Source organism: Silene latifolia, chromosome 1 (assembly GCF_048544455.1).
Source record: "Silene latifolia isolate original U9 population chromosome 1, ASM4854445v1, whole genome shotgun sequence".
In the NCBI taxonomy this organism is placed as follows: domain Eukaryota; kingdom Viridiplantae; phylum Streptophyta; class Magnoliopsida; order Caryophyllales; family Caryophyllaceae; genus Silene; species Silene latifolia.
The window spans coordinates 199,971,216-200,083,143 of NC_133526.1; the positions used below are offsets into that span (position 1 = coordinate 199,971,216).

General features: G+C 40.1%; 3 protein-coding genes and 1 non-coding gene across 6 annotated transcripts; 2 read left to right on the top strand and 2 right to left on the bottom strand.

Moving 5' to 3' along the window:
- Nucleotides 1–4,335: 4,335 nt before the first annotated feature.
- LOC141617358 (nardilysin-like) lies at nucleotides 4,336–18,916 on the bottom strand. Of its 3 annotated transcripts, XR_012531101.1 has the most exons (21): nucleotides 18,340–18,857; nucleotides 18,163–18,238; nucleotides 18,019–18,065; nucleotides 17,823–17,935; nucleotides 17,660–17,733; nucleotides 17,453–17,548; nucleotides 17,250–17,369; nucleotides 15,876–16,109; nucleotides 15,345–15,493; nucleotides 15,060–15,216; nucleotides 13,127–13,279; nucleotides 12,604–12,983; nucleotides 10,291–10,440; nucleotides 9,924–10,106; nucleotides 8,323–8,526; nucleotides 8,098–8,204; nucleotides 7,509–7,662; nucleotides 7,251–7,367; nucleotides 5,658–5,779; nucleotides 5,203–5,463; nucleotides 4,336–4,784 (listed from the first exon to the last, which is right to left on the bottom strand). XR_012531101.1 is itself a non-coding variant. In XM_074434547.1 (20 exons), exons 1-19 carry the CDS (start codon nucleotides 18,772–18,774, stop codon nucleotides 5,220–5,222), a joined length of 3,198 nt encoding a protein of 1,065 aa, XP_074290648.1. In that variant the 5' UTR covers nucleotides 18,775–18,916; the 3' UTR covers nucleotides 4,336–4,784; nucleotides 5,203–5,219. The 3 variants fall into 3 exon arrangements, 2 of the variants coding, with proteins under 2 accessions (XP_074290648.1, XP_074290652.1); XM_074434547.1 differs by lacking the exon at nucleotides 7,251–7,367 and having other exon boundaries at nucleotides 18,340–18,916; XM_074434551.1 differs by lacking the exon at nucleotides 7,251–7,367 and having other exon boundaries at nucleotides 4,336–4,767.
- Nucleotides 18,917–27,263: 8,347 nt separating this feature from the next.
- LOC141590865 (cation/H(+) antiporter 15-like) lies at nucleotides 27,264–59,391 on the top strand. Its single transcript, XM_074411393.1, has 4 exons — nucleotides 27,264–28,044; nucleotides 28,268–28,338; nucleotides 57,039–58,043; nucleotides 58,140–59,391. Exons 1-4 carry the CDS (start codon nucleotides 27,264–27,266, stop codon nucleotides 59,334–59,336), a joined length of 3,054 nt encoding a protein of 1,017 aa, XP_074267494.1. The 3' UTR covers nucleotides 59,337–59,391.
- A 13,109-nt stretch (nucleotides 59,392–72,500) lies between these two features.
- Nucleotides 72,501–72,607, bottom strand: LOC141619752 (small nucleolar RNA R71). The gene has a single exon (XR_012531798.1). It is a non-coding gene; the product is annotated as a small nucleolar RNA R71 (small nucleolar RNA).
- A 29,969-nt stretch (nucleotides 72,608–102,576) lies between these two features.
- Nucleotides 102,577–105,062, top strand: LOC141622399 (uncharacterized). Its single transcript, XM_074438469.1, has 3 exons — nucleotides 102,577–103,608; nucleotides 103,946–104,491; nucleotides 104,617–105,062. Exons 1-3 carry the CDS (start codon nucleotides 102,727–102,729, stop codon nucleotides 104,716–104,718), a joined length of 1,530 nt encoding a protein of 509 aa, XP_074294570.1. The 5' UTR covers nucleotides 102,577–102,726; the 3' UTR covers nucleotides 104,719–105,062.
- The last annotated feature ends 6,866 nt before the right edge of the window (nucleotides 105,063–111,928 follow it).

Here is a 111,928-nt window from a genome sequence, read left to right on the forward strand (position 1 = left end):
GCATGCAAACAAATAATATAATAGGAGAGAAAACATGTCCTTACATTGTTGATTTCGGATTTTAGGGCACAAAAGAGATCACCTTTCTCTTTTGATCTTGAGCTTTTCCTTATGGATGAACAAGATCTAAGTATAAGATCTCTCCCTAAGCTTTATACCCAAGGCTCCTCTTAATTTTAATTAATATTACAAATACTAGTATAATATTAATCAAGTAGAAAAATTGAACCAAAAATTGTTTGGTTTTTACTCCTAAAACCGGGTAGGAGAAGGTAATTTTGGAGTATATTATCTCTCTAATTTATCTCTAAAATGTAGAGAGGAGATTATCTTTCTTACACTAGGAAAAATAGAATGTGAATGAATGAATAATTTAGAGGAGAAAAACTCTCTAAATGCTAAAGGAAAACCGGTGGGGAGGAGCTTTTTGGGGAGCCAATGCATGCCCATATTTGTCTTCACAAGGTGAGTAGAGTTGCATGGCTACTTTAGCTATTTAATCATTATGTTTTCTATTTAAAATATAAACACAATTTAACCCTAATACTCCTCTAATATTTCGGCACTTTTTGGCTAATATGGATCCCATATTATTTTTGTCAATTGTCAATATGTCACATGTCACATGTCACATAAATTTGTTATGTATTTTTAACATATTAAAAATCAACGTATTAATAAAAATACGTCACATACAAAAATCGACTTAGTAATTTCATAATTACTTGTGCCAAAATATTTTACCAATTTATAAATCACAACAGATTGTATTTATAATAATTCATTCAATTCTGATTGTTTCTTTAAACAATAATTTCATCCGAGTAACGATACAATTCGATTACTCAGACCGTATCTCATTTAATCACATTTCAATTTGATACGTAAATTTTACTTCCAAAATCGTCTGTCAATTTTTCAAGTAATTTAATTAACTCGTAACACTATACGATTAATTAAATGATCAATTAAGAGTATCGCCCTATAGGTATGACCTAGGGGTCAATCGATCACCACCGTCACACGACAATAATGTCAAACTCTAGTCAACCAATCATTACCGATATATGTTGACCGATTATTGAGTATAAATACTTCCCAATTGTATTCTTTAAAATGAGATTTAATAATGATATATAAATCATGTGATCGCACTATTGTTGAGGACACATTTCCCAACACTTGGGATTTAAGTCGGATTTAAATAATAAAAACATATTAATGATGACGACTATGATATACATGTGGAATTATTATGATATTAAGACGAAGAATTAACAAGCGAACAAGCAAAAGAAAGATTTCGAACACGAATTACAGAGGACAAACGAAGAAGAAAGGAAGCAGGAGCTGCGGCAGCCTCACGAAGAGGCGCAGCAGGAACTGCGCTCCTTCAAGAGGCGCGCAGCGATTCTTTGCGTCCTTTCTCGCGATTATCATCGGAGATCCGTAAAAACAGGTTTTAAGCACGGTTTTAGAAATCGGTTTTAATGGTATTTTCGACGTAAATCTTACAATTGATGATACGAAAAGTAAATGCAATAAATAAAAGAGAGATTTACACCCTCAGACTTACATGTTGACGAAACGAGAAGAACTAAGATATCGATTAGTGATGCTCGACGCGAATGCAAAGAAAGTGCCCTCGTAAGAGGAAAACGATTAAGTTAATTAAATTGATTATTGTGTAGTTGGTCAAATTGGTCGGTCATGCAACGGAGAGGCTGGTACCCGGAAAGATCCGAGCTTACGTGGTCGAAAGTTCAAGCACGTAGGCGCCAATAAGTAAGAACAAAGTCTAGAATGCAAAGGGAGAAGAGAAGGGCGGACACTCGCGTGAGAAATATGAGGAACGAAAGCTCCTATTTATACTAATCACGTGAAGGAATTAGGGTTTCGGAGACTCTTTGGAAGTGAATCTCGGAAAGATATGAAAAAGATACGAGAAACACAGAAAAGGGCACGGGAAGAGGCGCAGCGAGCCCATCTGCGTCTCTTGGAAGAGGCGCAGACTGCTGCGTCTATTCCCGAGAGGTTTCCTCGTTGAAGAAAGATTTCCGCATTTGAGTTATGGTAGGACGGAAATAATTCGATTTCCTTAATATCTTATATGAATATTACGGGATATTATTTGCCAAAAGATAAAATTTGTGAAATATGGAATAGAAATATCCGGAACATTCCAGAACATTCTGACTCGGGTTTTAACGGTTATCAGAAAATGGAGACGGTTTTAGGCCCGGACTCCGAATGTACTCTAATTACTGCCAAAACGACCGTATCGGGACGTAGATGACAACTAAGAGGTTGACATTACTATTTGAGCAATCACTTGACGATAATCTTACGAACTGTCACAAATCGTTCCGCGTATCAAACATGCGGCCCAATCATCACCGGGTGGTTTGCGGGAGGTGCAGAAATGAGGTATCTACAGTTAGGGTTATTATGTTGTTTGCACTGCATTAACAAATACGATTCATTTGATACCATCATTTAGCTTAATAGAGGCCGTTATTGCGACGGACGGAGTTGGGTGGTGTCCTATTAAGGGGCTTCTCATCACGTACCCACACACGAACCTATTTTCTCTAAAACGGTTTCTGAGTTTCCCTCAAAACTCGGTGGCGACTCCATGTTTTGAAAAACCCCTTGGATCGAATTTCCTCTATCCACATTTTGGCGACTCCACTGAGGAGTAGTGTAACTCGAAGAGTTAAATGATAGCTAACCAAATTAATTAGTATTTGTTTCATATGCATGCATTAACCCATGAGACTTTAGGAGGACCACCTCACCCGTTGGATTGATTCCAATAGTTAGAAGGTGACGTCCACTATACCCGATTTAAGTATCACGATGGCATCACTGAGGTTTTCAAGTATTAATTTGTGTAACTGATATCTCTTCCGTCATTTCCATTATACTAATCTCATTTCTCCCAATAATCATGTTATTTTAATTTATCTCAAGTCAACGTCTTTTAAAACGGCGAAAGTAGCAATTGACCCCCATAACTTTGTCTAATTGTGAGATTAAGCCCCTCAAATTTCAAATGGAGTAATTAAGCCCCATTAGTTTGATAAAAAATGTAATTAAGCCCATTAGTTTGACAAAAGGTGTAATCTAACTCCTTATCCAAAATATCATGAGAAATTGAATGTCTCATACTACAAAACAAATACTTAACCTAAAATATATCATGAGAAATTGAATGTCTCATACTACAAAACAAATACTTAACCTAAAATATAATCAGATTTTGGGAAATATATATATTTTTAATTTAAAATTGATAGTTTCGAAAAAAATTAATAAATAATGTAAAAATATATATTTGAAACTAATTCACAACATATAATTTTTTATAAAAAAAACTAATTCTTTAAAAATATCTTTCTTTTGTAAATAATGAGTTTTTCTTCTAAATTTTTTAGCAATTCTCAAAAATTGTAAAAAAAAAAAAAACAGGAATAATTAAATTTGCCAAAACTCGAAAACCCCTTATAATAAACTTTATTTCGACTACAAAAGTGTTTCTTTTTTAGTTTAACAATTTTGGAAAAAAAATAACGATCTTTCTATGAAAAATATATATTAAAAAAAAGTTGACGGTATAAAACATATATAACATGCAAAATATATATATATATATATATATATATATATATATATATATATATATATATATATATATATATATATATAGAGAGAGAGAGAGAGAGAGAGAGAGAGAGAATTTTTTCCGAGGTTTTAGAATTTTCATTTTATTTTCTAAATTTTCAAAGCATTTTCTCCGGGATATGATTTTTTTCTAAATAATATTATAATTAATTCATTATTTGTATTATTTTCCGTAATTTTATTATGTAGTAGGTTTAAATATTTGTATTTGTGTTATGAGATATCAATTTCTCATGAGATTTTGGGTAGGGGGTTGATTTCACTTTGTATCTAAGTTAAGGGGCCTAATCACTTCAATTAAAACTTGAGGGGCTTAATCTCACGATTAGGCAAAGTTATGGGGGTCAATTACTACTTTCGCGCTTTTAAAACACGAATTCTTATTTCAGACCGCCATATTCGTCTGAAATTGTCAGACGGATACCATTTTCTCTCACAAAAAACCCATTTAGGGTGTGAGTGGGAAAGCACATGAGGGTGTCCCACCACCCATGTGCTTCTCACTTGTGAGAGATCTTACTGCTGTCTAAAATAAATCGGTCTGAAGCAAGACGGACTGTAAAATAAAATAGGACGAGATATATAAGATATAAGAATTAATAGTCCTAGCAATCTAAATTCTCTCACAAAAACTCCATAAACAAATGGAGGTAGATCGAAGCTGGAAAAATACTTGAAATTTTCAATCAAGAGATCATAAACAATAGATAAAAATAACGGTTCAACAAACTTAATCTTGCTCAAAAATTGGACCGTATTTTTTTTTTTTTTGACAGCAAAAATTGGACCGTATTAGTACATAAAAAATACAAGAGAATGAAGAGAGAGGGCAGCTTTCTCTCAAAAAAAAAAGAGAGTGCAGCTACGAATGCCATAAACGTGCTGAGTGCTGACAATCAGCAGACTTGGGTAGAACTCAGATGATTCTTGTTGTGCTTCCTTTCATGCGAGGGTTGAAACCCCATACACCGATGGCAAGCCTGCAGCAAATGGAGGACGCAGGAAGCTTTCCTGAAATATAAACTACACCACCCAATCACGTAGCTCTTCTTAATACTCCCAGCGACTTCTGCCTCTTTCTCCCTGGATCAAACAAATACCTGAACGTTTTTTTTTTTTTGGTTAAGAACAAATAGCTGAACGTTGACCATAACTTTCAAGAGACTAAAATAACTGAACCGAATGTAGACCTAACAGCAAACCTAGTTTTACTCAATAATTGGACCATGCAAGCAGATAAAATTAGAGCACAAATTGTTGTGTAGGACCTATTTTTAGGTAAGACTAGCCAAATATCAAATATCAATAGGTCCAACAAAGTAAATATATACAGATTTTTTTATTTTAATAATTTTAAATTATTATCTTTTATCTCTGAACGTGTTGAGTTATCAAAATAAAATGAAAAGTTAGTTTCGACTTTCTTCTATTGGGTCCGTCTTATGGTATAAAGGCCCTATAGGAGAGTTGCTGTTCAAGAGGGAGAGGAAGAAGTAAAGAGTGTGCAGTTATGAATACCATAAACATGCTGACAATCAGCAGAGGCTTGGGTAGAAGTCAGACGATGTCTTGAAGGCTGTAAGATCGGTAACTTTTTGCATAGATGTTTTTTGTGCTTCTGCCCCTTTGAACCCAGTATTACATCCCCATACACGGATGGCAAGCCTGCGGCACTTGGGGGACGTCTTCCCAAAATATAAACTATACCACTCAATCAGCTCACTCTTCTTCATACTCCCTACAACTTCTGCCTCTTTCTCCGCTAAATCAAACATATACCTGCACATTGACCACAACTTTTAAATGATCAATGGTAACAAAGATTTCCAACAGCCTACTTGACATTACAAGGCCATGGAAAAATAATCATTTGGGCTTAATTAATAAAAAAGGCAGAAATTGCCCAAGTTACTATAGTAATAGAGGCATGTTAAATAACCAAAAGGAATATGCTCATGTGGAATATGGTATACCTCTTATCCACCACTTGATTCCAAAATCGGTCAGTCTCATATGTCAAAGATGGATCTTTCTCTAGTAATTTTGCAATTAATCCACTTTTAAAACTCTCAAAAGATCCATTATCCAGTGTTTCCTACACCAATAGAGCGCAAAAAAACAGAGAATATTTAAGTAAATGCATGCACATACGACTAGATGAACTGAGTAATGTTTAATCTGCAATGAAGAGTATTTAATTAAATGAAGGAACAGAAAGCGATTTAAAATAAGTTCTAAAAAAGGAGAATATATAAGTAAATGTATGCACATAAAGGCATAAAGCATGTAAGCCCAACTGCACAAATGCAAAAACACAAGTGCAACACTACGCTTGACACAGCCATCACTCATCAGTGTCTTTTGACATAGAACTTACTCAAAGGTTCAAAATTCCCAAAATTACGAAATTGACAAACACGAACTTAAAAATCTGTCAAATTAAAGCTTCAAAAGGCAACTGGGTTACTTATTCCATTACCTCATCAACCCATCGTTTAATCTAGACTCTAGAGCTATTGAAGCCTCCCTAAAATAGGGTCACTACTGCCAACGTCAAGTAATACTCCAAAATGAGACTAAATAAATTTATTGCTCCACTTGAATGGGAAAAAACTCAAAAACACTATAAATTAATATCCAATTTCCTTTTTAGCTCATCCCAATATCATTTATTCCTTTTTATATGTAGTAAAACCAAAAGTGAACACTACCTTTCTTATCTCTGTCCCATAAGATAATGCGACTCCACTTCACATCTAAAAGTTGGTCCAGACCTAATTGTTACTGTTTAGATGGTTCCGAAATATTTATACCACCTTCGATTAGTTTGTTTTATGGAGAATATGGGGGAACACTGGACATGACAGCCAAAACTCGTTACACAAATTGACCTTTCATTTTGAGGCCTGCTACTGAGGGTAATCTCCATCAAGATTGACATTTCATTTTGATTTAAGATACTCTGTTTCATGTACCAAAAAGGTCCAAAGCTGAAAAGCCCGTTTGGAACAATTAGGGGTAGAAATGTCAAGGATTAGGTAGGGTGCCTGCCTATAAGTTGAAAGATCGTAAGATAAACCATGTGCCAAGAAAACCTCCTGCTAGATGGACATCTTGTTTTGAATTAAGGTACTATGTTTCACGTGCAAAGAAGATCTGTAACTGAATCTAGATTCTAGATTCCATAGACAGCAAGGCCCATATTGGGTGTTTTAAGTATCCAAGGATGAGGGTGGCTATACTCACTATAGAGTAAAGGAGCATTTAGAAGATCATGCCTAAAGGGGGTAACCAGCTGAAGCAACTATCCAAGATCGACCTAGCATTGATAACTTTAACAATAAACCCATAAATACTAACCTACAAAAAAAAACTTACACGTGAACAGATAACCTCACATATCGCAGTGCTGGACCTGAACTTTAAAATCAGGATCATACTAAGATCGACTCAACCACACATATGTATACATAGACAATTCATTCTAGCAACCATAACTGTATATTGTGGCACACTAACATTGTGTAGCTCCTCAAGAAACTCAAGTTTGTACAAGTAGTCAATACCTTTAAATAGATGTGTCTTGCCTCCTTTACTTAGTCTAGATCATGAAGTTAGGTCCTGTTAACTTTTGGACTATTTAACGTGCGTGGCTGTTATTGTGATCAAAGTCAAACCTCTCCCTATTGAACAGTGGTCATCAATTGTCATAGCTTTTAGACGAGGAAACTTCAACCAAAAATATGTGCAAGACATAACATAATACAGCACTTGGCAGTCTTAACTCTTTAGGATTAAAATGACTAAATGTTATGCTTGCATACCAGAAAACATTTCAGGCCACCAACAAACTTATCGACCCTATCTTGTAAGTATGCAGGATCGTACTTGGAAGATTGGACACAGAAACAAAACCCAAGGACACGATATGTTATCCGTGGACCGCACTCAACAATATAGCCAAGCTGCTCCTTCGTCCTATAAGTCAAAGGAATAAGGTTAGGTGTTAATGATGATCACATGGGCGACGACAAAGAAGATAATACTCAATCTTGCAGTGTAATACTCCATCCATCCCAATCATGCTGCCCTACTTTCATTTTTAGTTCATCCCAAAATAACTGTCCACATTTTATATTTATTTAGTAAATAAAAAGGTTATCTCGTACAATCCCCAAGTAAAGTAACAGTCTTTCCCAGTCATTGACACTCCTAGAGGGTAGGTAGTGACATCTTTTACTATTAAATTATACAAGTCAAGGGGCAATAATGATATTTCGACATTTTGACACCAAACCTGAAATATGACCTCTACTCAAATGGGGACAATATAAATGGGATGCAAGGAATAATGAATTGGTACATGGATTGAGAAACAGAAAGCTCCATAGCATTGTGTATGCAGAACTTTACCTTAGCTGGTTAAAAAGCGGTTCTTGCACAATTTCATCGAAAAGATCAGAAAATCCTTTGTGTTTCACCAAGTCCCGGACATTTTCCTGCTCGATTTGATAATAAAGCTACATACATTTGCCGTGAAATAGCAAGAACATCAGTCTTTTAGGATATATCCTTTATTTATAATAGAGACCCTGAGACAGACAGGGATACATAATACAAAATACCGAGTTTACTAACCTCAACAACAGAGTTTGTTTCCAATTTATTTTTCGAACAAAAATCTCTGACGAGATTTGCTCCAGAAGGAAGGCATAAGATATTCTCTTTGTGTCTTGTCTCTAAAGGAATTTCTGGTACAGAAAAGCACTGCCCAAAGATGTTGGAAATGCTAATTACATCTTCTTCAAGTAAATTACCATGGCAGAGAGCCTCAATGTATAGCTGGGGATAAAGCAAACAGGGTATAAGAACATAAATATTGTAAGATCAGTAATTCACTAGAACCAGAATTATGAAATAAAAAATATAAGAGCAATCTACTTTAGACTGGACCTCTAACTTTAATTCCAAAACCTATTTGGGAGATAAAAACAACAAAAATTCAGACAATGGAATAGAGAATTGACCAAAAACTTCATAGTTTGGGCTTTGTTCAGTCAAGACAAGATTACTCTCTTTTCACAAGTTACAAAGCTTTCTAATTCATCAGCATGTGTGGACTAGTCTACGATTGGCACATATCAGTACAAAAGCGCTTCGAGAACACATCATCACTTTCCTGACTTAAGTTTAATGAAAAAGGTCTAGCTTGAGGGAGAAATGTGGAAATAATCAGTTAAATGCTTAACAATAGTTGAGCATGTCCAGGTAGCAGGATCCATTAAATTGTTACTCAGACTTCTAACAGCATTGTAGCAACTTCAGAGAATTAAAAAATCTACTATATTCTATTTACTTATCATTCTAAGAAGCATCAATATTGTTCTCCATTAGAATGCTATGAAGCTTTGCATCATGGATATAAGTTGCATATTAATATTCCACACCTGTCATAGGAGTCATGAGTTGTGCATAGGATGAAGTACTATGTTAGTGTTAAAGAGTTTTGAATGGTCTTAATAGTTTGAATGAGGATGTAATTGATGGCTTCAATGTGTGGCTTGATATTTTGTGTGTTTTGTGCTTTACTTGCCATAATTGATAAATAAAGGATGATAAAATCTTGCAAAAAAACTGAAGTTTCTATATTATGATGTGGCACTTTTTCAACGCAATTTCATCATGGGTCACCTAGAAAACGTTTTTTTTTTTTGTATTCTAAACTCAATGGAAGACCAGGCACAAGAGACCTACTAAACTCGCCATATGCAATGAGACACTGAGCCACTGAAGTAATGTTGTAACTCCATATAAAACCATAGGCCATAGCATCACAAAGTCAAAGAGAGTATGCAAACCCCAGTGGTCTGACTCTGACATTTTTCTGAGCATAGTCACCAGTCTCACAGTTAAATCTGAGGGAAACTCTAATTTACTAAACTGAACTTCCACGTATTCCCAAAAATGCGACAAAAAACAGTCACAGATAGAATGCAATGTCCACTTGCCAGTGGTCTGAAATGGGTGCAATGTTGATCAGAGGTACAGTCCAAATCCCTTTCCTCAACTAAATAATAGTAGCTACTGAAGTGTTCAACAGATCCTTGGTTTCCTGGTGATGAAGAGAAGTTGCATATATAATTCATTTCCCTTTTGCTCTATTTGTTCAAGGTTTTGAATAGGGACTTTTGGGGGGAGTATAACCAAGAATCATCAAACTGTGGTCAAATTTATCAAACCTGGGAAAGAAGCCTGGGAATAAAAGCTCGCAATTCAGCAATGGACAAATCAGCTAAGCACTGAAGCTTCTCACCAACATCCCAGAAAGATTTGCATAGAACTTGTAATCTCAAGTACGATGCATGATTTAACGGCTTCATATTCGTGTTCCTCAAAGTTCTTTCCACATCCTCTTTAATCACCTGCAAGATTCCAGCCATTTTCAACAGAAATTGCCAAACTCCTCTAATTCACTCTACTTATTTTGAAATTATTGTGATTTTTGCAATGTTAAGAAGAGGGAGTGAGGAAAATTGATAAATGAAGAGGAAGATGCAACTTGCAAGGTGAATGTACTACTATATTAAAAATATATATCACTCTCACCTTAAATCGATCATCTTTTGGTGAAAAGCATTTTGCAACAGCCAAAATCTTGGAAACTAAAAGCGGGAGCTTTTCAGAGAATCCATTAACCTTCAGCTCTAGTCTGTCACCAGAAACTGATATAGATGTGTCCAACTTTGCTACGCTTGCCTAATTAACATTAACAAATAGTTACAAACTAAGGATACAGAATCATACTTTAAGCAATTCTAAAAATTTAAAATTCATCAATTTACGAGCACCAAGTATCAATAGTGTTTAGTTCAGTCCTAAGAGATGTTATCAGCTAAAAAATCTCCGGTAACTTACGGCAAACAAGACATCAAAAAATGAGTATCAGAAACCAATCCGCAGAAGCATATTCCAACTTGAGAAAGCACATATACGGTTTTCAAATCACTACACCCCATTTGTCTTAATCAGGGTAGCACACAAACGCCAAATCAGATGCATAAATTAAGGATGAATTCTATGTCACTGACAATTCACTTAGCCATATGTTGTGTGTTCGGCAAAACTCGCATCCTCAAATTGATCTTTAGCCATGTCAAACAAGAGTAAGTATAGAAAGGAAAAAGCACTTAGGATGTAATTAAAATTACTTCGAAGAAAAGTAAAGTTAGAGAGATGAGGTAGGCAAAGGCCTGATTAAAACACTGGGGAGAATAAATATCCCAACTGTTTTTAGTTGCATAGAGCATGAAAAGTCTAAATTAGCGGGAGTAACATTAAACTTACTGCACTTTGTTAATTGTTTTTGTTTCCTTATGTAAACTAGATCACACGTTTAAATTAATGAAATACTATCATACGGAGTATATGTTATGGAAATCGGTAATTATTGCGTGAGACACTCGGACGATCTCACATTGTGAGAAGGTCCCATAATGCAAAAAAACACAACTCATTTATTTTTATTTATGTTTTATATTTTTTCGAGGAAAACGTGAGAATTTTATGAAGTTATCGAAATCGACATAGCGTCAAATACAACAAGCGGAGACACAGTACTCGGTACTGAACCAAGCCAGAACCTAGTCGAAAACACCAAGGAGGATAGATGGGCCAATGAGTGTCACCTCTCCCACTCCCTTCACCATTTCTAAAACCACCACCTTCATCCATGTAACCCTTTTTTTCCCGGAAACTTTGTGCCGTTGTCGGAACCAAAGAACGCCCAAAGTTTGATCGGTGAATTATTAGGGAATAGGGATTATATAGTTGGTTTTGGCACAACGTTTACGTGGGTGTTGCCCAGCATCAGTGGCTGATGTGATCTTTCAGAGGTGGACTGTGTAGGCTGTAGCTATGGGATGGGTGGGATGGCAGTAGCTATAATCAATTACGGCCGATAGGTGCTGGGTCATTGCATTGATTTAATCCAAAAGAGATGTACAGTAGGAAAAGTTTCAACGTCTTATCATTTTTCAATCGAAAGTGGACTTATAATGACATAGAGTACTCTTGGCCCTATGACGGAATGGATAGTGTGTATGCATGCATTCAGATAGGTTACATGGTTCGGTTCGGCTTGAATTCGAGTTTGTAGTTCATAGTTCGCTTTGTATAGTGAACTGGGTTCGAGATGCATATAATTAATCTATATTTTAAAGTGATAAAACTATACATTTTAATACAAATTAATATTTATTTTTATAAATATTGAATATAATCAAACAACTATTGAAACAAAATGACATAAATAGTCTACTTTTTTAGTCTCTTTTTATGGTGTCTTTGGGAAGTGTACTCTACTAGTCTACCACTATTCCAGTGAGAGAAGTTCAAAAGGTAAAGTATCATAAATTCATAATTATTGCAAGTGTTATAATGGACCAACTGTCCTTTTTAAATGTAAACCATTAAACCAATAGTCACTAGTCAGCTCTCAAGACACTGTTACTTTTTTTTAAAGAGTAAACATGTCTTTTTAATTAAACCCTACCTAGTACCTACCCCTTCATCTGCTTATTTGCAGCCACCCAAAACACTCACGAGTCACGCCCCCCCTCTTTCGTCTTCCCTCCATCCCCTTTAGCCACCAAGCTCCCCCCCCCCCTCTCTCTTCTCTCTCTCTCTTCGTGGGTTTGACCGATCTGGTCCGCGATTTTCGGCTAACCACACCGCAAATGACCCCATTTCCGGTTCAATCGAACGAGTTCATGGTTTGTGCCACCGAATCCCGAACCGGGTAACAGAGGTATGCATGCGTGAATAAAGATTACTATCTAGGCATCCATTATACATGCGTAGATAGAACATCGATAGGACAAACCTATCACATTAGAGAACATGGAACAAACCAAGACTAACCTGGTATATAGTTTCATTCAGCTCATCTTTAAGCAGGAGAACAAACAATTCAGTCAGGAGACAGCTCCGCACACTTTCATACGCACCCTTCAAGTTTATGCGAAAATATGTATTTGCACGAGGAAGTTTAAATGTCTTATCAAGCTTGTACCAGAACTTCATTAATGGTTCATCAAGTATACATCTTGGATACAACTCGCAAGCCAAATTGGTGGACACAGTGCTCTCATGCACAGAGAAATTAACTGGAATGAACTCGTTCTTCAAAGGCAGATGCAATGATCCTTCTATTCCCGGAGGATCCCTCCATAAGTTCATCATAGATAGAGCTATATCTTCCTCAGTATATTTTGCTCCAAACCATGGTTCACACAGGACATCTACAGAAAAGGGGGGATAAGAACAACAATCATTGCAGGTACAAAATACAAGTCTAACAAAAACAATCTCAAAGGGATCAAAAACTACAATGAAATGGTTAGACAGCAGCTACTTGTTGCTAAAGAGGGAGATCTGTAGTTACCTCCAGAGTCTGTGAAAGACTTAGATAATATGTCTATCCGCATATTCTCAGGTGTGAACAGGCGCAGAAGGAATCCTATCTTGTCTGCATCCCAATCTTCATAACTGTATTCACCGTAAATGACATGCTTCGGTGGATACAAAAGCAAGTTTGCTACAATGAGAATGAAAATCAAAGGAAAAGAAATTAAGAAATGAAGACATAAACTAGCCAATTGGTCCTGAAGCAACACAATAGAAAAAGTCGTTCATCTGAAAAAAATTAACAGGATCCAGCATCATGTAACACCAGGAAAGGGTGTTTCCACCAGACCCAAGATCATGACAGAGTACTACTCCATGACTAATTAATTGAATTCACTTTACATAGGTAAGGCTACCTGAAGTAATCGACGGCAAAAACATCACCCCCACAAAAGCCACAAAATATTATCCTTAAAACAAATAACAATAAGCTGAAGTTGGCAAATAAATAAGATCTAAAATCCAAAATCAAACAACATAAGTTGAGTACTTCCACAGAAAAATGAACCAAAAGTATTCGTATCAAATGACCTTTCAATAGGAAAAAAAAAAAGAATGTGCTTGTTTAGATGCCATTATAAGAAGTCCCACTTCCTAAGAGTAGAGTAATAAGGGGACGTTTGGTTCGCACTAGGGAAGGGGAAAGGGAATCGGAAAGGGAAACAAGGGGACCAAGCGCCCCCTTAAGTAGTTATCTTGTAGCCAAATAATGCAAACAATAAACAAAGTGGAACTCTCAAAGAAGTTCCACAAATTCGACTTCTATAGAATGGGGGGTCGCTTATTCGTCCAGAATAATTTCCAAGCTCTTCCGTGTACATGAGTGTCACCCACTTAATGTCTTTTATATGTTGGAGATACTTCTTGGCGCATAGTTTAAAAAGTCACGCCTTGAATTTGAAGAGGCGCAAGGTGCTAAGAGGTGGAGGCGATGAGGCCCAAAGCGCAAGGCTAAGGCGCACGCCTTTTGGATAAAGTTGGGAATACCGGGGACAAGAAATGGCATAATTAAGGAGCGTGATGAAAAAATATGGAAAGTGCACCGAGGCATTTTTGGCTAATGCCTCATCCAAGGCACATTTTAGGCGCACTTGAGGCACGCTTTTTTAAACTAAGGGCACACGCACGAGACGCGACTAGTGAGGAGAACCAAGGCGCATTACTATTTATCCCTTCTTTTCTCCCCTAATACTTAATTTCCACTTACAAATTCATGTTAGCCCTCTTCAAAAACAGAAGGGGGGCTATTGTTGCACTTATAAAAATGTTTGTTTGATAGTCAATGCGCCTTGTGTCCATAAGGCACGAGCCTTCGTCTCGCGCCTTGTGCCTTCTCAAACTAAGCCTTGGTGTCCTTTAATCGCTATCATCACTAGCACCGAACAAATACACAATAAACGTTAATTTAGCATTTCATAGGAAGTTATTGATCCCCATACCCGTAGTCGTACAAGCAAAACTCATACATGTACTCGCCCCACAATCCATGGTGGTACTAATTTCCAAAAGCATACTCGCCCCAAGGAGTATAAATTTAAAACCATAACTGACCCATTTACCCGTTAACTATCTATACCACAATTTTATGCGTAATAGTTGGTTTAATCACTATAAATTCACACAGAATATTTTCTCATTATAATTCAAGAGTTTGATTGATTTTTCATAAGAAGTTAATTAAAAACTTTATAAACTAGCGGGTCGGCAGGTATGAAGTGGGTATGATACAAGATTCACCCCGTCTCACCACCATGGCAGGTATAATGTTTGAATCTCCAACTAGGGTAGGGTGCGTTGCAGTACCCACTTGTACGCGGCCCACAAAGCAAAAAAGTGAACCAATCACCACCAGTTACCAACATGCCAACATCTATAACAAGACAGCCGGAAAGGATATTACAAAACATTACCTGCAAGCTCAGCAGCATAATCATCTTGAGGTTGCTCCTCAACAAATCTGAATTCCATATACCCAATGTCCTGGAGTTCCTTAAAAATCCACTCCTGGAGAGGAGTTTCTCGTAAAAGTTTGAGGTATTGATAAATATACCCAACGATCTCATAAATCTGCGAATTCAGTCATTAATGGAAAATTATTGAGAATGACGAGTGCAGCAAATAGACTGATGCCGCACGATGTAAAAATGAAATTGAAAATATAATTCTCTGAAGGAAAACGACAAGACAGGCTCAACCTTCTCCAAGCCAGAATCCGTAAGGCGAATGGATATGCTAAAAATATATGCTATCGACGATCGAAGCAATCCTTCATCCCCAACTCCAGCAGAAACTGACGTTATCCATCCTTTACGCTTCAGGAAGAAATGTAAGCTTCCCCTGCCCTCTGAAACAGCAGCAGTGAAATCATTTTCTGCTTAATGAATTTTATAGCATTACCACAAACCCTAAGCAATGACCTTACTAAATTGGAGATGATACACATAACTGAATTATAACTTGAAAGAAGAAATCTGCAGCTACATGAAGGAAAAAGTATGTGAAGGGCAAGGACTTAAAAAACAGTGGCAACAAAAAATTTGGTATTGCTGTATACTAGGTCAAAAAAGGCAGGAGCTAAATACTTAGAACTGGAGGAGGAGGGAATCTAACAAATCTTGAAAGACAGACAATAAATGAATGTGCTTCTCAATTTCACAACATAAAAACTTTCTCTAGGAAAATGAGTCAAACAGAAACACATTCGATATCATAAATTAAGTTCCTACCATGCCCTATAAGATGAGCCAAGTAATCTTCAGATTTTTTCAGATACTCTTTGTGAAGACATGGCAGTTTCCATGATATCTCAAGGATGTGAACATCCTTCACAGCCTCCAGTCTGTATAGCTTGCCAACATTCCAAATAGGACCTTTATCCTCAGTCTCTTGGTTGGTAAGAGGTCCTTTCTTGACATTAGAAAACAATTCCAGAACCCAACTCTCCAGTATATCAAGTGACTCTACAGAGATCGAGAGTACAAAGGTTAACATGACGATAAAATTGGGGAGCATCAATAATTCTTCAAATACTTTCCTACTAACATAATACACAAACTAAACCTATTGTACGTTCTGTTCCTTCTCCCTCAGAAGAGAAGATATGTTTACCACAGAGAATATTTAACGAATCCCCACAGGCAAACAACAAACACTTATCTTTTATGCATGAAACACAGGTTGAATCTAGGAAATAGAAGAAAACAAACAGATAGTTTAAATTTTGTTAAAAAAAAAAAGTTGATGCGCACAACCAGGAAATAAGAAGATAAAACACTAGTTTCAGCTCTAACAGAATGATGGTAAAGAACTAAAAACACGCTCTAGGTAGTATAGATCAGAAAAGAGGACGACCTAATCATTGGACTCTTTATTGCCTTTTACACAAGGAAAAATAGTTAGCAGAGATGAAATAACATCCTCTATGGGATCTTAGCCTGGAACTGCCAGGCTTCCATCGCCTATTCACTCCAAATTTAAGCACCACCAACAGAGAAGGATGAGGATTGCTGTCAGTAGCGGAGCAAGGATTTAAACTTGGGGGGGCGAAAAATTTTGGGGGAGGGCTGACGAGTAATAATATAAGGTACACTTGAAAAAGTTTTAAAAAATTTAACTAAAAACTTCGAAAATCTCAACCGCCACCATGAGTCAACACTAATTGAGATAGAGAGTCTCGTCCACATCTGCACATTTTACTGTCCACCGTAAAATACCGGTATTAGACATCTAATCTGACTCCCCATATATTCAAAGAATGCATGTCGGACAAGCGAATGCACTATTGCAGTTATTTTACATGCCCCCATGAAAAAAAAAAAAAAAAAGTCACCGAGTATCTTATCTATTTACATTTTGGTGAACTTGTAGAATATAATACACCTGTCAATTGTCATAATTTCAGCCAAAAAAACAGGTGCCTAACGCCAAGGCTCCAAGAAGCATACCACTGTAGTGAGCCTCAACAGCACAAAAACTGTGATTGTGACAGAGTCAAACCACTTGAACATAACCCTAGTTTGACACTAGTAACCATATGATCAGAGCACTACTGTTGAAAATATATCTTATGAAGCACAAAGGAAAACAAAAAAGGAATCAACCTCCACCAATGACAACCAATTTCATAACTCCGCCATGGTAATTATCTTCAAACATTTTCACAATCTTTCCACGCAAATCAACCCCTTTTTCCATGGCTTCCATCAAGCTTTTCTTGTTTCCTTTCATACGGTATAGGATATAAGTGAAAATGGATGAACCAAATCCGAAGAAAAACCAGCGGAGAGAAACTGGAAAAACTCACCCCAAAAGAACCTATTAAAAGGATGGCCTGGTATAGATGTGTGACACTGGAGCTGCTGAAGTCGACAAGAGTCACTTTGCAGAACTTGGTTAAATTCTGTTTTGGTATGCAACAGACAGAAAACCGACAAAACATCATAAGAAGTCAGATGATAGAGAGTGAAAATGATATAGAGCAGGGTGAGAAGATGGCAACAATCAAAGGGACCTGAATCAACTGCGAGTACTTCTCGCTCCATGGCATCTCCTTTTACTAAGGGTGAGATAAAGAACTGAGAGAATCTAAACAAGAAGGTAACGGGTAAGCACTAGTGAGTAATCAAGCAGTAAAGTATGGGCTAATTAGTTTGATAAAAGTCAGTTGTTTAGACCTTTGCAAGGCGCCTTTGAGGAAATCTCGCTTGACATCAAAATGGTAGCAAGTATGCTCAGTCTCTGTATATGCATTTGATGAGCCCCCGTGCTTGGAGAGATAACTATCATACTGAAGGAAAGAGAAGGACACATGTGAGGAGGCTAACTAGAAAGAAAGATAAATAAATAAATAAATAAATAAAAGAGCAAGACCTCGTTTTCATCTGGAAATGCAGCACTCCCCATGAACAACATGTGTTCTTTACAAGAATGAAAAAGAATGAAATTAAAAGAGGAAGAAGAGAAGCGTGATGAAGCAAACAAAGCATTGTATAGTAAAAGAGTAATTTAGAATACCTAGAAAATGAGCAAGGCCCTGGGCCTCGTAGGGGTCGGAGAAGCTGCCCATCCCGACGCAAACTGCTGCGGCAGCCTGACAAAGTAATTAATTGCACAATCTTTTGTTTTAATTCCTCAAAAAATGTATACAATTCAATGGAACACAACAACAACAACAACAACAACATAAACCACCTTCTTAGTCTGAGGGGACACTGCTTTATTTCTTTTGAGGCCTACATCTTCGTCATCGTCTTCTGCATCTTCATCTTCATCGTCGTCGTCGTCATCCTCGTCGTCATCTTCCTCATCATCATCATCTTCTTCATCTTCTTCCTCCTCCTCCTCCTCAGGGTGGCCCACATAAATGTCGGGATCATGAACTAGCAAAACACAGAGGCCATTGTGAAGCTGAAGGTATCTGTATAATCGCCGGTCGTTAGGTGACTTTTTAACTAAGGAATCCGATGACAAAGTTACAACCTCAGCCCTCATCTTCCCGTCGTTAGGTAACTTGAAACTTTCGCCGCCTCTCAAACTACGCTTTGACTGCTTATTATTATTCCTTTGGAGGATGGATCCTAATATACGCCTAGTTGGGCACCACCCATGCCTCAGGCTCAGGCCCATCAAATATTTTCACCCACACCATCCATCCCTAATCACTATTCACGCCCCAACATTACTCTCACTCAAATTCAATTTGCTTTTCACTACCCAACACTTGAAAGCCAATCATTTTTTAGTTATGGGGTGTTTGGTTTTAACTTTTGGAATGAATTGGAATAGATTTAATTCATTTTAATATTTGGTTGGAGGTTTTTGGAATAGAGTTAGGGGGCGTTGGTTCGCGCGTGGGTATGGATTTGGAATCAGGAATCATAACCGGGTGGTACGAGCTTGGAACTTTATTTCTCATACCATGGGTTTGTTTCCGTTTTGGGTGAAATGGGGTTAAACTTCATCAAAGTTTAAAAAATTTAAAATACATCATTAAAATAATTATTTCCGATATTGAAAAATCATGAAAATAAAGATTTGATCAAATAGATGTAAAAAATCCATTTAAAATGTTCCATATAAAGGGCTGTTTGGTTAGAGATCTAAAACAAAGGGAAAGAGACTTAAAGTTATTGATTCCTTTTGTTGATGAGTTTTTTTATATATGATATCACAAAATAGACTTTAAAGATTTATGAAACTATTTTACAAATATTATTTATCAATATTTGGTAGAAATTTGTTTAGTTGAGATTTCGGGATATTTATGTGACAAAAATACAAAGGTTGGATTATTATTGTTTAAGTTAAAAGGTCGGGTTATTTTTGGAAGACTTATCAAAGGTTGGATTATTTTTGTTAAATTAGCCTTTTTATTTTGGTATTTGTTGATTTGTTTTCATCATTTTAGCTTTGAAAAAATAGCACTCTTTAATTTATCGACTTTGATCTTTATGTTAACATGTCAATGCCCGTATTTTTAATACACGATCTATCATGAATTATTTATGAGGTAATCTTACTATGTGATTTGTATTTTATAAACCCTCAATTACTAGAAACACTAAAAATATCACACTAAAAACAAAATATTCCGTGAAATTCACGGGCCACAAAACTAGTTTAAGAGTTAATACACAAATTAAATGCGGGAAAGTAGTGAGTGACCCCCACAACTTTGAGCAATTGTGAAATTAACTCCCATAACTTTCAATTAGAGTGATTTGGCCCCATAACTTACATAATAAGTGAAATTAAACCCATTTATCAAAATCTCACGAGAAATTCAATTTATCATATCAAAAAAGTGAAAATGGTTAATGTTTTTATGAAAAATACAAAATAAAAGTTTACAAAAATAAATTAAAAAAAGCACAATTAGATAAAAAAAATTAAAATACTTTACAAAAATCAAACAATTTATTATTTTTATATAAAGTACAGATTTTTCAACTTTTTTTTACAATTTTTGTAAAAAAAATTCAATTGCAAAATATTTTGTTAGGTAGTTGTGTTAAAATCAGAAGTCGGAATAAAATATTTTCATGACAAAAAATATAATAAAAGGGCAAAAAAAATATTCAAATTTTTCTTTTTTTCTACATTTCAAAAAAATTCACATAAAATTGTTAATTGTTTTTTTTTTTAACAAAAATCATACCGAATTACATACGTATGTAAAAAAAAGTTGAAAAAATATTTTGCAATTGAAATTTTTTTACAAAAATTGTAAGAAATAGTTGAAAAATCTGTACTTTATATAAAAATAATAAATTGTTTGATTTTTGTAAAGTATTTATAATTTTTTTCTATCTAATTTATGCTATTTTTTTATTTTATTTTTTAAAACTTTTATTTTGTATTTTTCATAAAAACATAACCATTTTTACTTTTTTTGATATGATAAATTGAATTTCTCGTGAGATTTTGATAAAGGGGTTTAATTTCACTTATTATGTAAGTTATGGGGCCAAATTACTCCAATTTAAAGTTGTGGGGGGTAATTTCAAAATTGCACAAAGTTATGGGGGTCAATCACCACTTCCCCGAAATTAAATGTGTAGATGAATGGTTTCTTGTTTAAAGGGGATAATTTAAAAATGCTTAGAAATGTTTGAGTTAATTTTAATTTTCTATGTCACATTTGTCATGTCACATTTAGTTTGTCATGTCAAATTAATTAAATGTTTTAGGTACCCATTTAATTAAATTTTATAGATTTTATCAAACTAATATCGTAATTTTAAATATCATAAACTAGTTTTGTCATCCGTGAATATCAGGGTTAGCTCTGAGTATTTTTTGGTCATTTCTCGAGATAAGTTTTCTTTAAATTTAATTAGATTATTTGTAGTCGACAATTAGTGACTACCACATTATTGTAATTGTCATCTCGATAAAATTTTATTAGCTAAGAATTAGAAAACTTAAAAACCAAATTGAAATATTGAAGTTGTCTAAAAAATGAATTTACTTGTGCATGACATCAGTAATTAGCTAACCCTATGACTTCACCAGCTCATCACAAGGCTTTTCGTATCGCCTACAAAATAAAATATAACAAACAATAATACAAAAATTACTAACCATTCATTGTAAATTCAAGTCAAGAAAAATGCTACAAAATTTATCGCCCACAAATGATTATTTGGGAGGAAACAAATGAATAAAAACAATCTTAAATAGGAGAGGTTAAATATAACAACCTGATCCACTACCGTCGTAACACAATCCCAATAAGATGGGCGTGCACCTTTGGGCCCATTATTTGTCCTCACTTAAGCCCAAAAGCACAAGGTCTTGTTACTAAAGTGGTGGGTAGAACCTCTTATAAACATATCACAACTTACTCTCAACTCTTGGGGTGTTACAAACTCCCCCACTGAAATAACACAATGTCCCCGTTGTGCCCGGAGGCTAGCCGTAACCAAGCCCAGAATCCTCCCCCGCTAGGTGTGTGACCCGAGTACTCCCGACCACAAGTTCACCACACGGTCGCAAGGTTGCTCTGATACCATTTATAACAACCCGACCCGCCACCGTCGTAACACAACCCCAATAAGATGGGATGTGTACCTTTTGGGCATGTTATTTGTCCTCACTTAAGCTCGAAAGCACAAGGCCTTATTACTAGAGTGGTGGGTAGAACCTCTTATAAACATATCACAACTTACTCTCAACTCTTGGGATGTTACATTAAATAATGCTAATTTCGAAGTTAAATTATGCACATTAAAATTTGTGTTCAAAAACTTTAAATGACATAAATATTAATTACAAAAAAAGATCATTCAAATGGTTGTAAATAATGGTTACTTTATATGATCTTTATGGTAATAGGAATTATTACAAAATTAAATATGGGCGTTGAATGGAGTAACGGTTATGCTGCGAATCAAAAGAGACTTATGAGGGTTGGTCACATGTTGGAGACTTGTGAGGGTCGTTACAACAATCTAATACTACTCAAACTATTATTTTAGATAGATAGATGGATAGATAGATAGATAGATAGATAGATAGATAGATAGATAGATAGATAGATAGATAGATAGATAGATAGATAGATAGATAGATAGATAGATAGATAGATAGATAGGTAGATAGATAGGTAGATAGATAGGTAGATAGATAGATAGATAGATAAATTAAAGAGAATTAATAAATGAAACGACTTAACCTAACCTTTTTATCATCTATAAATATTAACAAAAGTCTGACGATGTCTTTAAGAAAATCATTGGACTTAGGTGAAAATTATCGTCGGTTGAACTTAAATAATGGTTGAATATAAAATGTCATAATTTTACTTTTAAATATATTATTAAGTTACCCAGTTTTGTTTTTCTTATTAAGGTTGTGTAATTTTAAGTAAATAAGTATAAATATATAATTTTTATGATCTATATTACTATGAAAAATATTAATAGATTCACTAACATGTTATCTTCCAAAAATTTCAATTAAAATATAAATTTTAATTGTAAATCATGAAACTTTGATGTGGATTTTTGTAAGTTACATCTTTTTTTTTTTTTTTTTAAATCATCAAATATATAATATATATTTAGTTTAAGATTATTGATTATCTCTTTTGATTTTTTTTATTTGTATGTTACAAGATATATAATGATATTTCCGTAAGAAATTTTAGTAATCTTTTTTTTTTTTAAAAAAAGAATTAAATCTATATATCTATATAAAAGAGAGTTTTTTCGAGCGATTCTAGGTTGTTCACATCATCACAAACTAATTTAGAAAAGTTTTATTAATAATATTTTTGATGTAAAAAATAAAGTGGTAAATATTTTAATTAGTATAATAATATATATTTCCTATTTTATAGTCAAACGATGTTTCTAATTTTTATATAAAAACTTTTACATTTCATTTGGCAAACTAATGTCGATAAAAAATTATGAAAATAATATAATTAGATTCGTGGTAAGAAATACTATCATTAGAGTATAGATTTCATATAATTTGCACATATTTAAGATGATGTGCTTCTTAATATGTTATATGTTCTACATTGAACGTATAAATATTAGAATTCTCCCACATCGAAAGATTAACATAAATTAAGCTGATCCTATGATTATAAATAGAAGACATCCTTGGAACTCAGATATTTGTTGGTGTGATGCCAAGTAAAGCCAAAGGTTTTTTGGTTTTTTGGTTCATACACTCTCCCACATCGGTGAGGAGATATGTATGTTTTGTGTTTATATTAACTTTGGTCCAATGGTGGGTAAGAGATTGGACCAAGAAGGCTTTTCTGGTGATTGTTGGGCTTGTGGGTTTGGGTCCTAACACACACGCACGCGCGCCGGCCCGGCCCGGCTCGAGCTCGGGCTCGGGTTTGGGTTTGGGTAGAGCACCTGCGGTGCGGGCCAAAGGCCCTCTTTTATCTTATCTTTTTTGGGCCTGGCTTGTGTGTGTTTTTGGAGTCCTGTAACGGATCTCAGTCAAACAAAATCTCTGTGATTAAGGAGATTTATTCTCCATTAATCCCGTTTGACTGTCATTAAGGGGATTTATTGTCTCCTTTATTTCCTCCGTTTGACCCTCCGTTTTTGCCTGTAACAGCTCTATTTTCGACTATAAATAGAGCTGTTCTCTCATCACTTTAGACACACAATTCTCATATCTCTCTTATCTCTCTCAAATATGATATTCATCTGTTTCTGAGTAATTTCTGGGTTCGTTTCTGTTTGTTCCAAGGCTCTCATACACGAGTGGTTGTGTACGGGTGTCGCAGTGTTAACCTTGGGGAACTACCGGCGTGAGCCGATTACCACCACGGTCGTGTCGATATAGTTTTCAAGTCAGTGGCCTCCATACCACGGCGCTGCAATTCCGTTTTCGATAAGTCTATTTCTGTCTCTTGTTTCGTTAAAGTTTCTGTCTATTTTCCATTGTTACGAATTATCTTTCCAACAATTTGAAAACTATATTATTTGTCGTAACAATGGCTGCCGTCTCAAACAAAATTCTGTCTGAATTGTCGAAATTGGAACCCTTAGACGGTATGAACTACAAAAGATGGTCTCAGAAATTGCTTATGTATTTTGAACAATTAGAAATCGACTATGTTTTATTTTTCGACCCTCTCCCGTCATTCTGTTATTCGCTTGCTAGTGTAGAATCTACCCCACCTTCGTCTTCTTTGTTAAGTCGAATGAGGAGACTATTAAGAAACATGATAAGGATAACAAAACTGCTAAGTTCCATCTCCTTACTCATATGTCGAATACCCTCTTTGATTTATTTTCGGTCCATAAATCTGCTAAGACTATATGGGAATTGTTAGAGAAAAAATATGGGGCTGACGATGCGGGTAAGAAAAAATATGTTGTCGGGCAGTGGCTTGGGTTTCAAATGGTAGATGACAAACCAATTATGGAGCAAGTTCATGTTTATGAGAACTTGTGTGCTGATGTCACTAATGAGGGAATGAAACTAGATGAAATTTTCTTGGCTAATGTTTTGCTAGAAAAGTTTCCCCCTTCCTGGAATGAGTATAGGAACCATTTGAAACATAAGAAAAAAGATTTGTCCCTTCAAGAGCTAGTAGGCCACATGAGGATCAAGAAGCTAATCGTCGAAAGATAAGTCACCCAATTGTCTCTTACTCTGCTGTCAAAGCCAATCTTGTTGAAACTGGTGGGTCTTCAAAGGAAGATAGGTTCAAGGGTAAGGGAAAGGCTAAAGCTGGTCAGGGTCAATCCAAGGGAAGTTCACCAAACCTGCCTCAAAGATCCAGAAACCAAATCTGGTTTGCTATGTTTGTGGGAAAACGGGTCACAAAGCTTATCAATGTCCTCAAAAGAAAGTTCTTCTTGAAGCTAATGTTCTTTGAAAAGGATGATATTATTCTTTGTTGTAGTGGTTGAGGCTAATCTGGTTGCAAATGCTAGTGATTGGATTCTGGATACAGGGGCTTCAAGGCATCTTTGTGCTAACAAGGATCTCTTTGCTGAATTTGAAGATGTTGCTGATGGTGAATGTGTCTACATGGGTAACTCTTCTTCTACTGTTATCACCGGCAAAGGCAAGATCTTTCTCAAACTAACCTCAGGGAAACTCTTGCTTTAAATAATGTTTTGTATGTTCCTACTTTGCGTCAAAACCTCGTGTCTGGTGCCTTGCTAAACAAAGCTGGTGTGAAACTTGTTTTTGAGGCTGACAAGGTTGTAATGTCGTGCAATGGGGATTTTGTGGGCAAGGGTTATCTCTGTGGGGGTTTATTTGTTTTGAATGTTGATTCTCCTATCATTAATAATAATGCTTCTACTTCTGCTTATATTGCTGAGTCTATTGATGTTTGGCATGGTAGATTAGGTCATGTGAATGTTGATTCGATTAAAAGGCTCAAATCTATGTCGCTTATTTCTTCGTTATCTTCAGAAACTCATGAGAAGTGTCCTAGTTGTGTCGAGGCCAAATTTGCTAAGAAACCTAGTAGACCTGTTACAACTAGACAAACGAGTCTTCTTGAGTTAATTCACACCGACCTAGCTGACTTCAAAAACACCATGAGCAGAGGTGGTAAACATTATTATGTCACTTTTATTGATGATTTTTCTAGATATACCAAAGTATATTTGCTTAGAAATAAAAGTGAAGCGAGGACATGTTTATAAAGTTCAAAACTGAGGTAGAAAATCACTTTTTGATAGGAAGATTAAAAGAGTCAGGTCCGATCGAGGAGGAGAGTATGGCTCTGGTTATTTAGTAGATTTTTGTGAGAAAAATGGTTTAATGCATGAAAAGAGCCCACCATACTTACCTCAATCGAATGGTGTAGCTGAACGTAAAAATAGAACTTTGAAAGAAATGATGAATGCTATGCTTTTAAGTTCTGGCCTTTCTGATGATATGTGGGGGAAAGCGGTGCTTTCAGCTTGTCATATTCTTAACAGGGTACCTCATAAGAAACTAGACAAGACACCCTATGAGATGTGGAAAGGTTATGCTCCTAACTTAAGTTACCTTAAAGTGTGTGGGTGTTTGGCTAAAGTAGGCTTACCTAGCTTTAGGAGGCCAACCATTGGATCTAAGACTTATGACTGCGTTTTCATTGGTTATGCTCAAAACAGTTCTGCTTATAGGTTCATGTCTTTAAGTGACAGGTCTATATCTGAGGCTAGAGATGCTGAGTTTTTTGAGCAGGTATTTCCTTTGAAGAAGGAAACGGTATCACTACCCGATGCCCCTGTTGTTTCTACTGTGCCTGTTAACCTTACTGACAGTTCTATGCATGTGAGCACTAGTACTTCTGGGGATCATGCAGTTGAACCAAGAAGGAGCAAAAGACCCAGAATTGAAAAGAGCTACGGGAGTGATTTCGTCAGAACTGACGCTATCAGACTTCACTTATCTGAAATCGCAGGTGATATTTTTGCTTTTGATGAGCTTGTTTCTGCTTTTTTTAATAGAAGATGATCCAAAAACATATGATGAGTCTATGAGATATATAGATGTTGTTTTTTTGGAAAGAAGCTATTAAAAATGAACTAGATTCTATTGTTTCTAATCAGACTTGGGAGTTAACTGATTTGCCTAAAGGTAGTAAACCCATTAGTAGCAAATGGATCTTTAAAAAGAAAATGAGACCTGATGGAACAATAGAAAGGTTCAAGGCCAGACTTGTGGTGAGGGGGTTTACACAAAAGAAAGATATTGACTATTTTGATACTTACTCACCTGTGACTAAAATTTCCACCATTAGAACTCGTGTTGCTTTGGCTGTTATTCATGATCTTGTAGTACATCAAATGGATGTAAAAACTGCTTTTTTGAATGGTGACCTAAATGAAGAGATCTATATGTTGCAACCCGAGGGGTTTGTGGTAAAGGGTCAAGAGAGTAAGGTGTGTAAACTGAGAAAATCACTATATGGTCTGAAACAAGCACCTAAACAGTGGTATGAGAAATTTCACAACACTTTGACTGACGATGGCTATATAACTAACAATTCTGATTCGTGTGTCTATTCTAAAATGTTTGGATCAGATTGTGTGATTATATGCTTATATGTTGATGACATGTTAATTCTTGGTAATAATTTATCTGTTGTAAATAAAACCAAACAATTTTTGTCATCACGGTTTGAGATGAAAGACTTAGGAGAAGCCGATGTTATCCTTGGAGTTAGAGTTGTGAAAACCCCAAGTGGTATATCCCTTAGTCAATCACATTATGTTGAAAAAGTGTTGAAGAAATTTAACAGTTTTGATGTTACACCTGCTAGAACTCCTTATGATGCTAGTATATCTTTGTGTAAGAACTTGGGAGATAGTGTCTCACAAGAAGAATATGCTAGAATTATAGGAAGTGTGATGTTCCTCATGAACTGTACTCGACCAGACATTGATTATGCTGTTAGTAGACTGAGTCGATATACACATAACCCCAGTGTCGAGCATTGGAATGCACTTCGTCGTTTACTTAAATACCTGAAAGGAACAATTGATTTGTGTTTGCATTATGGTAAATTTCCTGTTGTGTTAGAAGGATATTGTGATGCAAATTGGGTTGCAGGTAATGATGAAATTCATTTCACTAGTGGTTATGTGTTCACCTTGGGTGGAGGAGCTATATCGTGGAAGTCTGCAAAACAGACTTGTATAGCTAGCTCTACCATGGAATCTGAGTTCATTGCTCTTGAGTTGGCAGGTCAAGAAGCAGATTGGTTGAGGAACTTACTAGCAGACGTGCCCATGTGGGGAGGACAGGTTGCACCAGTCTCCTTACTCTGTGATAGTAAAGCAGCTATTAGTGTTGCTAAGAATAATGTCTATAATGGTAAGAGACGACATATTCGAATCAGGCACGGTGTGGTAAAACAACTTCTGAAAAATGGAGTAATTGCTTTGGACTATGTGAAGTCCGAATGTAATCTTGCCGATCCCCTTACTAAGGGGTTAACAAGGAGAGTAGTCCTTGACATGTCGAGGGGAATGGGGCTTAAGTCCTTAAATCAAGTTTGAATGTGACACTTGATGGACTCTATAGCTCATTCCTATGGCATTTGATATTCATAGCCAATTTTGGTGGTGCTTTGAGACGCACTTGATGGATTGTGTTTTTATATGAGGTTGGACTTTGTCCTTAATAGCTCTTATGAGAAGTGCTACTGAGAAGCACTTGAGCTACCTTTGGGGGTGTGATGGTTCAGCCACCATCTATGTAAGTGATAGGGCATATTCTGCACCGCTGACCAAGTCAACATATTGAGCAAGGTCAAAGATATCCACAGCAAGTCAACGACTTAGACAGCTTAGCCGATGCAGCCCCTCGACCTGTCAGCCTGGGTCTCGGCATGGCAACCTGCCAGTCGGGGCACATATCCGCGTACTCATATCCAAGAACCCTCGGTCGGCCTGCCATAGGTCCATCGGCCGAGGGTAGAACGGTCTTTTCACCTGCTAGCCACTTGGCCACTTGGCCACTACGTGACAAAAGGTGAAAGACTATAAATACTCCTCAACCTTCATTGAGGAAAGGATCCACATTTTAACCTAAGAAACACTATTCATCTGGTATTATCTTCCTTATCTCTCTACAATATACATTTAGTCAAGTAACAACAACTTATCCCATAAGTTTACTGACTTGAGCGTCGGAGTGAGTTCGCTCGGCCCCAAGCCGAGCCCTCAGTTTGTTCATCGTTTCAGGAGACCGAAAGGAGGATTCAAGCAAAGACGTCATTCTACGAGCTACGAGTGGTAACAAATATCTGCTCTGGAATTACACTCGGAACAATTGGCGCCGTCTGTGGGGAATCGCTACTAGAAGCTAGTCACATTCATTCCCAAACAAAAAAAAAAAAAAAACCCACCCAAAAAGCTAAGAGGATGTCGAAACAACAAGACGCAGTCGTGACCGACGAAACCGCACTCTACCAAGATGATACCTTCAACAATTCTGGAGTCGTGCAGCCCTCCACCGGCGGAGTAATCCAACCGGAGTTCGGAATGCCAATAATACCAGACACGCCGCTACCCGCCAACCAGGTCACCATCATGGGACATGTGGTTGACGTAAAACCGAAAATGCTCCTGGACCTAATTGGTAATACGCCTGCTCACACTGTCACGCCGACAAGAGCGGCGGAAACCGTCCAGGAGACCAGGGCCCGAAATGTGACTCCGAGAAATTTGAACGGAGCACTAGGAGAAGCTGACCCAGTCAAGTCGCCGGGGGAGCCCAAAGTGGGCGTGGTAGACCTAAGTCCTTCCCGCACTCATGGGAGGATAGCGTCCCCGCCGCATGAACGAGGCTTACCCCAAAGGAGCCAGAGGAGTCCGACTCAGCAGAGTTGGAGAAGAAGCCCGAGTCGAAGAAGGAGTCCTTCCCGCTACGAGGGGAGGAGCCGGACTAGGAACGCGAGGAGCCGATCCCCGCGTGTCGTTCGACACGTGGTCAGACAGCCCCTCAGCGCCTACGCCCTAGAAGTCCAGGTGCCAACTAAGCTCAAGTTGCCACCCATATCATACAAAGGAGATAGTGATCCAGCCGACCACGCCGAGGCTTTCGAGTCTTACATGTCGGTATGGGAGCAGCCCGATGAGGTCTGGTGCCGAGTTTTCCCAACAACTTTGCATGGGATGGCTCAAAGTTGGTACAAGGGGCTTCCCGACGGCTCGGTATACTATTACGCCGACCTAAGGGACGCCTTTTTAGCCCAGTACTCTTGCAACAAGAGAAGGGCCGTGGAGACGTCAGACCTCCTAACTATCAAACAGGAGGGGGGCGAGTCTCTACGAAGCTATGTGAAAAGATTCGACGGAAAGGTCCAGCAGATTCGAGAAATTAATCCCGAACTGGCGGCCTTCGCGGCGATGAAGGGCCTCCCAAGGGGAGACTTAAAAACGAGCTCATTAAGTGCGGAGGCCCGGGGTTTGATGCCGCCGGGAAGATGGCCGACCAAGCCATCAAGGTAGAGGACTATCACAAGACCGGGTAGGCCCAGCCGAGGCCGAGCACTCGAAAAAGAAGAGCGCCGGGAGGACAACCCGGATGAAAGACGCCGTGACAATAATAGGTCACGGTCGGACAAGTCTGCCAGAAACAGACTCGGCGGATGCCGGGGGCTCAGACCGTACTACCGAAAACGGTACGATGATCACACCCCCCTAGTCGTATCGGCCGCCGAGGTCTTCGCTTTGAGCAAAAACGAGGGTCAGAAGTGGGAAAGGCCCCCTAGGCCGAGGAGTGACGGTGACACGAGCCAGTACTGTGAGTACCACGGCCACACCGACCACTTAACCAACGACTGCCGCCATCTGAAGAATGCCATTGAAGAACTAATCCGGAAGGGGAGCCTCGGCAAATATGTTGCCGGTGGCCATAAACCAGATGCCGGCAGGTCGAATAGCAAGTCCGTCTTTGAACGGATAGGAGTAATCCATGTTGTCATCAGGGGCAACGAGAACGGTGGGTCCGCTCATGGGCACAAACAGCACCTGAATGAGCCATATCAGGCCATCAACTTTGTGCCCAACACAGCCACCCCCGCTTCCAACATCCCCGATATGACCATTGGGAAGGAGGACTACGAGGGAGTCATCGCTCTTCACAGCGACCCACTTACAGTCCACCTGGACATAGCCAACCACTTGGTGAAGAGGTGCCTGATTGACACAGGCGCCTACACAAACATTATGTACAGAGAATGCTTTCTCAGTCTCGGTCTGAGGGTTGAAGACTTAAGCCCCTGCACCAACCCGTTATACAGCTTTTCTGGGGCCGATCTGGTACCCCTGGGGTCAGTCCGATTGCCGGTGAGGTTCGGCGAGGGAGGTGCAGTCAAGAATGTTATGTCTGAATTCGTAGTCATCGACGGCACGTCTGCCTACAACGTCCTCATAGGCCGGGTCATTTTGAGCGAAATTGACGCCGTAATATCCATCCGGGCCCTGACATTGATATACGTCTCGGACCGGGGAGAAGCACATAAGCTCGTCTCAAAGAACGAGAAGGATCCCGGCGTATGGGAGATACACACTAGCGGCCCTTCCAAGACGGATAGCTCGAAGGCCAGCATCGTTATTATTAGCTCGAACGGAGACGTGTTTGAGCACGCCTTGAAGCTTACCTCCTTGGCCTCAATCAACGAATCCAAGTACGAGGCAGTGATAACCGGAGTCGAGCTAGCTAAAGCCGCCGGGGCGGAGCATGTCGTGGTGAAAACGGATTCGCTCTTGGTGACCAACCAGATCAAAGGAGCGTGCGAGGCTCGGGACTATAGGACGACAAGGTATCTAGAGAGGGTGAGAGTCGGCGCTTCAAAATTAAAATCCTTCCAGATACAGCACACTCCCAGGTCCGAGAACGACCGAACCATCAAAGCATGGTTGAAGGAGAGAGACCGAGGAGGTGGAGATTGATCCAGCCGCACCGTAACCGTCGGTGTCAACCCGGAACCAAAATTCAGGGCCGACCTCCTAGACTGCCGAGGGAAAATAAAGACGTCTTCGCCTACTCAGCGGCCGAGATGCCGGGTGTGAGCCGGGAGGTAATTACTCACAAGCTAAACGTACTTCCCACCGCTCGCCCCGTCAAGCAAAGGATGGGGAACTCCTCAGTCGAGAAAGATGAGGCCATCAAAGCCGAGGTAGATAAACTACTTACGGCGGGTTTTATTATGCCTTGCACTTATCCTGAGTGGCTAGCCAATGTTGTGATGGTGAGGAAATCATCGGGAGCTTGGAGAATGTGTGTAGATTTTACCAATCTTAATAAAGCATGCCCCAAAGATTGTTATCCTTTGCCTCGAATAGATAGCTTAATCGACGCCACGGCAGCTACACCATGCCGAGCCTCGCTAGACGCCTTCTCGGGGTATCACCAGGTATTCATGGCTGAGGAGGACATGCCTAAATGCGCATTCATCACCGCTAACGGCACATACATGTACAAAATGATGCCGTTTGGTTTGAAAAACGCCGGCGCAACGTATACGAGACTGGTGGACAAAGTGTTCCAAAATAAAAAAGGGTGAAACATTGAGGCTTACGTCGACGATGCTATTGTGAAAAGCAAGTCGGACAGCGAGCACCTGGCCGATTTACACGAAACATTCTGTTCACTAAGGAAATACAAGATGAAGCTCAACCCAATGAAATGCAACTTCGGTGTCCGGGCAGGTAAGTTCCTCGGTGTACTTGTCGGTGCAGAGGCATCGACGCAAATCCGGACAAAGTCCGAGAAATCGAGACTGCCGGAACCAAGGAATCGAAAAGAGGTTATGATGCTGACCGGGAGAATGGCGGCTCTCGCCCGTTTCATCTCTCGGTCAGCCGACAAGAGCACCCCATTCTTCAAAGTGTTGAAAGGGAATAAAGACTTCAGCTGGGGGGAGGAACAGAGCACGGCTTTCAAGCAACTGAAAGCTCATCTTCAGACTCTCCCAACTCTGTGCCGGCCCAGATCGGGGAGACGCTATACCGTACATAGCGATTACCTCGGCCACGGTCAGTGCCGTGATCGTCAGGGAAGAAGACAAACAGCAACACCCAATCTACTTTGTCAGCCATACGCTATTGCTCGCCGAGAGGAATTACCCACTAATTGAAAAAGCGGCTTTCGCCGTCGTCGTTGCCACAAGGAAGTTAAAACCCTACTTCGACGCGCACCCGTGTGACGGTCCTAACCGATCGCCATTGGAGAAAGCTTTGGAAAAATTCGAACAATCCGGTAGACTCATCAAATGGGCGGTGGAACTCTCGGCTTCGGCATCCAAGACAAACCAAGGCCCTCGATAAAGGGGCAAGCACTTTTGCATTTCCTGGCCGAATGCACATATCAAGAAAGGCCAAACCGGGTGTATGGGAAGTTTACACCGACGGCTCCTCCACGACGAACGGCTCGAAGCGGCATCCTTATCATCAGCCCAAACGGGGACGAGTTTGAGTATGCCTTGAAATTCACCTTCTCGGCCTCGAACAACGAATCCGAATACGAGGCGGTGATAACCGGAGTCGAGCTAGCTAGGGTCACGCTGGGAGCGAGAACACATTGTGTTGAAGAGACTCACTATTGGTTACTAACCAAATCGAGGGGAGTTTGAGGCTCGGTGACGACGGAATGGTAAGGTACCTAGAAAGGGTAAAAGCCGACATAGCGAAATTGAAATCTTTCCAAATCCAATGCGTTCCCAGATCCGAGAACAACCGGGCCGACGCTCTCTCAAAGCTTGCCGGCTCAACCATTAAGAATGTCACCGAACCGTCTTTGGTAGATATCAGAATGCAAAGAGCATCACCGAGACCGTCGGCATGGTGGGCAACACAGAGACCGAGACAACGTGGATGACTCCGATAATGAAATACAAACTTACAAGTGAGTTGCCGGAGGACCGCAATTCCTCGGCCAAGATAAAACGGATTGCCGCGTGTACTTGGTGTTCGAAGGGGAACGTATGAAGGTCCGTAATAAGACCACTCTTGAAGTGTGTCGGTCCAGCCGACGCAGAGCTGATACTGACAGAGATTCACGAGGGCGTCTGCGGACAGCCGGACACCACATGGGGGCAAGAACACTAGCCCACAAAGCTCTCCGAGCCGGCTACTTCTGGCCCACCATGCTTCAAGATTCCAGAACAAAAACCAAGAAGTGCACGAATCGTCGGATGCATGCCCGTGATACACGCTCCCTCCCGGGACCTACAACCGGTGCTTAGTCCCCTTCCTTTCGCACAGTGGGGGATGGACATGCTAGGGCCGTTCCCAACGGCCTCCGGAGGAAGGAAGTTCTTGATCGTCGCCGTTGATTACTTCACCAAATGGGTTGAAGCTGTAGCAGTAACGGCGAAGACCACAGCGGCCGTCAGAAAAGTAATCTGGGAAAATGTTATAACTCGTTTCGGATTACCCCAAGTTATGGTATTTGACCACGGCCGAGAGTTTTGGAGTGACCTGATAATGAACTGGTTAGAAGAGCTTGGCATCAAATTTGCATACTCCTCCGTCTGCCAACCACAGAGCAACGGGCAGGCGGAAGCAGCCAACAAAACAATCCTCAACGGTTTGAAGAAGACAGTTGAAGACCTTAAGGGAAGGTGGGCCGATGAACTACCCGGTGTCCTGTGGTCCCTTCGAACCACGGAGAAAGAAGCAACGGGGTACACCCCCTTCCACTTAGTCTACGGTTCCGAAGCAGTCCTACCAATTGAAGCGACGGTGCCAACATTCAGAACGGCTACCTTTAACCCAGTTGGAAACGAGGAAAGCTTGAAAGCCTCCCTAGACCTGGTCGAAGAAAGCCGAAATACAAAGACGCCTCAACTTGGCAAAGATATCAAAACCGGATGAAAAGAGCCTACAACCGAAGAGTCCACAAAAGGGACTTAAAAGTGGGAGACCTAGTCCTAAGGAAGTCGGCTGCCACCAACAAAGGAAATATTCATGGCAAACTGACGGCCAACTGGGAGGGTCCCTACAAAGTGGTTGAAGAGATGAGGCCGGGTACATACCGGCTGACAGACATGGGAGGTGTGCCTTTGATGAGCCATTGGAACACCGATAACTTAAGAAAATACTTTGTATAGCGGCGGAGGTGTCCAAACCCATTGTGGACACCCCAACGCACGATCATAACAAACAAATGAATCACCCAAGTTTTCCATCGAAGTGTTTGTCCCCTCCACAATTGCCACCAAAGCGGGCACTCAAAGAGAAGAATTGCTATCGAGCCATAACCCCGATTACCTCGGCCTTAGCCGAGAGCGACGGGGACACAATGACCGATGCGCTAGAAGAATTGCTATCGAGCCATAACCCCGATTACCTCGGCCTTAGCCGAGAGCGACGGGGACACAATGACCGATGCGCTAGAAGAATTGCTATCGAGCCATAACCCCGATTACCTCGGCCTTAGCCGAGAGCGACGTGGACACAATGACCGATACGCTAGAAGAATTGCTATCGAGCCATAACCCCGATTACCTCGGCCTTAGCCGAGAGCGACGGGGACACAATGACCGATACGCTAGAAGAATTGCTATCGAGCCATAACCCCGATTACCTCGGCCTTAGCCGAGAGCGACGGGGACACAATGACCGATACGCTAGAAGAATTGCTATCGAGCCATAACCCCGATTACCTCGGCCTTAGCCGAGAGCGACGGGGACACAATGACCGATACGCTAGAAGAATTGCTATCGAGCCATAACCCCGATTACCTCGGCCTTAGCCGAGAGCGACGGGGACACAATGACCGATACGCTAGAAGAATTGCTATCGAGCCATAACCCCGATTACCTCGGCCTTAGCCGAGAGCGACGGGGACACAATGACCGATACGCTAGAAGAATTGCTATCGAGCCATAACCCCGATTACCTCGGCCTTAGCCGAGAGCGACGGGGACACAATGACCGAGAATGAAAGAGGAGGCGACCAATGTGTCATGTTTAAAAAGACGTTAAACACAGTTGAGATATGCATTCTAACTGCCTCGGCCATGCCGACGGTAAAAACGAAGGCACTCAATTAATGACGCAAAAAGACAAGTGAAGAATGATGATCAAATCCCCGGCCAAAGCCGAAGACCGATAATAAAACTTTATTGAAAATAATTGCAAGGAGAGTACAGACGACGGCCGTCCCCATAAGGATAGCCTAAACTCTACCTACCAAAGCTTTACAAAAAGCGAGGAAACAAAAAAAAAAAAAAAGGTTACAGACTTGTGATTTGAAGCGCCAAAAGATGGCAGGGAGAGAAGGCTCAATAATTGGCCCCCGAACAGCTAAAGCTATCCGAGACGCCGGGTGAGTCTGGTGACGACCGCCCGTCTCCCTATGCTGTTCTTGCCGCCCTCCATCGCAGCAAAGAAGCATCTTCGTGGCCGGCTCGTAAGAGGGCTCGACGTTTTCAAGTGCCTTTAGCCCCTCGGCCTCCTTCACCTTTGCATCATAGGCCGCCTTGGCCTCGCCTCATATCGAGCCGCCTTCGCGCCTCCGTCTTCTCTCGCAGCCCGCCGCTCCGCAAAGATCGGCCATCTCGCCCGAAGCTGGTCAAATTTATCCCACGGGAAGGAGCCCTCGGGAACGAGCTTTTTGATTGCCTCCCTGGTCGCCTCCTCAGCCTGGTTCCGGAATTGGGCGCACATTTTAGGGAGAAGATCATCTTGAAGCATTTCAATATCCTTCTCCTTTTGAGCAAGGGTAGCCTGCGCGTCCCTGAGCGCCTCCGCCTGGTTATGGAACAGATCCTTCCACTCTTCCCTCTTGGCAACCACGGCGTCATAAGCGCCCTTGTACCTGTCCCGCTCCTCCATCATCTTGGCAGTGGCGGCATCAGCTTCCTCAACTTTGGCCCTCTCGGCCCCTAGCAGCTTCTCAGTTTCCTCCACGCGCTTCTTGGCAGCAAAGAGATCCAGTTTAGCCTTCCCGGCTTCCCCCTTTGCGGCAGAGAGATCAAGTTTAAGCTTTGCGATCAGTGGCGCAGCTTGGGCCATGGTCTTCTCCTGCTCCATGATGTGGGAGCCGGCTTGTTGGGTCCACTTGGCCAGCCTCTTATATAGTTTCACACCCTCTGCCACAAGCTCGGAGGGAGGAATCTTCTGAGCTGAGGAGTCAACGATGACATTTCTGTCACCCGCCTTCTCAATAGCCTTCTCAGGCTGCTTACCTAATTGCCGTTCAGTGAGAACGGCGGCACGCCAAGGAGGATCTACAAAAATTTACAGAGCATCCATGTCACCATGCATTGACACATCGTAAAGCCGGTCATCGGGATGTCCAACGAACCAGCTAAATCCGAACCACAAGTTAGATCCGTACCAGTCTGGACCCTCTTCGTACGAGGGCCATTTGAGTCGATCTTTCCCAAAGAACGATGGAAGGACGGAGGCTCTTTTCTCTTCTTCGAGGAGAAAGGCCCTTAGCAACGGTCACCGCCCCATCGGTGATTTCGATGACCTCCGCAAGCTCCTTCGAACCACCGGGGTCGAAGAGGGAGCGCCACGACGCCGCCGCCAACTCGGACGCGCCTTCTTTGTTCTCTTTGGCACGCTCCGAGAACCCTTGCTCGTGCCGCCGCCGGATCCGGTGACTTTAGTTGCTTATCCATGAGTTAGTTGGGAGACGGTCTACGATCACGCAAGTCACCGTAGGATCTTTGTTCAACGACCTTCCCGTCCTTATCAAGCCCCAACCTCTCGCAAGGTCCTCTCGCATGCAGATCCCGGCCAAACCGGTCTGCAAGAAATCAAACAAAGGTTACATAAAAGGAGTAAAACAAAGCTCTGAAACAAGAGCATAACAGGCAAAGATGGGCCTCACACCGACCCCACTCACCCCGGGCCGAGGGCGGTATGAGGCCGACGCGGCATAGCACTCATCCTCGAAGAATAATCCGAGTCTGGGGCAGCCATCCCTTCTCAAAGATCAAACAACTGACGCCCGCTTCTCATCCGCAGAAGAGGGACCATCGAAGCGTGCATCTTAACCTTACCCCGGGAGATACATTCCTCATACTCTTCCCGGTCCTCACACCGCAAGTAAACAGGGCTCTGGAAAGACCGAGGCAATGGGTAGTCCTCCGGCACTTGAACATACACCCATCGCCGTTGCCAGTCCTTGCAAGAAGTAAGTCTGGACACGGAGACGAAGCCTGGCTCCGCCTGCACGCTGTACCACCCCACTTTACCGGCGATTGACGGCCGTAGATGATGAAGGCGGCGGAATAAGTTGACTGTCGGGATCTCCCCCCTAAAAAGACAGAGCCACACAAAGCCGACTATCGTCCTCATGGCCAACGGATGCAGTTGGGCCACAGCGACGTTCATAGCTTTGATGATGGCCATGACGTATTTATTCAAAGGAAACCGTAACCCATACTCCAGTGCCACGATGTACACGTCGATGTGACCGGTGGAGGGCAACAGACCGCCCGACCCTCCTTAGGGATAACGATCTTGTACCCCTCACCGAAGGAGAAATGACCTCCGAAAAATGTTTCGCCGGAACAATCGGGCGAACTTATGGGCCCAAGCACGGTCAAGACCCGGTCGTGCAGGCCTCGCCATGATCCGGGATAGACAGACCTCTCACCATCGACGGAGTCCTCTCATCATCATCAGCGTCATCATCCTCATCCTCCCACTCCTCCAAAATTGGTGGATCGACTACGGGAGAAGGAGACCTAGGGCCCCCAAACCTTATCGGGATGGCGTCTAGTATCCCCTCCCCATCAAGACGCGACGGGGAACCCCCCGGCGCAGAAGTGCTAGTCCCGGCGTCAGCAGAAGACATAATAGTAATAATTACTTAACAAAATAAAAAGTGAAGAAATTTGTTTGTTTACCTTGAAGAAAAACACTCGCCGGAGTAACAACTCTGAAAATTAGAAGACAAAGAAGCCCTTGAAAGTTTAGAGAGAAGAAAATTTTGGAGAATGAAATTGGTTGCCAATTTCATTCAATAACTGCCCTATTTATAGGGAAAAGCCCATAAGGAAGGACCAATCAGCGAACAGCCCATGAAGCGCCAACCAATCAGCGTGCAGACACGTGTCGGACATGCAACCACGGGATGTCAATCGTTGCAACAGTTGAACGTCAATCAATGCAACAGTGACCAAGCGTCTTCAACACGCCCATTCACATCTCTCCGCCTATTCACCTTCCTCAGCAAATTCCCAAGCATCCGTCCTCCGCCGCCACATGATCAACCAAGCTAGGTAGCGCCGGGGGCAAGCAAAAACAACCGGCTCTCTCAACCCTGGTCTCGGCCGGCGTCGGTTTCTTTTCCACATCGGATGCCCTTTACACATCCATGTGGAGGGGGGATATGGTACGGCCTAAGAAAGACCAGGCCGAGGTAAAAGAAGCCGACGCAGTAGAAGAAGCCGATGCAGAAAATTTTTTACAAATTACTTACGCAGAATATACGCTCAAACATACATCGGAGCCCATACCACGGCATAGACTACGCTGGGGGCAAATTGATAGGGCATATTCTGCACCGCTGACCAAGTCAACATATTGAGCAAGGTCAAAGATATCCACAGCAAGTCAACGACTTAGACAGTTTTTTAGCCGATCGAGCCCCTCGGCTGTCGGCTGGTCTCGGCATGACAACCTGCCAGCCGGGGCACATATCCGCGTACTCATATCCAAGAACCCTCGGTCGGCCTGTCATAGGTCCATCGGCCGAGGGTAGAACGGTCTTTTCACCTGCTAGCCACTTGGCCACTACGTGACAAAAGGTGAAAGACTATAAATACTCCTCAACCTTCATTGAGGAAAGGATCCACATTTTAACCTAAGAAACACTATTCATCTGGTATTATCTTCCTTATCTCTCTACAATATACATTTAGTCAAGTAACAACAACTTATCCCATAAGTTTACTGACTTGAGCGTCGGAGTGAGTTCGCTCGGCCCCAAGCCGAGCCCTCAGTTTGTTCATCGTTTCAGGAGACCGAAAGGAGGATTCAAGCAAAGACGTCATTCTACGAGCTACGAGTGGTAACAAATATCTGCTCTGGAATTACACTCGGAACAGTAAGAATATAAAAATTCTCACTAGAGCACTCACCTAAACCAGGGTAAACGCATGGCTTTAAAAGCGTTGCACTTGAAATCGCGGAACAAAACAGTCTTTGAAGGTATGATATGTGTTGTGGGGGAATCAATGACCGAAGACCGACAAGGAATTCAAATCGAAAGATATTCTCTTGTTGAAAGTAAATTGTTGCCCCATTTCACTAATACGTCAATTCAAGTCGAAAGACATTGAACGTTTAAGTATCTAGTCCTTCCTTACCCAGAAATTTCTCTTTAGCTTTTCCTTATCATCAGTGGAGGATTGTTGTTGTGATGCCAAGTAAAGCCAAAGGTTTTTTGTTTTTTTTGGTTCATACACTCTCCCACATCAGTGAGGAGATATGTATGTTTTGTGTTTATATTAACTTTGGTCCAATGGTGGGTAAGAGATTGGACCAAGGAGGCTTTTCTGGTGATTGTTGGGCTTGTGGGTTTAGGTCCAAACACACACACGCGCGCGCGCGCCGGCCCGGCCCGGCTCGAGCTCGGGCTCGGGTTTGGGTTTGGGTAGAGCACCTGCGGTGCGGGCCAAAAGCCCTCTTTTATCTTATCTTTTTTGGGCCTGACTTGTGTGTGTTTTTGGAGTCCTGTAACGGATCTCAGTCAAACAAAATCTCTGTGATTAAGGAGATTTATTCTCCATTAATCCCGTTTGACTGTCATTAAGGGGATTTATTGTCTCCTTTATTTCCTCCGTTTGACCCTCCGTTTTTGCCTGTAACAGCTCTATTTTCGACTATAAATAGAGATGTTCTCTCATCACTTTAGACACACAATTCTCATATCTCTCTTATCTCTCTCAAATATGATATTCATCTGTTTCTGAGTAATTTCTGGGTTCGTTTCTGTTTGTTCCAAGGCTCTCATACACGAGTGGTTGTGTACGGGTGTCGCAGTGTTAACCTTGGGGAACTACCGGCGTGAGATGATTACCACCACGGTCGTGCCGATATAGTTTTCAAGTCAGTGGCCTCCATACCACGGCGCTGCAATTCCGTTTTCGATAAGTCTATTTCTGTCTCTTGTTTCGTTAAAGTTTCTGTCTGTTTTTCATTGTTACGAATTATCTTTCCAACAATATTAACCCAAAATCTTTTGAGTCTCTCAAGTATTGTCTTAGAGAGTTCTTAAGAGTTAAGAGTTTGTATCATTATCTCCATAATATGATATAAAAAATAATATGGAGGATGTTTTAATTATTAAAAAAGATGATGTACTTCTTACTTCTTAGTATGTTATTTGTCCCACATTAATAATTTAGATATTGTTAATATGTAATGTATAAATAGTAAAATTGTCCCGCATCGGAAAATTTGCACATATTTAGATTCGTGGTAAGAAATGTTATCATTAAAGTATAGATTTCATATAATTTGCACATATTTAAGATGATGTACTTCTTAATATGTTATATGTTCTACAATGAACGTATAAATATTAGAATTCTCCCACATCGAAAGATTAACGTAAAGTGAGCTGATCCTATGATTATAAATAGAAGACATCCTTGAAACTCAGATATGTTATATGTTCTACATTTGATATTTCATAAGTGATAGTTTATAATTTTTATATAAAAGCTTTTACATTTCATTTGACCAAAAAGTATCTTTAAAAAAGCTATGAAAATTATATAATTAGATTCGTGGTAAGAAAAATAATGTTACCATTAGAGTATAGATTTCTTATCATTTGCACATATTTATACATTATATATAATCTAAGTTCCAGTATGACTCATATTTATAATCATAGGATCACCTCACCTTATATTGATCTTTCGATGTGGGACAATTTTATTATTTATATGTAGTATATTCATCACATTAGATTATGTTTCAATGTGAAACATATATCATACTAAGAAGTACACAATCCTTTATATTAACAAATTATATGAAATCCATACTCTAATGATAGCATTTGTTACCACAAATCAAATTATATTATTTTCATAATTTTCTTAACGATATTATTTTACGAAATGAAATGTATTAGTTTTTATATAAAAATTAGAAACATCACTTGAATATAATATAATATAATAAATTATTATAATTAAAAGATTCTACACTTTATTTTTTGCATCCAAAAATATTATTTATAATAGTTTCCTAAATTAATTTTTAGGAAACTCCACTTTGATAATCATCTGATGTGGGACAATTCAACTATTTATACGTAGTATATTCACCACACCTACGTTATTTTTCCAATGTGGGACAAATAATATACTTAGAAAAAATATCATATCATATATATAAGTTGTAACACCCCTGATTTTCGGCTAAATTAAAACTAACTTTTACATATAAAACGCGCCGAAATACAGAGATATTATAACTAATAAACAAAGTCTCTTCTTACAAATGTTTAAAATAAAATATACAAGATAGAAAATGAAATAAAGCTTTTACAAAGTCTCTAATAAAAACTTGACTTGAAAAGAAATCCTTTTAAACAGCAGCGGAAGTCACCTGAAAAGAAAATCAGAAGACAGAAAGGAACTACCCCCATGACGAGTAGCCCCGAAGGGAGAAAACACGTCAGCTGAAAAGCTGAGTAACAGATAATACCTCAATATAAGCAGCGTAGTTTTTGGTCATGGCGTGGAAATAAGCACACATAAAAATAAAAATAAACAGAGAGAATAATAAAAACACTCCCCGTTAACTCATCTCATGCTCAAACCTACTCCATAATATAATAGATACTCTCATCCTAATAATTAACTCAAGTTTCATCTCATTACTCCGTCTCACTCATTACTCCGTCTCATAATATAATACTCCATAGTAACCAAGTATCGTATTCTCATCGTCGAACCTAAGCCAAGGACAAGAGGTGAGTGAACTGGCGGATAAAAACCGCAAAACAATATTTCCATCTCAATATCGATTTCAAACTCAAATAACTCAATAACCATGGTCACTCTAGACCGTAAACATAACTCGGCTCAAAGGCCCCATAACTCATAACTCAATACTAGTAACCAATTTCCAACTCAATTTCAATATCAATATTGTCAAAGGCTCAAAGAACCGTGCTCAACATTTAGAGTAAAACTCTAAGCTACTCACCCACTAGTCAAGGACAAGGAAACGACAATAACGAACACAGTACGACAATCCATAATCACAAACCCAACTCCAATCCATTGATATAACCATACACTTGAGCATAAAATCATCTCGCTGTCACGCATCATATAAGACTACATACACCATGATAATATTTCATACGAAGTATCTTACATACAAAACACATCTCATTATGTCATAAATGACCAATCATGGTAACCATCATTTATTAATCCCAAATAACTATATCTCTCATGTGCATCTACTGCTAATCGGCCAAATTCTAAGTCCTCTTTTCACGGATACCAACTCAATTCTAACCCACTGATCTTTAACCCATATTCCAATAAAGAATTAACAGCATAGAATAAAATAGCTACTATATTGTACTCCCTCTATTTTTTATATATGATTTTCTCACATTTCGAGACACTCCCTTCTCTTTTCAATATCTCTTAAAATATAAGACTAGATATTATGATATGTATACTCATATGAAAGAGTTTTTCGTAAGGAATTTAATGGTACCATTTTTATATTTTTTTAACAAATATATTTTTGTAAATATTAAAGTCAAAGGCTTACCTCGTAAATGCAAAACGTCATATATAAAAAAGTGGAGGGAGTATAAATTATTAAAAACGATTATCACTTAACAATTTTAATAATCAATTCATCACATAAACTACATACAACCGACATAAATTCATACAACCCCAAACAATAATAAGAGTATTAGGATCGGTAGAGTCGTGTTACATTAAATCTGAATTTGAGACCAAAATTCTTCACTTAGAAACTTGACCGACATAAGATAGGAAAATTGTCAAACTCGAAAAATCACAAGAATCCGCAGAAGTTATCCGATAGAGACGAGAGAGGATCAAAGGCTTTATGAGATATTTGTTTTCTGAGAAACGTGATGATTGATAATAGGCAAAGGCATAGGCATAATACTTGATGGAATATTTTATGTAGGCAATGAGAGATAGAGCTTAAGAATAAGACGGCTGAACATAGGGAGATTAAATATTAAGTACTCCGTGCAATAAAACGACTTTAATATATTTTTTTTTTTTAGAAGTTAAACCCATTAGGAAATTTTTATAACATCAAATATATTAAAATATATTTCTGAATTATAAGTAAAGAATATTATTATAAAATCAAAAATATTTGGGATATTACATAAGTATAGAAAAATCGTACGAACATAGTATAGTATATTTTCTCATTATTAATCAGGTTGGATGTCCAACTGGGTGCGAGAAAGATAGTGTATTTCTGACAATGTTATTTGTTCCATATTGAAAAATAATGTAGGTGTTGTTAATATATAATGTATAAATAGTCGAATTGTCCCACATCGGAAAATTACTATAAGGTGGGGTGAACCTATGATTATAAATAAGAGTCATCTTTGGAACTTAAATATCAACCAAATTTTTTTCGAGTCTCTTAAGTATTGTCTTATTAGAGAATTCTTATTAGAGTTTCTATCATTATCCCTTTAATAGTAAAATTTATTTATTACTCCCTCTATTTTTTTATATATGACTTTCTCACATTTCGAGATACTCCCTTCTCTCTTCAATATCTCTTAAAATATAAAACTAAATATTATGATATGTATACTCATATGAAAGAGTTTTTCGTAAGGAATTTAATGGTACCATTTTTATATTTTTTGAACAAATATATTTTTGTAAATATTAAAGTCAAAAGCTTACTACATAAATGCAAAACGTCATTGATGGGGCATATTCTGCACCCTCTGACCAAGTCAACATATTGAGCAAGGTCAAAGATATCCACAGCAAGGTCAACGACTTAGACAGCCTAACCGACGCCGCCTGTCGGCCTGTCTCTTGTGCCTCGGCTAGGACAACTAGCCAGCCGGGGCACATATCCGCGAACTCATATCCAAGACCCCTCGGCGAGTCATCGGGGCCCGCCGCCGCCATAGGCCCCTCGGCCGAGGGTAGATCAGTCTTTCCACCTGCTAGCCACTTGGCCACTTGGCCACTACGTGACAAAAGGTGAAAGTCTATAAATACTCCTCTACTCTCATTGAGTAGAGGATCCACAATTCAACCTAAGAATCACTATTCATCTGGTAATATCTCCCTTATCTCTCTACAATACATACTTCGCCAAGTAACAACAACTTATCCCATTTAAGTTTACTGACTTGAGCGTCGGAGTGAGTTCGCTCGGTCCAAAGCCGAGCCCTCGGTTTGTTCATCGTTTCAGGAGACCGCAAGGAGGATTCAACCAAAGACGTCATTCTACAAGCACGGGTGGTAACAAATAATCGCTCCGGGAATTACACCCGGAACAATTGGCGCCGTCTGTGGGGAAAGATACTAGAAGCTAGTCACATTCATTCCCAAACAAAAAAAAAAACAAAAACCCACCCAAAAAGCTAAGAAGATGTCAAAACAACAAGAGGTATTCGTGACTGACGAAACCGAATTCTACCATGAGGATACCGTCCACAATTCTGGAGTTGCGCAGCCCTCCACCGGCCGGGTAATTCAACCGGAGTACGGGATGCCAATAATACCAGATACGCCGCTGCCCGCCAACCAGGTCACCATCATGGGACATGTGGTTGATGCAGCAAAACTGAAGCAACTCCTGGACCTAATTAGTAGTACGCCGACTCACACTGTCACACCGACAAGAGCGGCGGAACCCGTCCAGGAGACCAGGGCCCAGAATGTGACTCCAAGAGACTTGAACGGAGCACCGGAAGAAGCTGGCCTGTCAAGACGGGGAGCCCAGAGCGCTAGTGGCAGACCTGAGTCCTTCCCGCACTCACGGGAGGACGGCGTCGCCGCAGCACCGACGAGGCATTCCCCAGAGGAGTGGAAGAAGTCCGACTTACCAGAGTCGGAGAAGAAGTCCGACTCACCAGAGTCGGGGAAGAAGCCCGACTCACCAGAGTCGGAGAAGAAGCCCTTCCCGCCACGGGGAGAGGAGTCGGACTAGGGGTGCGAGGAATCGATCGCCGCGTGTCGTTCGACACGTGGTCAGACAGCCCCTCAGCACCTACGTCTTAGAGACCCTGGTGCCGACTAAGCTAAAGTTGCCACCCATAGCATACAAAGAAGAAGGCGACCCAACCGACCACGTTGAGGCTTACGAGTCTCACATGTCGGTATGGGAGCAACCCGATGAGGTTTGGTGCCGAGTCTTCCCGACGACACTGCATGGGATGGCACAAAGTTGGTACAAGGGGCTACCCGACGGGTCGGTATACTGTTACGCCGACCTAAAGGACGCATTCCTAGCCCAGTATTCTTGCAACAAGAGGAGGGCCGTGGAGACCTCGGACCTCCTGACTATCAGACAGGAGGGAGGCGAGTCTCTCCGAAGTTACGTAAAGAGGTTCGACGCCAAGGTTCAGCAGATTCGTGAGTGAGCAATGAAACCGGCGACCTTCGGCGATGAATGGCCTCCCGAGAGGAGACCTAAAAAATGAGCTCATCAAGTGTGGCGGCCTGAACCTAGACTCCGCAAGGAAGATGGCCGATCAGGCCATAAAGATGGAGGACTACCACAAAACCTGGGTAGGCCCGGCGAGGTGGGCACTCGTAGAGAGAAAGAGCGCCGGGAGGATAACCGGACGAAGGACGTCGTGACAATAATAGGTCACGGTCTGACAGGTCCACCAGAAAGCAAAACTCGGCGGGCGCCGGGGGGAATTCAGGACCGTACTACCAGAAACGGTTCAATGGCCACACCCCCTTGGTCGTATCTGCCGCCGAGGTCTTCGCCCTGAGCAAGCACGAGGGAGGAAGTGGGAAAGGCCCCCAAGCCGAGGGGGACGGTGACACGAGCCGATCTTGTGAGTACCACGGCCACACCGGTCACCTTATCGATGATCCGCATCGAAGAATGCCATTGAAGAGCCGATCGGAAGGGGAGCCTCGGCAAGTATGTTGCCAAAGGCCAAAAGACTGAGGCCGACGGTTCAAATAAGAAATCCGTCTTTGAACGGATAGGAGTGATCCATGTTGTCATCGGGGGCAACGAGAACGGCGAATCCGCTCATGGGCACAAACGGCACACGAACGAGCCGTATCGGGCCATCAACTTTGTGCCCAAAAAAGCGGTCCCCGCTTCCAAAGATCCCCGACATGACTATTGGGAAGAAGGACTACGAGGGAGTCATCGCCCCTCACAACGACCCACTTGTAGTCCACTTGGACATATCCAACCACCTGGTCAAGAGGTGCCCGATTGACACAGGCGCCTACACGAACATCATGTTCATGGAGTGCTTTCTCAACCTCGGTCTGAAGGTTGAAGACTTGAGCCCCCGCACCAATCCGTTGTACGCTTTTTCCGGGGCGGCCTGGTACCCCGGGGTTGATCTGGGATTGCCGGTGATGTTCGGCGAGGGAGATGCGGCTAAGAATATCCTAGCTGAGTTCGTGGTCATCGACGGCTCGTCCGCCTACAACGTTCTCATAGGCCGAGTCACTCTGAGCGAGGCCGACGCAGTGATGTCCATCCGGGCCCTGACACTGATGTATGTCTCGGACCGGGGGGAAGCGCATAAGCTCGTCTCCAAGGACGAGAAGGACGAGGTGGTCAACACCCAGATATCCGCCAGAGGGTGCAACATGCAATCCCTCAAAGTGGAAAGAAGTCAGAGAAGGGGAAGAGCCCATCCTTGCAGCAGGAGGACGACCCGATGAATACCAACGTCGGCATGGTTGAAGGAACCCCGACCGACCAAGAAGAACCGCATCTCGGCGTATGGGAAATAACTACTGACGGGTCCCCTACGGCGAACAGCTCAGGAGCCGGCATCCTTATCACCAGCCCAAACGGGGACGTGTTTGAGCACGCCTTGAAATTTACCTTCTCGATCTCAAACAACGAATCCGAATACGAGGCGGTGATAAATGGAGTCGAGTTAGCTAGGGCTGCCGGGGCGGAGCACGTCGTGGCGAAAACATGCTCACTATTGGTGGCCAACCAAATCAGGGGAGAGTATGAGGCTCGAGACAACGGGATGGTAAGATACCTGGAAAGGGTAAAAGCCGACACCGCCAAATTGAAGTCCTTCCAGATACAGTACATTCCCAGGTCCGACGCTCTCTCAAGACACACCGGCTGACAGACATGGAGGGTGCGCCTTTGATGAGCCATTAGGACACTGACAATCTCGGGAAAAATTTTGGACCGCGGCGGAGGTGCCCAAGACAACTGTGGGCACCCCGACGCATGTTTATATCTAATGAAGAATCGTCCAAGTTTGCCATCTCAGTGTTCATTTCCCCCCATAGTCACTATCAAGAAGTAGGCGCCACGGCAGTCACCCCAAGAAGTAGACGCTACGGCAGTCACCCCAAGAGGTAGACGCCGCAGCAGTCACTCCAAGAGGTAGACGCCATGGCAGTCACCATCAAGAAGTAGGCGCCACGGCAGTCACCCCAAGAAGTAGACGCTACGGCGATCACCCCAAGAGGTAGACGCGCAGCTAGAAATCACTCCAAGAGGTAGACGCCACGGCGAGCCACCATCAAGAAATAGGCGCTACGGCGATCACCCCAAGAAGTAGACGCTACGGCGATCACCCCAAGAGGTAGACGCCGCAGTTAGTCACTCCAAGAGGTAGACGCCACTAGTTAGCCATCTTGTAAGGAAACAGGCGTCGCGGCAGTCACTACCAGCGCTGTTTACACTCACGAAAGCGATCAGCATGCCTTAGAAACGTTAAACACAGTTGAGATACGCACTCTAGACTGCCTCGGCCAGGCCGAGGCGGAAACAAAAGAAGCGCTCAATTAATAACGTAAGAAGACAACTCAGACGAAGACAAGAAAAGACATCGGCCAAGCCAGAGGCAAAATAAGCAAACTCTTATTAAAAATGATAACAGGTTACAAATGAGGAGAATACAGACGACGACCGTCCCCATGGGGATAAGCTAAAACACAGCCTACCAAAGTTGTACAAAATATAAGGAAAAGAAAAGCAAAAGGTTACAGACATATCATTTAAGCGCCAAAAGATGGCAGGGAGGAAAGGCTTAATAATTGGCTCCCGACATTTGCAGCTATCCGAGACGCGGGTGAGCTCGGTGACGACCGCCCGTCTCCCTATGCTCTGTTGTCGCTTACCATCGCAGCGTTAAAGCATCATCTTCGATGGGCGACCCGAAGCTGTCTTGGCGGCCTCGGCTTCAAGCGACCTCGGCCTCGGCTTTCTTGGCGGCCTCGGCCTCGGCGGCCTCACCGCCTTCATCCTCTCGGCTTCCTCCTTGGCCGCCCTAGTCTTCTCAGCAAGAGCTGCCTTCTCCGCGGCCACCTCCTCCTCCCTTTTCACCCTTACCTCCTCCTTGGCTTTCTCCTCCGTGGCTTTCTCTTTAGCTGCGAGCTTGTCATCAAACAACTCGTCAAATTTGTCCCACGGAAAGGAACCATCAAGGGGGAAGAGCTCCCCAATCACTTCCCTGGCAGCTTCTTCGGCCAGGTCCCGGTATTGGGCGCACATGTTAGGGAGGATAACGGTTTGGAGCGTCTCAATGTCCTCCTCCCTTTGGGAGATGATAGCATCCTTGTTCCGAACCACCTTCCCCTGGGCCTGGAACAGGCCCCTAAATTCGTCCCTCTGCGTACGGTAAAGGTCGGCGTGCTTCTGAACAAGGTCACGCCCCTCCAGCAGCTTAGCAACTTCAGCCGCCGCGGCCTCGGTCTTGGCTCTCTCAGCAAGGACCTCCTTTTCAGCATCCTCTCTGAGTTTTCTCTCAGCACGGACCGCCTCTTCAGCCTCAGCCTTGGCCCTTTCGGCTTCTTTGTTCGCCGCGTCGAGTTCAAGCCTTAGCCGCTCGAGCTGTGGGGCAGCTTCAGCCATGGTCTTCTCTTGCTCCACAATAAGAGCATCGGCCGTATCAGCCCACTTCGCCAGTAACCTGATCAAACTTAGGCCCTCCGAATTAATCTGGAGGGGGGTAGGCTTCGGGAAGGAGGTGACAACGGTGGCATCTTGACCACTTGCTTGCGCAGTTTTCCCCTCGGCACGCCGTTCAATAGTGTGACCGGTAGACGGCAGCGGTTGATCTACAAAAATTCAATCAAATCATCCATATCAACATTCATGGACAAACCAGAGAGCCTGTCATCAGGAACGCCCAATGAACCGGCTAAGTCTGAGCCATAGGATAGATCAGTACCAGGCTTGGGCTTCTTGGTCGGAGGGCCCATTTCCTTGCCGCCCTCGGTAGCAGCAGCACCAGCAGGGGTAGACTTTTTCCTCTTAAGGACAAGGGGAGACCCCTCGGCATCGGAGTCCCCCCCATTGGTGATATCAACGATCACCACCGTCTCTCTCGGATGAAGGGATGGGAGGTGGAATCGATGTCGACGCCGTCGCCGCCGAAGACTTTGTTTTCCGCGTTCGGCGCGGCATGTTACTAGCAACCTTTGCCTGGGCCGCCTCCACATTCAGGCTTTTCAGCTGCTGATCCATGAGATCATTCGGTGACGTCCTGCGATCACGGGCCAGAGCCTTAGGGTGCAAGTCAGCAACAGTCTTATCCTTGTGCAGCCCCATTCTCCGGAGGATATCCTTAGACAGGTCCGGTCCAAAGTGGTCTGCAAAGGAAACACAGCAAGAGTTAAGTATAAGAACTAAATCAAAATTCAAAGAAACAGAAACATTGAGAGCAGAGATGGCCTCACACCGACCCCACTCACCCTGTGCTAGGGCCGGTATGAGGCCGACATGGCAGAGCAGCTCATCCTGGAGAATGATCTGCGTTGGAGGAATCCATCTCTTCGGCACCCCACTCTTGTCCGCCTCAAAAAGCCTCATCGCCAGCCTCTCATCCGCATTAAGAGGGACCTTGCTGGCGTCCATCTTAAGCTTATTCCGGGTGACCCATTTGTCACGCTCCGCCTTAGTCTCGCACCGCAAATTAACTTGGTGCTGAAAGGACCGGGGCAGCGGATAGTCATCCGGCACCTCAACGAACACCCACCGATCTTTCCAGTCTTTGCAGGAAGTAAGCTTATCAACGGAGACGTAACCCGGCTCCATTTGCACGCTGTACCATCCAACGCGACCAGGAAATGACGGCCGAAGGTGGTGAAGCCGACGGAATAAATTAACCGTTGGGACCTCCCCCTTGAAGAGACAGAGCCAGACAAAGCCGACTATGGTCCTAATAGCCAAGGGGTGCAGTTAGGCCACGACGATGTTCATGGCTCTAATGATGGCCATAACGTAGTCGTTCAGTGGAAACCGGAGCCCGTACTCCAGATGCCGGATGTATACGCCGGTGCAACCCGGGGGAGGGCAACAGACGGCCTGACCCTCCTCAGGGATAACAATTTTGTATCCCCTGCCAAAGTAGAAATGGCCCTCGAAAAGTGTCTCGCCGGAACAGCTGGCGAACTTATGGGTCCAGGCACGGTCAGGGCAGGCCTTACAGACGTCGCCGTGATCCATGATATACTGCCTCCCCTCATTAGGACGAGTCCTTCCAACATCCTCGCCGACATCATCAAAGTCCTCATCAGTTTCGGCGTCATCCTCCCAATCCTCCAAAGCTTTTGGGTCAACTTCGGGAGAAGGAGACCTAGGACCCCCGGACCTTAGCGGGACGGCAGCCAGTGCCTCCTCTTCGTCAAGACGCGACGGGGAACCCCCCGGCGCACGGCTACTAGGACCGGCATCAGCAGAAGACATGATTCACAACGAAAAAATGAAAAAATTAAAAATTTGTTTGTTTACCTTGAAGAAAAGTGCTACGCCGGAGTAACAATTCTGAAAGCTAGAGAGAAGTTTCGTCAAAGAGGGCTAGAGAGAAGAAAATTTTAGAGAAAATGAAATTGGTGGCCAATTTCAGGGACTAACTGCCCTATTTATAGGGGAAAGCCCATGAAGAAGGACCAATCAGGGCACAGCCCATGAAACGTCAGCCAATCAGCGAACAGACACGTGTCAGACATGCAACCACGGAATGTCAATCGTTGCAACAGTTGAACGTCAGTCAATGCAACAGTGACCAAGCGTCTTCAACACGCCCCTTCAAATCTCTCTGCCTATTCATCTTGCTCAACAAATTCCTAAGTATCTGTTCTCCGCCGACCACATGATCAACCAAGCTTGTCAGCACCGGCAGGGGGCAATCAAAAGCACACGGCGCTCACAACCTCGGTCTCGGCCAGCGCCACTTTCTTTTCCACATCTGATGTCCATTACACATCCATGTGGATGGGGGATATGGTACGGCCTAAGCAGAACCACGCCGAGGTGGAAGAAGCCGGGGCAGATGATTTTTTAGAACTTGCGCAGAATATACGCTCAACATACATCGGAGCCCATACCACGGCATAGACTACGCTGGGGGCAAATTGATGGGGCATATTCTGCACCCTCTGACCAAGTCAACATATTGAGCAAGGTCAAAGATATCCACAGCAAGGTCAACGACTTAGACAGCCTAACCGACGCCGCCTGTCGGCCTGTCTCTTGTGCCTCGGCTAGGACAACTAGCCAGCCGGGGCACATATCCGCGAACTCATATCCAAGACCCCTCGGCGGCGAGTCATCAGGGCCCGCCGGCCTGCCATAGGCCCCTCGGCCGAGGGTAGATCAGTCTTTCCACCTGCTAGCCACTTGGCCACTTGGCCACTACGTGACAAAAGGTGAAAGTCTATAAATACTCCTCTACTCTCATTGAGTAGAGGATCCACAATTCAACCTAAGAATCACTATTCATCTGGTAATATCTCCCTTATCTCTCTGCAATACATACTTCGCCAAGTAACAACAACTTATCACATTTAAGTTTACTGACTTGAGCGTCGGAGTGAGTTCGCTCGGTCCAAAGCCGAGCCCTCAGTTTGTTCATCGTTTCAGGAGACCGAGAGGAGGATTCAACCAAAGACGTCATTCTACAAGCACGGGTGGTAACAAATAACTGCTCTGGAATTACACCCGGAACAGTCATATATAAAAACATGGAGGGAGTATTTATTATTTATTTTTCTCGTATAATCAATAAACGGTAGACGTGTATGTATTTATCATTTATTTTCTTTGAAAGATAAATTTTAATCATATGTGAACAAATGATTAGATGTAAACATTAAAGTTTTATAACATTTTTTTCATTATACCCAAGTTAATTAACCCGTTGCAACGCACGTGCTTTCAATCTAGTAAGTGATATATCACAATAAACTATTGCCATGTCACTATATATTATTGCCATGTCACAATAAATTTGCCATGTCACATTATTTCAAGTAGCTTTTTAATTAGATTTTATAGATTTGCTTCCCGGAATAGCTGGTTCAACATTCAAGTTATTACAGATTTAAAACTATATAATTTCTATAAGTCATACTAACTAGTACACTATAAAAATTGTGAATACACAAATTAAGGTGTCCTCGCGTATTATAGATTTGATTTAATAATTTTTCATTTAAGTGTTTGTTTTTAGTTTTCGGCACTAAGTATAATTTTCTGACTTCGTCTCTGCATTCAATTTTATAGTTTTTAGGCTGGAATGTTGTGATTTTTTTATAGGCCGTTAATAGAAAACTAGTGTAGATCCCGCGCAAATGCGCGGTAAATATAGACCTTTTAATTTTTAATGTATTAGTTATAGATTTTAGATTTATATCTCACGAATTTTTATAAAAAATAACTATAAAAGTAATCAAAATAATTGAATAATTCCATGAATTGTGTTTTTTATGAAAATATTTTAACTACATCAAATTTTTTTTAAAAAAACTTTTTTCGTCACGAAGTTAGTAATAGGAGATACAATTTTTATGTATAGATTATTTTAAATGGAAAATTAGTTTAATAAATGAAAATCTAATTTGTTTCCATATATAAGTTTGAGCACTTTGGAGGGAAAACTTTAGAGAAATTGTATTATCTTAGTATATAGGAGGATTATACTTTTAAAATGTGCATCTCATTAATATTTATCAGTTCACTCCATTGTATTTTGATATGAACCGAAAATATTGAAATGAAAAACTAATAAACAATTATATTTAAGTTGTGAAGTTTTTAGTGAATGTTTTTTTGTCACGAAACTAATAGTAAGCATGTGTCAAGTTATTCTATATAGTAATAATTATTGCATTACTGAAAAATTTAGCAACTTATACTTTATAATTTAATATCAATTTTATTTTATTTTAATGAAAAAATCATAATTATGAATTTATTTAAAAAATTAGAGTTTATTTATACGAATATATTCATTGAAAAGATAATAATGTAATGAAAGAAAATTTTATTTATTACCTTATTTAGCTAGATGCTTTTTGGAGGGAAAACTAAGAGAATTTTTATTCTCTTATAGTAGGGGGATTAGAGTTTAATTATAAGAATATATTTATTGAAAATATATTAATGTAATGAAAGAAAGTTTTACTTATTACCTTATTTAACTATATGCCTTTTGGAGGGAAAACTAAGAGAATTTTTATTCTTTTAGTAGTAAGGGGGATTGAGCATACCTTGTTTAAATAAAATTATTTAGTGTTATGGGGTGTGTATATAGAATTATTTTTTAGGCATGAAAAGAGAAAGCAAACAACAATTAGGAGCGACACTTTTTGGTTATTAAAGTTGTCACTTTGAGATGGCAATTTTAGGTGAGACTCATTTTTCAAACACTATAACTATATATTTATTTAACGCAAAAACTCTTCTGATTTGCTTCTAAAAATGATATATCAGTGGCGGTTTGCATTCCGATCCTACGTGAATAACACACAGTTTTCATTCTTGGCCCAATATCATTAAAAAAATATATTTTAGTTAATTAGTTTTATTTAACTATCTCAAAGGTACATATTCTTTAATTTTAAGCAAACAAATTATATACATAACATACATATTACTAGTATTAAACTAGCGCACTAATCAGCGAAGACATATAGATGCAAAAATTATGTTCTATGAGTCATATATTTTAATTATCAATTTCTTATAAATAATAAATCAATTCAACGAAAAATGACAGCTAACAAATAATTTAAGAAATACGGAGTTATTTTGATATGATACATATATGCTTTATGTACACTTCATTTTACAAGAACATATTTATTTTTTAATTTTTTTTTTAAAAAATATCACCTTATATATTAAAAAGAAACACATGTACAAAGATAATATAAATTACAAAAAAAAACAAGTTTAAAAAGTTGATTAGATCCCTTATTTTTGGTTTGATATGCAAAAATAGGGAAGATTAACGAGTTTAATCTTTATTTGGAAGAAAGACAATGCATGGAAAACTACCATGGTTGTGCTTCTCAATTTCTCTCATCTTGAAACTTTGATCTTAATTGTTCCGTCATCCATCTATCTATAATGCAGTTAAAATTCATCAAATATTAAATTTATGTCAAACATTCAAATTAATGGATAATAATTGTTTGATTCATAGGGGGAATGATCAAAGATGGAATCAAATTTGGTATAAGGTGATGAGACAACAACTTATGGGCATGAAAGATCATCTTAAGAATGGATGTGGTCGATAGTGAAAACAGCCGAACAACAACAATGCAAACAGATATCATAAATAGCCTAGCGGTTTTATAGACATTAGATCTCATGTTTGAGTTATCTTTATATGGTAGTGCCTTTGTGGCTTATTTGACACAAAAAAACCACAATGCAGATGCATCAGAAAGTAGAACATGATCATGACGCCTTTCGTCTCACAAATGGCTTTGTTTGCCATTCTTTGAGTCGGGCAAGCTCGCGTGGCGTCTTCTTTGGTGATGATCCTCTCCATTTTACCATTCCCGCCTTGTTGCTCCAACTCTCCCTTATTACCCTCATCACCCGCTTTACCCACTTTGTTCTGAAACCTTTCGGCCAGCCTACTATTGTTTCTCAAATTCTAGTGAGTATTCTTTCTTTCTCTATTACAAAACCATTTATTTTATTGGAAATTAAAAAAATAAAAGAAAATTCGTTGTATAATATCACCTTTGTGACACCATATTAGTTTGTAGGAGATAAAAGAAAACAAGTAAAATTAAAAGGAAGATTTTTTTTGTATAAAACTCAATGTTGTATAAATTAAGAGAGGAAAATGGACACTTTGTATAATAAAAATTGTTTTAAACTTGTTTTAGGTAAATTTGAAGAAGATTTCGAGAGCATTTTTAGTATTAAAGATCCATATTATGTGCCCAGAACCACAATTTTGCATAAATAAACCGGAATCAAATGGGTAATTGACCAAAACAGGCATACTTTTAATTGAATAAAACGCAAACATATATAAAAGTTAGCTATTTCATTCCACAATTGATTTGACATAAAAAAAAAATTAAAAAAATTCACATAAAAGCTTTCTCACCATATAATAGTATAGTTGATTTATATTTCTAAACACAAATCACATGACCTATTTGTCTATTATAAATTTACTAGTAAGGTGAATTTTCTTGCTTTAGGTTAGTGATTAGAGTGGTTCGGTCGTAACATTGGTAGTCAAAGTAAGTGTAAGTGATTTGGACAAGGACGAAAATGAGGTTAGGTACTTATCAACTAGGATATTAATAATAAACTGATATTATCGCCTGCTATATGCACAATTATTAGCATACCTGGAAACCTCTATTATTGATGATATTGGTTTAATTAAAAACCCAACAATTTGCATTGGAATTCCAACAGTTTTTTTGTTGTTTAACACATTCATTTCCGGGTTTAACAAAGGAAAAATAAGGTGCGGATGTTGATTGAAGTTCAGATTTTTACTAGGATTAGCTTTGCTATTGCAAAGGAGTGGGGGCCCAGATAGTATCCTTGCTGCCTACTAATCCCGTGTTAATTGTGTTTTTAATAATAATAACAACAACAACAACAAAAACAACAACAATAATGGTTATCGATGAAAGTTAAAACGTGAAGTCAATAATATGAGAAACATATATGTTTTATTTGGATGATATAAACATTCAAACAATCCTTTTTTTTTTTTTTCAAATCACGAATTTAAGTGAGGTTTGAGATCTAAGTATACATTTTTTACAAAATGTTTGACGAGATCTTATTGTCGAGCAAAGTCACATGTAAGAGTTTCTTTAGTAACAAACTATGAATATATTCATGAATGCAAACCGGACTTAGCCTGAATAAATTTACGTAATACGTACTAGATTATGATTAAGTACGTTGGAAGATATACAAATGATGTATAGCTTTTGATTGTAGATTGTTACCTGCAGGGAGGGGTGGTTCTCGGACCTTCACTACTTGGACGCAATAAAGAGTTTTCAGCAGGACTGTTCCCTACAAAAAGCAAAATTATATTGGATAATTTATCCGTGTTTAGTCTTATGTTATTCTTATTTCTTCTAGGAGTAAAAATGGACCTAGCTTTAGCTTTGAGGTCGGGCAAGAAGCCAGTAGCTATCGGAGTGTTGAGTTTTCTTATTCCATATGGACTAGCTAGTTTGGTTGCGTTCCTTCTAAAGCACTTTGTCACTCTCGACCCTGACATCTTAAGGATACTTCCTTTTGTAGTCGAGGTCCAGTCAATGTCGGCCTTTCCAGTCATTGCGTGTTTTCTCACTGATCTGAAGATTCTAAACTCCGAGATCGGCCGCTTAGCTTCTTCTTCTTCATTGGTCGCTGATGTGTTTCAATGGTCACTTGTAAGTATTAGGTTTGCATGTAACATAGTGAAAGCCAAAAGTGTTTCCTCTTTCTTGGGGTCTTTCACATCAGTTGCCTTTTTCATTGTATTTGCCCTGTATGGGATTCGTCCAGCTGTATTATGGGCCATTAGACAAACACCTGACGGGGAACCTATGAAAGAAGTGTACATATTTGGGGTTTTCATTGCTCTTTTTGGATGTGGTTTCATAGGGGAAGCCATCGGAGTGAGCGCAGTCATTGCTTGCTTCATTGTAGGATTAGTCATACCCGATGGACCTCCTTTAGGAGCTGCTTTATCCGAAAAGCTTGATTCTTTTGTCTCTGTGCTTCTGATGCCAATCTTTTTTGCCATATGTGGACTACAAATGGATGTATTTGCTATCCAGACCGCTAAGAACATTGGCGTGATTCAGTTGGTGGTTTGTGTGGCCTTTTTAGGCAAGGTTGTAGGCACCATCGCGCCCCCTCTTTTTTATAGAATGCCCTTCCGAGATGCCCTGTCTCTCGCTCTCATCATGAATGCTAAGGGTATAATTGAGCTAACAATCTTAATTCAAAAGATGAAGACGAATGTAAGTTTAATTTAATTTTCCTCCTCATAAAGCCTAAAATAACATTTTCTTATTTTATAGTTACTAAAACAAAAACGTAATTGTGATGATGTGCAGGGTATGAGTGAAGAAGGTTTTGCAATAATGATGATATCAGTGGTGCTGATCACGGGAGCTCTATCGCCAATAGTTAAGGCACTCTATGATCCGTCTAGGAGATATGTGGCTTTTAAGAGAAGAACGATAAGACATCAACGACGTAACGAGGAGCTTCGCATAATGACATGTGTTCATAGTGCTGATAACGTGAGGGGAATCTTGGAATTATTGCATGTCTCAAACCCTACAAAGGATAGTCCTATCAACTTAATAGTCATGCACCTCATAAGACTTATGGGTCGTTCTTCTTCCCTGTTAGTTGCCCATCAACCTCGAGAAAAGCCATCTTATTATCCTACAGAATCTGAGAGAATATTTAATTCCTTCAACAAGTTTGAACAACATTACAACGACAACAACAACAACCACTTGGTCATGGTGTATTGTTTCAAAGCCATCTCGCCAAACACATCAATGCACAATGACGTTTGCTCCATTGCCTTGGAAAAAAGGACTTCACTAATTATAATCCCTTTCCAGAAGCAATGCAGTGAAAAGGGAAAACTTGAACCCTCTTTTGTGTATAGAAATCTTAACAGAAATGTTTTTGATAAAGCTCCTTGTTCTGTAGCCGTATTAGTGGACCATGGAGGTCTGCGTAATATTAAGAAAGTGCGACCACTTGTAGTAGAGCCCATGATATACCGAGTGGTAGTACTTTTTTTTGGAGGTCATGATGACCGAGAAACACTAGCTTACGCCATGAGAATGTCGGAAAATACCAGAGTAAGACTAATGTTATTGAGATGTATAGGGTCTTGTTCAGAAGATATAGTAGGAAAAGGCGAGCAAAGCAGGCTACTTGATGACGATATTCTAAGTGAATTCAGGTTGAATACCATGCACAAGGAGGACAGGATCTTGTACGAAGAAGTAGGGTTAACTGGTACGATGAGTTGGGCGGCTATGATAAGATGCATTGAGAACTCAAACCATGACTTGATCATGGTTGGAAGACGTCATAGGAATTCACGATACATGATAGAACTAGCACAATGGGGAGATTGTCCGGGAGAGTTAGGCCCATTGGGGGAAATGCTTGCTTTAAATCCTAATATTGGAGCATCCATTTTAGTGGTGCAACAACAGTCCAGAGTTTGGGGTTTACATGATCTAGATGATTATCCTCAAATAACTACTCGTATTGATTTGTAGCCATGGACATCAGTGAAACCTGGAAAGCTATCGAAAGTTTTTAATTTATTCGAAATTTTCAATGTCTGAGATGACCTTATAACTAACACCTCTTAGTTTTGCCACTAACTGTAGACAACATCTTAATATCATCAACATAAATCATATAAGTTAACAAAGCTCATACAAAAATTAAACCCAAAATAAAACATGTTTAAACACCTAAAATAGGAAAATATGTAACAGGTGACACAACTCAAATAAAATTAAAACTAACTTACTATGTTTTCACTTACCGATTTCATATAACAATTATTTAAATTTCTATCTATTAATCATTTTTTTTAAATCTACAAATTTTCGAATGATAATTATTTTAAAAATTGAAATTTACTGTAATACCTCGTATTTCAAGTCAAGGCCAACATGGTCAATGGCGAAGGCAACGTTAAAAATGCATTTTTTTTTTTAATATTTAAAATGGGATTATTTGAAAAAAAAAATGGAAGTGTTAGGCGTGGGAAAGGGGGAGTCAAAGGAAGGGAAGGAAGGGAGCTGTTGACTAGGGAAGACTTATCCTACACTAGATATTTCATTAAGATAATAATATAATAAAAGGTGAGGCTTTCCTAGAAACTTCCAACAAATCATCCAACTCTATATACACGCCCACCACCCTCACCCTTCACATATTGGCTAATTACTTCATAAAAATTACATAAAATCTGAGAGAGAAAAGAGAAGGAAACTAGAGAAAGGGAGATCATCCATCTTTTTTATGTTAAAACTAATTGGTAAGATCTTATAATCTCATCTTTAAATTAATTGTTTAAGCTTTAAATATTAAACAACATTTATCATCACCTATGACCACCACACCTGTTAACTGATCACCTAGACAACGCTGACCGACCACCGTGACATGGGGCTGACCGGCCCTGACCAACATGGGGCCACCGTGATTTGAAACCACATAGTTTTAACATGAAAAAGATGGATGATCTCCATACGATATTGTTTCTCTATCCTTGTTTCGAGTTGTTTCACATTTTAATTCATATAATATGATTAATTATTAACTACATATGATATTTAATTGTTTAGGTGAAGGATTTGAAGAAGAGGCCTTCTAGTTGATTATTGCTGTTTTATTGAAGATTTTGCTTAAAAGGTAGGATAACTACTCGATTGATAGACTATCGCACATCTATGCAAAAATAAATACCCTAGACACAAATGAATGTAGTATGTAGGGGTCGAATCCACAGAGAGACGATAGTTGTTAATTAGTTTTTATGGAGTGAATAATAAGGCTTTTGCTTTGGGCTACTCCGCCGAAAGACTCCCTGCTCAAAAGTTACTCTGCTTCTAAGACTTCATGCTTAAGGATAACTCTATCCTAAGACTTTGGTTTGGTTCTACCCGATTGTTACAAGACTCCACTTATCTCAATGTTGTTCACTCAATTGAACGGAGGAGATAAAGTTTCAGTACAAAACACGGGATCCTTGAACACGACTAAATGACTAGGTGCAATACAATAACTCAATAAAAGACTCAAAGATTAATAAACAAACTTGCAAAATAACTCAATGATTTGAAGTGAAAGACGGTTTTGCAAAATTAATTTACTCGATTGAAAGCTTAAGTCTTTTTCAGTTTTAAACTCGTTATTGCACACTTGTAAAAATGAATTAAGCAAGCTATTTATAATGTCCAAGTAGTATACTTTACACATTAAAATATCTTACACTCATAAGCACAAGTGATTAAAATATTGTAAGTAGTTTGCTTGGGCAACATGCACAAGACAACCGAAATCTTATCCAAGCAACCGCGTATTTTTCCTCAAGAAATCGGTGCCTAAGAATGTAAGAAATCAGATTGAGCACACACACAAATATAGGTTGAGTTTTTCATCAAGAAACAAGCATAAATGGTTGTGTTTATGGGAACCATAAACATTTCCATAAATGTAAAAAGCAATCAACCCATTTATAGAAAGTGTCTTATTGTGCAAGCAAACTCCTTAGCAAGGCATTGAAACCTTTATTTTCTTCAAAAGACTTTAAAAACATTTCCAGAAATCATTTGTGATACTTGAAATCATTTTAACAAAGATTCAAATAATTTCGAAATATTTCTTTCAAAGACGAGCCTTAATTAACAGTTGACTGAACTGTTGTTTTTGCACCTAAACGTAAATTCGGGTTAAGGATCTCCTTGCAACACATAACTTTAACACTAATGACAATCTTCATCTTTTGATCTTCATAATGAATATCTTAATAACCTTGAATTGACAATTGGAGCTTCATGCTACATGGTTAAAACTTAAGAGGCGCACGATTAAATAACAATGAGATTAATTTGTCTTAAGGCATCATCAACATTAACTTAATAAAATTGGGTCTCTTCAGCCACACTGAACTACCTTCGGACTTACCATGAACCGCTTTTGTTGCCTCCATTAAGTCTCAACCCACCTCGCCGGGTTGTTGGCGATCTTCTGTTGGACGACCCTGTCTCAACACCGTGATATAATGTCGCTTCTCGTGAACATATTAGCTCTCCCTCGAGCTATATGAGTTCCACGTCTTATAGTGTACATTCACCTTCAAGTCTTGGCCTGAAGAATCTCTGTGTCTAGCCCAAGTCGAACCTTGGGCTCTGATACCACTTGTTGTGCGCAAGCGTGAATACCTCGTGTTGGGCCTCTACTGCGTCGGTAGGGCTGAGCAAAACCGGGTAACCGCACCTGTTTTGCAAATCAGTTCGGTTACCCGGTTTTTAAAAACATGTTTTTGCCGAACCGAATCCGAACCGCATTAATTCGGGTATCCGGTTTTTTAAGATTTCTTAAACCGGAACCGAAAACCGGTTTACCCGACACGGTTTTCAAACCCGGTTTCATAAATAAGATGCTTCACTTATCCCTAATGAAAGCGATTTGTACTGCCAATTAGCAAATGTCAAAAGCTGTAATTCCTGCAATTACTTGAACAACACCATCAGTGACCGAAATAATTGATTACCAAAATGACTAAAACGAAGTAATAGCAGTAAACGAAATCAGGAGCAAGGAAATAATTGATCAATGACCAAATTTCAGTAAAATCGAAAACAAAAAATAATACAAGGATGAAAATAATAATAATATAAATCAATAAGATGTACAAAGTGTTAAATAGACAAACCTTACTTGATCAAAGCTTGAAAATTTGATGGGTAAATGACTAAAAGGATTAGATCTAGAGTTTTGTTTAAGAGTGAAAGAGAGAGGCAGGGAGTAGAGCTCTAGATAGAGAAATAGGGTTTTGAGAAATAGAAAATGACGTTTTGATGTTTGGTTTGGGTCTATGTTAATTTTTTTTTTATTTACTTAATCCGGTTCAAAAACCGGTCCCCGATTTGGACTTTTTGCGAACCGAATCTGCTCCGCTTTTATAGTTAAAAATTCGGTTCCAGAACCCGAACCGAAAAAAACCCGATTTTTCGGGCTCCATTATTCGGATTGCGGTTCGGTTTCGGTTTAAAAATGCGGTTCAGATTTTTTTGCTCAGCCCTATGCGTCGGTGTACATTTTTTTTTTGATAAGGTAAGGAAACTAGGATGGTAATTAACCATCCTATACCATCCTCGTGGATGAAAAGGGTAAAGGAAATTCAAAGAAAATTTCCATTTACCATGAAGAAACCACAAAATAAAAGGGTAGAAAGAAGGAGACTTTCCTCGAAACTTTAGCAAGATCAGGAGAATGAATACCAAAAGAGATGAACACAACAAGACATACAAAAAACAACTCTGACCAAAACAACCAACGAAGGCAGTAAAGGAAACAAAGAGGCGCTAACAAATTTCAAATCTGATTATAAATCCAAAAAAAAATTAGAAAATTCAATACACATCATAATCATACATAATTAATTTAAAGAAATCAAACAATGATATGATCAATTTGTGAAAACTCTAAAAATAGTGCTATTAGATCCTTGATTTACACCTTCCTTAACTAAGATAAATGACTGAAAAAATGCTCTCCTAGGCTCTAATGGAGAGCAAATTAAAGTCGAATCTTTTAAGAAGGAGCAAATCAAGAAAAAGAATGATTTTTATTCAAATAAGAGACTAAGAATCTACCAAATTCATGAAGAAGGTAGAAAAAGACTAAAAATGGTGATTAAAGAGAAGCGTTGAACAAAAGTTTGGACAGAAAACCTTCAAAGTTCAACCCCATTTCTTATTCTGGCTTTTTTTGTTGCTTTTGAGAGGATTCTCTCTCTAAAAATTTTAGAGAGAGGTTTTGCTTTGACGGTTCTCATTGATGTTTACTGCGTCGGTGTACATGGTCCATAATAGTACGATTTTGTCCGCTTTGGGCCAAGCCCTCACGGATTTACTTTTGGACTCCTTCCCAAAAGGCCTCGTACCATTATATTTTGGAACCCTTATAAAGATAATTTTCCATCTTTATTCTACCGATATGGGACATGAGTTGCACCCTAACACCGAGAAATGAAACTACCATCAAATTTCTAAGCGTTAATAGCTGAACACACATATACCCAAATTATCGCAGAGATGCAAACCCAATATTTATTACAATGGCAATCATACAAGTTCATTAGAATATCACTGTAACCAAGCATAAACCATCAATCAAAGAATAATTATTAAATTATGCAAGAACATGAATAGCGGAAGCGGCTGAAAACTTGCAATTTGAATGTCTGAGACATTCGGAACAGGGGGGCAGTCAATTAAGTCCATTGAAGGAATGAAGATTCACCTACCTATTTGATGTTACTCGTGTGATTGTTGTAGAATACGGTTACGACTTACGCATCAACTTTATACTACATTTTTTGTTCTTTTGTAACTGAAGAATATAAACGGTTTGCAATTAAAGAGGAGAAGTAATGCGGTTTTTGAAAATGGATAAATTGGGGAAATTAAGAGGAATGATTTAGGAAAATCAGCGTTTATTACTCTTTAATTTTTGTAAGGGTAAATTTGCGATTAGTGCATATTTTACGTTTCCTTTATGTTTCCTCTCGCTATTTTGGATTTGTTTACAGAGTAATTATGTTAGACATTTAGTTGCTCATTAATGGTGTTGGCGTTTCTCTCTTAGGTGAAGATGAATGAGTATTGTGTTAATATAGTTTTGAAGATGGATAAATTGGAAAAATTAAGAGTATTCAATCTATCTATCTATCTATCTATCTATAATTTATAATCTATAATCTATAATCTATAAAAAATAATAAAACAACAACCTTAAACATTCTCATTTTCCCGCCTACTTACTCAACATCCTTCCATACCCACTTAAAATATCTTTTAAATTAAATAATTACTAAAAGTTGTTCCTATCCTAATTCCTAAATATCCCCAGCTACTTAAAAACCCATTCAATCAAAATCCCTAAATTATAGTCGTAAATATTAACAATGAGACTTGATATTACTGATAATAATATTCTAGATTCTTCATTCTCTCTATATTAACTTTACGGTATCTCAGTATTTACTCATCTTCCCCAAATAAATTACCATACAAATATTACTTTACCCTATTTTTCTTTAAACTCTAATTCTAATATGCCTTCTCATTTTTTTTGGCATTTGTTTTACGGCTTTCAACACGACATTAAAGAAAACTTCTTTAAAATTTAAATCTATTTATAATTTTTAAATGCTTCATATTAGTAAATAGTACTCCGTAATTTTTATGCGATCTAAGATTGTATATTTTTCTTCCTTGAACGTACAGAGATAGTGATGATTGGAGAACATTTGGTTAATTCATAAACTTTTGTTAATTGTTATAGACAAATTCACCAAATTATATACTTTGTATTAACAATTGTTGAGTAGGTTGTTTTCATCTTAGTTGTATTTCTATAGTTATATCATATGGGTCTGCACAAATTCTCATTTGTGACGGTGGACTTGTGACGGGTCAAATAAAATCTATATGGGAGGATAAAAACAAATCATTTGTGATTTCCTATACATTTTACTTTTTGTTTTATTTATCATGTGGGTGATACTTGACCCGTCACAAACTTGTGACAGATTTATCCGTCACAAGTAAGACCTATTAATGTGTCTGATATATTCAATTGCTTTTAGATTTATAGATTGTGTTCCTTGGAAGGGTGAGAGGTTTTGTCTACTAACGAGAATATTAATAAGTCGGCTCGAGAAATAGCTACGAAGTACGTTTTTTTGCTCTAATGATGGTGTATTGATGTTATTATAACGGAAATTTTGTTAATTATGCTGCTAATGTGAAAAGTATATACATTGTTGATGGTGTGTGGCCTTTAAGTTGATTAGGTACGGAGTACTAAATTTCATGATTCATCTTTCTATTTTGTTTTGTTCATAATAATTGTTGCTTATAATAATTAATTCAACGAAGCTATAAGTGTACTACTAACTATTGGATTCATAAATTTGTTCCATACGTTAGTAGTCTGCAATTAATAAAGTCTTTACTAAATAAAATCATTTACCATTATGTGGATTGGGAATTTGGAGGAATATGGAATTGGAGAGGAACAAAATCGTTTGATTAATTAGCTGGATGTGGATTGGAGTCACATAAAGGAACAAAATGGTTTAGTTTAGGGTGGTATGTAAACCAATAATACAAAATTTAGCTTATTTAAAATCTAACTCCTTTTACATCTTTGTAGGCAATTAATTTGTTTTCTCTCATTATTTATTCATTTTCAGAGTATTTGTCATTGATATGTTCATTTTATATATACTTTTACCCCTTATTTTAACTCGGTTTCTATAATTTTTCATACTTTAATTAGTATATTTTTGAGCTAATCTTGTGTTCTAGGTGTATTGTTGTGTTTGTTATGTTTTTGTAGGAATCTAAGCATTTGAAGACTTTTTCCTATCATTTTGTACACCAAGTCCACTTAGCTAAACAAAGACCAAGTGTTGGACTAAGCATGAAATATTAGAGTGGATTTTGCATGAATAAATTGGTGGATCAACATGTTTAATTCAAATGTTGTCAAAAGCAAAGTCAAGCCCAATACAAAAGTCCAACTTGAAAGTGAAGGCATTGGATGCTAAAGAAGCTTTGGATGCTAGGAATGTGAAGCATTAACTGGGTGATTAATCGCATCATTAACCACGAACATTGGATGCCCTTTTCAATTAAGAGGAGAATTAAGGGAATTAACCCGGATTACCACGACCCCGATCGGGGTTGGCGGCCCCGATCGGGGTTGCATGCCCTTTGGATTTTTACGTTTCCTCTTTCTCTCCTATAAATAAGAGAGGTATTCCAAGATTTTAGGCATCTCATTTTTACGTCCAAGTTTACTTACAATAGCTTCAAGCATTATAATATCTCTCATTAGTTTTCTCATTTTAGTTTACAATTTGTTAAGCATTCCATTAGTTAATCTTTCAAAATTTTGTACTTCAAGATATTGTTCAAGCATTTGATATTCAAGCATTTGGTTATTGTTATTTATTCTTCCATATAAGTTCTCTTCCCTTAAGGTATTTCTAATTCTAAGTTTGCAATTTTACATTACTATTTTAGTTACCACATAGTTTATAATCAAATATTTCATTTTACATTAGCATTGTTCCTTTCACATGCTATATCATCTAATTTATATAAATCATATAACCATGTTTAACATTTCTTATAATTTAGTTTGCAATTTACATTTTAGTATGAGTAGCTAAATTTCCTAGTCTAAAGGCTAGGGGAGCCATGCAAAATCAAATATAGAACATGTTTAAATAGGTTGATAATAATATTGTTCAATTGTTTCCATCACATGTTTGTATTGTAACGTTTAATCTTTGGTTATCGGTCGTAATCGTAGATTAAGTTTGTTCATTCGTTCTAAAGTCGAGAGGCACGGAATTGAATTAGACTAAGCATGTATGGTAGGACGACCTAGTCATGGACGAGAGTTTCTCTAGGACCCGGTCTATGGTTGATACTAATACCGTAAGGTGGATATCTCTAAGCCTAAACAATTGACAAAATTATTAGTATCGAATTTATCATGTTCATATGTTTACCTTTGCATGAGTGACCCGAACCCTTTAGACTCCTTTTTTATTATATAATTTACATCATAATTTTTATTAAGTGTTTTTTGTAAATAACCCCCTTATATGTTCCTCTTTTTACAAATAACCCCCTTATATGTCCATTTTTTGTAATAACCACCTTACTTCCCTCCTAATTCAAAAATTAGCATCCAAACTGAATTACGATGCCGATTTTTATAAAACCCGATCTAATTACAACATTCCGACTCTAACTAAACTAAACTACCCAAACTACCCTTAATAATTTACACTCATCCAACCCACACCCTCCTATCTCACTCATTCAATCATTTATCCCCAGTTTATCCCCAATTCAATTGTTCATCCTTCATACTCTAAACTGCTCCCTTCTTGGTCCATCGCCAACAACAAGAATATATGTGGAAGAATTAGCAAGGGTGGACGACTAGAATTATCTACTAGTACGTATTAATTTTATTATTTTTATATTCATAGATGGGAGGATATGTGCGGAAGGAGATCCCATACTACTTTTTAACGTTCTAAGCAATTTAGAAGGATATTATCCTTCAAGAGGAAGATAACTAGCCCTTAGTAGCTAGTTTACCATATCAAGATATTGACTTCGCATCACCATATGACCAACAAACTCATTCGCATAAAACAATTAAATTAGGGATGAAAGATGAATGAGTGAAATAGAAGGGTATGGTTTGGGTGGGTGTAAATTATTAAGGGTAGTTTAGGTAGTTTAGTTTAGTAAAGTCGGAATGTCGTAATTAGATTGGGTTATATAAAAATCGTTATCATAACTCAGTTTGGGGGTGAATTTTTGAAGTAAGTGAGAATTAAGGTGGTTATTACAAAAAAAAAGACATATAAGGGGGTTATTTGTAAAAAGAGGAACATATAAGGAGGTTATTTACAAAAAATACTTTTATTAATCATCAACCAAACAAACCAAACCCAAATCGAAGTCGACTTTGATAAAAATCTACCCATAGCAATTCACGACGTAATTCCCGTTTCCTTGTGTTCGACCCCTAATACTACATTAATTTGTGTCTAGGGAAATTATCTTTGCATAGGTACGCGACAAGGTAACTTGAGTCTTTTAATAGGATCAAGAAGGCTTTGATTTCCGCACCTATCATCCAATCACCGGATTGGAACTTGCCATTCGAGGTCATGTGTGATGCAAGTGACTATGCGGTAGGTGCCGTGCTAGGACAAAAAAAGGACAAGGTTCTCCATGCTATCTACTACGCTAGCAAAACCTTGGATGCGGCCCAAATCAATTATGCCACCACGGAGAAAGAGCTACTTGCCATTGTCTATGCCTTAGACAAATTTCGCTCTTACTTGATCGGTTCCAAAGTCATTGTTCATACCGATCATGCCGCATTGAAGCATCTTCTAGCCAAACAAGAAGCTAAGCCGAGGTTGGTAAGATAGATCTTGCTCTTGCAAGAATTTGATCTTGAGATTAAAGACAAGAAGGGGGCCAAAAATGTTGTTGCCGATCACTTATCCCGTTTGAAGTTCAATGATGGAGGTATTGAGTTACCTATCGATGATTCCTTTGCCGACGATGTTCTAATGATGTTGTAAGCCAATACTCCTTGGTATGCCGACATAGCCAACTACCTAGTTGGGAGAGAGTTGCCACCCAACCTTTCATATCAACAAAGGAAGAAGTTCTTACATGATGCCAAGTTCTTCCTATGGGATGATCCACATTTGTTCAAACATTGCTCCGATGGGCTATTCCGGAGATGTATCCCACATTGGGATGTGAAGGGGGTGCTCGAAGGATGCCATTCTTCTCCTTATGGTGGTCATCGTGGACCATCCAAGACCGTTGCAAAGGTGTTGCAATCCGGCTTCTATTGGCCAACCATGTTCCAAGATGCTAAAAATTTCGTGATGGCTTGTGATGCTTGCCAAAGGACGGGCTCCATATCAAGAAGGCACGAGATGCCTCTAAATGGTATCTTGGAAGTAGAAGTGTTCGATGTTTGGGTCATAGATTATCAAGGCCCGTTTCCTTCCTCAAAAGGGAATCGGTATATTTTGGTTGCCGTTAATTATGTCTCTAAATGGGTAGAGGCAATTGCTACTCCTACCAATGATGCTCGCACCGTGATTAACTTGTTCAAGAAGATCATATTCCCAAGGTTCGGTGTTCCAAGAGCAATCATTAGTGATCGTGGTACTCATTTCGGTGAGAAACAACTTGATGCTTTGTTGGAAAAATACGGAGTCTATCATAGAAGAGGCTTGGCTTATCATCCACAAACTAGTGGCCAAGTGGAGGTTTCCAACCGTGAGATCAAGTCCATACTTGAAAAAGTTGTTGCCAAATCACGAAAGGATTGGAGTATGAAGCTCGATGACACCTTATGGGCCTACCGTACCGCGTTTAAGACACCTATTGGTACCTCCCCATATAGGTTGGTCTATGGAAAGGCGTGCCATCTTCCCGTTGAGATGGAACAAAAGGCTTTTTGGGCAATTAAGGAGCTTAACATGTACCCGAAATTGAGTGGAGAGAAGCGGTTGTTGCAACTCAATGAACTCGATGAATTCCGCTTGCAAGCTTATGAGAACTCCCGTCTTTACAAGGAGAAAACAAAAAGATGCCATGACAAGAAGATCTTGAACAAAGAATTTCAAATTGGTGATAAGGTCTTGCTTTTCAATTCCCGATACAAGCTATTTCCGGGAAAGTTACGATCACGGTGGACCGGTCCATATACCGTCACAAATGTCAACAAGTTCGTTTTCGTTGAAGTAATGACCACCAAGGGCGAAAAATTCAAAGCAAACGGTCATCGTTTGAAGCTCTACCATGAGAATGTGACCGTTGGTGTGATAGAGGAATTGACGTTCAACCTCTACCAAAGAAAGCTTAAACCGACTCGAGCTTTTTCGTCGTGCGGGACGTTAAACCAGCGCTTCTTGGGAGGCAACCCAAGCTTTTTATTGCTTTTATTTATTTTTGTTTTTAATTTTCTGCAATTTATGGTTTTTCGTAGATTAGTAATAAAATACTCGACTTGACGATGTTTCTTTTTGTGATTTTTAGGTGAAAATGAAGAAAGGAGAATTTGGAGTGCATTTGACACGCAACCCCATGCAAGAACCCCGTTCGGGGATGTGGTTTTCGAAAAAAAAGAAAAGAATTAACTTCCATGGGAAAGTAGGCCAAACACGGGATTTGTAGTCAACCCCGATCGGGGTTGGTGGCCCCGATCGGGGTCGTGGTTCTGTGATTTTTGTGCTGCTATTTGACGGGTAAAAAAAAAAGAACTCTTCTATCCTTCATACTCATACCCGACGGTACACTCCTCTTCCCTATCTCCATTATTTTCTTCACTTTTTTTATCTAAAATCACAAGAAACTTCAAGTTCTTCATCAATTTTGCAAGATTCAATCACCCATTAACATTAAATTTGTAAGTTTTCTTCTCTTTTCTCTTTAAATTCATCTATTTCAATCAATTAATTGAATTATGCAAACCCTAAATCAATTTGGGGGAATTTGATTTTGTGCTTTTTAGTGATAGAAATTGGTTGTAGTATGCTTATTACATGTTTGTAGTGTGAATTAGTGATTCATACTATTATGCCTATTTGGATGAATTTTGATTTGCCTTAAGATGAATTTTGTCTTAAAATTTCAGAAAAATGGCACCAAGAGAAGCTCCTTCACAAGGTGCTTCTAAGAGAAGGAGAGGTGAGGCGGAGCTTTCAAATGCAGCGGCGGATGTCCAAATGGAATAAGTCCCACAATGGCATGACCCGGAATATCCGAATGTAATCTTCAATTCACAAACTCAATACAACAATGGGGTTATGTTGAAGAGCAAAGGTATGGAACCAACAAAATTCATTAACCAAGCATCTTTAAACAATATTGGAATTGAGAAAAATGTAAAGACTTTGTTTAAGAATCTTGGTATAAAGCATTGTTATACCATGAATTATAAGACCTTCCCCGAACTCACCCTTGAGTTCTTGAGCTCTTTCGAGTTTCATAGGTCTAGGAAACCCGGTCTATAGTTGACACTAATATCGTAAGGTGGGTATCTCTAAGCCTAAACAATTAACGTTTTATCAACTCCTATGTTTAATTTAAGCATTTACATAATTTGCATGTGTGACCCGACTTCCCTAGACTCCTTTTATCATTTAGTTTATTATTTTCTAATCATCAAATCAATCAACAAACCAATTCAAATGATAACCGACCTCAAGGTAAAATTCACTCCATAACAACTAATTAACAACTCCCGTCTCTCTGTGGTTCGACCCCTACGTACTAAATTTATTTGTTTTGCTAGGGTATAAATATTATCTTTGCATAGGTGTGCGATAGCCTATCAAATTTTGGCGTCGTTGCCGGGGAAACGGTTTTATTGCATTTTAAATTGTCGATTTTTATCTTGTTTTTCTTTGTCTTGGGGAACACTTGTTCCTTGAAACCGTTACTTATCACTTCTCTAGAAATTGTTGTCTTATGCCCAGGTCCTCACGCAAGGGAGAATTGCTTTCACCGGATTCCGATCCCGAGAGAACCTTTAGGAGGAGACGACGTTTTTGGAAAGAAGTGAAAGAGGCCTCTTCTCCCGTACAAGCCGAATGTGCTAGAAAGTCTTACTTAGACGATCTAGAAGCCCTTGAAGAGGAGGAGGTTTCAAGTTCATCATCTCCACCACCATCACCATCTACTACCAAAAGGATGGTGAAACTTTCTGATCACTCAAAGCCCACCGCGACCATGCTTCCGGCTGGTATCACAACCACTCAAATCACCGCACCGGACTTCGAGATCAAGCCGGCTTTCATTAGCCTTGTGGAGAGGAAGCAATTTGGGGGAAGTCCTTTGGAGGATCCCAATTTGCATGTGAAAAACTTTTGTGACTATTGCTCCATAATCCGTCAAACGGGCGTCACTCAAGCCCAAATAAGGGAAATACTTTTCCCTTTCTCTTTGAAGGACAAGGCCAAGCTTTGGATCAATAGCCTTGACCACACCGCCATGGGAATCACCAATTGGGAAACTTTGGCTCTAGCCTTCTATCAAAAGTTTTTTCCACCGGAGAAAACTCAAACTTTGAGGAGCCAAATTACCGAATTCCGTCAACAAGCTCTTGAGAGCTTATATGAGGTTTGGGAGAGGTACAAAGAGCTTCAAAGACAATGCCCACATCATGGGCTAGATGATTGGTTTCTAGCAATAACATTCTACAATGGATGTTGTGCCGAGTCCCGAAGGATTCTTGATTCCGCCAACAATGTGCGGTTTGATCAAATTGACACCGACCTTGCTCATGCCACGATCGAATCTATGGCGGTCCATGATGCCCAATATGTCAATTCCCGAGTTGTGCCATCCAAAGGTAAAGAAGAATCCTCTAACAACTCCGTTTTTCTAGCTCAAATTGCCCTGCTCCAACAACAATTGACGGAAAGGGATGCTAGAGATTCCGTTTAACAAGTCAATGCTATGTCTTCAACAAGCCAAATCGTTGTGTGTGATGGTTGCGGCGGTGCGGGTCATTATGCCGCTCATTGTCAAGCTCCTATTGAAGAGGTAAATGCCTTTCTAGCTTTAAGACAAAATGCTTATCCACCGGGTACATTCTCAAACACATATAACCCAAATTCAAGATTTCACCCGAATATGTCTTATAGAAGCAACAATGTGCTTAATCCTCAACCACAACCCCCACCACAACAAAATGCCTATGTCCCTCAACAACAAAAATATATCCCTCCACCGGGTTATCAAAATCAACAAAGGCCCCCACAAAACAATTTCCAACAAAATCCACCTTCAACACAAAATGCCCAATAAAACAACCAAGAGGGAGGTAAGCTTGAGGGCTTTATAGTCCGTATGCAAAAGGAATTGTTGGCTCAAATCCAAAAGAATGAGCAAGCTCAAAATGCCGCAATCAAAATGTTGGAGCAACAAATGGCTCAATTGGCCTCATCTAGCTCTTCAAGGAAGTCGGGTCAACTACCCCCTAAAGGTGAGCAACCACATGCTACCCTTAATGCTATCTCCTTAAGAAGTGGTACAAAATATGATGGGCCATCCATGCCCAAAGATGGTGAGGAGGTACTTGTTGAGTTAGAGATCTCTCCAAATGAAAAGGAAAATGAAGAAATTCCTAAGAAAGTGGATGATCCACTTATTGTTGAGAAAGTCAAGGAAGTGGAGAATGCTCCTCCAAATAAAGATGTTGAAGCAAAGGTCACGGAAAAAGTCAAAGTGCCATTTCCTCATAGATTGGTAAAGCATCAAAAGAATTCTCAATTCGGTAAATTCATGGAAGTTGTGAAGAATCTACAGGTAACCGTTCTTTTTACCGAATTAATCACTCAAATTCCATCTTACACTAAGTTCATGAAAGACATTTTAACTAAGAAGAGGACTTTTGATGAGGTTGAAACAATAGCTCTCACCGCCGAGGTGAGTGCTCTTTTGCAAAACAAGTCCCCTCCTAAGTTAAAAGATCCCGGTAGCTTTTCTATTCCATGCACAATTGGCACCTACCAAATTGATAAAGCTTTATTCGATTTAGGTGCTAGTGTGAGTGTATACTTTACTCTATTTGTGCTAAGCTTAATATAGGAGTCTTAAAATGCACTAGTGTCACATTGCAAATGGCGGACCGTTCTATAAAACGCCATTTGGGAGTTTTGGAGGATGTTCCCGTTAAGGTTGGTAAGTTTTTCATTCCGGTTGATTTTATTGTTCTTGACATGGCCGAAGATGCCCAAATCCCAATCATTTTGGAAAGACCATTTTTACACACCGCGGGTGCGTTAATTGATGTAAAAAACGGTAAAATTACATTGGAAGTGGGTGACGATAAGGTCACATATAATTTGAATAGTGCCATGAAGAGTCCAATGATAGAAGAGTTGTTATTCTATTGACATTTTGGATGTTGTTGACATTGTTATAGAAGACTCTACACCTCGATCTTTATCTAAAGATCCCTTGGAGGCACTCTTGCTTTTAGAATCATTTGCAGGTGATGATGAGATTAGAAATGAGGAGATTGATGCTTTGGAGCAAGAATTGAATGGAGAGGAGCTATCATTGGAGGAGAGCTCACACTTTGTAGGCTTGGTTGCTACACCTCAAGATGTTGAGGTACAAAAACCCGAGCTTAAGCCCCTTCCTTCCAATTTGAGGTATGCCTTTCTACATGATGAGGGGATGTGTCCGGTAATCGTTAGTGCTAAATTAGATAAGTTTCAATTGGCTAAATTGCTTTATGTCTTAAGGTCTCACAAGAAAGCCATTGGTTATAAACTTGACGATTTAAAAGGCATAAGTCCCGAATTTTGCATGCACCGAATTAATCTAGAGGAAGATCATAAACTATGTGTCCAAGGTCAAAGACGACTAAATCCTAACATGCAATAAGTGGTCAAAAAGGAAGTGCTTAAATTGTTAGATGCGGGAATTATCTATGCGATTTCCGATTCTAAATGGGCGAGTCCGGTCCAAGTGGTTCCTAAGAAAGGAGGAACCACCGTAGTCAAAAATGATAAAAATGAGTTAATTCCAACTAGAATTGTGACGGGTTGGAGAATGTGCATTGACTATAGGAGGCTAAATCTAGCCACCAAGAAAGACCACTACCCATTACCTTTTATTGACCAAATGTTGGAAAGGTTGGCATGTCACAAATACTTTTGTTACCTAGATGGTTATTCCGGGTTCTTTCAAATACCCATTCACCCGGATGACCAAGAGAAGACCACGTTTACATGTCCCTATGGTACATTTGCCTACCGTAGAATGCCTTTTGGTCTTTGTAATGCCCCCGCCACTTTCCAATGTTGCATGATAAGCATATTTTCCGACTACATTGAGTCTATCATGGAGGTGTTTATGGATGATTTTAGTGTCTATGGTTCTTCTTTTGATGCTTGTTTGACTAACTTGTCCAAAGTTTTGAAGCGTTGTGAAGAAGTTGATTTGGTGTTGAATTGGGAAAAGTGCCACTTCATGGTAAATGAAGGAGTGGTGCTTGATCATATTGTTCGGAAAGAGAAATTGAAGTGGACCATGCTAAGGTCCAAGTTATTGAGCAACTACCCCCACCGGTGAATGTGAAGAGTGTAAGGAGTTTCTTAGGCCATGCGGGTTTCTACCGCCGTTTTATTAAAGATTTTTCTAAGATTGCCAAACCCCTTACAGAGCTTCTTTTAAAAGATGCTCCCTTTGTGTTTACTAACGATTGTCTTGAGTCTTTTAAAAGACCCTAGACAATCTTTTAATCATATTGTTTTTGCATACTTTCATACATTGTTTTATTCACAGTTTTTACATCATTATTTATAAACCAACTCAATCCTACCAACCATTTTCTACTAAGATAAAACTCATTTCATAACAACTAAATAGTAACCACCGAGCTCTATGTGGAATTAGACCCCTTAAATACTACATTCATTTGTTGTACCAAAGGGTATTTTTGCATAGGTGTGCGATAACCTATCAAAATTTGGCGCCGTTGCCGGGGACTTTGCCGAAATTTTTCAATTGCCTCACAAGGACTTACCCACCGAATCACCCGATGATTATAACCCCGTTTTGACTTGGAATGCCATTTCTCACTTGCCTTTTCCGGGTTGGGATCATACCCCTCATCAATATATTCATTACCCGACATAAGGATTTGGCAAAGGTTTATGGGATGGACCTTTTTTGGGAGAAATGAACCTCACTCGGTGAGGAAGATTGAGGTAGAAATCTTGGGTGCTTTCTTGAATGTAAATGGTGATGAGAAATGGGGAATCAATATCCCCTACCACTTTGCGGTCCACTTGACCAAACAATGTAATGTCAAGAATAGTTGCATTGTCTTAGGAGGTTTGGTCACTAAAATTGCTCACCATTTGTGTAGGTTTAACCAAGAGACTACCGCTTTGAGACCATTGCTTGAGTCTAAGTCTAAGGGAGTTGGGCTTGATTATGAATATTTTCTTTCTTGTAATTGGTTTAAAAATGCTCATCCCAACATGATTTGGAAGATAGGTAGGCAAGAATCCATCCGTCTACCCGAGGAAAAGAAAGAGATTAAGGCTTTGGTTCACACTAAGCCTCACCGTGGAAGTGGCCCCTTTGTTAGACCGACCTACCATTTAGACCTTAGAGGTGAGACACCTACCACCATTGAGAGGCGTGTGGGAGGTCAATCCTCCCAAGCACGTCACTCCACCTCTAGCATTGAGTCACCTTCTAACATAGAAATGATGAATATGATGCGGGAAATGAGCTTAAGTGTTAATCAAATTCGTGATGACTAACGACTTGCATTGCATCCTATTTATGATCATTTTGCTAGGCAAAGAGTTATCCAACTCGAGGGGACACACCCTTCATTCTATACTTATCCTCCGGGTGGATTTCCTCTTCCATCTCCTATTCCCCCTTCCCCTCCTAACAATGATGCAGGTACATTTGCTACATATGAACCTGGTCCAGATTTTTGTGGTTCGGATTATGGGGTTGAGGCATTGCAAGGAGGCTATGGTGGCTATGGTGGATATGGTGGGATTAGTAGTTATGGTGATGGTCTTGGTAGTGGCCAAGATATTGGTGAGTATGTCACTCCTCTTCAAGGGGATGACTCAAGTGGAAGTGGCCAACAAGGAGAATCAAGTGGTAGTGGTAACAAGAAGAAGAAAGGGAGGAAGGGGTTCAATTTTTGGCCCTTTTCTTAGTTGATTGATGAAGAAATCCCCCGAATTCATGCTAGTTTGGGGGGCTAGCAATTTGAGTAAGTTTTTAATTGCTTTGCATATTAGTTTAGATCTTGCAACCCATTAAGCATAACCTCTAGTCCTTCTTGTTTTGTGCTTTGAGCCATTTTTATGGTTTGATTGGGTGATTTGGATAGTTGGCACATTGAGGACAATGTGATGTTTAGCTTGGGGGGGGGGGGGGGGGGGATTGTATTTGCATATAGTGTAGTTTGCATGTAGTGTAGAAAATTTGAAAATTTTTGAGAGAAATTTTTGCTTTGTGCTTGCTTGTAGCCTACTTTCCTCTTTGCTTATCTTAATAATGGCTTGTTGCTAATGATTTATTCTTTAATTATGGGATATTAGCTACATGGGGATGTCTTGACATAGTAGGTGGGAGATGGAGAATGAACCGAATAGGCTTGATCTTGACTTTTGGCAAGCTACAAAATTGGTAAGGTAGAACCTCCTTAAAGGCCATTTCATCTTTATTTGGTCTCACTTAGGTGAGTGTAGGTGTCTCCTTATAATGTGTGTTACATCAAAACGCACAAGTATGGTTCTCATGTCATCTCTTGGTTAGCATGCATTCATTTGTTATAGCATTTTGGAGCCATTCACATGATATTTTAGCCTTTTTGACCCCTTCACAAAATTTATCCTTAGCTACATCATTAAAATTGACTATCCTTGTTGAGCTAGTAGCTTAGTTGAATAGTGTTTGGGTGCTCATTGGGATATGTTTTTTTTCATTGAAAAATGAAAAAAGTTGAAAAATAAGAATGAAGAAAATGAAAAAATGAAGAAAGAAAAAAATGAATGAATGAGAAAAAGCATGAAAAAAGAAGTATGCATTGAAAAGAAAAAAAGAGAAGAAGAAAAGATGTGAGAAATTCTCAAGCATTATTCATTTTATTTTGGAGAATTTTCTTATGGTTTGAATTGCAAAATTGGGTTAGAATTGGGATTGAGCATCCTTGCATTTTGGTAGTTGCTAGCTTGACTTAGCTCCACATTACCATAACTGTTTTGTTCCCCCTTCTTACCCATGTTTATTTGCCTTCTTCCTACCTATTTGGCTTCTTTATCATGCTTACATTTGATTGTCTTTGCTTGCTAGTTTTGACATGTTTACCAAATTATATTGCGGGCACATTGTTATAAGTCGATGATAGTTGAGTGATCATTCACATAATTGTCCTTTCACATAAAAATCAGTTTGAGTGCACCGTGAGAGTCCATAAGTCGAAAGTTCATGCAAGAGCTTAAAGGTTCATTCAAAGTTTTCTATGCTACGCCGTCGTGTAAATCTCATCCATGTCTTGCTTTATTCCTTGCCCATGTTGTTTCGGGTTTTTGAATCATTATGCTTAGCTTGTTTGGGATATAGCAATTGTTGGGATTTGGTTTCTTGCTTGAGGACAATCAAGGGTTTAGCTTGGGGGAGTTTGATATGTTCATTTTATATATACTTTTACCTCTCATTTTAGCTCGGTTTCTATTATTTTTCATACTTTAATTAGTATATTTTTGAGCTAATCTTGTGTTCTAGGTGTATTGTTGTGTTTGTTATATTTTTGTAGGAATCTAAGCATTTGAAGGCTTTTTCCTATCATTTTGTACACCAAGTCCACTTAGCTAAACAAAGACCAAGTGTTGGACTAAGCATGGAGTATTGGAGTGGATTTTGCATGAAGAAATTGGTGGATCAACATGTTTAATTCAAATGTTGTCAAAAGCAAAGTCAAGCCCGATACAAAAGTCCAACTTGAAAGTGAAGGCATTGGATGCTAAGGAAGCTTTGGATGCTAGGAATGTGAAGCATTAACCGGGTGATTAATCGCATCATTAACCACGAACATTGGATGCCCTTTGCAATTAAGAGGAGAATTAAGGGAATTAACCCGGATTACCACGACCCCGATCGGGGTAGCATGCCCTTTGGATTTTTACGTTTCTTCTTCCTCTCCTATAAATAGGAGAGGTATTCCAAGGTTTTAGGCATCTCATTTTTACGTCCAAGTTTACTTACAATAGCCTCAAGCATTATAATTTCTCTCATTAGTTTTCTCATTTTAGTTTACAATTTGTTAAGCATTCCATTAGTTAATCTTTCAACATTTTGTACTTCAAGATATTGTTCAAGCATTTGATATTCAAGCATTTTGTTATTGTTATTTATTCTTCCATATAAGTTCTCTTCCCTTAAGGTATTTCTAATTCTAAGTTTGCAATTTTACATTACTATTTTAGTTACCACATAGTTTATAATCAAGTATTTGTAGATACCTCATTTCTGCACCTCCCGCAAACCACCCGGTGATGATTGGGCCGCATGTTTGATACGCGGAACGATTTGTGACAATTCATAAGATTATCGTCAAGTGATTGCTCAAATATTAATGTCTACCTCTTAGTTGTCATCTACGTGCCGATACGGTCGTTTTGACAGTAATTAGAGTACATTCGGAGTCCGGGCCTAAAACCGTCTCCATTTTCTGATAACCGTTAAATCCCAAGTTAGAATATTCTGGAATGTTCCGGATATTTCTATTCCATATTTCATAAATTTTATCTTTTAGTAAACAATTTCCCGTAATATTCACATAAGATATTAAGGAAAACCGAATTATTTCCGTCCTACCATAACTCAAACACGGAGATCTTTCTTCCGCAGGAGGAAACCCCTTGGGAACAGACGCAGCAGGTGCTGCGCCTCTTCCAAGAGACGTAGTGACTGCTGCGCCTCTTCCCAGGCCCTTTTCTGCGTATTTCTCGTATCTTTTTCATATCTTTCCGAGATTCACTTCCAAAGAGTCTCCGAAACCCTAATTCCTTCACGTGATTAGTATAAATAGAAGCCTTCGCTCCTCATATTTCTCACGCGAGTGTCCGCCCTTCTCTTCTCCCTTTGCATTCTAGACTTTGTTCTTACTTTTTGGTGTCTACGTGCTTGAACTTTCGACCACGTAAGCTCGGATCCTTCTGAGTACCAGCCTCCCCGTTTGCATGACCGACCAATTTGACCAACTACACATCAATCAACTTAATTAATTAATCGTTTTCCTCTTACGAGGGCACTTTCTTTGCATTCGCGTCGAGCATCACTAATCGATATCTTAGTCCTTCTCGTTTCGTCAACATGTAAGTCTGAGGGTGTATAATCTCTCTTTTATTTATTGTATTTATTTATTTTATCATCAATTGTAAGGTTTACGTCGAAAGTACCATTAAAACCGATTTCTAAAACCATGCTTAAAAACCTCTTTTTACGGATTTCCAGTGTAGATAACGTCGAGAAAGGACGCAGCAAGAATCGCTGCGCCTCTTGAAGGAGCGCAGATTCTCGCCGCGCCTCTTCGTGAGGCTGCCGCAGTTCCTGCTTCCTTTCTTCTTCGTTCGTCCTCTGTTATTCGTCAAAATCCTTTTGTTTGTTTCGTTTATTTGTCAATTCTTCATCACGATAGAATATAATTCATATGTATATTATTAATCATCATCATTAATATGTTTTAATCATCACAAATCCGACTTAAATCCCAAATAATCCAATATTTGCGGGTTTTCGTCATTAAATTCAATTCCGGATTGTAGAGATTCAATTCGTCAATATTGGGTTTCTGGAATTCGTCTTTGATATAGTTTTCATCCGTCTTTTGTCGTATTCATCACATATTCGTCATTAATCCATCGTATCTAACCTACTTAATTGATTTAATTTGTTTGGTTTGTTAATATTTTTCACTCCTATAATTAATCCATCTTATGTCAATTCGTTCAATTCCGTATTATTCATGTTTTACTGTTTTCACGACCCATTCATATGTTAAATAACATGCTAATCACTTTCATCCGAGTAAATAATTTTAATCCATCATTAAATTCACCAATGAGTATTAACAACACGCAATTCCGGCTTCACAGCCAGAATTCAGGTCAGGAACAGACGCAGCGTCTGCTGCGCCTATTCCAAAGGACGCAGCTCTGCTGCGCCTGTTCCGGGTTGAATTCTGTCCCTGAATTCCGTTTTTGCCTTGACGTCGTGTAATTAGTTTACATATTAATTAACTATTATCCGTATTATCACCTTCTGACTTGTTCGTTAATTCTTTCTTTTATTCTTTTTCTCAAATTTTCCGTTTTAAAGGTATTTTCGACATAAATCGCCTAATCCGTTGTAATTAATGTAATTTTCTTTATTGTAATTTTTAATTATTGTATTTCTTTTATTGCTTGTATGTTTTCACATGTAATTGAGCCTTAAATTCCTACTTCGACATTAATTGTTTGCTAATTACGTGTCAACCGACTTAGTTAATTCTTCACATGTTAGGATCAAAACTTGGATGTTGCATTGCATGCATATAGCCGACGATATATCAAGTACGAATATCTTCCTTAATCATTAGTAGAGGCCGCTATCGAGGCGGGCGGGATTAGGTGTTCGATCAAAAGAGCTTCCTAATACGTACCCTCACCCCTTACTCCAAATATCTGTGAACACCCGTGTTCATTGGCATCCACGAGAGTCATTCTAGACATAGAATGCTAAGGGTAACGATTGCTTAGTGTTCATGTCTCTACTTTGTGTCTTGACATGACACGAGGTATTCGAACGGTTCCAATTTCCCATAAAAATTGGTGGCGACTCCATACAAAAATGCAAACGCTTGTTTCTCTTATCCAACCCAAGCGCCCCCGTGGGCGGCCCGCTGTCCACAGTTTGGCAACTCCGCTGGGGATAATACACTTACGTGTAGCAAGGGTGAAACTTGAACAAGGTTAGGGAATAGTTTGTACAAGACAATTGTCGGTTTTCATAACTTTGTCTTCCTAGACCGTTTTATTCGGCCTTCCTAGGCCCAACCCAACCCATTCGACCAATCATCCCGTCTAAACGGTCCTAATTCTTATTTGGGCCAAGGATAGATAGCGATTGACGTCATCCATACCATGATGCTTACTCTTGTTTGTATCAAGGGCCTTCACTACTTGAGGAAATGGACTAGGAATCGGCCTTACTCTTGTTTAGTACGAGCCTCTCCACAGACCTCGGGTTTGATGGTTCGGTATGGCAACCCACCCTTTAAACCAAAACCCTGTTAAATGCACTCAGCATCCCGTTATAATGCTTGTATAAATGTGTATACCTTACGTGATCACCATTTCTAAACGAAACCATGACGATTTTTCAAAAAAAAATCAAAACCCATTTTTTTCAAACAAAAATTTCGAAATAGGCTTCCAATTAGCGCAAAATCCGGTCAAAACTCAGTCCGTTTGTCGTGTCAAAATTCGGGCCACAAGCCCATTTCAAAACCTCACTTCGAGTCCACTCCTACAACTACACTATAGTTGACTAGGACACACATTTTCAAAAAACCCTGTCTTTCTTCAAAACTCACTCAACACAAGTGGCACACACCCACTTCACGAGTCAAAACATTTCTTCTTTTAGCAAGTGTGTTAGAATGGTCGATCGCGTTTTGATTCGTCGCCGATCTCTTATCCAGTTTTCAAGATGCCCGGATCAAGTGATGAAACAAATCTCCACCAACTTCAAGATGGTAATGATCGAATCCTAGCCGCGCTAGCCCAAATGCAAGCTACCCAAGAACAAACCTATGACCGCCTTGAGCTCATCGAGGGCCGTATATATGCCGTAGAGGGAAGGTTGCCTCCTCATGAAAGTGAAGTACTACGTGACTCTGACAACGAATCCAAGGATGAAAATCCTCTCATGGGGATGATTGTAGCTGAGAAAAGACTCCAATACTTAGAGGAGCAATTTATGTACCTTAAGGGTGATGACATTTATAGGGAGAACAATCGCAAGTATGAGGCCGTCAATTCCAAATTGCCAACTAACTTTAATATGACGGACATCCCTAAGTTCAAGGGACACGAGAACCCTTTGAACCACATCCGTGCCTTCAAGGATTACATGTCTATCAAAGGCATCAAACCCGAGATGTTCTTAAGGATCTTTCCTTCATCTCTTGATACCATCCGGAGGCAATGGTTCTACTCTTTAGATCACAAGAAGGTCGCTACATGGGAAGATGCCGCAATCGAGTTCTCTAAACAATATGCGGATAATGCCGAGATCCAAGTTAATATGCGCACTCTAAAGGTTCTTACCCAAAATGACAAAGAAGGATTCACCGACTTCCTAAGTAGGTGGAGGAAGACTAGCACTCAACTAGTTGAACGCCCGGATGAGGCTACTCTTGTGGAGAAGTTTGTGGATAATCTCAAGCTCATCTATGCCAATCATTTGAGATACCAAAACATCAAAACCTTCAAGGACTTAACCGTACTAGGGACAAGGATTGAAGATGACATCCGTAAAGGACTCTTGTCCAAAACGGTAGGCCGAGGATATCAAGGGTCCACAAGTCGTTCATACGGCTCTACTAGCAAGACCGATGAAGTTAACCTTCTCGAACCATCCAAGAAAAGTACCCCACCAAGGAAATTCACAAACCTTGGGGACACTTACTCCAACGCTCTAAAAAGGTTAATGAAGCAAGGTAAACTCCAACCCATTGGACCTACTCCCGAACCCGAAAGGAAGTCCAAGTTCTGGGACGAGAATTCGTACTGTGAATACCATAGGAGCAAGGGGCACGACACAGAAAAATGCTACAAGTTGAAAAACGTGCTTCAAGACATGATTGAAGATGGTCGACTACCAATACCACCGGGAGGTAAACCCAACAACACTCAGAATCCTCTTGGAGTTCTAGTGATCACAAGTGATGAATCTACCTTAGATTGCTCACACCTCATTTCTCCAATCGAAAATGAAATTCATGCAATCGAGAATGAAGGGTTCTACTCCACTATCTCCCCTACCATTTCCGACTTCATCACATGGGCAAGGAGTGTAGATAGGTAAGTTTGGGAATTAGAAAATATGGTGACAACTCTACATGATCCCAACGCAACACCCGAAGAACATGTGCCACTAATCTTCTCTCAAAATGCCACTATGCAAGAAGTAGTCACCGTAGTTGATAAACTAGTCGACCAAATCATACGACTAGAAGATGATATCATGAGAATGAGGGAATTAGCTGCAATCAATGGAGTTTGGGCCGACGATGATGAGGACGAGTATCTCATTGAAAACTCCCTAGTCAAAGAAATAGTCCAAAATGGTGAAGACCAAGATGTGGACCACCTAACTCGTTCGGGTCGTCCATATCAAAGCACTACTCAAAATGGTCCAACCAACGTCATCATACCAAATGACAACGAAGATGACTCCACTGATCATTTGCTCAAGCAATTACAGAAGACAAAGGCTGATCTTTCAGTCTGGCAATTAGTAGCAAGCTCATTCCCACATCGCCAAGCTTTACTGCAAGCTTTGGCCAAACTAAATGTAGCACATAACTCCACTCCTGAAGATGTGGTCAACTTGGTCTTCCAAGAATCACCAAAGCTAAGTAATCCTATTACTTTCTCAGACGAAGATTTGCCACCTTTTGGCGCTAGTCACAACCTTGCTCTATACATCACTGTCATTTGTCTAAAGAAGAATGTGCCAATGACCTTGGTGGATGATGGCTCCGCGGTCAACGTCATACCCCTCAAAACGGCATACAAGCTAGGCATGAAAGAGTCGGATTGGACCCCTACCAATCAAGGTGTGCGTGCATATGACGGTACACGACGAAAGGTAGTAGGACTTGCTAACTTAACCATAGCCACAGGACCAATCGAACGAAAGTTTAACTTCCAAATAGTGGACATTGAAGCTTCATTCAACATACTTCTGGGAAGGCCTTGGATTCACGCTTCCAAAGCGGTAACATCCACCCTTCATCAAAAGATCAAGATCCCACTAAATGGCAAAGTAGTGACGATCACTTCGTCACCCATCAAGGCAATAATCGAAAAATAGTCGAACAATCAAGTTCTTGCAGATCCCGTATACGAACTTGGGGGCTTCCAAAGTGTAAGTGTCATAGAAAGTGAGTTGGCACCCTTATACTATAATCCCTACTCCAACTTGGTGGTCAACCACATACTCAAATCCCAGGGATACTTCCCCGGAATGCCTTTGAACCCTATTCGGAAGAATACCTTCGCACCATATAAGGAAGGCAACTCAACGAGGATACCACTTGGACTAGGGTACAAACCCACGAAAGAGGAGGTTCTCGAAATGCTTGCCCAAGTCCAAAACCGCAAGCACGTAGGAATCCAAATGCGACCCTATCTCCCTACTTTAAATGGGTACTTTGTTCAAGAAGGAAGTCTAGAACTCTTTCACGGATTTCCCGAACCTTGGCATTATCTCGAGAGGAAGCTAGCCGGAATCGAGATCTTTCACGATTGCTACTTTATCCCTCCAGAAACGGTTCCTACCGTCAAAGCCCGTCAAGCACCTTGCTTAGACGAACAAGCTGTTAGCCTATTGTTTGGAGAAGATCGATTCGTCAGGGCCGCGCAGGATGAGATCATTACCATGATACTTCAAGACGATCGCTTCAACCCCACCGCGTTAATCACAGAAACCGACGCAAGACAGCAGAAAGGATGGAGAAAATCAATCAAATGGACCAACAATCAAGGAAGACTCTTCAAGCTCACCACTGGAGAAGGAGAGATGTTCAAAGGAGAACCAGAAGACGATGAGTTCGAGTCGGAGTCGGAGTCAGAGTCGGAGTCTAGAGAAGTCATTAGAGAGTCTACTCCTGTCGTCATCCCCACTCCCTTTGTTTCTCCTAGCTTAGCCTCGAGTAGTCACAGTAGTTCGGGAAATGCCCCAACCACTGTCCCTTTGCCGCCACTGACCATGGATCAGTTGGCTTCTTTGTTTCAACTTTACTCAAATTTTAATATGAATAAATCAGGTTCTGCTTACTCTTCGTGTTATCTTGAGTGCAATTCTGTTTATGATGATACTGAGGATGACCAAGACCCAGACTCAATCGAAATACCTCCCTACGTAGCCAAAGAAATACTACAGAAAGTGGAAGGAGGACCAGTAATAGAGGACACCGAACCCATCAATGTAGGAACCGAACTAGAACCCCAAGAACTTAGGATAGGGACTACCTTGAGCTCTACCGAAAAAGCCGATTTCATAGACCTCCTAAATGAATTCAAAGACGTTTTCGCTTGGTCCTACAAAGACATGCCGGGATCGACGGGGATATGAACATAGGATTCGATTAAGCCGGGTTTCAAACACAGAAAGCGAAGCTTGACGAATGAGAAAAGAATGGGCTCTAAAGATTAAGGAAGAAGTTGACAAGCAATTCAAAGCCGGGTTCATCAAAGTTTCCGAGTATTCTGACTGGGTAGCTAACATAGTACCCGTACCCAAAAAGGATGGGAGAATCCGTGTTTGTGTTGACTTTAGGGACTTAAACAAAGCAAGTCCAAAAGATGACTTCCCTCTACCTCACATCGACATATTGGTGGATAACACCGCTGACCACGCATTACTATCCTTCATGGATGGGTATGCGGGATATAACCAAATCAAGATGGCCATGGAAGATGTGCATAAGACCGCCTTTGTCACCCAATGGGGAACCTATTGCTATACGGTAATGCCGTTTGGATTAATCAACGCCGGAGCTACATATCAACGCACCGCAACTACACTCCTACATGACATGATGCACAAAGAAGTTGAGGTATACGTAGATGACATGATTGTCAAATCCAAGGAAAGAGAGGGACATATCGCGAACCTTCGCAAGTTCTTCGCAAGGCTACGGAAGTACAACATGAGACTCAATCCTCAGAAATGCACATTCGGGGTACCATCTGGCAAACTCCTGGGATACGTCGTTAGCCAACGAGGTATAGAAATAGATCCTTCCAAAATCAAAGCTCTAATCGAAATGCCACAACCTCAAACAGAAAAAGAAGTCAGAGGATTCCTGGGAAAGGTGCAGTATATAAGTCGCTTCATATCGAAACTTACGATGATTTGTGAGCCTATCTTCAAGAAACTCAAGAAAACGGACCACACCATGTGGGATGATGATTGTCAAAAGGCATTTGACCGGATCAAGGAAATATTGGCTAAACCACCAGTGCTCATGCCACCACAATGAGATCAACCTCTTGGTTTATATCTCACAGTAACTGAAACAGCCATGGGTGCCATGCTGGCTCAAACCGTAGGAAGTGAAGAAAGGGCTATCTACTATCTTAGTAAGAAGTTCTTAGAGTACGAGTGCAAATACTCACAACTCGAAAAGACATGCCTCGCTCTTGTGTGGGCAACGAAGAAGCTACGCCATTACATGCTTAGCTACTCCGTCAAAATATACTCCAAAATGGATCCAGTCAAATACCTCTTCGAGAAACCCGTCTTCAACGGACGCCTAGCAAGATGGACCCTGATGCTCTCAGAATTCGACCTCAAATACGTGCCACTGAAAGTTATAAAAGGTCGCGCCGTCGCCGAATTTTTCGCAGAAAATCCTATCAATGACGCACAAACAATAGATACTTGGTCATTTCCAGACGAGGATATACTCCAAACTGATGTAGACTCCTGGGACCTATACTTTGATGGAGCATCGAACTTAAGAGGATTCGGAATAGGAGTGTTGCTCATTTCTCCTGAAGGCGAGCATACACCAATTGCTGTCAAACTCGACTTCGAGGTGACAAACAATGCTGCAGAGTATGAAGCTTGTCTCATTGGACTACAAGCGACAGTGAGCTTAGGCATCAAAAACCTCCGAGTACATGGGGATTCATCACTAATCATCAACCAAGTTACAGGATCTTGGAAAATCCGAAGCGAAAGCCTCGCACCTTATCAGGCTAGAATAGACCAAGTCGCTCAATTCTTTGATCACGTAACCTACCTACACCTACCTCGGGAAGAAAATCAATTTGCAGACGCTCTTGCAAAACTTGCATCTTTGATCAATATGCCAGATCACATGATGGAAATGCCTTTGTGCATCGAACGACGGTCAGAGCCGGCTTATGTCCACCAAATCACCGATGAAGAGGAAATCGCACAGGAACCCTGGTTCCAAGCAATCCTGAATTTTAAGCTTAATGGTACCTATCCACCGGATATGGACAAGAGGGGACAACGTGCTATACGCTTACTAGCCTCCCAATATGTTCTCATGCAAGGAGAATTGTACAAAAGAACACCTCTTGGTGTAGTCCTACGTTGCCTTGATCATTCACAGGCACGAAGGGTGATGGAAGAAGTCCACGACGGAGAATGCGGTCCTCACATGAGTGGGCCTATGATGGCAAAGAAAATCACGCGTCTGGGGTATTATTGGACCACAATGGAATCCGATTGCATCAAATATGTAAGACATTGCCACAATTGCCAAATCTTCGGAAATGTACAACATGTCCCTCCTTCATTACTCTATACAATGACATCCCCTTGGCCATTTTCTGCATGGGGAATTGACATAATCGGGAAGATAACCCCAGGAACTTAAGGAGGTCACTTTGTTTCATTCTAGTAGCAATCGACTATTTTACCAAATGGGTAGAAGCGGCTTCCTACACTAGTCTTACAGCTAAAAATGTGGCAAAGTTCATACAAAACAACATCATCTGTCGGTATGGATGCCCACATGAGATCATTAGCGATAACGGATCACATTTCCAAGCTGAGACCGAGCAATTGCTAGCCAAATACAAGATTAAGCATCACCACTCTTCGCCCTATAGACCACAGACTAACGGCGCGGTAGAGGCGGCAAACAAGAATGTTGTCACGATTCTCAAGAAAATGATTGACAACTATATAGATTGGCCAAGCAAGATACCCTTTGCTTTATGGGGGTATCGTACATCTGTCAGGACGCCCACTGGGGCTACTCCTTTCTATTTGACCTACGGCATGGAAGCTGTACAACCAGTCGAGCTAGAAATACCATCCTTGCGTATTTTACTCGAAAGGCAAATCACGGAAGCCGATTGGAAGAAGGATAGATATGAAGAACTCATCCTCCTGGATGAACGTAGGCTGCGCGCCTTGCATAATGTCCAAACATATCAAGCACGTATCAAACGAGCTTTCAACAAAAGGGTTAGGCCAAGAAACATCAAAGAAGGAGACTTAGTGCTCAAATCGGTTAGAGCTCTTTTACTTGTTGACCCACGAGGAAAATTCAAACCTAATTGGGCCGGACCATTTCTAGTCAAATCCATACTCCCAGGGGGTGCGGTTAGAATCACAGACCTAGACGGGGACGAGTTCTCAAACCCAACAAACCTTGACCAACTGAAACGATACTATGCCTAGAATAGGAATGAAAACGCGCCTCGCGTAACCTCACGTGTCGCTCTTGTGGCACTAAATAAACGGCCCATGGCCAAGCTGAAATAAGCTAATGTCACTGTGCTCTTGCATTTTGACAAAATTCGTCATCCTCATATCATCAAATAAACTAAATTCGCACCTTCAGAGTAAGCAAAAGCTCATGCTTCTTTCCTCAAGTTCATTACAAGCTCTTGCTTAGAACAATTATACTTTTACATTTACTCGAACTACGCGCAAGGGTTTGATTTCGCTTTTTAAGTGAATACGTAGGCAATCCTTCACAGGATTCAACCCATTATATCTAAAATGTAAATAGAAGGACATTTGCATTGCATTTGAAATTCGACAAGAATAATAAATAGAAAATCACAACGGTTTCATAACCATTTAACCTTTTTTATTTCATTCATTTTCTAATAATAATAGTATGCTACATAATAAAAAATAGAATAGGCTAGGATTCTAAAAACCCCACCTTTTTATTACAACAACAACAATAATAATAATAATAATAATAAAGAGACTCGGGCTATTCCTCCGTCTTCCCCTTGCCCTTGTCATTCTTGTCATATTTCTTGTCACGACCTCGAGCCGGACGCTCTTGCGCCACTTCAGACCTAATCACCAACGGTCTTTCTCGAGGCCTAGCTTTTCCATTCTTGCCAATCACCATTTCCGCGACAGGAGTAGTCTTTGGTTTCTTCGAAGGATGAACAACTTGAAACCCGGCTTCTTCTTCTCCCTCTGTCAGATGCTTCTCTTTCTCTTTCTCTCCCTCGCGCACCTTGTAGTCAACAGGCTCGCGCTTCCTCAATTTCTCGCGCTCTTCCGGAGTAGTAGCCTTTCTCCATCTCAGATAAGAATCCGACACCCATAAAGCATTGGCGGAAAAATTCAAGAACCACATGTTTCTTTGAGCCCATTTAATGGCCCACTCTCTTCGGCTCTCTGTAGTAAGCGCCATAGCAGTCTGCGGGACGGTATCAAGCCTCGGGATCATCTGTTTCAGCCCAACTTGTCTCATCAGCCTTTCCGGGAAGATGCAAACCATAAACTCCAATCCAGGAATGCGCACGGATCTAGTGGGATCCAAAGAAGACACTCCAGTGACGGACTTGAGGTGCCACCACGGTACGACCCACCTGATCAACGGGCCATCATCGCTCTTTAGCTTGTTCTTCCAGTAATCACAAACCCGCGTGAAGTCCACCATATACAACCTTGTCCTCATCGCAATCAAGCGAGCATGATAGGAAAGAGCATGAACTGGGGGCTCGATCAATCGGAGCCGTTCCATAAGCCAAACCTACCAAAAAGCGGGTATTAGACATCAAAAAAAAAAAATAAAAAAAAAAAAACGAAAAAAAAAACGAAAAAAAAGAAAAAAGGTGTCTTTTACCTGCAAAATGACGGGACTCCCCAAATACGGTAGATTGCGGTTGGATTTCCTAATATCCAAGCCCAAAATAATCTCTCTTAAGCATAAGCAAGCTGGGCTCCTGCGCAGCTCCATCTGCTCAACAAGGCCCAGAAGACGGGGATCACCTCTCAAGTCTTCATCAACATGCCCTTGGAAGACATACACATGCAACAAGCAAAAGCCAAATGCCCTCCGCCTAGCAACATGAGAAACGGTGGGGTCGGCCCTGTTGATGAATCGATCTATGAAATCCAACATTCTCACACCTTTCGGGGTAACTAGACGGTCCACCTTAAGTCTAGTCAATCCGAGCAAGTCTCTAAATTTGCTCTTGTACCCTTGAGAAGTAGAAGGAATGGCGGGCAAGTGTTCGGGGTCCCACCCACCAACAGCAGCAATTTCTTCAGGAAATGGGCAAATATCGCCTCCAGGGAACGCAAAAACATGGTAGTTCGGGTCCCAATAGTCGAGGCAAGCATCCAAGAATGGTTTAACAACCTTGATGAGTTTCAAACTCAACAACGATCCAAAATTATAAGAGCCTATATCATGCTTCTCCATATTTGAAAATTCGTTGGTCCATTCCTTCAAGCGGATCTCCAAAGTATTCATGATGAGAAAATTTATTTTGAGAATTTTGTGTAATTAGACGAAGAAGAGACGGAAGATTTGTGTGAATAAAAGCTCCATCGACGTTTCTATTTATACTAATTTCTGTTTCCAAAAATCCGTCAGAACAGAACACCTTGGGAACAGCAAAGACTGCGCTCTCTTCAAATGGACGCAGCTCATGCTGCGCCTCTTCCTCAGCTTCACTTATGTGATTTTCCACGTTGGATCTTTCCTAATTCCATGACGAATAATTTCCTATACCTACGGGTTATTATTTTGGTAAGTACGGGAAGATTACCATGTTTCAGATTTCCTAATTTCGCGGGCACGCATTTCGAGGTGACATCGACATTTCTGCCATTTTATCACACTTGTATATTTTCATTTTTAGGAAATAATTTTCATTTTAATTCGTCATTTTATGGAAGAATTTTCGTTTTCATTCATTTTAATTTTACATCTCTCATTTATTTCATTTATTTTAGAAAATAATTCGCAATTTACCGAATCTCAACATGTATATATTAATTTCAATTTCTTAATTTCATTTCTACATTTCTAACTTATAGATTTCTATTTTTTCTTTTTTTAGGGGGTAACCCTCCCTACCGTCCGGTCATTTCCGGCAAATTTTTTTTGCATTTTCGCGTTCTTTTGAGTCTCTCATTTTGCGCTAATTAAGGCCATATGTATATACAACTGTATGCTTTGCGTGTTTTCTATGTAAATTTCGGCAGCATGACGGCGTAAACCGTCATCTACCAAACCTGTTCGAAACTAACCTGCAGATACAAGCAACACAACCCAGCAGCAAAGGCACTCAGGCCATCATATATACACCAAACAAAGGAAATGTGCAACAAACTGGGGGCTCGAGCCCCAAACAAAGTCCAGAAAATGTTCAAAATGATGGTCCAAATGTACAAATGTACAAAATACAGCCAACAAACAAAAAAAGCCACACAAAACTACTGTTGGGCGCCCTTCAACTCTGCAACTCTCGCCACAAGAACGGCGATCTCGGCGTCCCGAACCTCGAGCTCCCTCAACAAGCGAGTTGTCTCCTCTCGAGACTGGGTCAACTCTCGCTCCAACCCACGGTCACCCTATAAACAATAAATTGGCTCATGTCAATCGATTCAAGCAAAATCAGAAAATCAAAAATCAAAAATGGAACTAGGCGTAAGGTTCATACCTGACGACCTCGACCGCCGACAAGTGCCTCGACGGCAGTAGCTCGCAGCCGGTTGGCCACCCTCCACAACGCCACAAACCGAGACGGCGCAACCTGCATTTTCAAAAAGAAATTCTCAATAATTGACAAACTCAATCAAATGTGTTCTTACACAAAAGTTATACAAGTTAGAGGCTCACCCTCCGAATCAGATGCTGCCAATCGTCAAGGCCAGCATCCGTCACAGCTACGTCAAAGTCACGCATCTCGGAGATCGTCGTCCTCCCGGTCGCGTCAGTGTACTCGAGGGTCTCGGGGTACTCTGGGGGCTCGATGCCCGCCGCCTCAACCTTCTGCAAAGACAAATGGTTCTCGTCAATCGATGATCTTTCATCATAAATCTCAAAATCAAATCGAGAGGAAAAGTAAAAGATGCTCACCACTACCGGCCAGTACCCCAACCTCCCGTAAAGGAACGCCGAGTAGTCCTCGCCAGGAAGAAGAAGAGCGTCACCACTAGCACCAGCCAAGTCCGCCTCCCTCTCAGCCTCAGAAGGCTCCCTAAACATCGTCCGGGGAGGATCGACGGGAACCGTCAACACGTCCCGCGAGCACTGACGAGCCAAGCGCTCGTCCAAGTACCACACAGGACCCATCGACGTCCTCAACAGCAGTCGGCTCGGGCTCCTAGGTCGAAGGACCTCAGTCACGAAAGGAGGCGCTCCAGCGTACTCCGCCCAAGGTCTGGGCACCCACTGTGACAAGATAAAACAAGAATCATTCCTACGATCAATTAAAAGCAAATATAAGAAGCAAGTGAATATAAGTGAGATACTCACGCTGTCCAGCTGAAGAGCGTTCACGTCCCGCCGGTAGACGTTGTGAGAAGAACGCTTGCTCTTCGTCCGACACATCACCCAATCCCTCACCACGGGATAGGCCTTCTCCAGCGGCTCCGTCCTCTTGGGCGCGAGGCTCGGGAAGTAGGAGTACACCCACGCCTGTAAAGCAAAATAATCAATGACGATCTTTCGTGATTTGATAAAGAAAGGAGTTAACTTTGGTCTAAAGGAAGGTTCATACCTCCAGCAGTAATCCAGGTCCGACAACACCAGGAGAACTCCCCTTCTCCATCAACTCCGGACGAACCATGGCCCTCATGAAGCGGATGAGGACCGCAAAACCAGCTGTGACCCAGTCCCAACGCCCTAGGGAACTCAGGTCAGAAAGGAAGGGAAGAAGCTTCGTCGACAACCTCTCGCCCTTGTCTCCGAGGTAAATCAAAGACGAAACCACGAGCCACAAACGAGCCCCCGCTCACCTGTACAGGAGGAGGAGGAGCCGTCTCCCTCCCGTCAATCGTCACCGGCCGGGGTCTTCCCGCAAAGTAGTCTCGAACGTAGGAACCGGGTATCAAACCGGCACTATAACACCTTCGGCGACAAGTTCCACCGATCAATCTCCTCGCCTCGGCCGAGTCCGCCCTCATGGCGGTCTCCGCCACTCCACCTCCTCGGTCCGCACGGCGGACTGAAATCATGCCGTAGTCCTCCAGAGTGACTCCCACCTCACCAAAAGTCATGTGAAATGTAGAAGTCGTATCCCAGAATCGGTCCAAGAAAGCGCGGACCAGGCTAAGGTTAGCCCGCAACTTCCTCTTCGCGATGTCCCTCCAGACCTGCACCAAAGGACCGAACGCTCCATGCTCGATCATGGCCCTCTCCTCCGCCGATAGCCGCTCGTAGTGCTCCATCGCTGTCATGTAGCCCGAGAACGACCTGATGTTCCCGGCCTCCTATTGTGATTTGAAACAAAGCTATCTTTAGTTTTGAATGAAATTTGAAAGAAATTTGAACAAAATAATGAAAGAGGATGAGTAATGTGTAGTGAATTCCTATTTACCAAACTCTTCACCGTCTGTAGGGGACGGGTGACCCCTCTGCACCCACACCAGGTGCCTGCTCTCCCAAGTCTCAGCCCACGCAGGAGCTCCTCTCAGCTGACGACCTCCTCGTTCGACGTTGGCCCGTCTCGGGGCCTCCTCCTCCTCGACGACCTCCTCCCCGTGAAACTCGTCCCCAGCAGCCATCACCGTAGCAGTGAAGGCCTGCTCTAAAGCCTCCTCGACAGTAGCAGCGTCGATCTCCATGGGAGCTCTCCCGGAAGTAGAAGCCTCATCACCTGCAACATTAAAGCAAATTTAGGCCGCGTCACGTGACGACGAGCCTTGGTTAAGGGATTTTCGAGCCTTCAAAGCCCTGAAACCGCTCTTTTCTTGCCATCCTTGGCCATATTCCCCCCTACCCGATCACTCATGTGGTAATTTGGGTCAAGTCAAGTCTAGTTTGAAGCCTAGTTCCGGGTTCGAGTCGAAATTTCGGCAGCATTTCGTTATAATGGCGATTATGCCCTAGAAAAATGTCCTGAAAAAGCTGTCACAAACCAAAATTCCGAGATGGTAGAAAGTTTACCCATCATTCAAGGATCCCAAATATCAAGTTTCATCGCAAATGGGCATTCCTAAGGCTATTTTCGAAGCGATTTCTGATTTAGTCAGAAACCGAGTCTCAAATTTCACTCAAAGGCTCAAAACTTGACGAAAATTCGAGACAAATGCATGGTTATGTTCCTAACACTACCTACTATCCATTTCTAATGTCAATTTGACAAGGCAAATGCGTTTGGGAGAAAACCCCAAAATTTCGATCAAATGGGTCATAAACCCTAGATTTTTCGGCTCAAAATTGGACGAATATGGACGATTAATGTAAGAATGAGACACATACCTCGATTAGTCATGATTAATGCAAGCTTTTGGATCAAACATTGGCGGAAATGATGAAGATTTGAGAGAGAAATTGTGTGAATTGTGTTTCGAACAAATGAACATATCCCTCTGGTTCATCGCGTTTTTACGCAGAAATGACAATTTGGGGAATAGACGCAGCAGGCGCTGCGCCTCTTCCAAGAGACGCAGCTCTTGCTGCGCCTCTTCCTTGTGTTCCCTCCATACAGATTTTCAAAAATTCGTTATGAATTCGTTATTTGTGGGCCCATCTTTGGTGCGCCTCTTCCCTGATGCTATTTTAATCTTTTGGTCCGTTTGACGATTTTCTTTCGTTCCGGCCCGCATTTCCAAGCCAGTAGCAGACAGTCGCACGTTATTTATTCCTTCCAAGACCTTTTGCTTGTCGCAACGAGCATTTATTCCTTCACAGAATTCGACACGCCTTCGTTATGTCTCCAGCGAGAGTAAGCGGATATACTTTCCCTCTCATGACAAGAAGAAAAACTCCCAATCATGTCTCCAGCGAGAGTAAGCGGACGTACTGTCCCTCTCAAGACGTGAGGATTAACATCTACCCAAGCAGATTTCCCCTCAGCAGTTCCCGTCTGTGTCCTGCTGCTCGCAATTATTTCTCGAAGACTACCCAGCGAGTTTTTCTCTCAGCGGCTCCACTTTGTGTCCTGCTACTCTCAATATCTCGTGTTTCCCCGCGGAGTTCGACAAAGGTGTCGTTCTCCAGAAGTTCCCAAACCAATAGAGTTCCCATACCCAAGCTTTAGTTACCCTTAAGTTGAACTTATATCCAAGCCTCCTTCCCGTCGATGCTTTCCTTTAGGGCCCCATACCCTAGCGCAATCCTTATGTATCTTTTAGGTCTTACCCTTAGCTCCTACGCTTAACCTTAGCTCCTATGCACCTCCGGAAGCATCTCGAGAAGAAGTCTCAGGTATGGTCTCTTCTTATGGCTGGAGAGCCTCCTTACGTAGTCTAATGGACTTTAAACGACCCTCCCCGATAGTCGACAGACTCTAAAATGTTCCCGACGACAGGTCCTTGGTTCAGACCCCTTGAACCGCCTCGCGTCGCCATAGTCGTCAGGTTGTAATCATCGATTGACCTGATGGCTATACTTTGACTTTTGCCTTGTCCAAGCCTCAGTCAAAGTGGGGGCTCTGTAGATACCTCATTTCTGCACCTCCCGCAAGCCACCCGGTGATGATTGGGCTGCATGTTTGGTACGCGGAACGATTTGTGACAATTCGTAAGATTATCGTCAAGTGATTGCTCAAATATTAATGTCTACCTCTTAGTTGTCATCTACGTGCCGATACGGTCGTTTTGACAGTAATTAGAGTACATTCGGAGTCCGGACCTAAAACCGTCTCCATTTTCTGATAACCGTTAAATCCCAAGTCAGAATATTCTGGAATGTTCCGGATATTTCTATTCCATATTTCATAAATTTTATCTTTTAGTAAACAATTTCCCGTAATATTCATATAAGATATTAAGGAAAACCGAATTATTTCCGTCCTACCATAACTCAAACACGGAGATCTTTCTTCCGCAGGAGGAAACCCCTTAGGAACAGACGCAGCAGGTGCTGCGCCTCTTCCAAGAGACGCAGTGACTGTTGCGCCTCTTCCCAGGCCCTTTTCTGCGTATTTCTCGTATCTTTTTCATATCTTTCCGAGATTCACTTCCAAAGAGTCTCCGAAACCCTAATTCCTTCACGTGATTAGTATAAATAGAAGCCTTCGCTCCTCATATTTCTCACGCGAGTGTCCGCCCTTCTCTTCTCCCTTTGCATTCTAGACTTTGTTCTTACTTTTTGGTGTCTACGTGCTTGAATTTTCGACCACGTAAGCTCGGATCCTTCTGAGTACCAGCCTCCCCGTTTGCATGACCGACCAATTTGACCAACTACACATCAATCAACTTAATTAATTAATCGTTTTCCTCTTACGAGGGCACTTTCTTTGCATTCGCGTCGAGCATCACTAATCGATATCTTAGTCCTTCTCGTTTCGTCAACATGTAAGTCTGAGGGTGTATAATCTCTCTTTTATTTATTGTATTTATTTATTTTATCATCAATTGTAAGGTTTACGTCGAAAGTACCATTAAAACCGATTTCTAAAACCATGCTTAAAAACCTCTTTTTACGGATTTCCAATAGATAACCGTCGAGAAAGGACGCAGCAACTGCTGCGCCTCTTCGAAGGAGCGCAGTTCCTGCTGCGCCTCTTCGTGAGGGCCGCAGATTCTCGCTTCCTTTCTTCTTCGTTAAATCCTCTCGTTATTCGTCAAAATCCTTTTGTTTGTTTCGTTTATTTGTCAATTCTTCATCACGATAGAATATAATTCATATGTATATTATTAATCATCATCATTAATATGTTTTAATCATCACAAATCCGACTTAAATCCCAAATAATCCAATATTTGCGGGTTTTCGTCATTAAATTCAATTCCGGATTGTAGAGATTCAATTCGTCAATATTGGGTTTCTGGAATCCGTCTTTGATATAGTTTTCATCCGTCTTTTGTCGTATTCATCACATATTCGTCATTAATCCATCGTATCTAACCTACTTAATTGATTTAATTTGTTTGGTTTGTTAATATTTTTCACTCCTGTAATTAATCCATCTTATGTCAATTCGTTCAATTCCGTATTATTCATGTTTTACTGTTTTCACGACCCATTGATATGTTAAATAACATGCTAATCACTTTCATCCGAGTAAATAATTTTAATCCATCATTAAATTCACCAATGAGTATTAACAACACGCAATTCCGGCTTCACAGCCAGAATTCAGGTCAGGAACAGACGCAGCGTCTGCTGCGCCTATTCCAAAGGACGCAGCTCTACTGCGCTTGTTCCGGGTTGAATTCTGTCCTTGAATTCCGTTTCTGCCTTGACGTCGTGTAATTAGTTTACATATTAATTAACTATTATCCGTATTATCACCTTCTGACTTGTTCGTTAATTCTTTCTTTTATTCTTTTTCTCAAAATTTCCGTTTTAAAGGTATTTTCGACATAAATCGCCTAATCCGTTGTAATTAATGTAATTTTCTTTATTGTAATTTTTAATTATTGTATTTCTTTTATTGTTTGTATGTTTTCACATGTAATTAAGCCTTAAATTCCTACTTCGACATTAATTGTTTGCTAATTACGTGTCAACCGACTTAGTTAATTCTTCACATGTTAGGATCAAAACTTGGATGTTGCATTGCATGCATATAGCCGACGATATATCAAGTACGAATAACTTCCCTAATCATTAGTAGAGGCCGCTATCGAGGCGGGCGGGATTAGGTGTTCGATCAAAAGAGCTTCCTAATACGTACCCTCACCCTTACTCCAGATATCTGTGAACACCCGTGTTCATTGGCATCCACGAGAGTCATTCTAGACATAGAATGCTAAGGGTAACGATTGCTTAGTGTTCATGTCTCTACTTTGTGTCTTGACATGACACGAGGTATTCGAACGGTTCCAATTTCCCATAAAAATTGGTGGCGACTCCATACAAAAATGCAAACGCTTGTTTCTCTTTTCCAACCCAAGCGCCCCCGTGGGCGGCCCGCTGTCCACAGTATTTCATTTTACCTTAGCATTGTTCCTTTCACATGTTATATCATCTAATTTATATAAATCATATAACCATGTTTAACATTTCTTATAATTTAGTTTGCAATTTACATTTTAGTATGAGTAGCTAAATTTCCTAGTCTAAAGGCTAGGGGAGCCATGCAAAATCAAATATATAACATGTTTAAATAGGTTGATAATAATATTGTTCAATTGTTTCCATCACATGTTTGTATTGTAACGTTTAATCTTTGGTTATCGGCCGTAATCGTAGATTAAGTTTGTTCATTCGTTCTAAAGTTGAGAGGCACGGAATTGAATTAAACTAAGCATGTGTGGTAGGACGACCTAGTCATGGACGAGAGTTTCTCTAGGACCCGGTCTATGGTTGATACTAATATCGTAAGGTGGGTATCTCTAAGCCTAAACAATTGACAAAATTATTTGTATCGAATTTATCATGCTCATATGTTTACCTTTGCATGAGTGACCCGAACCCTTTAGACTCCTTTTTTTTATTATATAATTTACATCATAATTTTTATTAATCATCAACCAAACAAACCAAACCCAAATCGAAGTCGACCTTGATAAAAATTTACCCATAGTAATTCACGACGTAATTCCCGTTTCCTTGTGTTCGACCCCTAATACTACATTAATTTGTGTCTAGGGAAATTATCTTTGCATAGGTACGCGATAAGCCTATCAGTCATAGTCTCTCTTTATTCTACTTCGTATGTAGTTTGGTTTTATAAATTGTATATAGACAACACAGTTGTTGGAGTATAATAATACAATGTATACCACCAAGCACAAGAAGAAGAAGAAATAAATCATAGGCAACGAATAAAAGCACACGAATTAAATTGTTAGAATTAAGGTATATGGAGAGGTTATTTAAAGAGTAAATGTCGGGGGGAGATCATCGAGATGGATGGAATCATGGAAGGGAAAGGCAAATGAGGGAGTTAAGTTAGTAATTTGTGGTAAGGGCTTAAATTATTAATTTGTACCTTCATTATTTACGGTGACTTTGATTTTCTTATCTTTTGTCTTTTGTATTCCCTATTATAATCGCTAATAAAAGTATATTAATAGAATTATGAGATCAAGTGATTAAATACTTGCATCTTGCACAATAACAATCGGCTTATTGTTAATATAATGGAAATTCTTTCTCACTCTCTCTCTATATATATCTCTCTCTCTCCCTCTCTTTTTCCGCATATTGTACACAATTTTATAAACATAGTAATAGCCCGAGTGGTTTTTTTTGCAGATTATATAGCCCATGTATTCCTTTACCTCTGGCGGTCAGGCCTCAGCTATCCACGGATTGAGCTCTCTAATGTGGTTTTATAAATTTTCGAATGAATAACCCATAGTAGAGTACTGTGCCATTTTGTAGATTTAAATCTGTAACTTTATAATCAATATATTTTTTACACTTTTGTAGTTTTTATTTCTTAACAACTTTTAACTCAGTTTAGAAAGAACAAGGCTTACCAAGTCCTAATTGGTGAATCAGACAGGTTTTCGAAGTAACGTGATCAACAAAAAACTTGAATGTCCAATGGACAATTTGGATCATCTTGATTTACACTATACCACATTACACATAATGATTGTTACAAATACGAGTAATTGTTATGATGTAATCACGCGTATTTGGATTTTCAGTTTTTAAATTTGATTAATTCTAATTTCATATAGTTCATTCTTTTCTATTTCTCAAGCGATGGCCTTCAATGTACATTATACTTGAATGAAGGCATGAATTGCTCAAAACTAAACTTACCATGAAAATGGGCTGGAAATGTTGAGATAAGTATACACTATACTTACCAAGAAGTCAACATGTAAGATAGTACTCTAATCTTGAGATAAATATATCACAATATCTCACTTTGGACGGATACTATATCCGTCTAAATCCAAGTACATAGCTCCACTACTACTCATTGCCATGTAAAATCCAAGTATGTCGATATACTATATTGAGTGTCCAACTCTCCATTATAATTATGACTTGGCTCAGTAAACAACGATTTAATACTGATTGAATTTGTTAAAAGTATATAGATTATTTCCATCCTTTTTTAAAATGACAAATAATACGTGAAGAAAATATTACTTAAATATTTATTCACTTCTCTCAAGGGTCTAATACTCATTTTCCCCCTAATTTATTTATTCAGCTTGGAGAATAAACATATTGAAATTCAAATATTGTAGATTATATCACAATATGCTACTCTTTCATTACACTATTATTATCCTACTTTCTATTTTGGAAAAAAATAATAAATAATAAATAGGCTAAACTTACAACCCTATTATTTGAATTAAAGAGAATGAGAACAATTTCATTTTTTATGGAGGGAGGGGTAGTTAGTAAATTATGGGTATATTAGTAGTTTAGTCATTTAACTATGATTATTTTGGAATAAATTTTAGAGCAAAAGGAAAATAAAAGTGAAATTAAGCAAAAAAAAATTTTGATGAGTTGATTACTAGACAAACACTAATATTAGCATATTGTTTGTAAAACTTGCGAAAAACAAATTCTAAAATGTTTTTTATATATACCCGCACAACTTTGCAGGGGTTTTAAACTAGTTCAATAAGGAAAACCAAAAGTTTGTTATTGATCCTTGCCGCCTAAAAACCAAAAGAGGTATCTTGATGTCTAGGTACATGCAATTAATATTAAAAACCTCAAAAAATAATATTTTTGGTCACTATGCAGGAAACTCCCTCCATATTATTTATATAACGTTTGGTATCCCAACTTTCAGTTTGTAACTGAATTGATATAAAACAATATAAATCCAACTAGTAAAAAAAAGAATGAAAGAACATTAAATTATAGCTTTCTTGAAAATTTGATAAAATTTTCTTATGATAAATCATTATAATAAATTTGTATATAAGAATTTTTAAATATAATAAAAATGGTTTAACAACCTAATAGATAAAAATGTGTATTTGTTGAATGAAAAAAGATGTAGTTCAGAGGAAGGTCTGAGGAGAAATAAATTTATATAAGCGTTGAGAGGTATAAACTCTAATCATGTTTATACCAATATTGAAAGGATAGGTGATGTTATGTATTTTATGAATAAATATCCTTTTAATTTTCTCCTATATGTTATTTGTATAAAAAAAAAGAACTATGCAAAGTCTTGTCAATATAATTTTTTCTTGTTGATCTCGTTACAAGGAATTGTTATGCAAGCCCTACGAGTCTAGGAAGATTAAAAGCTTAAAAATAAACAAAATTTGCATCATAAATGAATGAGGAAAAAAAAGTGCACTACAAGTTCGGAAACATCTTATTACATGTGTAATAAGCTAAAACAACATATAATTTTTCCTCCTAAGATGAAGGTACGAGAAAGAATAGGCTTTGTCTAGGGTGATTAGTTACACAACTAACTTGCAATCTCACATCTCTCCTCTCCTCTCTCTCTCTCTCTCTCTCTCTCTCTCTCTCTCTCTCTCTCTCTCTCTCTCTCTCTTTCTTTTTTTCTCTCTCTCTCTCTTTCTCTTTTTTTCTCTCTCTTTCTAGTGTTTCAACAAACATTATGGCAAGATTCACCTAGACAAATCAACTTAAAAAAGAAGAGACATAATTGTATTATCTGGAAAAAAAAATTAAAGGTAAATAAGGATGATTAAACTAATTGCTTGGGTCATCATTGTTACCTTTGGCATTTGTTTTCTATATTCTTTCAACCAGATCCTATATCACCATCCCGAATGCCCTTCCAGAATTGAGGCCTCGAACATCTCTGCAGTCTCTAATTGGGAGACATCCATTTCATTGAGTAATGATACTTTTTCAACTAATTCGCCTAGTAAGGAAGATGAGGAGGAGGAGGAAGAAGACAAGGAATCATTTAACACCAACTATCACCCTGCCTTGCCAAACATCAAATTACCGAAAAATGAAAATGATACCCAACTAAAGCACATAGTATTTGGAATTGCGGCCTCTTCCAGTTTGTGGGACAAGAGAAAAGAGTATATAAAGCAATGGTGGAAATCAAATGTAACTAGGGGGGTTGTTTGGCTAGACCAAAAAGTTAAGACTTATCGGAATGAGAATCTCCCAGAAATTCGTATCTCTGAAGACACCTCTAAATTTAGATACACTAATAGAATGGGAAGCAGATCCGCCCTTCGCATTTCAAGGGTGGTATCAGAAACACTTAAGTTGGGAATGAAGGATGTTAGATGGTTCGTGATGGGAGACGATGACACTGTTTTCATAGTTGAAAATGTTGTTAGAATGCTCTCTAAATATGACCACCGTCAATTATATTACATCGGGAGCTCTTCTGAAAGTCATGTTCAAAATATCATATTCTCATATGCCATGGCTTATGGAGGGGGTGGGTTTGCCATTAGTTACCCTCTAGCTACGGAACTTGCCAAAATGCAGGACCGTTGCATCCAGCGTTACCCTGCTTTGTACGGTAGTGATGATAGAATTCAAGCTTGCATGGCTGAGCTTGGTGTTCCCCTAACTAAAGAGTATGGTTTTCATCAGGTAAATTTACTATTATATTTAAACGTAACCTAACTAGTCTTAATAATTATGAAATGAATTATTATCATAGTAGACATATCTCATTGCATCCTTATTTATACTTTCTGACTTTTTATACCCAAATTAATATTTCCTATGTAGTGTGTGTTTACACATAGACAATTAAACCAATACAACAAAGAGGTAAAATATACTTTGTAGATTGTATGCATAAAATGATCATCAACAGGATGCCAAGGTATGGCTGGCTTTGATGTAGAAACATGGATCAATCCTTTTTTTAAATAAAGTACGTAGTTTGTAAAGCTTGTTGATATTCGGAGTGTTGTTCATGCAGTATGATGTGTATGGAAATTTGTTGGGGCTCTTGGCAGCACATCCTGTAACACCTCTCATCTCGATACACCACTTGGATGTGGTGGAGCCTATATTTCCGCGTATGACACGACCCCAAGCGATACGTCACCTGTTTGAGTCAGTGAACCTAGACTCGGCTAGTATACTACAACAATCTATATGCTATGACAAGAAAAGATATTGGTCCATCTCAGTATCATGGGGCTATGTTGTTCAGATTGTTAGAGGCGTTATCTCTCCACGAGAATTAGAGATGCCTACTCGAACATTCCTTAATTGGTACAAGAGAGCTGATTACACTGGTTATTCTTTCAATACCAGGCCAGTCATTAGACACCCTTGTCAGTCCCCATTTGTTTTTTATATGAGTAGAACTAGGTATGATCGAGGTAGAGGACAAACTATAGGGGTCTATCGTGCTTATGAAAGGTACAAACACCCCTACTGCAGATGGAAAATGGAGAGTCCTGAAAAAATTGACTCAGTCGTTGTTCTAAAGAGACCTGATCCTCTCCGTTGGCATAAGGTATGTAATTTACCTCTCTAAATAATTCCTTAAAACTTTAGAAATTACACTAACACTACTTGTACGTTTTATGTACAAAACTATGTATTGCGACGGCTAACTTGATCGTTTATTTGATGTTTCAGTCTCCGAGAAGAGATTGTTGTAGAGTGATACATACGAAGAAGCGCTCAGTACTATACTTATGGGTAGGGGGATGTCGCATGGGTGAAATTAGTGAAGTATAGCTCTATTTTCGACATTTCCCTGTTTAGTCCATTAATCGAAACAACAAAGAGGCAACCAAGGGAGCGAAGAAAAGAGATGGAACCCATCCGTCTAAGTACATAACATCCAAAAGTATTCATAAACAGCTCAACGACAACTTGTTACAACTTTCGGATGTGAATTTACAAGTTTATAGAGTATTACGGGGTAGCATTTTGTTCAAATTTGATAGATATAACATTTTCAACTATACGGTGCTACTCCAACGTAAGTATATCTTAGCGATCTAGACATCATTGAAAATTGTATGTTTTCCTTTTAAAGAAACCAACACATGCACAACTACTACGATGTTGTAAGTCTAACAATAGAGATACAACTAACTGTATGTTAATATAATCAATGAAATGTTTGAAACGAAATGCTAACAATAATGAAATCTTATGCGAGAATACAATTGATGCCATATTTTCTCTCCTTACAAAAACAAACTACCTAGTTAATGAATAAAGAACTTTATACCATTTAGTAAAAAACTACATACTTTATTTGTTCCATTTACTTGTAAATACGGAGTATATGTATTTCAAATTATGTGAAGAAGATTTAAAAATGTATATTACCTGACAGAACAAAAAAATTAAAACCTCAAATTACTCTATAACCTTAAATAACTTTTCGCAGACAAAGGGAAAATAGCTCTAAACATAATCAATAATGTACTTTGAAATAGTCTACAAAAAAAAAACACCTTATCTCCGTAAACTCATACGGAGTAAATAACAATTTTTTTGTCTTAAAAAATTAAAATATAAGTAATTGATAACTAATTTCGTGAATTGTCTCAGATGGTTTGGGTCAAAGGTGTAACTAGACTTTTTTACATACTTGTCAAAACTGAAAATGGTTAGAAGTAAGAGGAAGAAGGATGGAGAAAATAAAAAAGGGTGTTAACTCCCAAGTAATAGGTCCTGCGTGAAACTTATGGGCAATGCATGTCGTCGTTGTCTAAGCACAATGCCTCCAACAAATTCACTAGATAAATCAGTCTTTTTTAGTAAAATAAAATGAGGCGTGCGTCTAGGAGTTTGTACGATGAACCGCAACTACCCTCAATTATGAAAGTGTTGGCCTAGTTTATGCGGTCAATAGTCTTTCTCCTAGTGAATTGGTTATCCATTTTCCTTCCTTTTATTGGTATGTCTATAACTCATAAGAATGCTAGAAAATATGTCTCACCGTTAGACTCTTCTACACTCTCGTTATCATTCCCTGAATATATATGTTATGGAGTATTTTTATTCATTATGCAACCTAAATATACAAACCATTCACTAAATCCGTAAAACCTAAACAAGAATTGCAAGCCAATATCCGTTATTGTCCCTTCTGTAAGAACGTGACAATCTTCCATCATTATGGTGCCTTTGAAGCTTTACATTTGTTTTTATTTATTTAACATTTTATAAAGCATGTTGCCCAATATAACACTACTAATGTGGCAAATACATCTCATCCTCAATTTTGTTCCGCAGGGATTGATGATGGGGATCACATTATTTGCATTTTTTTAGCCTTCATATTTATTCTCGGATATTTATTGATGCCGCATTAGTTTGCCTACTAAACGAGAAATATTACATTAGTTTTGCTTACTACACATGAACGTGGAAATACACGCCTAATCATTGTGCTCCCAATGTGTCTGTTAAATGTTAATCCACTAACTACTTTTACAATGAAAAGCATTACGTCTGCCTATTTCTAGGTATTTCTATTCTTTGGCTTGTTTGCAAATGCAAACATAAAACAAACTCACAACTCCTGGTGGACATCTAACTTTCGGAGAGGTTTAAAAAATGTGCACCCTTGCTTAAAAGAATAAAGACGTGTAAAAATATATGCAATTTATACACATTAGAACCGGTTAAGTCACGTTCATTTGCTTGATTGATCTGGATGCGAACAAGTGTCGTCATTTTGCAAAATGGGTCAAAGAGCATAGTCGGGTAATGTAGTGTAACACCCTCATTTATCCAGGAGCTTTTAGCAAGATCTTCGCAGATAAATAAGGGCGTTACTATCTTGGTTGCCCGAGGTAGTGAATATTAAAAGACAGATAATGAAAGGTATTTTAAACTTTATTACATCAATACAATTAGACCGTCTTAAATTATCATACAAATTTTAAACTAATAACTGACAGATAAACTAATTACAGCGAAAGTCTCGTTAACAACTGAATACAAACTAAACTAACTATGTGAATATTCTATCAATGTTACTTGACTACCTTCGGTGTCATGCCCATGCTCATCACAACTAATCCGTACAAATCTACACTTGTAAGACTCACTACTCCCCGTTTGCCGGAAATATCAAATGGATCATTGCAGAATTGAAAATATTTTTTACACAATAACGATTAATGCACACAGTCAACCAAAGGTTACGTAGGGGCTAAACAAACTATAAAAGTATAGACAACAATGTTAGTACAACAACAGTAATTCAACATAGAAGTACAACATTCACAAGTTATGATATCACCCACTGTAATACTCCGTATTTATGAGTCTTCGGGTACTCTATCGAGTAGGCCTTACTCTGTCGAGTAAGGGTAAGTTGCGTTTTAGAAAAGTTTCTGACCTGTTGGGTACTCGATCGAGTAACTAGGATACTCGATCGAGTAAGGGGGTACTCGATCGAGTACCTTGGGTACTCGATCGAGTAGCCGGTTTTACGGGGAGTTTCTCGGGTTTTGTTAATTATGCGATTAAGATATATAACCTTCCGTCATTGTTTCTAAATCACTTTTGCAAAACCTAATTTACTGTTTAAGAGAGAAAGCAAGCAAGTTCACCATCTTAATCGCATTGTTAGCAATTCCCGGAGTTTGGAAGGTCAGTTCTCATCGTTGATTATACCGTTGAGTTCCTTGCGTCGAGGGTAAGATCTATGTACCCTTTTTGTTGTCTTTCCTTTGTTTTGGTTAAACCCTAATTTAGGGATTTGGGGGTTTATGTGTAGTATGTGATTTGGTAGCGTTTGTATGTTGTATGATAGGAGGAGGTTTCATAGAGGAAGCTTTTTGATACAGCAGTAGAGACCGTCTGATAGTGTGCTTTCTAGGTAGGATTTCCTACTCAGTATTAGTCCCATAATGGGATGATTGTTGATGTGTTGAGATTGGTTGTTTGATATAGTAATTGTATTGTGATTGTGATTGTGATCATTGTCTATGGTTCTCGAGGCGTGTCCTCGGCTGAGTGGGGTCACTTGCGGGAGTGGCTTCACGCCCTAGTTTCGCCTTCTGTGGAACCCGCCACAGAAGGGATGTGCACATTAATGGACAGGGTTATCGCTCACTATGTGGAGCGGGGATTTGGTGGGTACGGCTGCGGTCCCCCACTGGCAGGGCTGGTCTAGTGGACAGTCAATGATTGAGATGATTGGAATTGGCGTATTTGTGTGTGTGTGTGATTAAGTCATGTCTGTTTATCTTATTGTTAATATATATTGAGTTGTGTGATTAATCGACCCGGTGTTGTTTTGTAAACTGCGGTGATCCATTCGGGGATGGTGAGCAGATATTGAGCAGGTATGAGATGAGTCTTGGGATATTTGGGATTGCCACGACATGATGATAGGAGTCTTCATTGTAGCTTATTAGTTTATTTACATTTCGATTAGAGCGATCGGTTTGAGAACATGTATTACACTTTTGGTTTGGTTTTGGGAATTGTAACTCTTCACTAAGTATTTATATTTAAACGTTGTTTCTTCATTGTTTATTTGATTATCATTGCCTCGGGTAACCGAGATGGTAATGTCTTCATACCTGAGTGGTCCTGGTTAGGCACTTGGAGTATGGGGGTGTTACAAATGGTATCAGAGCGACGATCCTGAAACCTGTAACCAATGAATCTAATGAACATAGGGAGTCAATTAAAATGAACCCGGGGTAAAAGTTGTAGGAGCTAATGCAAAGGCTTGGGAGACGTCCTAAAGTCGCGAACTTGTCCTACAATTTTGAACCGGTCACATGGGGGGTGTGTGTCAAGGTCGTATGTGTTGTTTGGTTAGCTTGTGTAAGAATGTGATGAAGTGTGTATAATTGTTGGATGTTTGAAGTAGAAAGTTGAGAATGTGAAAGAAAGGTTAATGATATATGTAGACTTGTTGTTGGAGTGATGACATGTTGGATGTTTACAAGGTGGCATTTAATAACATGATATAATGATCTCGTAGATCGTACGAAAAGATGCGTAGCATTATATGCTTAGTTATGATATAATATGTGGTTTTATAAAGTTTTTAGCATGTTAGCATATGATATAGCATGCGGGTAGCGTTTCTGAGTTAGCATGACTCGATCGAGTGGGATTGACTTGATCGGGTGGGGTTTTGACGATTTTGAGTCCAGAATCGTGTTTTTGGGCACTCGATCGAGTACCTCGAGCACTCGATCGAGTAGGGGGTCACTCGATCGAGTAGCCTAGCTACTCGGTCGAGTATGTTAGAGATCAGAAGGTCTGTTAGGGGTCTGATGTTGGGGCACTCGATCGAGTATGGTGGGCACTCAATCGAGTAGCCCGTTACTCGATCGAGTATGTTTGGGAACTCGATCGAGTAGGGGTCTGGGCAGCGTGTTTTCTTGTTTTGAGGTTTTGGCGCGTATGTTTATATCCACCCCTTTTTCTATGATAGTTTCAAGATGCCGCCCAAGAAGTCTTCTTTGTATGCGAGAGCTGAGCTTATGAACATAGATGACATCGTTAAGATGTTGGAGCATCAGGATGCTCTCACTGAGGCTTTAAAGACTGTGGGGAAAGATAAGGATAAGGATAAGGAGAAGGAGGTTGATCATTCTAAAATCAGCCTCTATATCGCGAGGTTTAACCCGAAAGAGTACAAGGGAGTTGGGGAGCCTAACCTTCTTGATAGTTGGCTTAGAGAGATAGAGAACATATTAGATTTGGTTCACTGTCCTGATGAGATGAGAGTGGAACAAGCTGCGTTCTATCTGAGGGAGGCAGCTGGCAAGTGGTGGGATACAATGAAAGTGAGTGCTAAGGAGATATATACAAACCAAGGTTTACCTGCTATACCTTGGGAGGAGTTTCGTAAATTTGTGAGAAAGGAGTTCGTACGGAGCATGTGAGGAGTAGGTTGAGAGAGGAGTTTGATTTTAAGATGACCGCCGAGATGTCTACGTGGCCGAGTACTACAGCAGTTCAATGAGAAGTCTAGGTATCGAGGATATGGGTTTGAGTGAGGAGAATCGGCGTTGAGGTTTGAGAGGGGTTGACCCCTAAGATTATGGATAAGTTACCCGTGGGAATCCTTGCGATGTTAAGGAAGCTTATGAGAGGGTGGGGGAGAGCCGAGAGGTTGGTGGAGATGGCTCGGGAGAGGTCGGTGGTGAGAAAAGGAAGTCTCGAGAGCGAGGGTGGTGGCGGTCTAATCACAAGAAAGGCAACCACAATCGTCTAAGGGGTTTTCTTCCGGGTCGGGTTGATCTTTGGGGCTTCCTTTGGGCGTGGCCGTGGAAGTGTTAGTGGTAGTTGGGGAGTGACTGCTATAGCATTTGTGGTGGTGTAAGTCACAAGAGACATGAGTGCACAAGTGCACCAGGATCTTTCCGAGACTGCGTGAGCTACGCGAGCAACAGACCGGGCCGGGTCATGGCCAAACCGGGAAGTCGAGTTACCAGAGTGGAGGCAACCGCAACGGCGGTAATTCTTATCAGAAACCACCAACGAACAACAACAACAATCAAGGGTCGGGTGCTAAGCCGACCACATCAGCCAGTACTGTCCAGGGAGGTGGACAGAAGACCAGTGGAAAGTTATTCATGATGAAGAAGAAAGCAGCTGAGGAGGATGCTCACGTTATCACCGGTACTTTCCTTGTTAATGGTATTCCTACCTTTGTTTTTTTTATTCGGGGGCTTCTCAGTCGTTTGTGTCTTCAAGTCATGTTAAGCGGTTGGGTTTGAGGGTATATGAGTCTGTTAGTGAGCATGTTTTTATACCTTCGGGTGAGTTTGTATCATGTGGGAGGTTGTTTAGAGATGTATCTATGATAGTTGGGCAAGTTGATCTACCTGTAGACTTGCTAGAGTTTCCTTTTGACGGTTTTGAGATGATAGTCGGGATGGATTGGTTAGGAAATTATAAAGCTAAGATAGACTGTCATCAAAAGAAAGTGTCTTTAAGAGGTCCTAAGGGTGTTAGTGTGTCTTATCGTGGGTTTCTAGTCAAACCCAAAGTTAAGTTGATTGCAGCTGTCACCTTGAAGTCTTATCTGAGGAAGGGATGTCCTTTGATCTTGTGCCATGTGAGAGATGACCGGATAGAGAGTCCGACGATTGACGAGATACGGTGGTGGGAGAGTTTGCCGAGCGTTTTTCCTGACGAGATTCCGGGGTTGCCACCAAAGAGGGAGATAGATTTCACCGTTGAGTTGAAGCCAGGGACGGGGCCAATCTCTAAGGCACCGTACCGTATGGGTCCTAAAGAGATGGAGGAGCTCAGGAAGCAGTTAGATGATTTTATAGAAAAGGGATACATTAGACCAAGTGTATCGCCGTGGGGAGCACCAATTCTTTTCGTGAAGAAGAAAGATGGGAGTCTGAGGTTGTGCATAGATTACAGGGAGCTGAACCGAGTGACGGTGAAGAACAAGTATCCTTTGCCAAGGATAGATGACCTGTTTGATCAGTTGAGTGGTGCATCAGTCTTTTCTAAGATTGATTTGAGGTCGGGGTACCATCAGGTGAAGATTAGAGAGGTGGACATACCAAAGACAGCTTTCACGCCGAGGTATGGCCATTATGAGTATGTGGTGATGCCGTTTGGGTTGTCTAATGCACCGGTAGTGTTTATGGATTTGATGAATAGAATCTTCAGACAGTTCTTGGACCAGTTTGTAGTGGTATTTATCGATGATATCTTAGTCTATTCTAAGACTAAGGAGGAGCATGAGGAGCACCTGAGGATCGTGTTGCAAACGTTGAGGGAGCATGAGTTGTATGCTAAGCTGTCCAAGTGTGAGTTCTGGTTAGAGAAAGTTGCTTTTCTGAGGCATGTGATCTCTAAGGAGGGAGTGGCTGTGGATCCGGTGAAGATTGAGGCAGTGACAAAGTGGGAAGCACCAAAGAATGTTGCTGAGATCAGGAGTTTTCTGGGTTTAGCTGGATACTACAGACGGTTCGTGAAAGATTTC

Coding starts and splice junctions, on each gene's coding strand:
- LOC141617358 (XM_074434547.1), bottom strand. CDS start 18,774: ATGGGCCTGAGCCTGAGGCATGGGTGGTGCCCAACTAGGCGTATATTA. Junction 10,441..12,603: donor TGAATGAAACTATATACCAG/GTTAGTCTTGGT, acceptor AATGTTAATTAG/GCAAGCGTAGCAAAGTTGGA. Junction 10,107..10,290: donor CAAAAGATGATCGATTTAAG/GTGAGAGTGATA, acceptor GGAATCTTGCAG/GTGATTAAAGAGGATGTGGA.
- LOC141590865 (XM_074411393.1), top strand. CDS start 27,264: ATGAAAGACTTAGGAGAAGCCGATGTTATCCTTGGAGTTAGAGTTGTG. Junction 28,045..28,267: donor GGACTATGTGAAGTCCGAAT/GTAATCTTGCCG, acceptor TGTCCTTAATAG/CTCTTATGAGAAGTGCTACT. Junction 58,044..58,139: donor TTCAAAAGATGAAGACGAAT/GTAAGTTTAATT, acceptor GATGATGTGCAG/GGTATGAGTGAAGAAGGTTT.
- LOC141622399 (XM_074438469.1), top strand. CDS start 102,727: ATGATTAAACTAATTGCTTGGGTCATCATTGTTACCTTTGGCATTTGT. Junction 103,609..103,945: donor AAGAGTATGGTTTTCATCAG/GTAAATTTACTA, acceptor TTGTTCATGCAG/TATGATGTGTATGGAAATTT. Junction 104,492..104,616: donor ATCCTCTCCGTTGGCATAAG/GTATGTAATTTA, acceptor TTGATGTTTCAG/TCTCCGAGAAGAGATTGTTG.